This window comes from Typopeltis vanoorti, unplaced genomic scaffold, assembly GCF_054136105.1.
Source record: "Typopeltis vanoorti isolate ZY-2024b unplaced genomic scaffold, IOZ_Tvanoo_1.0 HiC_scaffold_74, whole genome shotgun sequence".
NCBI lineage: Eukaryota > Metazoa > Arthropoda > Arachnida > Uropygi > Thelyphonidae > Typopeltis > Typopeltis vanoorti.
Window position 1 is genome coordinate 69,160 of NW_028328188.1, and position 136,060 is coordinate 205,219.

Here is a 136,060-nt window from a genome sequence, read left to right on the forward strand (position 1 = left end):
TGAATCAAAGCTGCTTTAATTATTAGAAAAGTGTAGAAGTTTACATGCGATAAATACAGCAATATTAATGCTAGATGAGCAATTAATATTGCAATCTTCTATATACACACATAATGTTCTTTCAGGAAACTGGCAGCATAAACTAAATAAAACCTCAAAAATTGAACTTTCACCAAAGTTTAATTGGCATCTTCGAGTATTAGTACACTTGTAATCACACATGCCTGCAGGCACACTTCAAGTAGTGAGATGGAACAGGAGAAATACAGAATGCCCAGTAGTCCTGAAACAATGCCACCTATTGACTTTGGTTTGGTGTTCTTGGCTGTTGGACTGATTGTTGCAGATTAGGGTTCCCCATATGAGGGGCAGTTTGATGCAACCATTGTTTTTCAGGTTGAGAGAATCCATAAGGACCACAGCAAAATCAAGGAATAGCCTCTCAGATTTCAGCTTGCTTCAGTGGAATAAGATGATTTTTTTCCTGTGACAAGTATCAAGGCATGGCCTGCCAAATCTCAGCAGTCATGGTGGTGGAAATGGATATTTTGACTGATATTTTAACATTGGCTGTCTTGCTTGTCTGACCAGAGTACAAAGGGTTCCAGCTGCATTTATTGAAGTGTGCCTGTGTACATGTCTATGAATCCCTGAAAATGCCAATTTAACATTGGTGAAATATTATTATTATTATCACAAAACCACATGGAATCAAAGATTCATCTAGGAGTTCCTTTTGTCATACACATAGCTAATCATTCCATGCCTTAAACACACTCAAATTCTCTGCAGACACCACACTCTCAGGCAAGGCATTCCAATTATTCACAACTCAGCATACAAAAAAACTGCATCTCTCTCCAATGCTCACACCCTCCTAATACAGCTTCCAGGGATGACCTCTGGTTCTCCCTTGATCTCCCACTGTTTTCTGTAAAACCTCTCCAACATTGATCCTATAACATCCCCTTACCAGCTTGCAGGTCTATATCATATCACTCCTCCTACCACTAGACTCTGCAAGTTGCATCTTTGCAAATTTTCCTCATATTCAACATTCCAGAGATCAGAAACTATCTTAGTCAGTCGATTCTAGACCCTTTCCAACATCTCTTCATCCTTTTGAAATCCAGTTCACTAAAGCTGTTCATATTAGTCCATGTGTGGCCTAATCAATGCCTTACACAGGAATAAGAATCTCTTTACTTCTAAAAGTGTGTGTCCTCCTTATCATGCCAAGAATTCTTTGTGTTGTCCTCACAATTTTAGCAATCTGTTCTCTAAATTTCAGATCCTTCATCCAATATCATCCCAAGATCCCTTATTTTCTCCACCTCCAACAATATATCCCCACCAAGCATAAATTCTACATCCCACCTTTGTTTCCTAAATTTTAAAACCTTACATTTTGCAATATGGAACTTGCATCACCATTTTTGTGCCCACTCACTCAATTTATTCTAGTCTTTATGTAAGGACACATCATCTTTTCTGCTCTTCATAGTTTCTCCGAAATTTGCATAATCTGCAAACAACTAAATATCCCCATTCAAGTCTTCACCAATATTATTAATATACAAGTTAAACAGCAATGGCCCTAAAACAGACCTCTGAGGCACATCACTAGTGACTTTCCTCTTGCTAGATATTGCTCCTCCATACACAAATTGCTGATACTTATCAGATAGCCAGTCTCTGATCCATTGCACTTACCTGATATCCAATCCCATCCGCTTTGGTTTGACTATCAACTTATTAGGTGGAAATATATCAAAAGCCTCTGTTAAATCTAGGTATAATACTGTGTATCCCTATCTTCTGTTCAAGGAAGTCAGCACCTTATTGTAATAAGTAAGTAGATTAACCTCCCTTTAGCAAATCCATGCTGTCCATCAAAGATAATACTATTGTTGTCAACCAAATTCTGGATCCTAGTTCTCACCAGCTTCTCCAACAGCTTAACCACAACACCTGACACACAGATAGGCCTACAATTTGGTGGCTGAGTACTATCACCTCTTTTATTAAGTGGCACAATCTTGCCCTCATTCCACTCCTGTTTTACTTGATCCAGTGCAAGACTCATATTAAAATAATATGTCAAGGAAGATGTCAACTCCCTGGGACATTCCTTCAGAACATGTGGTGATATATTATCAAGTTCGACAGCCATATTAACATCAAGTTTCTCAATTCCCCCATACACTTCTTGCTAACACACAGTCAGTGTCTCCTCCCAATCATCAACTGCTTTCAATCTCTCCATGATGTCACATTCACAAGAATGAAAGACCTTCATGAACTGCTCATTAAGTGTCTCCATTTTATCTCCTGCAGTAGTTGTCCTTATATCATTTTCTGCAATCAATGTCATCTTTCCATAATCATTCTTTTTTTTTTTTTTTGCTGGCTATATATTGAAAGAACTCCCTATGATTCTTTTCAGCTTCATTAGCTAACTGCTGCTCATACTTTACTTTTGCTACCCTTACCAAACAATTCACCCTCCTTGCCGGGTGTTCGTAATCCTCATGGAATTGGTTATTACCATTTCCCTTATGCTGCCTCCATAATGCCTTTTTTTCCTCTGTGTCACATGCTTAATCACTTCATTCATCCATTTCACACCTACCTTATTTAACCACACTACCGGCCAAGACATCTGTAGACGTCAAGGTAATCATGATTGCGAAGTGCATATTAAAATTGTAATACCATTCATATTACATAGAAATATATGATGGATACAAAGTGGTTATATGGTGGTTAATCTTCTGACCTTTGGAATATTAGACATTGCTTCTACTAGATAGTTCTTGAATATCCTCCAAGTTGCACTGATCTCTTTTCCAGCTAACTCCTCATTCCATGCTAAACCCGCAAGCTGTCTCCTGAGCTCGTCATAATCACCCCCCTTGTAGTTCCACATATACCCTTTTCTCAAAGAGGTCCTCACACTGCTGGCAACCATCCTGGTAATCACTTTATGGTCACTCTGAACAGCTGGAGTGTGATATGACACCTCATTTATAATTACATCCTCTGATGAGCTGATCAAATCCAAGATCCCCAATCTTCGTGTGCCCTCTGTTACATGCTGTCTGAGCTAGTTAGCCCTCAATAACTCAAGAAATTCATTTTCTTTACTTCCAGTTACTATCTCATCATCCTGGTCTATATTGCCATAAATCACCCATAATAATTACCCTTTTCTTATTGGCTTGGCTAATTTGATTATACATTTCATAGTCACTATCATCCACATTACCAGGTCTATAACAACATACAACTAAATATTTCATTCTATTCACCTCTGTCTCACACCATATGCCTCAAAACCACTGCCGCTATTTCTCTCTTGTATCTCTACTTTGTATGGATTTAATTTTTTCTCTATCATCATAGCACCACCTCTCTCTTTTTACTCTTTCTATCCTCACAAAACACATGATACCCTTCCATCTCTATTCCTATCAGGATGTCATCCTCATCCAACCATGTCTCACTTATTCCAATAATTTTGGATGAACATATCCAATTAATGCAACCATTTCATTTGCCTTGTTTCTTACACCTCTAGCATTTGTATACAAACACAGCAGCTTATTCCTGGATCTATAGCTAGTTCCACACACCACTTATTTGTTGTTATTACTCCATGCTTAAATCATTTCTTTTTCTCCTTGTTCATCTTCAAACCTTCTTCAGATCCAACTGTTTTCCCTTGTTCCCAGGTCATCCCCTTCCCTTTTTGTCTACACGTGTATTCACATCCTCTTAAAGCATCTGCTTTTCTCACACTGTGTTCCTCTGTCCACCATGAGCCTTCCCGTTTCCCTGGCTGTGTTGCACACCTGTTCTCTCACTCTCTATTCTTGCCGCTCACTTCTTCATTCACAACCACCTTTTCAATCTCTTTTGTCTTTTCTTATTTGTCACCTCCAGGGAGTCCAAAGACTCATCGAGGGAGGGCACCTATTCTATCTCCCTCTCCACCATTCAACCTCATCCAACCATTATCATCTACTATCTGCATCATCTACACCAATGCCATCTACTGTCCACCACCACGACTAGTATTTTCACAAACATCCATGCTCACGCCGGCATTCGAACCCTCAGCCTTTTGGCTGGAGAGCGGATACTCTAACCACTCGGCCAACCAGGAGGTCTTAATCTCTCATTCTTCCACATCGCTTACCACTTGATCAGATTCATTTTCTGCACTCAGTTCCCTACCTTCCAGCAGCAGTCTCTTTAAGCAACTCACACCAAAACCACTCAAATGCAGTCCATCTCTCCTGTATAGTTCACTTAGTCTATACACTTTATTGTAATAAGTAAGTGGATTACTAAAACATGACCTCCCTTTAGCAAATCCATGCTGTCCATCAAAGATTATACCATTGTTGTCAACCCAACTCTGGATCCTAGTTCTCACAAGCTTCTCCAACAACTTAACCACAACACCTGACACACAGATAGGCCTATAGTTTGATGCTTGAGTTCGATCACCTCCTTTATGAAGTGGCACAATCTTGCCCTCCTTCCACTCTTTAGGAACTTGACCAAGTGCAAGACTCATATTAAAAAAATATGTCAAGGCAGGTGTCAACTCTCTAGCACACTCCTTCAGAATACGTGGTGATATATTATCAAGTCCCACAGCCTTATTTACATCTAGTTTACTCAACTCCCCAAACACCTCTTGCTCACTTACAGTCAGTCTCTCCTCCCCATCATCAACTGCTCTTAATCTCTCCATGAAGTCACATTCACAAGATTGAAAGATCTTTATGAATTGCTCATTAAGTATCTCCACAACACATTCTGCAACAGCTGTCTTTATACCATTTCCTCCAATCAATGTCATCCTTCCATAATCATTCTTTCTTTTGCTGGCTACATATCGAAAGAACTCCTTAGGATTCTTTTTGGCTTCATTAGCTAACTGCTGTTCATACCTCTCTTTAGCTACTCTCACCAACCAAGTCACCCTCCTTGTCTGGTCTTTGTAGACCTCATGAAATTGGTTACTTCCACTTCTCTTATGCTGTCTCCACAATGCCTTTTTTTTCTGTATTGCATGCTTAATCTCTTTATTTATCCATCTAACACCTACCTTATTTAACCTTCTCACCCGTGGTATACATTTAGACATTGCATCTACTAAATAGTTTTTGAAAATCCCCCAAGCTGCATTGATCTCTTTTCCAGCTAACTCCTCATTCCATGCTACATCTGCAAGCTGTCTCCTGAGCTCTTCATAATCACCCCCCTTGTAGTTCCACATATACCCTTTTTTCACAGGGGTCCTTGCACTGCTGGCAACCACCCAGGTAATCACCTCATGGTCACTTTCACCAATTGGTGGATGATTTGACACCTCATTTATAATTACATCCTCCGATGTGATGACCAAATCCAAGACCCTTAATCCTCTTGTGCCCTCTGATACATACTGTCTGAGGTAGTTAAATGAATTCACCTGTTCTAAAATCTTGTAATCTGTTACTACTTTAGTTCTTACTGGATCTACAGCTAGTTCCACTGATACCATTCACTCGATGTGCTCTCTCCATGCTGGACTGGGGCCATTTCTCTTTCTGCTTCTTCATTTTAGAACCCTTTGCAACAACATCTGTTTCCTCTTGATCCCTGGTCATCCCATTACTTTCAGAATCCCATTATCGTCAGAATTTGTAATTATTATTTGTTCAACGACGAAAAGATAGTGTTTAAGTTCACAGTAGGAGAAAGTTTAATACCTTTATGTAAATTTTTATTCCATTTTATTATTATTTCATTTAGATAAACATTAAAGAGTTGCTGAAAAGGGGATATCCCAGTTAGAATCCTTGGTTTATCTGCCTCGTATATGATAGCTCATTATTTAATCTTATTTGTATTTGATTATTTTCATATATACTTATGATAGCTTTTAGAATATTATTTGGTATTTATCTTTCTTTTAATATGTTAAATAAAATGCTTTTTTAACTTTGTCAAATGCTTTTTCAAAGTCAATAAATGTAATATGTGTTTCTAAATTGTATTCCTTCTTTTCTCTGTTATTAATTTTAGGCAGAAGACCAGGTCTATACATGGTTATCCTTTTCTAAATCCTTTCTGTACTTATTATTATTATTATTAACCAAGAGAGATATGCTGGCTGAAATGTGGGAGGAGACGGGAGTACAGTTTGTTAATGTGCGGAATGAGTTTGAGGGACGAAGTGAGCTGTATGGGAGCGATAGACTGTATTTGAGTGGTTATGGTGTGAGTTACTTGGAGAGACTGCTGCTGGAAAGTAAAGAAGTGAATAGAGAGAATGAATCAGATCGAGTGGGAAGTGATGTGGAAGAGCAGGAGAGAAGACAGGAGAGATTGAAGAAGTGGAAATGAATGGGGAAGTGAGTGGTATGAGTATAGAAAATGAGAATGGGTGTGCAAGAGGAGCAGGTAAACAGGGAGGCTCAGGGTGGACAGGGGTACACAGCATGAGAAAGGTGGATGCTCCAAGAGGAGGTGAGCATGTGTAGGCAGGAAAGAAATATGATGACCAGGGATCAAGAGGAAACAGTTAAAATTCTAAAATGAATAAGCAGAAAGAGAAATAGTCCCAGTCGAGCATGGAGAGATCACATCGAGTAAGTGGTATCAGTGGAACTAGCTGTAGATCCAGAAATGGGCTGTTGTGTTTGTATACAAATGCTAGAATTATAAGAAACAAGGCAGATGAAATGGTTGCATAAATTGCGTCTGTTCACCCAAAGATTGTCGGAATAAGTGAGAAATGGTTGGAAGAGGATAACATCCTAACAGGAATAGAGATGGAAGGGTATGTTGTGTTTTGTGAGGACAGAAGGAGTAAAAAAGGGAGGGAGTTCTATCGATGATAGAGAAAGAGTTATGTCCATACAAAGTAGAGATGCACGAGGGAAATAGGGCCAGTGGTTTTGAGGCAGTATGGTGTGAGATAGAGGTGATTGGAATCAAATACTTGGTGGGATGTTGTTGTAGACCATGTAATGTGTATGGTGGTGATAATGAAATGTATAATCAAATTAGCCAAGCAAATAAGAAAAGGGTGATTATTATGGGTGATTTTAATTCTGGCAATACAGACTCTAATGATGAGATAGCAACTAGAAGTAAAGAAAATGAGTTTTTGAGGGATAACTAGCCCAGACAGTATGTAACAGAGGGCACACGAGAATTGGGGATCTTGGATTTGATCAGCTCATCAGAGGATGTAATTATAAATTGACTTGGGAGGTGGCTAAAGCTGTAGAATGTTCAGTTAAGACAGGGTACATGTGGAATTATCAGGCTGGAAAGTATGACAAGCTTAGGAGTTTGATTGGTTCAGTGTCATGGCATGTACAACTGCAAGGACTAGAAGTCGATACTGCATGGGAGGTAGTTAAGAAGTGTTGCATGAAGCAATGGCTGACTGTGTACCTAGAGTCCGAATAATAAATCAACTAGAGGTTAAATGGATGAATAACACCATTAAGCTTGAGCAGCAAAAAAAAGAAACAACTATGGAGGGAATTTAAGGAGAAAGGTGACCGGCAGGCACACGAACGGTATAAAGCGCAGGCCAGAAGGGTGACGAGTGTGTTAAGAAAAGCAAAAAAGGATTACGAAAGAACATTGGCCATGCAGGCTGAAGAAAATCCTAAACAGCTTTTTAGATATGTAGCAAGTAAAAGGAAAAATGTACATGGCAGAATGATTTTAAAGAATGCCGATGGTAGGGAGATAACTGAATCAGTTGAGATAGTTGAGTTACTGAGTGAGCACTTTGCAAGAATATATCATCCAGGTGGTGACATTGCAGAAACGAATGTACCAGTAGATTATTCGGGAATTGTGGTGAATGAAGTGGAGGTGAGTAGTCTATTGCATAACCTCAATGTCAATACATCTGTGGGATTGGATGGTATACCAGCTCGTGTTGTACGAGAAGCAGCTAAAGAATTGTCAGTACCCTTGACCATTTTGTTTAATTTGAGTCTCGGGTCTGGGTTAGTCCCGAGGGGGTGGAAAGAGGGGAAAATAGTTCCACTGCATAAAGGTGGTTCCAAGACTGCTGTTGTAAATTACCGACCGATTAGCATACCAGGAATCATTGTCAACGTCTTAAAGAAATTAGTCAAGAAAAGAATACAGGATTGGATAGATGAAAATTGTATGGGGGACAACATGGTTTTGTGAAGGGTAGATCATGCCTCAGTAACTTGCTCACGTTTTATAACACAGTGACGGCTGAACTGGATAGGGGTAATGGGTTTACAGTAATACTACTTAACTTTGCCAAGGCTTTTGATAGGATACCACATAGAACTCTAATCAGTAAACTGGAGCAGATGAGGATAGATATAGGGTTGGTGAGATGGATAGGAGGGTGGGTGAAGGAGAGATACCAGAGAGTGGTTTATTCAGGAGTGGAGTCTAAAAGACGGCTTGTGACTAGTGGAGTGTTGGGAGTGTTGGTGGATATGGAATTGAAGTTTAGGGGGTACATTGCAAAAGTGACTAAAACAGCTCACCAAATCACTTGGCTTCTGAAAAATACTTTAACATGCAGAGACAAAAGTTGTTGTTCCTCTGTATCGAGCCTTGATAAGACCTCATCTGGACTACTATGCCCAGTTATGGGCACCAGGGTTTCTTCGTGAATAGGAGGAAGTGGCGAGGATTCAGAGACGAGTGACCAAGATGATAGCAGGTCCGAGGAATGAACCTTATGAGAATAGGTTGAAGATTTGTGGGTTGCAGAAATTGGTCGATAGGCGAGGGAGGGGTGATATGATTGAGACATTCAAATTACTGAAGGGTTTCTATAAGATTGATCCAGAAGATATTTTTGAAAATATGACTGGTGGTGGGAAGACTAGGGGCCATAAATGGAAGCTGGGCAAGAGCGTGGTTGACAAGGGTGTTAGAGCTAGGTTTTTTACTTGGAGAGTAGTGAATGAGTGGAATAAGCTTCCAGAGTCTGTTGTGGGTGCTACGACCGTGAATATGATAGATACTGTGTGAATGTCGAATAGTTGTTCTTGACATGATGTTAGGGCCTCCCTCGATGAGTCTGTTGACTCCTTGGAGTTGCCCGGAACAATAATAATAATAATAACTATCAAGTCCTCACACTGCTAGTAATCACTTTATGGTCAATCTGAACAGCTGGAGTGTGAAATGAGGTATCATATCACACTCCAGCTGTTCAGATTGACCATAAAGTGATTACCAGCAGTGTGAGGACTTGATAGTTGCCAGCAGTGTGAGGACCTCTGTGAGAAAAGGGTATATGTGGAACTACGAGGGGGGGGGGGGTGATTATGACGAGCTCAGGAGACAGCTTGCGGGTGTAGCATGGAATGAGAAATTAGCTGGAAAAGAGATAAATACAGCTTGGGTGATTTTCAAAATCTATCTAGTAGATGCCATGTCTAAATGTATTCCAAGGGTGAGACGGTTAAATAAGGTAGCTGTGAGATGGATGAATAAAGAAATTAAACATGCGATACAAAGGGCATTGTGGAGGCAGCATAAGAGAAGTGGAAATAACCAATTCCATGACTTCTACAAAGACTAATCATTGAGGGTGACTTGATTGGTGAGGGTAGCTAAAGAGAGAGGTATGAACAGCAGTTAGCTAATGAAGCTAAAAAGTATCCTAAGGAGTTCTTTCGATATGTAGCCAGGAAAAGAAAGAAAGAATATGGAAGGATGACATTGATTGGAGAAAATGGTATAAAGACAGCTGAAGCAGAATGTGTGGTGGAGATACCTAATGAGCAGTTCATAAAGATCTTTCAATCTTGTGAATGTGACTTCATGGAGGGATTGAGAGCAGTCGACGATGAGGAGGAGAGACAGACTGTAGGTGAGCAAGAGGTGTATGAGGAGTTGTGTAAACTAGATGTTAATAAGGCTGTGGGACTTGATAATATATCACCACGTATTCTGAAGAAATGTGCCAGGGAGTTGACACCTGCCTTGACATATAATTTTAATATGAATCTTGCACTCATTCAAGTTCCTAAGGAGGGCAAGATTGTGCCACTTCATAAAGCAGGTAATCTAACTCAAGCATCAAACTATTGGCCTATCTGTGTGTCAGGTGTTGTGGTTAAGTTGTTGGAGACTTGTGAGAACTAGGATCCAGAGTTGGGTTTGACAACAATGGCATTATCTTTGATGGACAGCATGGATTTGCTAAAGGGAAGTCATGTTTTAGTAATCTACTTATAACAATAAAGTGACTGCTTCGTTGGTAAGAGGAAAAGGATACTGTGTATCCTTTTCCTCTGACCAACATTTGATTGGAGACTGGCTATCTGATAGGTATCAACATGTTGTGTAATGGGGAGCGATATCCAGAAAAGGAAAGTCACTAGTGGAGTACCTCAGGGGTCTGTTTTATGGCCATTACTGTTTAACTTGTATATTAATGATATAGGTGAAGATTAGTATGGAGATATTCAGTTGTTTGCAGATGATGCAAAGTTGAGACGAACCATGAAGAGTAGTGAAGATGTTGTGGCCTTACAGGAAGACTTGAATAGATTGAATTTTTGGGCACGGAAATTGGGATGTGATTTCAATTTTCAAAATGTAAGGTTTTAAAATTTGGAAAACGAAGATGGGATGCAGAATTTTTGCTTGGTGAGAATATATTGTTGGAGGTAGAGGAAATAAGAGATCTGGGGTGATAGTGGATAAGGATCTAAAATTTAGGGGACACATTGCCAAAATTGTGAAGACAATACAAAGGCTTCTGGGAATGATGCAGAGGACACTGACGTGTAGAAGTAGGGAGATTCTTCTTCCATTGTATAAGGCTTTGATTAGGCCACACATGGACTATTGTGCCCAGATTTGGTCACTGGGTTTTTAAAAGGATGAAGAGATGTTGGAAATGGTCCAGTGGCGACTGACGTGTAGAAGTAGGGAGATTCTTCTTCCATTGTATAAGGCTTTGATTAGGCCACACATGGACTATTGCACCCAGATTTGGTCACTGGGTTTTCAAAAGGATGAAGAGATGTTGGAAAGGGTCCAAAGGCAACTGACTAAGGTAGTTTCTGACCGCTGTAATGTAGAGTATGAGGAAAGATTGAGAAGATGTAATTTGCAGAGTCTAGTGGACAGGAGGAAGAGGGGAGATATGATAGAAACCTACAAGTTTGGTAAGAGATTGTTATAGGATCAATGGTGGAAAAGTTCTACAGAGAATAGTGGGAGATCAGGGGAGAACCAGAGGTCATCCCTGGAATAAAGTATAAAGAACTGTATAAAGAGGGTGTGAGTAGGATAGTGAGAGGCAGGTTTTATTTTCGTGCAGAGTTGTGAATGATTGGAATGCCTTGCCTGAGAATGTTGTGTCTGCCAGGAGTTTGAATGTGTTTAAAATATGGTATAATGAGCTGTGTGTGTGATAAAAGGACCTCCCAGATGAGCCTTTAACTCCATGAGGTCTTGGGGTAATAATAATAAGACCCTCATGGAGTCAAAGACTCATCTAGGAGGTCCTTTTATCATTAGCGCAGCTCATCTTACCGTGCTTTAAACACACTCAAATTCTTTACAGGCTTTACATATTCTTAGGCAATCTTCTCAGCCTTGGAATACATTTACATTGCATCTACTAGATAGTTTTTGAAAATCCCCCCAAGCTGCATTGATCTCTTTTCTAATTGATCTACTTCTAAAATAAAGTTTTCAGAATATTTTATTAGTTTGTTGTTTAAAATTCTGCTATATATTTTGTAAAAGGAATTTAGTATAGTTATTCCTCTTCAGTTTTTAGGGTCATCTCTACTACCTTTTTTAAAGATAGGGATTACAATTGATTTTTTCCATTCTATCAGAGGATTACTATTTGAATAGATTTTATTTAAAAATAATAGGAGTCTTTCTTTGAACCTTGTTCCTGCATTTGAAGTTAAAAAGTTTAAAGTAAAAAAGTTTAACTGATCTATTTCTTTCGTTTTATTTTTTCCATTATTATTATTATTTTTGCAATAAAAGAGGGTCCAATAATAAAATCTTGCACACGGCCCATGAAAAACTAGTTAAGGCCCTGCATAAATATTGAATCAAGAATATGAAATGGAATAACTTATTCATTAAGTTAGTGATGGCTCATGCATTTCATCATTTTGTATATGAGGGCACCTTAACTTTGCTAGCCATTCAATATATTTCTAGAAACAACCTTGTAACTTCATCATATATTCATATTCATTAATAATTAATTGTTTATCAACTATGTACTGTAACTGTAATTGGAAAATTAATAATGGCCTGTCTTCATGATACATGTTTTATTCTTAATATTATCAGTATTTGTCATATTAAGTGCCAACTAGGTTTTGGGAATTGGCAAATACACTTTAACAGTTGTAGTTTTCAAAAGTTTGCCAAGAAAAAAAACCTTCAAAATAAATTTGCTCTTAGGGAATGAAACATAAAGTCTTGCTTATAAGTCTTATAAGCAAGACTTTTATAAACAGTATAACTGCTATGTAAAAAAAAAAAAAAAAAGAAAGAAAACTGCTTAACAATGAAAACAATTTGGTTATAACAAGACCTACTGAAACTAAGATTGTTATACATCCTTCGCTAATGGTATGGATATTTGTAAACTAGAAAATAATATGTGAATTGGATTGTTGTGAATGACTTGAATGCCTTGCCTGAGAGTGTGGTGTCTGCAGAGAATTTGAGTGTGTTTAAGGCACTGTATGATAAGCTGTGTGTATGACGAAAGGACCTCCTAGATGAGTCTTTGACTCCATGGAATCTTGGGATAATAATGATAATAAAAATAACTCTTATTCATTCATAAATGCTTTTTCAAATGTTACATTTTTATATAAACTCTTTCATTTAATAGTTTGAAACATTTTAAATCTGCAATACAGACATAAGATGACATTTTTAATAACCTGTATGTTTGATGCAAATTATATTATTTATATTTTAGCAGTAGTGATAGTGCTAAATTTGGATCCATGGAATTATCTGACACAGTATATGTATCCATTCCATTATGTTACTGTTCACTCTCAAAAGGAGATACTAAATCCATTCTTGAATGGATTTACTCTGCCACCACGATATATTCATAAGATTCGTCTTACAAAGGTGAGTTTTATATTATTATTATTATTTTTTAAGTTTATCACTGTGGGGTAGACAGGTTGTTTACACTTTACATTTATTGAATTTCAGCATCATACATTAAATATACTAAGAAATTATATTCTTGGTTTCATCCTTTATTCAAGTGTAAGCAAACAAAGTTTGCATGTGAAGTAACTTCCTGACTGGGCTATGTGTATATAGAGCTACTGACCTCACATCATCATCATCATCAGTTGCATCAGTCTTGGGACTGGTAGCTCAGCAGCAATTTCCTCCATTCTGCTCTGTCGTTGGCTTTCTTCTTAACCTCCTGGTAACTCCTCAAACCCATGGTGTCTTTGACTTGGTCAAGAAAGCTTTTCCTTGGTCTACCTCTTCTTCTTTCCCCCTCTATTTTGCCTTCAGTTATTCTTTTCACAAGTCCATCATGTCGAAGTATATGTCCAAACCACCTATTCCTTCTAATTTTGATTGATTTTATTAGAGTTCTTGTTTCGTTTATCTCTCTCAGGACTTGTTGGTTTGATTTTTTTTCTGTCCATTTTATTTTGTTCATGCGACGCCAGCACCACATTTCAAAATCCTCCAATCTTCTTACATCTTCTCTGCCTAGAATCCGGGTTTCACATCCATACAGTGCAATGCTCCATATCAATGTCTTTACTAATTTTTTTTTTCAATTGTATGTTGAGGTTTCCTGTTAAAATGCTTTTCATCAATGCTCCATATCAATGTCTTTACTAATTTTTTTTTTCAATTGTATGTTGAGGTTTCCTGTTAAAATGCTTTTCATCAATGCTCCATATCAATGTCTTTACTAATTTTTTTTTTCAATTGTATGTTGAGGTTTCCTGTTAAAATGCTTTTCATCAATGCTCCATATCAATGTCTTTACTAATTTTTTTTTTCAATTGTATGTTGAGGTTTCCTGTTAAAATGCTTTTCATCTTAGAGAATTGGGCTTTTGCGTTGTTTATTCTTGATATTATGTCTTCTCTTGTTCTGCCATCTTCTGTTATTAGGCTACCTAAATATTTAAAGCTTTCACTTGTTTTATTTGTTCCCCACTGATGTCTATATGCTCTGTATTGATAGGGATTTTGCCTGTAACAATTATTTTAGTCTTATCTGTGTTGATTTTCATTTTATATTTTTCAAGGTTATTATTTAGTAATTCTAGCATTGTTTTTAATGTTCTTCTGTTTTCTGCTACAAGGGCTATGTCATCAGCAAATCTTATACACATGACTTGCTCACCATTTATCTTTATGCCACTATTTATTTTATCTTTAGTTTCCTGAATGGCCTTTTCAATATATAAATTAAATAAAACTGGTGAAAGTCTACAACCTTGGCTTACTCCACTCCTTATATTTATTATTTTCTCCTTATCATTGATTTTAATCCGTCCATTTTGATATTTGTAATGTGATAAATTATTTTTGGTATTGGTATTATGGTTGATTTCATAAACTCCTTTGGTATTTCTCCTCTATCATAGATTTGGACTATTAATGGATAGAGTAAGGTTTTTCTCTCATCACCTAGATTTTGTATCAGTTCTATAGGAATATTGTCTACACCTGGACTTTTTCCCTTACTCATTTTGGACAGTGCTTTATCAAATTCTTCTTGCATTATTTGGGGTCCTAGATTATCTTCAATTTGATTTTCTATGCTGATATCAGCATCAAGTTCGTTGCCATTATAGAGATTTTCAAGATAATTCTTCCATTCCATTAATATATCCTCAGATTCTATTAGTAATTTTCCATTTTCATCTTTGATGGCATTGTTTTTGCTGTTCTTATTAAATTTGAAAGTCAGTTTGTTAAATTCTTTATAGGTTTTCTCTAGGATTTCTTTTTTAAATAATTCATCTATGTTATTACACTATTCTTCCAGGTATTCTTTTTTGGCTTGTCTACATTTTCTTGTAATTTGATTTTTAAGATATTTGTATTTGGCCACATCTTCTTCTTTAACAGCATTTTTATATTTTCTTCTTTCATCCATAAGGCCAAGTATTTCATCTGTTATCCAATGTTTTCTTTTTTCTTTTTCTGCATTTTTCAATAATCGATTTGATGAATTTATAATTAACTCTTCAATCATATTCCATTGGTTTTCAGTATTATTCTGACTATTTATGTTTTCTGGAATGTTATGATCAGTTGCCTCTTGGTATCCTCTCTTTATTTCTTTACCCTTTAATTTTTCAAGGTTCCATCTTATTGGTTTGTATCTTTGGATTTGTTTCCTGTTTCAGTTCTGTTTTCATTAAGACAAGGTTATGGTCACTACTAATGTTGACACCTGGATACCTGTTGCAATTTTTTATTTGGTTTCTGTATCTTTTCTTGATTAATATATAATCTATTTGATATCTATTTGAATCCCCAGGTGCTTTCCAGGTGTATCTTCTTTTTTTTGGAACTTGAAATAGTGTATTTGCTATAACTAACTGTTTTTGTGTACAAAATTCTATTAATTGCTTTTCTCTTTCATTCCTACGTCCAAGGCCAAATCTTCCTGAAACGTTATCATTGTTCTCTTCTCCCACTATAGCATTCCAATCTCCCATTATTATTATTGTATTATCTCTGTCTTTAAAGCTGCTCCAGATTTCTTCTATTTGTTCATAAATTTCTTCTATTTCTTCATCGCTATGTTGGCATGTAGACCATTATAATATTGAGGTTTACTGGTTCATTTTGAATGCTTATCGCCATGATTCTGTCACTGTAGTTAATTATTGTAGTGATTAACTTTCAAACTTTTTTATGAAGCATTATTGCAACACCTGACTAGCCCTTCTTTTGTCCTGAATATATTATCCGAAATTCTCCACTCCAGAAATCACCCTGTCCCTCCCATTTTGTCTTACTAATGCCCAGAATGTCTATTTCAAGTCTTTCCATTTCTTTTTTCACATTTTCTATTTTACCTGGTTCTAGCAGTGTTCTTGTATTCCATGTTCCAATATTCAGCTTATTTCTTTTCTTCATTTTTGAATAAGTACCAGGATTTCGTTGGCTGTTGACCTGAGAAGCCCGGTTACTTCTCCTGCCGGGCATGACTTCTTCAGTGAAGGCTCCATCACCAATCTTGATTTCATTTTTAATTTCCATTGCTGCTTTTACTTGGGAATGTAATGTGGTGGTTTCCCCTTGCCTTCCACATCGCAGTATTGTAACATGTATGCTACAATACATGTTAATACAAATAGCGCTGCTGCCCACTTTATTTCAAATTTATTGGTTTTCGTCAGAGACCATGCAGAAAACTAAAAGAGCAAAAACTTTGGAATTCGAAGTGTCGGAGAGGTGTATTTTCCGTAAGGGAATGCTAGGTCAGTGCATAAAGTATTTACCAAAATAAAGAGCCAAAAGGCTTCCCTTCGGCGATACACCTCTCAGATGCTCCATAATATTGAGAGTTTTTGCTCTCTTAAGGTTTCCTCTGGAATTTCGCTCCTGCTGAGGTTGGGGGGGGGTTGGATTTCGGGGGTTTGCCTTGAGATAGCAAGTGAGTCTTCGGGGAAATAGTTTTCCCGCATGGCTTGTGTGGTGTCTTGTCAGTGGATGCTTTTCCCTGGAATATGAGCGGTTCTGTTCAATGATAGGGTGAGCCTGTCACTGAGTGGAACCAAGGCTGAGTTGGACGATCTTTTGGTCACTCGTAGAGACTGATCTGATGAGAGATCACCCAATTTTTAGAGAAGCATTTACTTATACAGTGTCTCTGACGAAAACCAATGAGTTTGAAACAGTTGTCAGACCAGTGAAACCTTATCAAAATGAACCAATAGGAGGCGAGTATACTGGTGCTTTGAGCATTTGTGGCTCCTATGAGGTTCGGCTAGGGCAAATCATAGTATGGAGGCCAATGTATTCCATCAAGCTTTTTTGGTGAATTTTTGCACGAAACTTTTATAGTTTCTGTATTCAGTTTTGAAATGATGTTGGATTTAATATCCACTTAATTTATATAATTTTGTATTGCCGAAGTGAAGCATTTTGGCTCTTTATTTTGGTTATTTGTTATCCCTGAAGATGTATCAGTGATTTAGACAAAATATTGGAAGCATTAAAATTAGTTTTAAATCCTTTCCCAGTGCTGAAAATATTCAATTAAACCTCCAACATGAAGTTCAGTTATTGAGTGACCACTTTGCAAGGTTATATCATCCTAATGAGATTGGAACAGAGGTGGATGAATTGGAGGTACTTAGGATATTGCAGAATCTCAATGTAAATACAGCTGTGGGATTAAATGGGATATGTTCAAGGGCTTTGCAAGAATATACAAGGGAATTGGCAATGCCTTTGACTAGGTCCTTTAATTTAAGTCTCAGCTCTATGAGACTTAAATTAAAGGACCTAGTCATGCCTGAGATACTGATTAGTCTATAATTTACTACTGGAGTCTAATTCCCTTCCATAGGAAGGTTCTTAGACTCCAGTAGTAAATTATAGACTAATCAGTATCTCAGGCATGATGGTAAAAGTACTAAAAAATTGTTTTGGGCAGATGAGGGTAATGTTATCTGTGAGAGTCAACATGGATTTGTGAAGGGGCACTCTTGTTTTAGTAATAAGCTTGCTTTTATAATAAAGTTACAAGAGTAGTAGATGAGGAAAAAGCATATACTGCCATTTTCTTTGACTTAGGAATGCATTTGACAGGGTGCCACATGATAAACTGATATTTAATTTGCAGCACATGGTTTTGGACGTCAGGTTGGTCAACTGTATTAAGATTAGCTGTCCGATAGGTATCAAGATTTGTGTATGGTGGGACAGTTTTAAGGATGCAGATGGTTACAAGTGGGGTCCCACAGGGCTCAGTACTACGACCTATATTGTTTAACCTTTATATCAATGACATTGCCAGTGGATTGCAGGGTGATATTCAGTTGTTTGCGGATGATGTGAAGCTGGGAAGGGTAATAGTGTATATGTGGAAGTCCTGCAAGAGGATTTGAATAAGCTAGACAGGTGGGCAAAGGAATGGGGTGTCGGTTTAATGCAGCAAAATGTAAGGTCTGGAGGTTTGGGACACTGTGTACTGTATTGGATGAGCTATGCTGGAGGAATTAGGGGAGACGAGATCTGGGGTTGATGGTTGATAGAAACCTGAAATTCGGGAGACTTATTGCAAAGGTGGTGAAGGTAACACAGAGGATTTCTGCAATAATGAGAAGGACGCTCACCTCCATTGTGAAAGACCCTGATCAGACCACACTTAGACTATTGTTCTCAGATTTTGTTCTCAGGATTTGAAGTCGACAAATTAACTATGGAAAGGGTGCAAAGGCAATTAACAAAGACAGCTTCAGGACTGTACAATGTTAGTTATGAGGATTGGCAGAGGAAATATGGACTGCAGAGTTTGGTGGATAGAAGGAGGAGAGATTATATAATTGAGACTTTTAAAATGTTGAGAGGTGGTTACAGAGTTGACACTGAGGAGTTTTTTTGCTTGGCTGAACAGCGAGAAGTAGTGATGACAAGAGGCCATCCATGGAAGTTACGAAATGAAACTGTGAGCAAGAGAGTGAGGAGTGGTTTCTTTGCATGGAGAGTGGGTGAACCATGGAATGCATTGCCTGATGGAGTGGTGAGAGCGAGAACGGTCAATAAGTTTAAGGAGTGGTATGATTGACTTTGTTTCCTAGGAAAGACCTCCCACAATGATTCATGACAGACTTGAGTTTACTACGAATGACCTCCTGCAATGAGTCCTTTGACTCCATGGAGGCCTAAAAAATAACAATAATAATTAAAATGAGATAACACATGAGGGTCAACATGAATATGTGAAGGATTCATCATGCCTTAGTAACAAACTAAGTGCTAACTTTTTATAATACAGTAACAGCTGAGTTGGAGAAAGGTATGATTTTTGAAAGCATTTGGGAGAATACCACATTTAACTCTGTTATGCAATAAATTAAAGATGCCAAAAAAATTACATTCTTGGTTTAATCCTTTATCCAAGTGTAAGAAACAAAGTTTGCATGAAATATGCTAAGACCAGTTTTGACATTCATTGAGGTTTCATCAGTGGGAGCCAGTTCTAGGAGTGTGTTTTACAATGTAGAAGTGATATTTCCCTATAACAATAGTCAGAAGGTATCACAACTTATTACTAAAATACTCTAGATTATAGATAGATGTTGAAAATTTTTTCACTTGGATATACTATAAATTAAGGATGCCAAGAAATTATATCATCAAATTCCTGTTAAGCACCCTCAAAGGGTGTACAGGATACGATAGTACTACATTTAAAAAAATTACATCATTATTAACTTCCTATCTATAATTTCCTCCAAATCAATCTGTTACCTGTCAAAACTCCAACATTATCAGATGTCATATCTCTATCTTCTAAGGCACTATTTACTGTATCAATCCACCTATATCTTTTTCTTCCTCTCGGTCTTTTTTCTACCAGCATAGCAGAGAACACTAGTTTTTCTAATCTTTCCTTTCCCATTCTGTTTAAATGACCATACCACCTTAGATTAGCTCTGCTAACACATTCCTGGGAGCTAGCAATGTTTTTCCTAATATCCTTGTTTTTAATACGGTATTGCCACTGATGCTATCTGCTCGTGCTTCTATTCTTTCTCAGGACTCTCATATCTGTGGTCTCTAGTCTTTGATCAAGTGTTTTATTTCTAACTGAGCTCTCAGATTCATAAGTGAATATTGATTTGGAACACTGTCTTGTATACAGTGTATTACAAGACAGTGTATACTTTCATAAAAATTGACTACAGCCAAAATATTATCAACAAAATTCTCTACAAGACCTCGCTAAAAACAAAGATAAACTAGACTATAATAACATAGCATCTGTTAACATTACATCCAGTATACTACCACACACTATGGAAATATGCTTTGAACAATGAATGTGGAGCGACTTTGACTGAATGGGCAGAAATTCACAACATGCACCTAATTTCCGATGCAAAAGATAGATCTTCCTTCAGGGCAGCTTGGAACAGGAAGTACAACCCACCCGCTGCTTCATCACTCAAGACAACAATGGACGGCTGTTACCTATATTGAGAAGAGTTCTCTCCAATATTCCACGAAGCCATCATAGACCAATTATATTAGAGGTAGGTCTGCAGGTACTCCTTGTCAGATCCATTCAGTGTACCTGCTAGAACTTTCAGAAAGCTGACTGGGATACATTTGCTGCCTCTCTTGACAAATATGCCTGTTGGATCCATGCAATAATTACAAGAGATTTGTGGGAGCTGTTTTAGCTGTAGGCAAGAAGACCATACCAAGAGGCTTTCAGAAAGGGTATATCCATGTATGGGACAATGACAGTACTAACCTGTACCAAGAATATCTAGAGTGTGGCGAACCTGACATTGCAGATGAACTCATTCACAGCCTTGACACCAATCAACAGAAGAAATGGACTGAGGCAGTAGAAAGACTCGATTTTCGGCACTCTAGAAGAATAGCATGGGGCCTTCTAAGAAAACTAGGCATTGGCTCTCTGACTGTCCACAAACAATCAGCTATTTCTCCTAACAAATATACATCACATATTGTCAACACATAAAGATATACCGCCAAGGACAAAGAACACACTCTTCAAATAAAAAGAGAACTTACATATTTGGAAAATAACAGACTATCAGACCTTTTATGTTCACGACCTTTCACTCTTGAAATTAAGACTGCTCTAATGGATATGAAACCAGGAGAGGTTCCAGGTTTCGATGGAATTCACCTTGATTTCCTGTTGAAGACAGGATACACATGGGTGCTGTTCAGCTATACGGGCGAGCAATATTCAGCTGCAGAGTAAACAAGACAAAGAGCAGTGCACTGAAGCATTGTTGCTGAGGCATCCAAATTGTTCCGCATAGTTTTTGCAATATATTGTTTCATGTTTTTAGCTTGGATACAATGTTAATGAGTCCAAAAAGCTCGACAGTAGTTGGCTTTTTTTTTCTGACATCCTGCAGACTAGCAGACTTCCAGAAGTGTTTATGAAGACAAAAATTATCCCCATCTTAAAACCAGGAAAAACCAACAACAAACCATAAAATTAATGGCTGTTCACCCTGCTTAGCACCATTTATAAGCTCCTAGAAAGACTCATAATCAACAGAACAGAATTGCCCCTAAGATAATAGAACAAGTCCCAGTGGAACTGGTTGGATTCAGACATAAACAAAGCTGCTGTGATCAGATTCTGTCACTGACCACACATATAGAGCTACCAATAATGCCTGAAAAAAAAAACAGCTGTAGCTTTTATAGATCTCACTGCAGCTTATGATACAGTCTGGAGGCATGGTGCAATCTGCAAGTTGCTCCATGCAGAACAATAGCAATATTAATTGATAACATGCTAAGCACCTGCCTATTCCATGCATGTATGGACGAGAAGAAAAGTAAACAAAGAGCACTAAATAATGGATTACCACAAGAGTCAGTTCTGGCTCCCCTCCTTTTTACTTATACATCACAGATTTACCTAATACAGCATCCAAGAAATTTTGCTATGCTGATGACATTGCTCTAGCCTAGACACACCAATTTTACTACAATGGAAGATACACTAACAAATGACCTTGCAGAACTACATGAATACTTCAGCAAATGGAGATTACGCCCAAATCCTAGCAAAACAGAGGTTTCATTCTTCTACTTGAACAATAACCAGGCTAACAAAGACATGGTCTACTTCAACCACAAATTGCTAAGCTACAACAAATTCCTGAAATATCTGTGTCACTTTGGATAGAACTATCTTTAAAACTCATTAACATTGCATCCAAGCTAAAAACATGAAACAATATATTGCAAAAACTATGCGGAACAACTTGGATGCCTCAGCAACAATGCTTCAGTGCACTGCTCTTGGTCTCGTTTACTCTGCAGCTGAATATTGCTCGCCCGTATAGCTGAACAGCACCCATGTGTATCAGGTTGATGCTCAGCTTAACACCACTATGAGACTTATTTTGGCCCTATGTGACTCCTTCTTGTTCCGAAAAGTAAAAATTTGGCTGTGGGAAAAATATTTCTTTGAACAACTATTTTGCACAATTTGAAAAATCCTACATTTTAGATAGGATGAAAGATTTGGAAACTCGCTTGACCAAATGTACAGATCTCGATGGAGACTATGTTGAGAAATAAAGGTGATATTTTCCAAAAAAAAAAGATGTGTAACTAATTTTTTTACCAAACTTTTCAAACAACCCTCGTAGATTACATGCCGTATATCATATTAATGGCACTGTACTCCAATAAATATATGAAACTAGAGATTTAGGGATGTAGTGGTAGACAGAGAGTTAAAGTTTGGATGACATGTTGCTAAGGTTGTTAATGTAGCCCATGAGATTACTTGGCTATTGAAGAACACATTAGGAAGAAGAGATAAAGAAGTTGTTGTTCTGTTTTATAAAGCCTTGAACACCCATATCTGGATTACTGTGCTCAAGTTTTCTCTCCAGGGTTTTTGAGTATGAGGATATGATGGAAACGATTTGAGATTTGTGGCCTGTGGAATATTCCCTATGAAGACAGATTGAGGGTGTGTGGTTAGTTAATAGTAGAAAAAGTGTGGATATGATGAAACTAACATTCTGCAGTCCTGAAACCATCTTTGTTATCCACCTTTGTACCCTTTCAACAGTTAATTTATCCCCTTCAAATCCTGGGGACCAAATCTGAGAACAATAGTCTAAGTGTGGTCTGATGAGAGTCTTATACAATGCAATGATAACTCTTTTATCTCTGCAGGTCAGCATCCTTCTCATTATTGCAGCAATCCTCTGTGTCACCTTCACAACCTTTACAATATGTCCCCTGAATTTCAGGTTTCTATCAATCATCAACCACAGATCTCTTATCTCCCCTGCTTCATTCAGTACAGCTCCTCCAATAGAGTATGCAGATTCCCATCGATGTGTCCCAAGCCTCAAAACTTTACATTTTGCTGTATTAAACCGACACTTCCCAGCTGTCTAGCTTATTCAAATCCTCTTGATTGACTACCACATCTGCACTATTACTAATAACCCTTCCCAGCTTCACATCATCCGCAAACAACTGAATATCCCCCTGCAATCCACTGACAATGTCATTGATATAAAGGTTAAACAATGTAGGTCCCAGTACTGAGCCCTGTGGAACCCCACTTGTAACCCTCTGCCTCCTTGAAACTGTCCCACCATACACAACTCTGTGATACCTATTGGACAGCTAATCCTGAATACAGTTAACCAACCTGACGTCCAAAACCATGTGCTGCAAATTAAATATCAGTTTATCATGTGGTGCCCTGTCAAATGCATTCGCTAAGTCCAAGAAAATGGCAGTATATGCTTTTCCCTCATCTACTGCTCTTGTAACTTTATTATAAAAGCGAGCATATTACTAAACAAGAGCACCCCTTAACAAATCCATGTTGGTGCTCACAGATAACATTGCCCTCATCTGCCCAATGCTGTATACGGTCCCACACTAATTTCTCCAAGATCTTAACAATTATCGATGACACACAAATTCAGGGACGAATGCTGGTCTTGAAATTCATGCTTGCTCTTGTTATTACTACATTATTACTACATCACACCTCCAGGGAGTCCAAAGACTCATCGAGGGAGGGCATCTTCTCTACAACTCCTCGTCTCACTACTCCACCAACCTTCATCATATAACACCAATGCCATCTACCATCGACTACCACCACTAGTAATTTAACAGAATCACAAACAACCATGCCTACACTGGGATTTGAACCCGCAGCCTTTTGGCTGGAGAGCGTATACGCTAACCACTCAGCCAACCAGGCCGTTATCATTCAGGGGGTGAGAGGTGTCATTGAAGTTTGATTAGCGGAATAATAAATTACTGACTATTAAAACTATATATTTAGAAATTTATGTACATTTAATTTACAAATACAACATTTATTTTACAAATGATATTCTATCTATTTCAATTTAGCTACTTGAATACAAATTCTACCCTACGGTTCTTCTTTATGAACTGCCCAATAACATCATCATAAAAAGTTGGTTGTAACTTAATTTTCCCAAGCAACATGCACATTAGTAAAGGTTTAATGAAGCTCACGGGCTAGAGCTACTTTTACTGCGTATGGCCTGTGTTTAAGACAAAGTGAAGGGAGCGGAAATGGCTATGCACACGCATGAAATCATAGTGCTGCTGCGAGAACCTGGAAGCTCCTACAACCAAACAAGCCAAGGTAGCTTTGACTAGACGAGCAAGCATCAGCTTCAATACATGACGCAAAGCTCAATTATTGCCGCTCTAGCTTAAGACATCGTTTGTCTACAAAAATAAAAGCCTAAATGGAATGCTTTAAATTCATGCATTTATTAACAAATAAATATTAATTCTTTCTCAATTAATGAGCTTGCGCAGCAAGCATAGAAGCATGGAGATATCGCCACAGCACAAATTGGCCTATAATTAGATACTTCCAGTTTACTACCGCCCTTATGCAACGGCACTATCTTATACCTTCCTTCCATTCCCTGGTACCTTTCCTGTAGCCAGACTCATTGAAAAGCCAGGTCAAAGGAGTTGTCATTTCTTTAGCACATTCTCTCAAAACTCATGTTGAAATACCATCCACTCCCACAGCTTTACTGACATCCAGAGTACTCAGTATTTGGAACACACTCTCCTCCTGCACCTCTAAACCTCAAACTTGCACTATCCCTCTAGTATTAAAATTTACTCCTCCAGGATGAAATACTTCAGTAAAGAGTAAATTGAACAATTGTACTATGTCCTCTGGATCAGTCACCCTATTCCCATTTTTATCCCACAATGTCATTCTTCCACAGTCATTTCTCCTCCTTCTGGCCACATGGCAAAAAATTTCCCTAGGATTTTCTTTGAATCTTAGGGCCAATCTCCTCTCACATTCCAGTTTAGCCTTCCTTACCATACTAGTCTTAACTGTCAAAATATAAGAATAAAATATTTTATAATCACATATGCAACAGTCTGCATTTTTTATAAACAAAATAAATTTGTTTTAATTATAATTAACTGGCTAAACAATCTATAAATACTAAATAAATATTATCTAAACACAATAATATTGAAATACGTTATATTTCTCTTTTGTTTTTATACTTCAAGTTATAATCAGCAGTACCAATCAAGGGGCATTGTTTAGCCAGTTAATTATAATTAAAACAAATTTATTTTGTTTATAAAAAAAATTACAAATTTTTTTTATAAACTTATTTACTTATTATTTGTAAAATGGTAGTAACAGTAACTATAATATTTTATTTAATAAAATCATTTTTGAGACGATGAGACGATTTTACATGAAAAAAAAAAAAACTCTCCGTCTGGTGCACATTTACCCAGAAAAAACTCACTTCTTCACAGGATAACATTTACAAACAATTACTTTAAGGAAATATTTATGACTGCAGCTGCCACACCTTATTTTCTTCCTTCTTCATGTCTTGTGTTCTTTTGGAGGATCTATAGCAGAGCGATGATTTTCTAGAAAAGATTTGACATAGGGATTCGGATTAAATTCATTCAAGCGTTTCCCATTTACACATATTTCATTAAATCCGAAATATGTTTTATAGTGACAGAAGATCTCTTCGTCATTACAATATTATTCATCACACTAAAAGCTCGTTCAGCTTCAGTGCTGCTAACTGCAATTCTTGCCATAATAACTTTGGCTTTTTTCACCGTGCTGGAAATTTCATTTTGTAACTTTCCAGTCAAAGCCATTTGTACTAAATCTCTAAAATCATTAATTTTAATTTCAAATTTCAAAATAAAATTTAAAGACCTTATTCTTTTTTTCTCCTTCTAACCATGGACTCGTAACTTCTTCCATGTTTCAGGATAGCATACATTTAAAATGTTTTTCAGTTCTTCATTTTCCAAATCCTCATAATTTTCATTTTTAAGTTTAAAATTACTTTGCTGCATTAATCTATCCTTTAAGGACATTATAAGAGGGTTTAGTAATGGTTTTTGCAGTAGTCTGTGAAATCTGATTTTGCTTTCAATTGCTATTCCTTCAAATTCTTTTGATTTTAACATTTTTTGATTCAATTTTAGATTCATAAGAACCTACAGAATTTTTAAAATCATTAATTGCATTAATTGTTTGCATGATTAAGGAGTTAGCCTTTATTATAATACTTATATTTGCGACTTTGTAGAGCTTTGGACAAATATGGTAATTCCTGTAAGGTATCAATCATTAATGCTATATCTTTTAAAAATTCCAAATTGAGAAGCCAATTTAAAAAGCCGTTATATTTATCATTTGATGCAAAATGCTTCATAAAGCTGAGTAATCTCCACATATTTCTCCAGTCATTTGGAGAAACTGCAAGCTGCTCATCATGGTTCAAACACACAGCTGATCTTTAAAATTTCAATACCAAGGTCTTTTGCAATTGTATTTAATTCTCATTGATTTTTTTCATGATTGATGATAAAAAGCATATAATTTATCTATAAATATTTCAAAAAGATTTATTTGTTTAATGTTTTTTATCGAATCGTCTAATGCTAATTTTAAACGATGAGCTATGCAATTCCAAATCACAATGTTGGGAAATTTTTTTAGAAGTTTGATTGCAACACCTGATTTGTTTCCTAACATTACACTAGCTCTATCAGAACAAAACAGTGAGATGATTTTTTAAATAGTTATTAGAAAATCCATATGAATTTAAAGTAGCAATTATAGTAGCATTATACAGTTCATTTTGGTATTTTCTACTTCTACAGGATCTACAAAAATCATACATGGTTCAGTGAGCTCAACTTGTATGTGGATAACTAAAATACTTATTTTCGATAAGGTTGTCGATTCGTCTGCTATTATAGAAATTTTGCAATTTTTTTTCTATTATTTTGGAAAATATTTCTAATTTTATTTGTTTAGAAATATGTTCAAGTATTCTCATTCCTGAGAATCTAGAATGCAATGATAATCCTAGATCAACACCATTTTTAATTTGCAGCTCAATTAAATCTGGTAAATCAGACATTGGTCGGTTTCTCTTCACCAAACTATAAACATAATTAAAATTTTTGAAGTTATCAAAATTTCTTTTTCATTTAGATTGTCAATTAAATTTGATAATATAGATTTGCTACATTCTTCATTTATTTTTATGATTTTATTATGAGCAAATTATTTATTATGTTTGGATAACTTTTTATACAAAGATGCCGTTCTTGTGTATGTAGTGTTTCCATTCAGTTCTATTTTCATTTCCACCCATTCCTTTGATAGGTGACGACTTTTTTCTCCTTCAACACCTAAGCTTTTATATTTTGAGCAAACACAACATCCTAATTTACCATTTTTAACTTCTAAGCACTTATACTGCATTTTGAAATATGATGCTTTCTTCTCATTCCAAGTAATCAGGTAAATGATTTTCTTTTTCTCCTCCAACTTGTTGCACATTCATTGAATCAATGTGTGTATTATCTTCATCTTCGACTTCATTTTCAACTGCAGTAGAATCAGCAGAATCACTTTTCATTATTTTTTCTTTCCCAAAAAAATTTAATAAATTTGACTGCCTTTTCATGTTTCACAAGTAAAAATGCTTTTACAATTATAAAATTAAAATTTGTTGAATATACAGTTTTTAAATTTATTATTATTTTTAAATTTTAAACACAAACAATTGTTATACATCAGTGTACTGATGAACACAGAATTAATGTCCAGTGGAACAACCCATTGATGACAGTTTTACGAACATTTGATTGGCTACTGGTTTTACCATATGATTGGTTACCAGAAGGGGGAAGGGTAAAGATAGTGCATGTGCTTATTTTATTTTCAAACTTGGGCATGTTCGTTATAGGGGAGTTGAAACAATAATTCCAAATAATCTATACACTGCCAAATAGACTAATTTTTGTTAGGTTATCATATGAGTTTGTTGCTTAATATATTTAAAAAAATTATGTTTTTTTGAAAAAATAAAGTAAACAAGAAGAACAAGGGACTTGCAAATTTGAGGAAAATTTAAAAAAGAGCTCACCATGCAAGCCCTTATAGCTCACCACTGGTTGTACAGGGTGTTTCAATCATCAATATCTAGTTATCATATATGGTTTTGAAATACCACATGTGAAATTTCTGTAATCTGGTTTCATGAAACCAGATTACAGAAATCCTAATATTCAAACATGGAACTTTTTTTAAGGCTCCAATAAGTTAGTGAAGGTGTGTGTGTGTGTGGGAGGGGGTGTCTCGCATTATAAAATGAAATTCATATGCCCTCTGTAGACTTTAGCAAACAACCATGCCCATAGTAGGAGCCAAACCCCAGCCTGTTGTCTGGAGAACAGATACACTAACCATTCTGCCAACTGTGCCATTACAAGGCATAAGAAAAGGATGTCTAGTTGACATACAGAAAATGATCATAAACATTTCTGTTTGTTTGAATCATTAAGTCTCAAAAAATAAAAATACCATCCTTCATATTTTGATTATCTATTATTGATATCTGAAACCTGCTTTTTATATACACTTGCTAACTAGCATTGAGTGTTTGTTTTGTATTGTTTTTTCAGACAGTAAAAAATCTCCTTCCAGCACCATACACAACCAACTGCACTGATTATTTGTCACTTTGGAAATCAAGGGGTGGTTTTGGTCCCTTATCAAAGCAGGTGCGTGTTTCTTACTTTATGGTTATTTTAATTCATTTCAGGTTATTACTGCATTATGCAAGAATTTACTAGGATTGAGCTCTGAAATATTTTGGAATATTATTTATGTTTTATTAAGAATTAAATATTTTTAAATTACATATATTTAAGCTGTAATTCCTATGGATTAAGTTACCATCCAAAAGTTCCCAGTTTTTCTCCACTGAACGCAAACTTCATGTTCAAAAAACTTCAGAAAGAGGAGATGCAGATTTTGTGTGTTTGCAGTTGCACTGTAATGCTATGATGGGCAGCTGCTGCTTTTGTATTAAGAGGTGTAACAGAAGGTGGAGGAACGATAGTTTGCCAATTTACTGAAGGCATGACCATGGAAGTAACTGTAGAATAGACACAGTGCTGAAACATGGCATCTATGAGCTAGAGACTGAAGTAAATCTGTAAGGGAGGGATCATCAATGAGCCTAATTGCCTGATTCTGAACAACATCAAGGATTTTAAGAGAGGTCCACCCTAAACATGTGAACATCTTTTTAGTACTGCTTTTTTCGCAGGATAGGAAGGGAAAACGAGGTGGTGGAGTACTGCTTATGATACATGATGACATGTCTTCAAAAAGTGGAGGCTTTGGAAGCCAGTGACATTAATGGTTCTGAAAGCATATGGTGTGAGGTAGAGGTGGGAAACACAGGATATTTAGTGGGGTGTTGCTTCAAGCCAAGGAGCACAGAGGTTAGGGAGCAGGAGATCATTAGGAAGTTGAGCTTGACAAGTGCAAGAAGAGTGATTATTATGGAGCATTTTAACTACAGCAGTATAAATTGGGAAGAGGAAAAGCATGTAGTAATATGGGAATGGAAAATCTAGAATTCTTGAGGGACAAATGTCTTTGGCAACATGAAATGGAGGGAACAAGAGGTTCAAGAATTTTGGATTTGGTCATAGTATCAGAATAGCTGATGATAATTGAGATGACATTTCTCCCAATAGTTGGAGATAGTGACCATGTGGTTTTGACTTGGAAAATGAATAGAAATGCAGAAGTATCAAAGAGAAGGGAACATATGTGAAATTATAAGGCAGGTGATTATAATAATCTCAGATATGAAGTTGGAGTAGTTCCTTGGAGGGCAAAATTGGAAGGCCAGGATATCAATTGTGCTTGGGAAATTGTGAGGGAATATATTTTCCCTCATAAGGAGAGGGTGGAGAGCAGATGTGTGAAGAATATAAGACTCAGTCCAGGAGAATGACTAGTATGGTAAGGAAAGGGGAATCTAGAATATGAGAAGAGATAGGCCCTAAGATCCAAAGAAAATCCTAGGGAATTTTTTAGCTATGTGGCCAGTAGGAGGAGAAATGATTGTGGAAGAATGACACTGTGGGATAAAAATGGGAATTGAATGACTGATGCAGAGGACATAGTGGAGTTGTTCAATAAACTCTTTATTGGAGTATTTCATTCTGGAGAAGTAAGTTTTAATACTGGATGGATAGGGCAGGTTTGAGGGGTGAAAGAGGAGAATGTTTTCAAAAAATGCTGATTAATCTGTTTGTCAGTTAAAGCTGTGAGACTGGTTGGTACTTCACGAAGGGTTTTGAGAGACTGTGCTGAAGAACTAACAGCTCCATTGACCTGGCTTTTCAATGAAAGTCTGGCTATGTGAAATGTGCCCATGGAACGAAATGGAAGGAAGGTAAGATAGTGCCATTGCATAAGGGTGGTAGCAGACTGAAAGTGTCTAATTATAAGCCAGTTTGTGTGTCATCAGTTGTTGTTAAGGTCTTGGAATAATTAGTGAGGGACTATATATTTGGGCAGACATGGGTAACGTTATCTGTGAGAATCAACATGGATTTATTAAGGAGCACTCTTGCTTTAGTAATATGATTGCCTTTTATAATAGTGATGAGCAGTTGATGAAGGAAAGCCATATACTGCCATTTTTTTTTTCAAAAAAATGAAATTTTGAAAACAAAAAACAAACTTTTGAAGTACAGTGCAAACTCTAAAAAATAGTGATTGTTTCAGATGGGAACACACATGTTGAAGTTGCTTGCATGGAAAAGCAAGCTAACAAGGGACAGACTAATTTGGACAAAAATCTTTTGATAGGAAGTTAATAATAATCTAAACTTAATCGTGTAGTTCTGTCATGCTATACTGTACCATTCTAGAGAACGTACCTCGGGAATTTGATGATTGTAATGAAGATATTCTAAAGGCCTACACATTATGAATGGAATAACCATGTAATAAAAAAAAAATAAAGATAATTGTTGTGTTAGAGAGTAGTGTTCTGGAGCTTAGCAGTGATATTTGGAACTGATAGATAAGTTGTGTATATTATTATTATTAGCATCTGACCTCCATGGTGACAGACACTCATCATGGATGGTACACAATATTGCATACAATGTTTATCCAACCGGGATTTAAACTGATTCCATGTTACGCGTGCTTTTCTTTACGCAAATTGTACAAAATCTCCCTCTGACCATGCCAAGTTCTAATAATTTTTTTCTGTAGGCGGAGGTCCAAAATGTCTTTCAGCTTCCCTATTCCCATGTTCTTCTGCATATTCTACAACCTGCAATTTGTAACTTGAAGTATATAAATGTCGCCTGTTTTTTCCATCACTAAAATCTATGGGGAAATATCAAACTGAACACAAAATATCTCACGTCAACTCAATACTGATAAACATCAGTAACTGATTACTCGGATAAGATATTATGAAACTTGAATAGGGGCTCCCCGTTCTTAGCCAATGACGCACTAGAAGTCACGTGAAGGTTACGCATCAATTTGATTGCACCATTAACCGACTATAAAGATCTTGAAACATAAAAGGGAGTGCGTATGACTTTGAAAAGAGGAAACAATCTTTGCCTTCATTATATAAGATGCACCCCATTTTTAAGATAAATTTTTAAGGTAAAAAAAGTGCGTCTTTTACACTGGAAAATACGGTATAGTACAGGAATGAATCATAGCACAGGAAAATCTGCCTTTAGAACACGTAATTTACAGAGAAAAAATACTAGTGGTAGTGGTGATGACTAGATGTGTGTATTAGGAGAATTATGTAGCATCAGAGACAGTTAGATGAATGAAGTAGTGTGTCCTCCCCCTGATGAGTCCTTGGACTCCTCGGAGGTGTCACGTAATTATAATAATAATATAATATTAGCCATATAGATGATGATTGGAGATGCTTTCTTCCTTGCTTATTAATCACTTTAATCAAACTCTCTCTTCTACACCCTTTACTGCTACCAGATTTCTTACAATACATATTTTGCATATGTATTGCTCTATCTACTGTCTAGCTTGCCGTATGATGAATACAGCATTTAAAACCAACCTTTTTATCTTCTCCTCTTATGTTTTTTTTTTTTTTTACCTACAAAACATAAACACATTCGTTTTCACTTTCCTTAACTGTTTTATGCTTTTCCTCAAAGTAAAAGTCCAATCCTCCCAACACTTACTTGGTCTGACCCAGCATATTCTTTCCCAAGTTTCTCTTCCAAAATTTTTCTTAGCCTTTTTTTTTTTAAGAATGCTTATATAAATCTTACCCAGAATAGTCAATAGAGGGTTTCTTCAATCAATTTTATTTCACTTTTTTTATTGGTGAGTAGTGTCAGAGTTCTTCTCTAATCATCTCCCAATGTATTGGATTTTTCTACTGTGAGTTAGCCAGTGTCATATGAAAAGGACTCATATTTTTCCCAGAAACATGAGTTTTTCTTCCCACAACCCAGATGAACTTGCAAGAACTCACCCATACACATGCACACACCATAACTTATGCAACAGAGGGTGATAAAATTAAAAAGCATTTGTCTGGTATGTGAACAACAGATACAGAGATATCCTCTTCACAGGTGACAAGATTTTCACCACTGAAGAGCCATGTAACTGCCAAAATGATCAGGTATATGTCCTGGATTGTCACATAGCACATGCCATAGCACCCAGAATTCAGAGAGGTGATCACCCTGTGTTAGTGATGGGTTGTTGGGGGAGGGGAGGGGATGACGTATCAGGGTGTATCTAAGTTGCATTTCTGTGAGAAAGGGGTAAAAACCTTCACCGAAGGATCACACAAAAATGGTTGGAGGTGAATGTACACCACCACATATCGCCATCCGATTGATTGATTGGAAGCTTCTATCTGGATCTGGACTTCAAATTGTAGTCGTAGCTTGAGTGAATAGCCTGCAAGAAACAACACCCGAAATCAAGAAACGCCAGCCCGAAGGTGGATTCAGAGCGAGTAGTGGCAGTGTTTCCATTGGATGTTGTGTGTGTGTACGTGCACGTGTGTGTGTGCCTCCATCGATATGGCCTTACAGACTTCGGGCAGGCATGAAGGCAAAAGGGGGATACACTTTGAACATTGAGTGCTGCTACATGCACCTTATACATGTGGTTTATACAATGTGCTGAAAGCTGTGAATGATTTACAGATTAAAGATTTATGTGCTGTTAAATTTGTAACAGTATTTATGTTATTTGTAACAGTAGTTTATACCAAGTTCGACTTGGTATAAACTAGAATACATTTTAAAGATACCAAGTAATTTTAAACCTGGTTTTACTCCATTTCCCAAGTAAGCAAACAGAGTAAAACCAGGTTTAAAATTACTTGGTATCTTTAACATATTTATACGAGTAAAACCAGGTTTAAAATTACTTGGTATCTTTAACATATTTATACCCAAGGTAAAAATACTTTCTAGAATACATTTAATATTAAACACAATATTTGTACATAATTTTAAAACCATATGCTTACTAATAAACAAAGTTTCTTTTGATTTAAGAAGCTTAAAACTGATGTTTATTTTAAAGATTTCACTTTGTTATTTCTCAGATTTTCCCTTACAACACTCAGCTCATTTTAGGTCTCATTGTTTCCTTCATAAGTCACTTAAGGAATTGACAACGCACGAAAGAATATAAATTAAATTACACTTTAATAAATATTTCCGATATTTCGGAAACGTCATGTTGCCATCTTCAAAAGGAACTTACAAAAAAGGCACGTGCACGTAGGCACTACAACACAGTAACTGAGAATGAAGTGAGGAAGCTATTGTTCTCCTAAAAGTCCTGATGGTGTCCCCTAGTGGGCTATATAGATTTTCTTGGCCCTTGGCTAAAGGTCTGCTGATGGAAGCCTCCCAAATTTGGGGCAGTCTCGTGCAACCAAATTTGTTGAGATTTGGAGAGTTCCTTAGGGCTGAGGCTGATTCCATGAATAGTCTTTTGTATTTGAACTTGCTGCGGTGTATTATTGTAGCTTTCTTCCACCGTATTCTGTGGCGTGTATCCAGAGCAATTTCTGCAAGACCCGAGTGGTTGTACTTGTGAAACTGGATGTAGTCCTTGTGTTTCGAAATTCTGATATTCACTCTCCTGCCTGTTTGGCCAAAGTAAGACAGTTTACATCATGTAGGTCTAGGAGAAGTGGTTGGTCTTTAGTGGAACGGATAAGGGATGCTATTTTCTGTGTGGTCTGTAACAGGAGGCCAATCATGTTTTTTTAAGATTCTGGTAATTTCTTCTGAGGTGCCTCGAATGTAGGGAATGGTGATGGATTTAGAGTAATCCTTGTTGTGAAGGGGGGGGGGGGTTGTGGTTTGTTGGTTTCAATATTTTTTTTGATTTTTTTTTTTTTTTTGCAGGAGGGGGGATGGCCATTGGCTGAGAAAGTGTTACCTCCAGGACAGACACATACAAGTCAAAGTAAATGGGACAGTTTCAAGTCAGCGACAGATCTCTGCGGGAGTTCCCCAAGGTTCCCTACTGGCACCGATCTTATTCTTGGTATATATGGCAGACATCCCACACAGCCGAATGTCATCCATCTTAGCACTCTATGCAGATGACACAGCAGTACTTGCCAGATCTCTACAACCACATTTCGTCACTAAAAGCTGCAAGAAAACCTACTAAAACTAGAACAATGGTTCTCCAAATGGAGATTACAAGTGAATCCCCAAAAGAGTATAGCGATACTTTTCACCAGAAGATTAGCAACTCCCAAGGGGGAGTTGCTAATCTTCTGGTGAAAAGTATATCCTTTATCTATTCAACACCAAAATCCCCTGGCAAACAGAAACAAAATATCTTGGGGTAATTCTAGACAAAAGATTAACGTTCAACAACACATCAAAGCCTTATGCGCGAAAACATCTAAAACCATCGCACAACTTTACCCTCTAATAAATAGAAAAAGCAAGCTAAATATCAGAATCAAAGTACTCCTCTACCTGCTGACGATCCGCCACATAGTGACATATGCATCTCCAGCCTAGAGCCACACATCCAACACCAACATCCTCAGGCTACAGAGAGTGCAAAATAAGTGTTTGCGCATGATCCTGGATGCATTGTGGTTTGTAAGAAATGTCCAACTGCATAGAGATACAAACATCCCTTACAACTACTCCTTCCTACAAACTACAGCAGAAATATTCTTCTCAAAGATCTCTACACACCCCAACGATCTAGTTAAACAAGCTGCAAACTATGAAGAGACTGACCTCTTCAAATACAAGAGGCCAAAAGCCATGCTAAATACTAGCAACAACGATTAATCTCTGTGCCGCCCCCCCCCCAGGGTGAGTTCACAGCTCATAAATCTTTCCTCTTCAATTCGTCCCTATCAGACAACGGGGAATAAAAAAGCATCTTGCTTCACCCTTCTGGCTGATGTTATGGTTATTAAAATCGAGAGAGGAGGAGGAAGAAGGTGAAAGATGTATGACGTGAGAAGGAGGTCCGACAAAAAACCTCCAAGTGCAGGACCCTTTTCAGTGCATCATAAAAAAACGAGTATCAAGAAAAGTTCAAAGTATCCTTCTTTATTATATGGGAGTTCATTTGTTTCTGATAGTGGAGAGGGCTTGGGACCATGTGGTCAAATGATTAAGATACTGTCTCAGCCAAACTTTGGGTTTGGGAAGGAAAAACAGTAGAAAATCTGTTGCTATGTCTTCTGTTTTGTTCATATAGCCAGTGCCAGATTACCAAATAGGCAGAGCAGTGGTGTGCCTAGAGCTTTTGCTGCCCCTCTCAATACACACCAAAAATACTACAAAAGGTCAAAATGACGTACAGGGAAATAAATTAAAACACTATGTTTATTTTTGAAGTAAAACTTTAATTTCAACATTCTAAAATGTTATTTTTCTTCCTTTTCTGTTAACAAAATCATCCATGATATTGGCAAAGTCTATTTCATAGTAATATAGGTAATTCGTAATCAATTTTATTTACAAAAACTCCTCTTACAACTAGCAACACTTACAACAATTATGAGGAAAATTCGAAGGAGTATTACAATATTTGGAAATGAGTTCTCGAGACTGTATTTTAGAATTAATTGCAAAAGTTCAAAGTATCCCCCCTCTAGGCAGTCCACCCTTCTGCCCTCCCCTAGCTATGCCTCTGAGGCAGAGTAGGCACCTACCTTTAGGCCCCACATCATTTGGGGGCCCCGTGATAGTGGATCAAAATAATATTGATTTGATCTTAAAGAAAATTACAATCAAATTTTCTTAAATTGTTTCCAAAAAATAGAAAAAATTAATAACCTAAAATAAATCAAAACTTTACATTAAAGACTCTATAGAGAAAATACTGTATTAATGTAATGTATCCATTTACAACTTAAAGTACATAAACTATAGACATCAGGTTCACATTACAGTTTGTCTCTTAAAAGCTCATTTTCTGTCAGCTGTGATTTAGTAAAAAATATCGGTGCAACCTATGTACATGTATAATGTATAGTAATGATGATCATCTCCATCTAGCAGCTGACATCCACACTACTTAGTTCAATGTTATCCCACTAGAGCATGTATATTAGGAGATAATTTGTGAGGGGGGCAAGATTTTTAACTGCCTAGAGCCCTCCACAGGGTTTAAGCCAACACTGCATACAGCTGGTTCCATAAAGAATAATTTGCTTTAAAAGTGTGCTTATAAATACCACAAATATCTGCAAGGAAAATTTTGATTAAGTTTTTAATATGTTATTGACCAGCAAAGAAGAACAATATATCAGAACCAAATGTGGTCATTGTCTAATTGTAGAGTTGGTAGAGATGTTTTAAAATGCAATACTAAGTGTTTTTTTTTTTAATCCTGACTATCTTTCCTGCAATTATATTTGTAGTCATTAGTGCTTAATTATATGTTCACATTTGCAATTAAAATTATTATTATTATTATTATTATTATTCAGGCCTCCAAGGAGTCAAAAGACTCATCGAGGGAGGTCCTTCCTAAGACATAAAGTCTGTCAAGACTCATCGAGGGGAGGTCCCCCCTTGAGAAACACAGTCTATCATACCACTCTTTAAACTCACTGACCGTTCTCGCTCCCACTACTCCATCAGGCAATGCATTCCACGGCTCAACCACCCTCCACACAAAGAAACCACTCCTTACCCTCTTGCTCACAGTTTCCTTTCGTAACTTCCAGGGATGGCCTCTTGTCATCACTCCTTCCCGCTGTTCAACCAAGCGAAAGATCTTAGTATCATTAGTATCATTAAATATGGATTTGTGAAAATGCCCATAGGCATCACTAACACTGAGTATGAGTGGCATACATGGAATTCCCTGTCCCTCACTCTAAGTATTTCAGTATTTTTAATATTCTATAAATTAAAATATTTCATATTAAAAAAAAAGCCCTTTATTTAGAAATAAAATCACATAGCAAAATAAAAAAATATATATGAAAAAGCATGTCAGATATACCATCCCTATATTGGTTTTTGCATGCAGAGTAGTTGCTGAGTGGAATGCATTTCCTCAAAGTGCGGTGAGTGGAGTTAAGGCTCATTGATGTTTTTATAAGTTGATTTTTTTGCATGCATTGACCTTTATCTATGTGCAGTGCCAGTGCCTAGTATTTTTCTTGTGTGTGTGCGATTAATTTTCGTCATCTTTCCAAAAAACGTTTTTTTTGAATAAAGTGTGAATCAAACGAATAGAAAATGAAAAACAAATGAAAATTGCTTTACAGTATAATGTTCCCTATGGATTAGTCCTGCTTATACAAATTTTTTCTAGTTATATAAATTTTCAAAATAATATAAAATAGTAATATAAAGTTAAGAGATTTATTCAAATATTCTTTACATTAATTTTGCTAAAAGGGACTCGTCTGGCTTTCATTTTAGCGAAATCCTGTCACAGTACATCGCAACTCTATAGTCGACAGCACATGGAGGCTCTTTTTTTATCTAGTATCCGGATTTTAATCAGATCGGATGCATGTGGTCCGTTCCCTTACACGGAACTCAACAATTAATCATAAGTTGATTTAGGATACATCAAAAAATAAAGAACTATTTTAGGTATATTTTCATAAATTTTAATCAAAAATTACAGTGATATAATCGGGTCCAGGATACAATTTCAGAATTTATTTGTTCGTTTCAGGGAACATCTGAAGTGGCCTGAACAGAAGACGACGTACATTCATAATTATATGTACCATTCGTTGTTCGTTTAAACTCTTATCTCATATTTTTTGACATCTTTTAGGTGCCTTTTATTCTGCGGTGCCTGTGTATATTGCACACTTCGCACACGCCACCAGCTGGGCCTATATATATATATACACGATGTGGTATCAAAATGTTTCGAGACTAGCTCTGTTTACGAGAAATTACTTTATTTATCTATGTTTACACACTATCATCTTCAAAATAGTCCCCTTGCATATCAATACAGCGCTCCCAGGGTTCTTGCCACTTCTGGAATGTGTCCTGGAAGTCTTCTTTTTGAAGCATGTCAAGCACCTTCTGTGATTCGCAGAAGTCTGCAGGAGCCAAATCTGGCGAGTAGGGTGGATGCAGAAGTGAGGTCATGTTGTTTCTGGCGAGAAACTCGTGTGCAGAGAGCTCAGTGACAGGGTGCATTGTCATCATTAAGCATCCAGTTTTTTTCCCGCCACAGATCGCTTTCACTGAATGTTCTCCCTCAGATGCCTTAAAACTTGGCAGTAGAACTCGCTATTGACGGTCTGGCCTCTGAGGATGAATTCTCGATGCACAATGCCGCAAATGTCAAAAAAGACAATGAGCATGCACTTGGTCGAGCTACGGACCTGCCTCACATTATTCGGCCGTGGAGATGATGGGCTCTTCAACTGTGAAGACGGTTGCTTCATTTCAGGATCGTACCCGTACAACCAAGTTTCGTCACTGGCAATGATCCTCGAATTTCACGTTTTTTCAAACGTTAATTTCACGTTTGCTCTTTGTTCTAACTTGCTGTCCATGATGAAATTGCAGATGTCATAATGCAGGTGGTCAGGATAGCATCAGTTGCACAGCTCCGAATGTACACAGGACGATGTCTTTTGGCACACTGACTCATGAAGGTAGGTGCTCCCTGTGACTGTGCATGCATCTGTTGGCGTGTTACAAACCTAGTCTCGAAACTTTTTGATACCACCTCGTATATACACCCACATATAGGGTGTTCCATAAGTTCCAAAATATTTCAATAATTCATAAAAATTAGAAAAATTGGTGTATTAGAGTGCAATTTGCATGAAGATGAATCACAAGGAGGGGAATTTTTTTCTGGCAGGGAGAAAAAAATTACTTCAGATTTCACAAACAGAGGATGCTGTACCACATTCATTATTTGAAAATATGTGCAAATAAGAGTTCTATAAAATGCAGGGTGTACTGCTGACAGCTCATAATGAATGTGTATGCAAATTCCCAGTCATTGAGGGGGAACAGAACTGTTTATGTGAAAAGAAAAATTTCTTGCTATGATGCATACTTTGGTGGATAAGGCATTCTTAGTTTAGTTGGATAAGGCATTCTTGATGGTCAAAGTTGTATAACTGAGAGGAAACCTCCACATAGCCTTTAAAGGAATGCGGAGAACCGACCAGGGCTTCTGACCTAATGTCCAATCCTCACCTTCTCGTGGTGCACCCTGTTTGGTATCTACCTGAATACTGAATGAATGAGGATGGGCTGGCAATTTGGGATTTAGCCAACCAAATTGTATTCTTATTGGCTTAAACCAAAATACAAATTGATGGTGCAACATGGCAAAATTTCATGCTGGCTGGAGCATCGCCCAGTTAAACAAGGCCCCCGTTGTTTTCGCCAGGGAAACAGGGTGAACAGCGAAAAGTCAGCTACTGGAACAAATCTGAAAACATCACCAGAGTTAAAGATCGGTACTATCAACATGAGAAGCCTGAATGGCAAAGAAATGGAGCTAGCTAAGGAATTAGATAAGTACCAGATTGACATAATAGGGTTGACTGAAACAAAAAAGACAAAAACTGGTGAAATCTTTTTGAGCAATAAATACAAAATGTTATATTCAGGCAATGACAATCAAGGAAAAGGAGTAGCCATAGTATTCAACACTAAATACGAGGCTGATCTTCTTGAATGGCAGGCAGTCTCAAGTAGAGTGATGTGGGCAAATATGAGAATGGGGAACTGGACAATGAGACTTATTTGTGCCTATGGTCCCACAGAAGGTTCTACTAAGGTAGAAGTGGAGGAATTTTTCGAGGCTCTAGAGAAAGCTACTGACACAATGAAAAAGGAAAATTTGGTCCTTGTTGGTGATCTAAATAGCAGAGTAGGAAGTGATTGTCAGACATACAAAAATGTTTTGGGAAAATTTGGAGAAAAGAGCAAAGCTAATAATAATGGCAAATACCTGTTGGATTTCTGCTCAGGACATGGACTGGTTATTACTAACACCATGTTCCAACATAAAAATGTGCATAAATTCACATGGAGAGAAGAGGCAAGGAATAAGAAAAGTCTCATTGACTATGTTATTGTTGATAGTGATGTTTTTCCAGTGGTGCAGGACACCAGAGTGTACAGAGGATTTGATATCGGAAGTGATCACTATTTAGTCTTGAGCAGGATAAAATTGAATTTCATATTGAAAAGAATGACGTGTAAGAAAGTTTTAAAGCGAATAAAAGTTGAGCACCTCTCAGATGTGAACTGTAGGCTAAAATACACAAAGATTATTGAAGAAAAAATGAAAGAGTTTGAGAACAAGAACCAAACCTTGGAGATTCAGTGGCAAACCTTGAAGAAATCCCTGATTGACTCAGCCAGAGAGGCATGTGGTGAGGTTGTCTGCAAGGATAAACAGTCAGAACTCCATGGTGGAACAGAGGAAGTTAGAGAGGTAGTGAAGGAAAAGAAGAATGCATATCAAAAGTTCTGGCAAATAAGTCAGCTTGTGCTCTTACAGAATACAGAGACAAATGTAAGGAAGCTAAATACTGTGTAAAACTAGCTAAACAGAAGTCATGGGAGGACTTTGGCAAGAACATAGAAAATAAATATCAAGACGGTGGCAAAATATTCTGGAAGTTGTTGAAGAAGCTTAGAAATGGATGGAGGAAAGATTGCTGTAAAAGGAATTGGAGATGATAAAGGTGACATGAAAACAGGAGGAAAGATATCCTTGAAGTATGGAGTAATTACTTTGAAAAATTGCTAAATGAAACAAGCAGCGATAGCACAGTGGTAAAAAACAATTGACAGGAATACAGTCAGGGATACATATCCATACTTGAAGTAGAAAAAGCCATCAAACGGTTGAAATCGTGTGTTTTAACACCATGTTCCAACATAAAAATCTGCATAAATTCACATGGAGAGAAGAGGCAAGGAATAAGAAAAGTCTCATTGACTATGTTATTGTTGATAGTGATGTTTTCTCCCTGGTGCAGGACACCAGAGTGTACAGAGGATTTGAAATTGGAAGTGATCACTATTTAGTCTTGAGCTTGGAGAATGTGGAAAGGCAGCAGGAGTAGATTATATTCGACTTCAAATGCTTAAGTATGGTGGTATAAAAGTCTTACAGCGGCTGCACTGCATAGTTCAGAAGGCGTGGACAGAGGGACGAATTCCCGATGATTGGAGTACAGCTCTCATAGTACCCATATATAAAAAGGGAAATAAAACTGAATGTGAGAATTACAGAGGTATTTCCCTACTGAGGGTTCCTGGTAAGATTTATGCTAGTATACTTGAGAAACGGTTGAGAAGAATTGTGGAAGAAAAGCTTGGTGAACAACAAGCTGGATTCAGGCCAAATAGAGGCTGTCAGGATCAGATCTTCACTTTACGACAAATAGTCGAGAAAGTATGGAAATATAACAAAGATCTGTATTTAAGTTTTGTCGATCTGGAAAAGGCATATGACAAGGTGCCAAGAGAGAAGCTATTCAATATGCTACAGTTGTATGGTGTCAATGGGGCATTATATCAAGTAATACTTAGCTTTATTTGATTTGTAAATCAGCAGTTAGGATTGAAGGAAGTACAGGAAGATGGTTTAATGTTAAATCTGGTGTGAGATAAGGATGTATATTATCCCCTCTGTTATTCATTATTTACATGGATCATATTATGAAGGAAAGTGGTATTAGCCACCTCACCGGCCATTATGGATCAAATACGCATCCTCATATGCTTCGTATCCATCAATATTTCAATGTAATATCAATGGTATTACAATTTTAATATGCACTTCACATGCATGATAACTTTGACGTCTATAGGCTGGTAGCGTGGTTAAACCTTATATCAAAATTGGAGATGTTAATATCAGCTCTTTGCTTTATGCAGACGATGTTATACTTCTAAATAAATCTGCTACAAGTCTGCAAGATTCCCTGACTAAATTGAATTACTGTTATAATAGATATGGTATGAAGGTCAGCAATAAAAAGACAAACAATGAAAATAGGCATAATCATTGAAAATGTCAACTGCGTTGTGATTGGAGAACCTGTGGAAAAAGTAGAACATTTCAGCTACTTAGGCAAGATTTTTAGTGAAGATGGTAAATTAAATATGGAAATAGACAACAGAATCAACAAAGCTGGTATAGTAGGAAATCAATTGAATAAATTCATATGGAATAAGAGAGAAATTACTCGGAACACTAAATTAGTTGTATACAAGACAGTTTTCAAACCAGTTTTAACTTGTGGATCTGAGAGCTGGGTCAGAAGTCAAACACTTAACCGGAGACTAGAGACTGCAGATTTGAGAGTCCTAAGACAGATTTAGAGGCATGAACAGATGACATCAATGGGAATATCATATTAAAAACAAGGATATTAGGAAAGAACTTGACATTGTCAGCATCCAGGAATGCGTTAGCAGAGCTAATCTCGGGTAGTATGGTCACTGAAACAGAATGGGCGAGGAAAGATTAGCAAAACAGGTGTTCTCAGCCAGGTCAGCAGGAAAATGACCCAGAGGAAGACCAAGATTTAGATAGATGGATTGATATGGTAGAAAGTGCCTTAGACAATAGAAATATAAGATCTAATAATATTGGCATCTTGACAAGTAACAGACTGATTTGGAGGAAAATTGTCGATAGGAAGTTTGTAATGAAGTAAATTTTTTATGTACTACTATCATATCCTGTACACCCCTTGGAGGATACATGGCAGGAATTTGATGATGGTAGTTTAGTTGTCTTATGTAAATAGGGAATTGGTAGCAGAAGTTTTACAAATCTTTCGAACGCAGAAAAGAATGAAGAAAGGTCAAGGTCCTATCAGAATACAGTCTCTAATACAACATTTTGAGAAAACTGGAAATTTGTCAGATTGCCCTGGAACATGCAAAGCAGTGTTATCTGAACTCCATACCAGCATTGTGGTATCGCAAATGAATGCCCTAGTGGCATTCAAACAGTGTAAGCAGTGCATGGGAAGCTTTAAGTAATCACAGGCATAACGGAAACATCTATATTCCACATCCTTCATGGTGCATATGCATCACATCACCAAAGTAATCATCGCAGCAACAAATTTTTCTTTTCGCAAAAAGAGTTGTGTTTGCCCCGATGACTGGGAATCTGCATGCATTCATTATGACCTGCATGGAAAGTGTACATGATCCATGTACACTTCCCATGATCCTTGGCAGGACACCAAGGATTTTCTAGAACTTGCGAAAGAATTAAGGATCGTCACATCTGGAAAGGTATGAAGAGTGCCATACTCACATATGTCAAATCATGCCATAAGTGCCAAATAGGATCCCCCTTTTGAGAAAAAGCTCCATTATAACCATTTCCTATTCCAACTAGACCTTTTCAGGCTGTTGCTATTGATGTGGTAGGTCCACTGCCAATTACTAAAAAAGGCAATAGGTATATTCTAGTAGTCATAAACATGCTAACTAGATTTCCAGAAGCAGTGTCGATGAAGGATCAAACTGCAAAGACTATTGCAAGAAAGTTTTTGAATCTGATTATTTGTAGATATGGAACTCCTCAGGCTTTGCTTTCAGATCAAGGGGCAAATTTCACATCTGAACTGCAGTTATGTAAATTACTCAACGTTAGGAAGATTTTTACAACACCTTACCACCTACAGTGTAATGGTATGTGTGAAAGGCTGAATAGAAATATAAAGCAAATACTTTCCAATCTGGCAAACACTAAAATGAATTATTGGGATGCATATCTTTCTCAAGCATTATTTGCATGCAGATCTGCTTTTCATTCTGCTATCAAGGAAAAACCATCTTTTACTTTATATGGTTTTGATCCAATCTTTCCTAATGAACTTGTTTTAGTCATTCCTAATACAGGATACAATGACATAAATGAGTATCTGGAGACAGATGTAGATAAATTTTCCATTACTCACAGATTAGTAGGTGAGATAAGTCAGTTAAGTACTCAGAAAACTAGCCAGTATATAAATCGTTTTAGAAAGTATAAGTAATTTGCACCAAGTGATTAATATTGTTAGATGATAAATCTAACAATATTAATATTAATAACAGTATAAAAGGAGTTGGGAAATTAGGAAGGAAAGCTTTAGGTCCATATAGAATTTTAGACAAATTTTCTTCTGTGAATTTTAGGATTCAAGATGTCAAAAATCCTAGTAAAATTTTAAGTGTACACTCTGATAGGTTAAAAAGGTACTTTTTAGGGAGTAGAAATTTAGTTACATTAGGAGACAATACGAATAAAATATTGAAAGATGAGCATAGTTTTCCTAGTACTAATTGTGCATCTCATTCACAATGAAATAGTAGGAAAGGGAATAGTTTTAAAGTCATAATTCAAATATGCAGCAAAGGAGAAAATTTAATTTGGGTAAAACAAAACCTAATGCAGGAAATGTTAGAAATCTCAGGGTACATAATTCAGATAATTATTATTATTATTATTGTTCCGGGAAACTCCAAGGAGTCGACAGACTCATCGAGGGAGGCCCTAACATCATGTTTGGAACAACTATTCAACATTCACACAGTATCTATCATATCTTGCCTTGAACTCATTCACGGTCGTAGCACCCACAACAGACTCTGGAAGCTTATTCCACTCATTCACCACTCTCCAAGTAAAAAACCTAGCTCTAACACCCTTGTCAACCACGCTCTTGCCCAGCTTCCATGCATGGCCCCTAGTCCTCCCACCACCAGTCATATTTTCAAAAATATCTTCTTGATCAATCTTATAAAAACACTTCAGTAATTTGAATGTCTCAATCATATCACTCCTCCTTCGCCTATCGTCCAATTTCTGCAACCCACAAATCCTCAACCTATTCTCATAAGGTTCATTCCACAGACCTGCTATCATCTTGGTCACTCGTCTCTGGACCCTCTCCACTTCCTCCCCATCACGAAGAAACCCTGGTGCCCATAACTGGGCACAGAAGTCCAGATGGGGTCTTATCAAGGCTCGATACAGAGGAACAACAGCTTGCTTCTCTCTGCATGTTAAAGTATTTTTCATAAGCCAAGTGATTTGGTGAGCTGTTTTAGTTACTTTTGCAATGTGCCTGCTAAACTTCAATTCCCTATCCACCAATACTCCCAAATCCCTGGCCTCATCAATCTCCTGGAGTACGGTTCCACCAATCTGATATACTGCTGCTATTCTTTTCACCCCAAAATGCATAACCTTACACTTTGCCACATTAAATTGATATCCATTTTTCCTAGCCCAGTCCTCCAAACTCTCCAAATCATCCTGTAAAATTTTGACATCCTGTGCACTCACAATTGCTCTACCCAACTTTGCATCATCAGCAAACAAGTGAACACTTCCTCTCAAATCCTTTCCAATATCATTGATGAACAGTGTAATAATGTACAATGTAAGAGTGGTGATAATCAAATTGACTCTAACATGGATAAAATTATAGCAGAATATCATAGGTTAGTTAATATGGAGTTTAAATAAACCAAAGGAATGTGAAAATACCTCTAATTTAGTTAGTAAGAATAAAGAATCTCAGAAACCTGTAGAATTTGATTCTGATAGTGATGATTCTATAGATTTAGGGCATAATTCAAATGGTTTAAATGAAATATTTGAGGAATACAATGTAACATCCGCTTCATCCCCCTCACTTCCGCTTGCAGATGAGGACTAGGCGCCTGCTAATGCATCACGACTTGCACAGCGGTCTCCCATAGACTTCAATGTTAAAAAACAGACCGTCAAGTCCCTTCAAAAAACGGATTAATTCAAAAACCAAGGATTATCCATATTTACAGTTGGTTGCGCTGTGATTCCACAGGTAAGGGATTTTGCGTCATGCAATTTTGAAATTTTACAAACGAGACATTACACAGTAAGTCATACCCATTTTGTGATTGTGCAAACAAAGTGTTTAGTCTAGTCTTAAGCGTAAGTTTATTTTTAAAAGGCCTTGGATCCAATTAATTTGTAATTATGTAATATTTGTTTGAAGTGTATATATATATATATTGTTTTTGTTATATTAAATGTGTTTATTTTGGTCTTGAGTCAGTGATTATTTGGATTCTGAAAGAAAAAGTTAAGATCATTGCACCAATTGGAGTGAACCCTTGTGCATATAATAATATATAGGTTCACTCGAAAAAAAAATAAAAAAATAATTCTTAGAAATTGATTAAAAATCTCCTCTTTAAATAAAACCAATTATTAACACTTGGATTACTTGGAGGTGTCACTTAATAATAATAGTAACATTCAGACAGTGGTAAGTGGTTCTCTTTGTTTTCATCATCTTCGTGTATGATTCAAATTTTATTTCAATTTAATTTTCATTTCTTGAAGCAATTGGATACTGTCAGTAACATAGTAAAAGTAAATAGTGCTACATATCATCCAGTAAATGTATAGCAGCTGCTATCTATACAAACTCACTTAGTTTCTGTTTTCCATGACCATTGGTTGTAAAACTAATATCACATTTGGTGGCTGAAATACTAGCGGAATGTTGGACAAATTTTGAATCTGGAGATGTGCAGGACAGTTATCAATTAAAATAAAATATTTTTCTTCTTTTTGAATATCTCTTTATTCCAATCATGCAAGTACTGCCAAAAAATATCCAAAAATCATTCATGCTGGCTTGGTTGGCTGAGAGGTTAGCATATCTGCTCTCCTGCCAAAAAGGTGCAGGTTCGAATCCCGCCGTGGGCATGGATGTTTGTGATTGTCTGTGAAAATACTGCTGGTAGTGGTCTGCTTTAATTGGTGTTTGGTGTAAATGATGAAGGTACTTGCGGTTGGTGTAGACGAGAAGTTGTATAGAATGGGTGCCCTCCCTCGATGAGAGTTTGCCAATCTGGTTGGCCGAGTGGTTGGCATATCTGCTCTACAGTCAAAAGGCTGCAGGTTTTAATTATTATTATTATTATTAAACAAGACCTCATGGAGTTAAAGACTCATCTAGGAGGTCCTTTTATCTCACACACATCTCATCATACCGGGTCTTAAACACATTCAAACTCCTTGCAGACAACACTCTCAGGCAAGGCATTCCAATCATTCACAACTCTGCACGAAAAAAACCTGCTTCTCACTCCCCTACTCACACCCTCTTTATACAGTTTCCAGGGATGACCTCTGGTTCTCCCCTGATCTCCCACTATTCTCTGTAGAACTTCTCCACCATTGATCCTATAACAACCCCTTACCAACTTGTAGGTCTCTATCATATCTCTCCTCTTCCTTCTCTCCACTAGACTCTGCAAATTACATCTTTTCAATCTTTCCTCATACTCGACATTCCAGAGGTCAGAAACTACCTTAGTCAGTCGCCTTTGGACCCTTTCCAACATCTCTTCATCCTTCTGAAAACTAGGTGACCAAATCTGGGCACAATAGTCCATGTGTGGCCTAATCAAAGCCTTATACAATGGAAGAAGAATCTCCCTACTTCTACACGTCAGTGTCCTCCTCATCATTCCCAGAAGTCTTTGTGTTATCTTCACAATTTTGGCGATGTGTCCCCTAAATTTTAGATCCTTATCCACTATCACTCCCAGATCTCTTATTTCCTCTACTTCCAACAATATATTCTCACCAAGCATAAATTCTGCATCCCATCTTTGTTTTCCAAATTTTAAAACCTTACATTTTGCAACATTGAACTCATATCCCCATTTGCTTGCCCAATCACTCAATTTATTCAGGTCTTCTTGCAAGGCCACAACATCTTCACTACTCTTTATGGTTCGTCCCAACTCTGCATCATCTGCAAACAACTGAATATCTCCATCCAAATCTTCGCCAATATCATTAATATACAAGTTAAATAGTAATGGCCCTAAAACAGATCCCTGAAGCACTCCACTAGTGACTTTCTATTTCCTGGATATTGCACCCCCATACACAACTTGTTGATACCTATCAGATAGCCAGTCTCCAATCCAATGCACTAATCTAATATCTAACCACATCTGCTCTAGGTGGTACTCTATCAAAAGCTTTTGCAAAATCCAAGTATATTACTGTGTATCCTTCTCCTCTGTCCAAGGAAGCAGTCACTTTATTGTAATAAGTAAGTAGATTACTAAAACATGACCTCCCTTTAGCAAATCCATGCTGTCCATCAAAGATTATACCATTGTTGTCAAACCAACTCTGGATCCTAGTTCTCACAAGCTTCTCCAACAACTTAACCACAACACCTGACACACAGATAGGCCTATAGTTTGATGCTTGAGTTCGATCACCTCCTTTATGAAGTGGCACAATCTTGCCCTCCTTCCACTCTTTAGGGACTTGACCAAGTGCAAGACTCGTATTAAAAAAATATGTCAAGGCAGGTGTCAACTCTCTGGCACATTCCTTCAGAATACACGGTGATATATTATCAAGTCCCACAGCCTTATTTACATCTAGTTTACTCAACTCCCCAAACACTTCTTGCTCACTTACAGTCAGTCTCTCCTCCCCATTATCAACTGCTCTTAATCTCTCCATGAAGTCACATTCTCAAGATTGAAAGATCTTTATGAACTGCTCATTAAGTATCTCCACCACACATTCTGCAACAGCTGTCTTTATACCATTTCCTCCAATCAATGTCATCCTTCCATAATCATTCTTTCTTTTGCTGGCTACATATCGAAAGAACTCCCTAGGATTCTTTTTAGCTTCATTAGCTAACTGCTGTTCATACCTCTCTTTAGCTACTCTCACCAACCAAGTCACCCTCCTTGCCTGGTCTTTGTAGACCTCATGAAATTGGTTACTTCCACTTCTCTTATGCTGCCATCACAATGCCCTTTTTCTCTGTATTGCATGCTTAATCTCTTTATTCATCCATCTCACACCTACCTTATTTAACCTTCTCACCCATGGTATACATTTAGACATTGCATCCACTAAATATTTTTTGAAAATCCCCCAAGCTGCATTGATCTCTTTTCCAGCTAACTCCTGATTCCATGCTACACCTGCAAGCTGTCTCCTGAGCTCTTCATAATCACACCCCCTTGTAGTTCCACATATACCCTTTTTTCACAGGGGTCCTTGCACTTCTGGCAACCACCCAAGTAATCACCTCATGGTCACTTTCACCAATTGGAGGATGATTTGATACCTCATTGAAAATTACATCCTCTGATGAGATGACCAAATCCAAGACCCTTAATCCTCTTGTGCCCTCTGTTACACACTGTCTGAGGTAGTTATCCCTCAAAAACTCAAGAAACTCATTTTCTTTACTTCCAGTTGCTATCTCTTCATTCCAGTCTATATTGCCATAATTCAAATCACCCATAATGATCACCCTTTTCTTATTTGCTTGGCTTATTTGACTATACATTTCACTATCACCACCATCCACATTACCAGGTCTATAACAACATCCCACCAAGTATTTGATTCTATTCACCTCTATCTCACACCATACTGCCTCAAAACCACTGGCCCCATTTCCCTCTTGCATCTCTACCTTGTATGGACATAACTCTTTCTCTATCATCAATAGCACTCCCCCTCCCTTTTTACCCCTTCTATCCTCACGAAACACATCATACCTTTCCATTTCTATTCCTGTCAGGATGTCATCCTCATCTAACCATGTCTCACTTATTCCGACAATCTCTGGGTGCACAGACACAATTAGTGCAACCATTTCATCTGCCTTGTTTCTTATACTTCTAGCATTGGTATACAAACACAACAACTCATTTCTGGATCTACAGCTAGTTCCACCGATACCACTCACTCGATTTGATCTCTCCATGCTGGACTGGAGCCATTTCCCTTTCTGCTTCTTCATTTTAGAACCCTTTGCAATTCCATCTGTTTCCTTTTGATCCCTGATTATCCCATTACTTTCCTGCCTACACATGCTCTCACCTCCTCTTGGAGCATCCACCTTTCTCACGCTGTGTATTCCTGTCCACCCTGAGCCTCCCCGTTTCCCTGCTCCTCTTGCACACCCATTCTCTCATTTTCTATACTCATACCACTCACTTCCCCATTCATTTCCACTCCTTCAATCTCTCCTGTCTTACTCTCGTGCTCTTCCACATCACTCCCCTCTCCATCTGATTCATTCTCTCTATTCTCTTCTCCACTTTCCAGCAGCAGTCTCTCCAAGCGACTCACACCATAACCACTCAAATGCAATCCATCGCTCCCATACAGCTCACTTCGTCCCTCAAACTCATTCCACACATTAACAAACTGTACTCCCATCTCCTCACACATTTCAGCCAGAATATCATTCATAATCCTTGCTCTCCGCCTCATTTCACCACAGTCATACCTAGGCAACACACTGACTCTTTCATGCCATCATGATTTATTTTAATAGTTTTGACCTGAATTCTCTTAATTTCATTCCGCATCCATTTCATTTCTTGCTTCATCCAATCCAATTCACCTTCCGAACCTCGCGACACATTCACTCTATCATTAAATCTTTCTAACTTTCTAACTCTCTAGCAGTGGGCATGGATGTTTGTGCTTGTCTGTGAAAATACTAGTGGCGGTGGTAGGCAGTAGATATTGTTGGTATAGATGATGAAAGTAGTTAGTGGATTGAGTGGTGGAGAGTTGTAGAGTAGGTCCCCTCCCTCGATGAGTCTTTGGACTCCCTGGAGGTGTAATGTACTAATAATATAATTCAAAAGAAGTTTCCTTATGTTTTTGAAACACTGAGATCTTAACGATTTTCTGATAACAAACAGCTTTATTTTCTTTAATATCAGTTTCTGTCATATTTACATGTGAGCACTGAGAAGTGAATCTTTGATTTTTTTTCCAGTTGGAATTTAAATGTATTGTTAGCTGACAAATTAAAGTCCTGTTTTGTTGCCATTGTGTCTTCATAATTGAAACGTTCCTGATTTCTTCCTAAACACAGTCTTTCCATTAATTTGGCATTATAGGATCTGTAAATCAAGATTCTCCAGTAATTTTTGCATAAATGATGTTATGCCAGTTTTTAAATTGATCCATCCAGCCATTATTACATACACAATCAATATATCCAAATTGTTTAGCAAATTGTTCCATTTGACTGTCTCTCAACAGACAAATGGAATCTGTCTGGATTCTCAACAGACAGTCAACATTTGACTGTCTGTTGAGAATCCAGCTCTTCTTTGTGTAGTGAGCCTTTTTATTTATTTATTTATTTTTTTGTTATAATGTTTTCCAGTGCTGATATATAAACATCTTCATTCTTCCACACTGTTGAAACTGTTGATGAGGACAAAGAAAACTTTTTGCACACTTTAATATTTTTGTACTACATTCTAACTCAAGAATAATTTTGACTTTTTTGCAAACTGAGAGACACTTTATTTCAGTAGACTTGTTTTTCACAGAGGTGTTCATTTCTAATTGACTTTACAGTCATTGCAGTGTTTGGGTAAAGTGAGGGAGAAGGGTCAGGGTTAGTCACTGGAAACTAGAGTGGGCATGGTTCCCAAGGACAAGATTAAATTATAAACAATAAATTAAAGCTGCCAAGAAGAAATTATATTATTGGTTTCATTCTTTATTCAAGTATAAGCAAACAAAGTTTGTACGTGAAGTCACTTCACAACTGAACTGCTTGTGAAGTGACTTCAGATAGAGGCTAATGACTTCACACCAATTGCCTTAATATCCCATAATGCAACACTCATATCCTTACAGACATGTATAAAGCTACGAATGATGGGAAGGGCCACTACCCATTATGGGATACTAAGTAATTGATGTGAAGTCATTAGTTTCTATATACAAGTAGCCCAGTTGTGAAGTGACTCCACATGCAAACTTTGTTTTCTTATACACACTTTCCAGTCCCACTTTCCCAATTGTGAACTCTTCCTCATAGGATGAGTTCACCAATGGTGAACAGCTTAGACATTAAAATCACCCTTAGGAGGTTTTAATGTTTCAAGCCAGGGTTTGGACAGCAGGGTTTTTTCCACCAGTTTATCTGGGGTTTTTCATCCCGCAAGCAGGCAAACCGGTCCAGTGAACACACACAGATTACAGTCAGGAATACTGACCCAGCCATAGGTCTGATTTGTCAGCTATGCCGGTTCCGGAGCCCGGATAAAATTTGGGGGAACTGAGATGATGCCGTACCTCTCTGTAAAGGGGACTCATCATACAATTATACATACATACGTGTATCATCATACGATTATTATTATTATAAAGTGAGCCATTTTATAAGAATATGTGCAAATTAAAATCATGACTTTTGCCCATTACAGCTGTGATCTTGTTATTTCCGTGCTAGTTACAACAAAGTTTGACTGCATTTTGAGGAGTGAGTGATGATCATTACTTTTCAGATATACTACTGAACTGACTAAACACTCTTCTTTCTTTTAGATTTTTTATCTCCCATGTTCACTCACAGTCATTTACTTGGAAAACTCCATTTATGCATTATTCCTAATTTGTATTCAATTCCATATCTGTTAACTGTCAAAATTCTGCAGCTACTTCTCAGAGATAGATGTCTGTCACTGGCTGATAGAATTTGACTATCATATCCATATGACTTCTCTTATTTTGACCAAACTGGACATTTGCAGAGTAAAGAATGTAAGAACACCAGTCATACATTATCACTGAAAAAAACCTGAAAACTCTAGCCTTGTACATCATGGAATAGATACCAAACACAATACCCTATGATCTGAAACACTTACTCCATCAATGTCAACATAAATTTGAATGTTCATTTAAAGAAAGCACCAAAGCTTTGTTTCATTGTCCAAACTTGAATTGGATTGACTGCCTTTCACTTTCAAAAATATGGGAAAGTCTTATTCTAATCATACATAAAATCCAACAGATAAGCTTAGGCATTGACGGTTATTCATGATTTATTTTTAACAGTATGAACAAAACCAAATGAACTATTTTATAAAAATATGTTTTAAAAACCTGCTTATATTTTGCAGAATGCTGATTTGAATAAAATATAAACAAGTCATGATTAATCATACACAATTAACATTTCATTATTATAATTATTACCCAAGATGCCATGGAGTCAAAGACTCATATAGGAGGTTCTTTTATCATACACACAGCTCATCATACCATGCTTTAAACACACTCAAATTCTCTGCAGACACCACACTCCCAGGCAAGGCATTCCAATCATTCACAACTCTGCATGCAAAAAAACCTGCTTCTCACTCTCCTGCTCATACACTCTTTATACAGTTTCAAGGGATGAACTCTGGTTCACCCTGATCTCTGACTGTTTTCTATAGAACCTCTCCCACATTGATCCTATATCAATCCCTTACTAACTTGTAGGTCTCTATCATATCGCCCCTCTTCCTCCTATCCACTAGACTCTGTAAATTGTATCTTCTCAATCTTTCCTCATATTCGACATGCCAGAGCTCAGAAACTACCTCACTCAGCCTCCTCTGGATCCTTTCCAACACCTCTTCGTCCTTTTGAAAACCCGGTGACTAAATCTGGGCACAGTAGTCCCTGTGTAGTCTAATCAAAGCCTTATACAATGGAACAAGATTCTCTCTACTTCTACAAGTCAGTGTCCTCCACATCATTCCCAGAGGTATTTGTGTTGTCTTCACAGTTTTGGCAATGTGTCCCCTAAATTTCAGATCCTTATCCACTATCAACCCAAGATCTCTTATTTCCTCCACTTCCAACAATATATCCTCACCAATTATAAATTCTGCATCCCATCTTTGTTTCCCAAATTTTAAAACCTTAAATTTTGTAACATTGAACTCGCATTCCCATTCCTGTGCCCAATCACTGAATTTATTCAAGTCTTCTTGTAAGGCCACAATATCTTCTCTACTCTTCATAGATTATTCCAACTCCTAACATTGCATCACCTGCAAACAACTGAATATTTTCATCCACATCTTCGCTAATATCATTAATATATAAAACAGTAATGGCATTAAAACAGACCCCTGAGACACATCTGTAGTGAACTTCGTTTTTCTGGATATTGCTCTCCCCATACACAATTTGCTGATACCTATCAGATAGCTAGTCTCAAATCCAGTACATTAATGTAATATCCAACATCATCTGCTCTAGTTTGACTATAACTTATCATGGGATAATCTATTAAAAGCCTTTGCAAAATCTAAGTACAGTCATCCCTCGACTTACGTCGGGGTTCTGTTCCATCAGGAAGGATGTAAATCGGTTCGGACGTAAGTCAATACATTAAATCAACAGAGTTATAGGGGTTAGGTACTTAACAGTAATAAGTATGCTGTTATTTTAATTTTTAAACCTAATTATAAAACTGTCCACTAGGTTAGCCTAGTGGTTGTGTGCTTCGCAACCATATGCCTGGGGAAGGAGTGTCCTAGGTTTGATTCCTGTCGGAAACGTGAAAACTGAAGGGATCTTTCTCAGCCATAGCCAAGTTAGCCAGTCTTGGGCATAGGCAGTAGGTTTTTTCCCCAGTTTATCCTTGGGGGTTTTCATCCCACAAACAGGCAAATTGGACCCGTGAACATACAGGATACAGCCATAAGATGTAGTACGGCAAGGAAGGCAACGGGAAACAACCTTGCTCATAATCACTTCCCTAGTAGCATAGCTGTCCCTACCATCCGTATTGATCAAGGAAACTAATCATCATCGATCATTATAAAACTGTAATGTGCATTACTGCCACTTTAAAACAGGAGAATAATCACCTAAATCTTTTTTCACAATCACATCTTCATTACCTTCCCTATGTGAAGGACCAGGCTCTGACTCTTCTGGTGTAACCTGTTTTTTTTTTTTTTTTTGATGAAAATGTCCGATGTGCTTTGCTTAATCATCTTCTTTTCATCATAAACGTGTTTATAGCAAGCAAACACATCATGTACTTTCCTTTCTACTAATAAGTAGCATTCAACATTGGGGTCCGTGTCTTCAACCAGTTTGAGAACATCACTAACTGCAGAAAACATTTCTGCAAGACCTTCACTGTGAATTGTTTAACTGCCTCTCCTTGTTTCTCTTTTTTTTTTCTTCTTCCTCTTCTGCAGCATGTTGTTCCTCCAGTTCGACCAATTCTTTGTTAGTCATCCCTTCAGAGGCACTTCCTATGAGTCGAACTATGTCGTCATCATTCACTTCGGGATTCAGATTGTTTGCTAGGCCCACTATTTCTTCACTCAATTTAAAAAGATCTTCAATATTTTCAAAACTTCCAAAATCGTGCATAAACTTTTTTAATGTATTTTTCTGTATGCACTCATACATTGAGAGGTAACTTCATCCCAAACTACAGCAATATTTTCAATAGCAAGAAATGGCTTGTGAAAAAGTTCTCCATAGATAATAAACCTTAAACACTACTTGAACTTTCTGATCCATTGGTTGGATCAATGAAGTAGTGTTTGAAGGGAGAAACATGACCTTGAACTTGGCGAAGATCATCGATATAAGACAGATGACCTGGAGCATTATCTAGAATTAATAAAATTTTAAATTCTATATTTTTTTTAACACAATAGGTTTCTATTTCTCTCGCATTGCACTTGATTAAGGCATCTGCAAACAATTTTTGAGTCACCCATGACTTCTTATTGCTCCGATAATGAACTGGAAGAGCATGTTTCCTAATGTTTTTGAAGGCTCGTGGATTCTCACTGTGCCATATTACAAATGGTTTCAGTTTATATCCAGTCACTTTAACCCCTAACAGATTCGTAACATGGCCTTTAAGAGCTTTCAAACCAGGCATAGATTTTAGCTTTTTGTTGATGAATTGTCTGCTAGGGCATTTTTTTCCCGAAACAAGGTGGTCTCATCCATAATAAATATTTGCTGTGGCAAATGATTTTCCTCCATAATAATTTTATGCAATTTCTCCACAAACTCCTTGGCAGCCTTCTCATCGGCACTTGCAGATTCACCATACATTTTCACATTATGCATTGCAAACACTGCTTGAATCTCATCACCCAACTGGAAGAAGCATTGAATTCATAGTCACAACCAGGCCCTGCTTTCTCCTTCAACATGTTCAAGAGACTTATGCTAAGGGGTATGCACTTTTGGTTCAGGTCCTCCATGCATGATGGAAGTAGCTTTTCCAATCACTGATATGACCTTGTCGTTGCTTCATCACTTTCGTCGATTTAATGGAAACACATCCTTTCAATCCTCTACGATTTTGCCCTTATTTTTCACAATGGTTGTCATAGAATGAGACCATCTGAAGTTATGTGCGATCTGACAGGCTTACCAGCTTCATGTTGCTTTATAACTTGCAACTTCATTTCAAAATCAATTGCTCGCTTCTTTTTCTGTGATTCTTCACTAGGTTTTTTAATTGGGTTTTTTAACAAAATATGAAATAATTAATGATAAATACACAAATAACATATTTTTCAAACACAAAATCAACAGAGGAACTGTTGAATCCAAGTGCCGACTGCTGAGGGAGATTTGCACTGAATGCGCTATTGCCACTGCATTATTCATTGATGCATTGTTGATAAATAGAAACCTTTTTACTTTTCGCTCGCTTGCATCTTGTTCGAAAGCATAGTCTAAAATGTTATTTATTCCCCTGTGGGACATATCTTCAAAAGGATGTAACTCAAATGGACATAAGTCAAGGGATGACTGTATATCCCTCTACTCTGTCCAAGGAAACAGTCACCTTATTGTAATAAGTATGTAGATTATTAAAACATCACCTCCCTTTAGCAAATCCATGCTGTCCATCAAAGACAACACCATTGTTGTCAACCTAATTCTGGATCCTAGTTCTCACAAGCTTCTCCAACAACTTAACCACAACACCTGACACACAGATAGGCCTATAATTTGATCCTTGAGTTCTATTACCTACTTTGTGAAGCAGCACAATTTTGCCCTCCTTCCACTCCTTAGGAACCAGTGCAAGACTCATATTACAAAAATATGTCAAGGCAGATGTCTACTCCCTGGCACATTCTTGTAGAATACGTGGTGATATATTTTCAAGTCCCTCAGCTTATTAACATCTAGTTGGCTCAACTCCCCAAACACCTCTTGCTCACTTAAAGTCAGTCTCTCTTCCCCATCATCAAAAGCTCTCAATCTCTATATGAAGTCTCTCTCTCTCATCTCATCCACTTGATAATGGGTTGAGTCCACTAAGAAGAAAGGTTCTCCAATTATTGCAATCTTTAGTTGTCTCACTCAAGACTCTATAGCTGGGTAGATGGGAATGTTCTTTCAGCAACTTTATCCAAGTACTTCTTGGTCTGACGCCTCTAGGTCTTTTTCTTCCTATATATCCATTCAGAGCTAAATATGGGAGTCTATGAGGACCATTCTCTGAATATGACCAAACCATCTCAGTTGATGCTTAATGATTGTATCTATTATATTATCTGGGAAGTTTAAATCTGTTCTGACTTGATCATTAGTCTTGTGTTCCATCCAGTGGGTGTTATTAATTTTTCTGAGGCATTTCATTTCAAATGCTTGAAGTTTCTTGATTGGTTGTTGAGTTAATCTCCAAACTTCTAAAGCATAAGTAGCCGTTGGGATATTAATTGTTTCATATAATTTTAGACTCGTTGGGATGTTTTTAATTTTTCCATATTTTGTTTAGTTTATTCATGTTGGTCCAACCTAGGTTTTACTGTTTCCATATTGTTGAGGTTACTAGATATAAGACTGCCAAGATAAACATATTTATTAACTTGTTCCAGCAGATGATTTTCGAGATTTATAGAAATATTTTCTTCTTCTCTATCTATCTTCATTATTTTTGTTTTATGATGATTTATTTTCATAGCATAAGTTTTACAAGAGTCATTTAAAATATTAATAGTTTTTTCTAGCTGTGGTTTAGAATCTGCTAAAATAATGATATCATTCGAGTATTTTATGTGATTAATGTTGGTACCATTGATTTTTACACCTGGTTCATCGGCTATAGTTTTACAGACTTCTTCTAGGAAGACGATAAAGAGTTGAGGTGAGAGAGGACATCCCTGCATTACACCTTTCTCTCGACTCTGAAATCCTCGGTTTTAATGTTGTTCATTTTAACGAAAGATTCGGTGTCTCCATAATAATTTGTAATAAATGTTAAAATATCTGAATCCATTTTTATGTTTTTTAGGATAGTGATCAATTTGTTTCTATTAACTGAATCAAAGGCTTACTTAAAATCTATACAACAACAGTATATGGGCAGATTGTATTCCCAATATTTTTCTGCTATATTATTAATGGTGAAGATATGGTCTATGGTGGATCTGTGTGGCCTGAATCCTACTTGGTTTTCCTCTATGATTTTTTTCTGTAAGCAGCTGTGTTCTCTTTTGTATCATTCGAATGAATAGTTTATAACTATGACTTAAGAGTGTTATGGGTCTGTAATTTTCGCATATTCTTTTGTCTCCTTTTTTGTGAATTGGTATAATAATTCCTGTTTTCGAGTCAGTTGGGATTACTCCAGTATAAAGAATTTGATTAAATAAATTCATTAAGAAATTAATAGCTTCCTTGCCACCATATTTCCATAGTTCTATACATCATATTTCATCTTTTCATGTAGTTTTTGAAAGTTTCATTTGGTTTATTGCATTTATAATTTCTGCTGAGGTTATGGGTGGTGCCTTATATCATCTTTTCTGTTATACTTTCCTCCTCCTGTTCTTTTTGAAATAATGTTTGATAGTAGTCCTTCCAAATTATTTTAATATTTTGTATTGACCCAGTTTCTAGATTGTTTTTATCTTTCATTGTTTTAATGGTTTATCTTTATAGATCTTAGTTAATTCTTTGATAATTTTGTATACCGTTTTATTATCATTTCTTTTATTAGCTTCTTCGCACAGTTTTGCTTTTTCCTCCAACCAGTTATTTTTGGCAGATGTGCACATTTTATCAATTTTGTTTTTAAGATTCTTATAATGTTGTTTATTTTCTTCTGTATTTTTTATATTTAATATATGCTTTGCTGTTCTTTTTTCATGTGAAGTATTTAGAATTTCAGGGGTTATCCATTCATGATTTGGTCTTGATGTTGTACCAAGTATGTTTCTTGCAATACTTGTAACATTTTTTTTTTACCTTGATTCCATGTATTTTCTATATTAACATAGGAAAATTTTCTAACTCATTTCCTATTAGTGTCTGATAGTTATCTTGCATAGATTTCTCTTTCAGTTTTGACAGGTCCACTTTGTTGATATGAGCTTGTGATTTACGATACTTGAATTTTAAAAAAAAGATATTTCGGTGATTACACCACATTTTTTTTATTATTCAGTTATATAAAACACTGAGATAATAGTTTCCGACAAGTTTCGTAAATCGTAGTATTTACCTCTTCAGGGAGTAAATAGTATAACTTAAAGTTTAAACAAGAGAATTAATAATTAATGATTTTTGAGTTTTATGAATACCCAGACAGTTATGATTTGTATTTATTAATTCTCTTGTTTAAACTTTAAGTTATACTATTTACCCCCCCCCCTCGAAGATGTACATCCTACGATTTACGAAACTTGTCGGGAACTATCATTTCAGTGTTTTATATAACTGAATAATAAAAAAATGTGGTGTAATCACCGAAATGTATCTTTTGAACCAATTAGCCACAGAAGTCTACGCCTGCAACTTGAATTTTAGTTTAATTTTTGTTGCAAGCAGTTCATGGTCAGTGTCGAAGTCTGGAGTTTTTAAAGTTCTAACATTCTGCACTGATGATTTCCAATTGCATTTGATTAGAATGTAATCAATACAGTTCTTTATTGTACCATCTGGTGAGGTCCATGTATATTTGTGGGAAGGTCTATGGAAAAAAAGGGTATTACAGATTAAAATAATTATTTGCTTTACAAAATTCTAATATTCTTTCTCCTCTTTCATTTCTGTTATCAACTCCGAACTTACCCATCACATCCTCCATGCCTGGGGTAAACTTCCCAATTTTGGCATTAAAATTGCCCATCACTATTAATATATCTTTCTTATTGGTCTTGTCTATTAGATCTTGCAACTTATCATAGAAGGTATCGATTTCTTCATCTTCATGTGACTGGTCAGGGGCATAGATTTGAATTATTGTAAAGTGAACATTTTTTTTCTCTACCTTTTAATCTGATAGTGATCATTCTTGGGTCATGTGGTTCTATGACCATGACTGCATTTTGTAGACTATTGTTCACTAAAATGGCGACTCCTCTATGTATATTGTCCTTTCTGCCCGAGTAGAATAGTTTTCCTGAATTTAGGTTTATAATTCCTTCTTCTGTCCAATGGGTTTCAGCCAAGCCTGCAATGTCCCATGTAATCCTAGCAAGTTCTTTTTCCATCAAATTTATTTTCCCAGGTTTTAACAGTGTCCTTATATTTAAGGTTAAGAGATGCGAAACTCTATTGGCTGACCACATACTAAACTTCTCGGCTGCTCCCTGTGATCTAGGATCAGTCGCGTCAGTTTCCTCAGATGCAGTAATATATTTTCTTGACACAGTGAAGACTCCTGATTCATAGGGTTGAATGGCAGAATAATGCAGCCAGCTTGCCACTCCTCTGCTGCATCCTTTGGTCCACAACTCCTTATTCTTTATTCGGAGCAACCCGTTGGGGTTTCTCTCATCCCCCACCTGAGGGACGTGCCTGGTAGGAGTCAGGTCTCCCTCAGGTCATGAAGTCACATTCACAAAATTGAAAGACCTTTATGAACTGCTCATTAAGTATCTCCACTATATCTTCTGCAACAGCTGCTGTCTTTATATCATTTTTTTAATCAATATCATCCTTCGATAATCTTTTTTTTTTTTTTTTTTTTTTTTTGCGGGATACATATTGAAAGAATCATCTAGTATTCCTTTTCACTTCATTAGCTGCTCATTGAACTGCTGCTGCTCATACCTCACTTTTTCTACCCCCTTAACAACCAAGTCACCTGCCTTGCCTGGTCTTTGTAATCCTCATGGAATTGGTTATTTCCACTTCTCTTGTTCTGCCTCCATAATGCCCTTTTTATCAGTATCACATGCTTTTAATCTCTCTATTCATCCATTTCACACCTACCTTATTTAACCGTCTGAATCTTGGAATACATTTACGCATTGCTTCTACTAGATAGTTTTTGAAAATCCCCCAAGCTGCATTGATCTCTTTTCCAGCTAACTCCTCATTCCATGCTACACCCGCAAGCTGTCTCCTGAGCTCTTCATAATCACCCCCTCTCCCTTGTATTTCCATATGTACCTTTCTCACAAAAGTCCACGTACTACTCTCAACCACCCAGGTAATCACTTCATGGTCACTCTCACCAATTGGTGGGTGATTGGACTCCTCATTTATAATTACATCCTCTGATGAGATGATCGAATCCAAAACCCTCAATCCTTGTGTGTGATCTATGTTACATACTGTCTGAGATAATTGTCCCTCAAAATCTCAAGGAATTCATTTTCTTTACTTCCAATTGCTATCTCATCATCCCAGTCTATATTGCCATAGTTATAATCACCGTTTTCTTATTTGCTTGGCTAATTTCATTATACATTTCCTAGTTACTACCATCCACATTACTAGGTGTATAACAACATCCAACTAAATATTTCATTCTATTCATCTCTATTTCACACTGTACTTCCTGAAAACCACTGGTACTATTACCCTCTTGCATCTCTACTTTCTATGCACATAACAGTTTTTCTATCATCAATAGCTTTTCCTCTCCCTTTTTACCCTTTCTATCATCACAAAATGCATCATACCCTTCCATATCTATTCCGGTCAGGATGTCATCCTCATCCAACCATGTCTCACTTATTGCAACAATTTTTGGGTGAATAGACTCAATTAATGCAACCATTTCAACTGTCTTGTTTCTTACACTTCTTGCATTTGTATACAAACACAGCAGCTCATTCCGGGATCTACAGCTAGTTCCCACTGATTATTTAAAATAATTAATAATACCTTTAAGTGGAAGCTGATAATAGTATGTTTCCTGAGTTTTTGCTTTGCACTGTTTTATGAATAACATCATGCAGCCCTCCCTGTTTTAAATTTGTCTTCTTCTAGTTATAGCTTGCATTCTATTATCTAATGCCTCTGAAGATGATTTGTTATTTTCAGATTGAAATATGTTTTTTATTAAATTTTATTCATCCTATTCTTGTGTTATGCATGAAATCTAACCCATGGTTCTCCAATAAGATCAACCAGGATGTCCAAGAAAAAATCATTCCATGTATCACAAGGGAGCTTGAGACCAAAACTCTGGCATCACATTCAGCCTATACTAAAGTCCAGACAACTAAAAGAAAAATATCTACAAACCTAAATCTGATTTTGAGAAAGGCTAAATGGTGCATACTTGATTACTGTTTAAATGGGGGTTGAGACATTTTGGTGCTTAATTCTGATCCCATGCCAAGGCCACTGGATAAAAATTTAGCCCATTAATATTTCCTCCACTCTCCTATCAAGATAATACTATCGTAAGATCACCCAAAGAAAAAGCTAATTTACTGGCATTACCCTTCTTTACCTACTCTTATATTGATGACTAAGGCAAATTGCTATTCCCACTTCATCAAGAACTACTCACCTCATGCTGCCATGCATAGTATATTGCTAGAAAGATATAGGAATCTTGAACAACTTGTACAAATCATCTGGTCCTGATGGTATCCCTTTTAATGTGCTAAGGGATACAAATTTATATTAAGCTTATTTAATAAAAGGAAAGAAAGATTACAAAAGTCAGCCAACAAAATACTGTCCAATTGTTCTTACTACTAAGAAGTAAAAATGCCAAGAAATTACATTCTTGGTTTAATGACTTCCCATCACTTGCCTTATATGAACCGAGGTAAATGAAATGGAGGTGCATATCATAATACAGTACCTTAATGTGAATACAGCATGGGAATTGGATGGTATACCAGATTGAGTTTTACATGAAGCAGTGAGGGAATTAACAGTATCCTTGAATATGGTGGTGCCCTGAAAAGTTCTCGGACTAACAATGCAAAAAATAAATTTATAATTTCAAAGTTATTTAGTTATTTTTATTTATTTTTCAACATATCTCCCTTAAGACTAATACATTTATTTCAGTAATGCTCCAGTGCCATTATCCCATCACTGTAGTGGTTCTCAGTAAGATCTGCAAAATACCCCCTCTACAGCTGCAATCACCTCTTGATTCAAAGAAAAAGACTGACCAGCGAGGACAATTTTTAGTTTTGGGAAGAGGTAAATGATAGATGGAGCCAAATCTGGGGAGTAGGGTGGATGTTCCAACAATTCATAGTGCAGATCCCTTAATTTTCCCATTGCCAAAATACTTTTGTGGGCAGGTGCATTGTCCTGATGAAAAATGATTTTTTCTTCTGCAAATCAGGTCTTTTCTCATGAATTTTTTGTCTAATCTAGTTAAAAGATCAGAATAACATTTGCCAGTTATTGTTTTATCCTTTTCAAGATAATTAATAAAAAAATGCCTTTAGCATCCCAAAACTCCAATGCCATGACCTTTCCAGCCTGATGGAACTGACTTTGTCTTCTTTGGTGCTGAACAATCTGCTTCTGTCCGCTGTTTTGACTGCTCTTTGGATTCTGGTGTGTAATGGTGAATCCAAGTCTCATCCATAGTAATAAATCAATGCACAAAATCAGTTTTATTCTTGTTAAAACTCTCCAAGCACTGTTCAGAGATTTTCATGCAAGTGCATTTTTGATCTGCTGTGAGCAAGCACTGCACCCATCTTGACAAAGCTTTTTCATATGCAATTCTTCATGCAAAATATATCCTACACATTCTATTGAAATACCTACAGTCTCATCAATTTCATGCACTTTGACTCGCCAGTCATCCAATACCATAACCTGCATTTGATCAATGATTTCTGGTGGTGTTACACCAGAAATTTTTTGGACGTCCTTCACGTGGATCATCTTCAAGGATGGTATGGCAACGTTTAAACCTGACAGCCCATTTCTTAATTGTTGAAAATGAAGGACAAGAGTGCCCATAAACTTTTATGAACTTCGAATGAATATCTTTTTGCATTAAACCTTCTTTTACAAAGATTTTTTTAACCACATGGTACTCAATTTTATCTTTTTCAAAGGATACAGGCAACACTTTTGCTTCAGACAGCTATATAAAACAAACTACTTGATAGAATGACTTGCAATTTCACATGGATGCTTATGACATATGTTCCAACTTAGAAAAAAATTCTCTTCCCGATAGTATTGCCATCTATCCTATCGTCGAGGCAGAAAAATTTTTAGACTACCCACATTGCAATTTCACATGGATGCTTATGACATATGTACCAACTTAGAAAAAAAAATTCTCTTCCCGATAGCATTGCCATCTATCCTCGTTGAGGCAGAAAAATTTTTAGACCACCCACGTATATTGTTTAATCTAAGTTTCAGCTCTGGGTTAGTCCTGAGGGGAAATAGTTCCATTGCATAAAGGAGGCTCTAAGACTGGTGTAGCTACTTACTGACTGATCAGGATATCAGGAGCTGTTGTCAAAGTACTGGAGAAGTTGGTCAAGAGCAAAATACAGTAATGGATAGATGGAAATGGGACACTGTATGGCAGGGTACAGCATGGGTTAGTAAAGTGTACATGACTCAGTAACTCACTCACATTTAATAATACAGTGACGGTTGAGTTGGATATTGGTAATGGGTTTACAGTGATACTGCTGGACTTTTCAAAGGCCTTTGACAGGATACTACAAGGAATTTTAATCAGTACACTGCAGCACATAGGGATGGATATAGGGTTGGTGAGCTGGATAGGAGAATGGTTCATGGAGAGATATCAGAGAGTAGTTTATTCAGGAGTAGAATTCAAAAGAAGGCCTGTCAGTAGTAGATACAGGGTTCTGTTCTAGGAATGCTACTGTTTAATTTGTACATTAATGATATGGGAAAGGATCTGAGAAGAACTGTTGCAGTTATTTGCCAATGATGAAAAATGTGGGTAGAGCAATAGAGAATACAGATGATGTCAAAATTTTGCAGGTTAATTTCAATAGATTGGCAGACTGGGCAAAGGAGAATGGATGTCAGTTTAATGTAGCAAAGTGTAAGGTTATGCATTTTGGGGTGTAAAGATTACCAGCTGTATACCACAATGGTGGAACTGTACTCCAGGAAATTGATGAAGCCAAAGACTTGAGAGTGTTAGTGGATAGGGAATTAAAGTGTAGGCAACACATAGCAAAAGTGGCTAAATCTGCTCGTCAGATTACTTGGTAATTACTGAAAATGCTTTGATGAGAAGAGAGAAACAGGTTTTGTTCCTCTATATCTAGCCTTAATAAGACCCCTTCTTCACTACTGCATGCTGATCTGGGCTCCAGGATTTCATGATGATGATGATGAGGAGGAGGTGGAGAGGATCAAGAGGCAAGTGATCCAGATAGTAGCAGGTCTTTGAAATGACCCTTACGAGGACAGGTTGAAAATTTACGGGTTACAGAAAATGGTTAATAATCTGAAAAAGAGTAATATGATTGAGACATACTAATTACTGAGGGGTTTTACAAGATTAATTCAGAGGAAATTTTTCAGAACAGGTCTGGTGGTGGGAGAACTAGGGACCATCCATGGAAACTGAGTAGTTAACGAAGCTGTTAGAACTAGACCTTTTGCTTGGAGAATGGTAAATGAGTGGAATAGGTTGCCAGAGTCATCTTTTATGGATGCAATGAGTGCCAAGCAAAGCATGATAGATACTGTGCAAATGTTGGATAGTTCTTGACATGGCATGTTTAAGACCTTCCTCAAAGAGTGTAAGGTCTCCTTGGAGTAGCCCATAATAATAATACTGAAGGAAATAAGTGTCGAATTATCAATATCCGACTTTGTTGCTCCAGGAATGGGGAATGAATGTAGGAAGACAAGTAGCGTGATAGGAGAGAATGAAAAAAATATATGTATGAATGAGAAAATAATAGTAGATAGTTTGGAAGGCATGAGTGACTGTGAAAGTTTAGGAGATAGTTTTGTTTGGGAGAGTGAATTTAGATTAACAGTGACTGACCTGCAGAGGGAGATAGATGAGCTGAAAGAGGAGGTGCAATGTCTTGTGAATGAGAGCAGAAGTATGAAAGATAAGATTAGTAGAATGGAAGAGATAAATGCAAGCTGAAACAGAGTGGGGAAGAGAGAGAAATTTGGGAGTGTTAGAAGAGGAGAGAAAGGAAACAGAAGAGAGGGAATGAGTGAGAGGTATGTGGGTGCTAGAAGAGGAGAGAATGGAAAGAGTAGAAGTGAGGGAATGGGAGACAGGTATGGGAATGCTAGCAGACGAGAGGAGGGAAACAGTAGGAGAAATGGAATGAGACACAGATATGAAGTGCTAGAAGAGGAGAGAATGGAAACAGTAGGAGAGATGGAATGAGAGAGAGATATGGGAATGCTAGAAGATGAGAGGATGGAAACAATAGGAGAGACGGAATGAGAGAGGGATATGGAAGTGCTAGAAGTGGAGGAAATGGAAACAGTAGGAGAGAGGGAATGAGAGATGTACGTGAGTGCTAGAAGAGGAGAGAATGGAAACAGTAGGAAAGAGGGGTATGGGAATGCTAGAAGAGAGAATAGCAGTAGAGGAGAGGGAATGAGAGAGACCTATGGGAATGAAAGAAGAGGAGAGAATGGAAACAATAGGAGAGAGAGAATGGTAAGAGGTATAATGTATGGCGACTCAATGATCCGTGGTGTTCAAGACAGGATGCGTGAGGAGTGTTTGCCAGGAGGAACAATAGAAAGGGGGGGCTATGGCAATTAAGAGAGGTGAAAGGGTGGATGAGATGATTGTGATGGTAGGAACAAATGATTTGAGTTGTAATGTAAGTCGGGTAGCGAGAAATATCAGATTTTTCCTTGAGGCTGTACGGAAGAAGACAGAGAGAGAAAAAATAGTGTGCGTGTTGCCTAGGTATGATAATGATCAACTGAGCAGAAGAGTGGTGATATTGAATGGCATAATAGCGAGAATGTGTGACAAGAGAGGACTGGTATATGTGGATGCTTGGAGTGTGTTTGAGGAAAGAGAGGAATTGTATGCGAGAGACAGTTTACATTTGAATGAGGAAGTACATAGGAATCTGGAGAGATTGCTGTTATGAACGAGTCAGTGTGTCCCAGGGAGGATGATAGTAGGGGTGGCCTCTTGTGGGAATGGATACTTGGGAGAAGGGAGACGATGTCAGGTAGCACTGAGCCCAGTGGAGTCTAGAAGGGATAATGCTGGGTATAGAAACAATGGCATTTATAAGTTTTATACTAATGCCAGGAGTATCTGGAATAAGGGAGAGGAATTGGTGGCGCAGATAGCATCAGCCTGGCCAAAAATTATTGGGATCACTGAGATGTGGTTGACAGAAGGGGATATAATAACAGGAATAGAAGTCGTTGGGTATAGCATTTTTCGTCAGGATAGGAGGGGAAAGCATGGTGGTGGTAGGGTACTGCTTATGATAAGTGATGACCTATGTCCTCTAAGAGTGGAGGCTTTGGAAGGAAGTGAGACAAATGATTTTGAGAGCATATGGTGTGAGGTAGAGGTAGGCAAGACAGGATATTTAGTGGGGTGTTGCTACAGACCCAGGAGCACAGAGGATGGGGACCAGGAGATGTTTAGACAGCTAAGTTTGGCAAGTGCAAGAAGTATGATTGTTATGGTGGATTTTAACCACAGTAGTATATATTGGAGAGAGGAAGATGCATGTAGCAATAAGGGAATGGAATTTCTAGAATCTTGAGGGACAAATGTCTTAGGCAACATGTAACAGAGGGAACAAGAGGTTCAAGAGTTTTCGATTTGGTTATAGCATCAGAAGATTTGATAATAATTGAGATGACAACTCTCCCACCAGTTGGAGAGAGTGACCATATGGTTTTGACTTGGAAAATGAATAGACATGCAGGAGTATCAAAGAGACGGGAACTTATGTGGAATTAGAAAGCAGGTGATTATAATAGTCTTAGTTGTCAACTTCGGGACGTTTCATGGAGGGAGGAATTGGAAGGCCGGGATATCATTAGTGCATGGGAAATTATGAAAGAATATTTGTTATCAGCAATGGTAAGTTCTATACCACGAGTGAAGAAGAGGACACAATTTGGAGTAAAGTGGATGACAAACAATATTAAACAGGAATTGCATGCGAAAAAGAGGCTATGGAAGAGATATAAGTAGACAGGTGAAGACAGGATGCATGAAGAATATGAGACACAGGCCAGAAGAGTGACTAGTGTGGTACGGATTGCGAAACTGGAATATGAGAGGAGGTTGACCCTAAGATCCAAAGAAAATCCTACGGAATTTTTTAGCTATGTGGCCAGTAGGAGGAGAAATGACTGTGGAAGAATGATATTGTGGGATAAAAATGGGAATAGAGTGACTGATGCAGAGGACATAGTGGAATTGTTCAATGAACACTTTATTGGAGTATTTCATCCTTGAGGAGTCAGTTTTAATGCTAGAAGGATAGGGCTGGTTCGAGGTTTAGAGGTACAGGAGGAGAGTGTATTTCAGATACTGAGTACTCTGGATGTCAGTAAAGCTTTGGGACTGGATGGTATTTCACCACGAGTTTTGAGAGAATGTGCTAGGGAACTCACAGTGCCTTTAACCTGGCTTTCAAATGAAAGTCTGGCTGAGGGAAAGGAGCCTAGGGAATGGAAGGAAAGTAAGATAGTGCCATTGCATAAGGGTGATAACAGAGTGGAAGTGTCTAATTATAGGCCAGTCTGTGTGTCATTAGTTGTTGTTAAGATCTTGGAGAAAGTAGTGAGGGACCGTATACAGCATTGGGCAGATGAGGGTAATGTTATCTGTGATAGTCAACATGGATTTGTGACGGGGCGCTTTTGTTTTAGCAATATGCTACCCTTTTATGATAAAGGTACATGAGCATTAGATGAGGGAAGGGCATATACTGCAATTTTCTTAGATTTAGCGAAGGCATTTGACAGGGTGCCACATGATAAGCTGATATTTAAGTTGCAGCATATGGGTCTGGATGTCAGATTGGTCAACTGGATTCAGGATTGGCTGTCTGATAGATATCAGAGAGTTGTGTATGGTGGAGCAGTTTCTAGGAGGCAGAGGGTTACAAGTGGGGTCCCACAGGGCTCAGTACTAGGACCTATATTGTTTAACCTTTATATCAATGACATTGCAAGTAGATTGTAAGGGGATAATCAGTTGTTTGTGGATGGTGCAAAGCTAGGAAGGATTATTAATAATAGTGCAGATGTGGTAGCCCTGCAAGAGGATTTGAATAAGCTAGATAGATGGGCAAATGAATGGGGGTTTCAGTTTAATGCAGCAAAATGTAAGGTCTTGAGGTTTGGGGAACATCGATGGGATGCAGCATACTCTATGGGAGGAGTTATGCTGGAGGAAGTAAAGGAGTCAAGAGATCTGGGGTTGATGATTGATGGAAACCTGAAGTTTAGGGGACATATTGCAAAGGTGGTAAAGGTAACACGGAGGATTGCTGCAATTATGAGAAGGACGCTGACCTTCAGAGATAAGTGTCTTATCATTCCATTGTATAAGTCTCTGATCAGACCACACTTGGACTATTGTTCTCAGATTTGGTCTCCAGGATTTGAAGGGGATAAATTAACTGTGGAAAGGATACAAAGACGGATGACAAAGATGGTTTCAGGACTGTACAAGGATAGTTACGAGGATCGGCTGAAGTAATGTGGACTGCAGAGTTTGGTGGATAGAAGAAGGAGAGGTGATATGATTGAGACTTTTAAACTGTTGAGAGGTCGTTACAATGTTGACACTGGGGAGTTCTTTCGCTTGGTTGAACAGCGGGAAGGAATGATGACAAGAGGCCATCCCTGGAAGTTACGAAAGGAAACTGTGAGCAAGAGGGTAAGGAGTGGTTTCATTGCGTGAAGGGTGGTTGAAACGTGGAATGCATTGCCTGATGGAGTGGTGAGAGTCAATGAGTGTAAAGAGTGGTATGATAGACTTTGTGTTTCTTGGGGGGGGGGGGGAAATCTCCCCTCGATGAGTCTTGACAGACTTTATGTTCTTAGGAAGTACCTCCCACGATGAGTCTTTCGACTTCATGGAGGCCTGAATAATAATAATAATGTAATAAAGTTAATATAATAATAATCAAAGTTATAATTAAGAATATAAATTCTCGGAATCTTTAATTTATATACTAATATGTTTAACCAAGTGAAAAAAACTTTCAACATGCTTTTACTGCTGTTGTTTATAAAATTGTGAAGAAAATGATCAACAGCCAACTTTTTCAACACCTGGAGGCCCATCAGCAATATGGATTACACCACTTTGCATCCACAGCTGATCTCCAGCACCTATCTTTATCAGCTATCAAACTACTGTCTAGTTGCTCTTACTACAGTTGGCTCAAAAAAACCATGGAGAAAGTCATCAACATATGATTTTCCATCATCTTTGCACGCATGATATGGAGAGGTTTGGAAAAACTCATGTGGTTGCTTTTGACGTTTCTAGGGAATTTGATTAGGACTGGTGCAGAGACCTGATTAGTGAACTAACATTATATGGCCTGTGTTTAACTCTTTGCAGATGAGGTGCCAGCTTCCTCTCTGGCTCAGTCACGATGTTTCAGGATAGATGGTTTCCTCTCCTCAGATTTCCCTGCCAGAGTGCATCCCAAAGTTCCACAGTGCAGAAATAACCTGCTTTCATTGACCTCAAATCCTATTCATATCTTTGCTGATGAAAGGATACTCCATTCTACTTCTACATTTGACAGATCTTGTGGTCACTGATCATTAGATACCAATTGCTCTAAACTCAAACCTCTTTGCTCTTTTTAAGTGGAGCAACCTTGTGAACTTCAATACTACTCTAACACAGCTGGTCTAATAAATTGGAAGAAAAGTCTTCAATGGATTCTTGTTATTCTTGATAATATACACCATGAAATAGGATCAGATTTCCCTCCATGTGCTGACTTACACCTCTAGCTTCTCATGGCATATCTTATCCAAAGCTTCTTCAGCATCCAAAACGTCACTGTAATTTTCTGCTCAAGACACTACTTGAACACTATATAAATTTCGAATGTGTTCAACCCTGGAACACTGTTCACATATTTGGGATGGTGCACCCAAATCTACTAGATGATTCCCTCTCTTTATCTCATGGAGTGAATCTAGCCACTGCCCCATAGATTGTTTATTTCTTTGTCTCGTCTATAGGAACTTTCATGAACATAGTTTTGCTGAAATGGCTACCATCATTCCTCCTCTTTCTTACACGACTGCAATAATAAGAGCAGCAGCCAGTCACCACCCATTTACCGTCTAGTCTTAAATATAGGAGTAAACTGCTCCTATTCTGCTTTCATTCCATTTGTCTCTATTATTTGGAAGAGCTTTTCTCACCCTGTCTTTCCTAAAGATTACAGTTCAAGCTGTTCAAGAAACACATCAATAGATTCGTTGTTTATTCTTGCCTTCCAATTCTTACATTGATGACTAAGGCTTAAATATTACATGACTTCAGCAAGAATTTACCCTCTCATCTGTACTTATTACAAATATGGTATGTGTGGTTCGTACATTAAAAAAAAAAAAAATTAAATGGTGATGGAATTTCAGATTGACATATATATATTTTGTAGCTTCTTTTATAGTTTGCCCACCGTTTGTAGGTCTATCCTTGGCATTTTGCCAAGAATAGTCGATTCATGCTGAAGGGGAGAAAGAAATGAAGGATGTACAAATTGGTTGCCAACATGCGAAATCACGTGCTTTCTTCTGTGTCGCTGTACTAGTACTAGCTCGATTTTTGTTGTCGCTTTTTTGAATTTTTTTTTATTATTAATTTGTATGATGGATCCAGTACAGTCAACAAGTTTTGTTGTTAAACGTTTCAGTAGCTCTTGCAAAAGAATATTGAATAATGTGCTGACATTCTGCGAAAAAGAATCTTCAGAAGGCCGTCTTGTTCCCTTTTCTCAAGTCATAAAACGTGCAAGTGCAATTGCGGCTGTATCGGGGTCGACTGTTAAAAGAATTCGTAGGGAATCAAAAGGTGAAGTAAGCCAAAATTTAAATCTCCTAAAAAAAAAAGCGCCAGAGAAAGAAAACCGTCGAAACCGTAGCTTTGAATGATTTTGATGTAGACGTTACAAGAACTATTCACGAATTTTACGTGGTCGAGAAAAGTTTTATTAAAATAGCTCGGTATCTTTAACGTATATATATAAAATTTTTCCCAATATATTTATCTCTCATCCTGAGATTTTTATTTAATAAGGTCAAAGCACCTTATGGTAACTTGTTTTGGTAAAATATAAGCTCTATTACTTAAACCTCGGTATTTCTAAGCCTTGCTCCCACTGATGAGACCTCAATAAAGGTCGAAACCGGTCTGTGTAGTGGCCCCTTGCCTTTAATGCATAGCATCATACATCTCCTCAAGGAGATGTGCTTTGCATTAAGGATAAATATTAAGAATAGTGATCAGAGCTTATTCCACCTTTACCACGAGTTGCCTAAGACTTGCACTATGTGCAGGTGCAAACTTGACTTACTTGTCTGTTTGCTTACTTGGGAAATTTATTAAAACCAGTTTTATAATTGAAATAGCTTGGTATCTTTAATGTATATTATACCCAAGGTAAAAAACTTTCTATATATATATATAGTTATATATAACATTAGAACTTGATGCACTCCGCTTCCTAAGATCCGCTCTCTAGTGAGCCATCCAAAGCCTAGCCATCACAATCTAAATTATACCGGTGTATACAAGATATGGTGTGACTGCGACAATCCTTACTTTGGCCAGACAGATAAATCTATTGAATTGCGTATGGAGGAGCACAGGAGGGACATCACTTACAAGAGAACACGTGCCAATGCTTTATCCAGATATATCCTTTTTTCTGCCGATTATGATGATCAAAACTACAGTCATACAATCCTTTGGGATAGATCTAACAACTCTTTTCTGTTGCCATGATGAATTGGAGAGAAAAATAGTAGAATCTAGAGAAATCATCCTCAACCCTGTACATTGAAATAATAATTTAAACTATAACCTTCCAGACTCTCATTCTGCTGTGATCACATCCCGGCATTCACGAGATGCTATGCGTATGCATTCGCCCAACAATGTGGACAACGAAGGTACAGCTTTGAATACGTTAATTACAACGTTTTCACGTTAAATATGTATAGTGACTATCCTGTGCCGTTCAGTTTTTATCTTCAATGTTTAATGTTTTTTCTTTTCTTTTATGAAAACTCCTGAAGAAGGCTGTAAAAAAGCAGAAACTAGTCATGTGATACCATTAAACCTTTTCCCTTCACTCTCGGTTTATGTCGTTCAATTCTTTTAAAAAATATGTTTAATAACCGAGTAAATCAACCTCAGTCCTACTGAATATATATATTCAGTAGGACTATCCCTACTTAAACTTTGACAAACGAATCAATTTATGTACTCAATAGCCTACATCGTAACATCTGAATTAGGCTATAAGATTAGTGAACCCAAAAGCAGTAAGGTTCAGGAACCAGAATCGAAGCATCGACTGGAGAATAAAATTCTTAAACTGAGATCAGACGTAAGCAATTTGAAAAACCTTAAGGAAAAGAAGTTGAAAAACACGAAAATCCCAAATAACCTCATAAGGAGATGTAATATTGGTTGCAGTTGCAGATAAAATAGGAAGATACAGTGCACGCATTGAACAGTACAATAAAAATTCGATGTTTTGCGTGAATCAGCACTAATTTTACAAGAAAATTGATTGCTGCAGAATTGATAATCTTAAAGAAAATATAAATACCACAGACAAAGAAAATACACTTAAATTTTGTCAAAGCCTATGGAAGAACCCTAAGAGGCACAATAACAAGGCAACCTGGATTGAACAAATTATGAACGAATCTCAAGAACAAAAAATGGACCAACTGAAAATAACAACTGAAATGGTTAAAAAGCAAGCTAAAAAAATAAAAAATTGGTCACTACCCAGGAAGGATGAATTAAATGGTTACTGGTTGAAATTTCTGACCGGTTTACATGAAAGACTTGCTAACCAATTTAACGATGCTTTAGAAGGACAAAGCAAAGAAGAGTGGCTCACAGCAGGGAAAACGTTTTTGATCACAAAGGATAAAGACAAGTCCCAAAGCCAGAAAACTTCTGAACAATAACCTACGTGCCAACAACTTTTAAGCTACTCACAGGCATAACAGCTGACAAAATATATAGCTATCTTAAAGCAAATTCTCTTTTTCCAGTTGAACGAAAAGATAGCAGCAAAAATTCAAGAGGCACTAAACACCAATCGCTGATTGATAAAATGATTCTGAAAAATTGCAAACGTAGAAACACAAAATTCATATGGCTTGGATAGATTATAAAAAAGCATTTGATTCAGTGCCTCTTAGTTGGATTTTAAAATGCACAGAACTCTTCGGTATTAGCGAAAATGTACAAAACGTTTTGCAATCAGCATGAAAAACTGGAAGAAAACAACGTTGGTTCAGAATAGAAAAGAAATTATAGAGTTAAACATAAAAAGGGGTATCTTTCAAGGAGACTCATTATTTCCTCTATTGTTTACCTTGTCGTTGATCCCCTTAACTAGAATTTTAAATAAAACTGCTCATGGTTATCAAATTGCGCAAAAAAGTGCAAAGATATCTTCTCACCTTTTATACATTGTCATGGATGCTCTGAAGTTGTACGCAAAATCAGAGAATGAACTCGGATCATTGCTTAATACTGTGCACATATTCAGCAAGATATATCAATGGATATTGGCTTAGACAAATGCGCAATTGCTGAAATAACAAGAAGAAAGTTTGAAGATCTGAACGAAATCGAGCTACTCAATGGTGAAAAAATCAAGGTAATTATATTCAAAGATACCTACAAATATTTGGGAATTTTAGAAGCATCAGACATTCTGCACAATAAGATCAAAGAAAAAACTAGAGCAGAAGACAAGGTGACTAAAGAAACTCCTTAAGTCAATGCTTAATCCTGGAAATTTGATAAAAGCAATTGACACCTGTTCTGAGATACTCAGCAGGCATTGTCGAATGGACCCAGCTATACGTTGAGGATTTAGTCCGAAAAACTCGAAAATTAATGACATTGCACCATGTCCTCAATCCTCGCAGTGATAGGCTCTATCTATCATGTAAAAAGGGAGGCAGAGGATTATTACAAGTAAAGCAAGTTATTAAATTAGTAAACGATATTTGAATGATTATCTGCAGCAAACAATGGAAAATTTCTCACTGAGGTAAAGAAACAGGGTTTATTTAAACGCATGGAGACAAAATTGGAATATAAATCCAACCAGATAAAAGTGATAACTGAAAGATGGAAAAATAAGGCATTGCATAGAAAATACCTTCCATTCCCTGGGCATCTTTGCCCAGGGAATGGAAGGAAGGAAGATAAGATAGTGCCATTGCATAAGGGTGGTAACAGACTGAAAGTGTCTAATTATAGGCCAGTCTGTGTGTCATCAGTAGCTGTTAAGATCTTGGAGAAAGTAGTGAGGGACCGTATACAGCATTGGGTAGATGAGGGTAATGTTATCTGTGAGAGTCAACATGGACTTGTGAAAGGGCGCTCTTGTTTTAGCAATATGCTAGCTTTTTATAATAAAGTTACATGAACATTAGATGAGGGAAAGGCATATACTGCAATTTTCTTAGACTTAGCAAAGGCATTTGACAGGGTGCCACATGATAAGCTGATATTTAAGTTGCAGCACATGGGTCTGGATGTCAGATTGGTCAACTGGATTCAGGATTGGCTGTCTGATAGTTATCAGAGAGTTGTGTATGGTGGAGCAGTTTCAAGGAGGGAGAGGGTTACAAGTGGGGTCCCACAGGGCTCAGTACTAGGACCTATATTGTTTAACCTTTATATCAATGACATTGCCAGTAGATTGTAAGGGGATATTCAGTTGTTTGCGGATGATGCGAAGCTGGGAAGGATTATTAGTAATAGTGCAGATGTGGTAGCCCTGCAAGAGGATTTAAATAAGCTAGATAGATGGGCAAATGAATGGGGGGTTATTGGTTTATTGCAGCAAAATGCAAGGTCTTGAGGTTTGGGAAACATCGATGGGATGGTGCATACTCTATGGGAGGAGTTTTACTGGACGAAGTAGGGGAGACAAGAGATCTGGGGTTGATGATTGATAGAAACCTGAAGTTTAGGGGACATATTGCAAAGGTGGTGAAGGTAATACAGGGGATTGCTGCAATTATGAGAAGGACACTGACCTGCAGAGATAAGAGGGTGATCATTCCGTTATATAAGTCTCTGATGAGACCACACTTAGACTATTGTTCTCAGATTTGGTCCCCAGGATTTGAAGAGGATAAATTAACTGTGGAAAGAATACAAAGATGGATGACAAAGATGGTTTCAGGACTGTACAAGGATAGGTAGGAGGATCGGCTGAGGGAATGTGAACTGTAGAGTTTGGTGCATAGAAGAAGGAGAGGTGATATGATGGAGACTTTAAAACTGTTGAGAGGTGGTTACAGGGTTGACACTGGGGAGTTCTTTCGCTTGGTTGAACAGCGAAAAGGAGTGATGACAAGAGGCCATCCCTGGAAGTTACAAAAGGAAACTGTGAGCAAGAGGGTGAGGAGTGGTTTCTTTGCATGGAGGGTGGTTGAGCCGTGGAATGCATTGCCTGATGGAGTGGTGAGGGCGAGAATGGTCAATGAGTTTAAGCAGTGGTATGATAGACTTTGTGTTTCTTAGGGGGGGGGGACCTCCCTTCGATGAGTCTTGACAGACTTTATGTTCTTAGGAAGGACCTTACACGATGAGTCTTTTGACTCCATGGAGGCCTGAATGATAATAATAATAATAATAATGATAGAGGAGAGTGCTGGCAGCAACTTGACCTGGCAATGGTTGAGAAATAGAGCACTAAAGAAAGAAAGGGAATCGGTAATATTTGAAGCACAAGAACAGGCCATTAAAATCAATGCTATGAAGGTAAAAATACAAAAATTGAAAAAGTCATTACACGTAGATTGTGCAAAGAAAAGGAAGAAAGTGTAGACCACATAAGTGGGTGCAGCAAAATCTCACAAATTGAGTATCATAAAAGGCATGATAACGTAGCTAAGATAGTTCACTGGCATTTATGTAAAAAAGTACGGGTTTGAAGTATCTAAAGACTATTGGAAGCATAAAGTTCACCAGAAAGTGGTTGAGAATGAAAAAGCTAAAATACTCTGGGATTTCAAAATCCAGACTGACAAAAGCTTCGAATGTAATACACCCGATATAAACAGTGGTTGAAAAAAGTGAAAACAAGAGTGATCCGTTTATCAAAATATCAGTACCAGGAGATAGTCAGATTGACTACAAAGGAACTGAAAAAATTGCAAAGTTGCAAGTCAAAGTTATATGAATCTGGCAAAAGATAAACGAATGTTGTTCCCATAATAATAGGTGCTTTAGTTGGCATCCCTAAAACATTGAAAACACATCTGGAAGCACTCGAGTTAGTTGGATTAAAAATCAGGCGTAAAAAGGCTGCTTTTTTGGCACAGCATTCATATTCAGAAAGTATTTCCACAACTCATAGGCCTTTGGTAGGGCTTGAATTAGTGGATATAACCAGCCTTTTACTTAAGACTGAGGAAGGAAATCAAGTTTGGATGAATATTATATATATATATATATGTAATTGATTTACTCGACTGAGAGACATATTTTTTAAAATACATTAAATTACTATAAGCCAAGAGATAAAAATAGAAACACTATTTTAATTAAGACATAGACAAAGATTTAAATGTCTCTTACTGCAAAATAAAAGATTTTTTCTATTTAATTGAATGCATTGGAAAGAGAAACGTCATCAATGCTAGCCATAATTTGTTCGTTTTTAATATATATGTTTTTGACCCTGGAAACATAATCAACAGAATTTTTGATGAAAGAAGAGGTTGAGCTGCATAAGCATTTTAGGGATTATTATTACATAATTGACACACAGTCCAAACAAGATATCATATAAACAAAAATTTGGCTGTGATACAGAATAATTCAGATTCTACCCAAGAATCTAAGAATAGTCTGTCAGGTAGCGTCGTAAAATATGGACTGTTCCAAGTAATACTGTTTTTTGTAGGTCATATGGGGTCACTTCGTTGATGTTTAATTGCTCTAAATAGTTGGATACCTTCTTTGAAGTTGCACCAAGTGCACCGATAAATGTGTGGGATAAATTTAGTGTGTTTAAGCCACAGCCGGCCGACTTCGATTGCCAGATCTCAATATTTAGTAATTTTTTACAATTCTTTGTTGTTAATGTCGTTATCACTGGGTACTGTGATATCGATAATCCAAACCTGTCGATGTTCGATAATTGTGATGTCAGGTCTATTGTGTTCCAAATGCCGATCATTTTGTATTCTAAAGTCCAGAGAATTTTTGCTGTTTCGTTTTCCAGTACAGTCTCTATTTTATGCTGCCACCAGTTATCAGAAGTAGGAAATGCATATTTTTTGTAACATGCCAATGAATTATTTTGGCAACTTGATCATGACGGTATTTGTAGTCAGTTTGAGCTATTTTGCTGCAGTCACTTATTAGATGTTCTACAGTCTCATCTTTCTGATCGCATAATCTGCATTTTCTGTTATTGTTGATGTTCAAAATTTTTGCTTCGATTGCATTAGTTTCTAATGCCTGTTGTTGAGCTGCTAGAATAAATCCTTCTGATTCTTTTTTAACATATCCATATTGTAGCCATTGCCACATCTTGTTCACATCAATTTTGTCCTCAGTATCTCGAAGAAATTGGGCATGCAAGGATTTATTTTTCCAGCGCACATATCGGTTATTTTGTTGTTCCTTTTTGTAATGGGATTTGTTTCATGTTTCTTTTAGAAGGCCATCTTGTGTAATTGCTTGAAGCACTGGCTCAGAGCTGTTGTCGATGTAACTTCTTAAACTAATTTCTTCTTCTTCCACAGTCTCTCTCACTTGCAGCAGTCCCTGTCCACCTATTCTCCTCGTTAGGTACAGCCGGTCAACATCACTTCGTGGGTGTAATACATGATGCATAGTCATTAGTTTTCTAGTTTTGCGGTCCAGTTTGTCCAGGTCTTCTTTTGTCCAATCTATTATGCCAGCTGTGTATCGGATCACTGATAGAGCCCAAGAATTCATTGCTCTAATTGTGTTTAATCCATTTAGTTTTGTTTTCAGAATATTTCTAACTCTTTTGATGTATTCTGATGCTGCCTGTTGTTTAACTTTCGAGTGGAGAATATAATTGGGTTCTAATATTCCTAGGTATTTATAGTTTTCGTTTGCTGAAATTGCTTTTATATATTTCTCTTTATCCAAATCAAAACTGCTAGTGTCATTAATTTTTCCTCGTTTAATAGATAAAACTGTGCATTTCTCTAAACCAAATTCCATTTTGTTTAGATATTACATGTAGGAATTTCATATCCAAGTTTTGTTTTCTTCAGAATAAAAGACAAAATTATCAAAGAAATGTTGAAGGGCAATGGTGACAAGGAACCTTGGAAAATTCAACATTTAATGATGATATCTACGAATCATTTATTATTCATTATTAAAGTCATTTTTCATAATTTCATGGCAGCAGTCAGAAAGGAACATATGGTTTTGCGAATTCCAAATTTTTTAGTCATTTTAGAATCCAGGAGTGTGGGAGGGAATCGAATGCTTTCTTGTAGTATCCATGCTATGTTTAATTAGTTTTTGTCTTTTTGAGTTTCTGAGAATTATTTTATTAATCAGGATCTCAATTTTTGAAAATTGACTATTTGTTCAATCAGATAAATTTGATTATATGATATGTAGTGGAATATGGAATTTGCTCTGATTGCAGTGAATAGCTTAAGCATTGGATGATAGTTACTTGGGTCTGCACCCTTATCCTTATCTTATATGAAGAGAAACGTGCACCCAGATATCATCCAGCTTTCTGCTGAGCCTGACTCCAACAAATAATTAAATTGCTCTGCCATTCGATCATGTAGACTGGTTATTTTAACCCAAATCCATGTCGTTTGTCTTTGCCAAGTGCACTCCAGTTTTTTAATTTTCTTGCTTAATCACTGACCATTTCTTTAGTGATAATGACATTTTAAATTTGTTTTTGTTTTATTTCTGATTCTATTTCCTTAATCCATGAGGCATCTTTATTGTGTTCAATAGGATTATCCCAGATTGACTTCCAAAATTTGAGTGTTATTTTTATTATTGTTATTATAACGGTGTCTCCATGGAGTCAAAACACTCGTCGTGAAAGACCCTAACCATTATTCAAACAATACACTGGTGTGCACTGGTGTGCACTGAGAGGGGCTGCAAAAGCTGTAGCTACATCACTGTATGGAGTTCACAAGCTGGATCTCTGTCAAGAATCCAGAAAGTATTATTATTATTATTATTTGACACCTCCAGGGAGTCCAAAGACTCATCGAGGGAGTCCAAAGACTCATCGAGGGAGAGTGTGCCAACAGCATCGAACGATTGGACCCCTTTCAACTACTAACCGTGCTCAAACTTACTTAACTGAGCCATTAGTAGCAGAGGCTCTACCAATCGACCAACTTTGTTGTAATTGGAACATTTTGTTATTATATACTTCAGTATTCAGGATGACAGTGGAGTTACCTTTATCTGCAGGAAGAATTATTATATCTTTGTTTTTTTTATTGCTTGACGCTGTGCTGGAGAGATATTGTCTGTAGGGGGTTTTGGATTGATGATGATAAATATGGATTCAATAAGGAATAAATTAACTCTTTGAGTAGGAAGGAAAGAGGTAACCTTTTCAATTTTACTAATGGAATGGATTTTGGTGATATCAGAAATTAAAGCCGTTTTTAAAAATTTATGACACTGGAAAGGTTGTTGCTGGATTTGTTTACAATAATTTTGTCAGAATAGAGTTGAAACATTGATTTAAATGATTTTTCTTGTTCTTGCTTTATAGCTTTGAGTTTTCTAATTAATTTTATTTTGTTGTTATTTTGAGGCTTGGAAGCTTGTAATTCGAACGTCTTTTTGATAAGTTTCCAATTGTCACTGTCTAAAGCATGTTCAAATAGCAGATAAAGAAGCTTTCTGGGTAAATAAATGTGCCAAGGTATGTTTTGTGTCATAAATTCTTTCACTCAGAAGTTCCTTTTTAGCTCTATGTTGTATTTTCTTTGCAAGTTCTGTTTTAATGTTTTCTCTTAAGGAAATGAATCTTGGAAAGAGGACATGTAATTTATAATGCTTGAGAGACAACAAACTGTTGAAATTGAGGCCAATTCTTTGCAGTCTTTTGAAAGTTTCTTATGTTTCTGTATGGTGCCTTGTCATAAAAGCTAGAGATATGATATAACTTATTTATTGTTTTTAAATTACCTTCAGGAAGTCCAAAGACTCATCAAGGGAGGGTACCTATGCTAAAACTCTCCATCTCTACCACTCATCCACAATTACAGCGAAACTTATCATCTACACCAATGCCAGCTGCTGCTCACTACTACCACTAGTATTTTCGCAAACGATCGCTAACATCCATGCCCATGGCAGGATTCGAACCCACAGTCTTTTGGCAGGGGAGCAGATACGCTAACCACAGCCAATTTACTTGTCTGAAAGACTTATTTTTTAAAATAGATTAAATGACTATAACCTGAGAGATAAAAATATAATTTTTTTAAACTATTTTAATTAAGTAAACTGCACAACTAGTTTCATCTATACATATATACACACTATCTATCAATAATTATCTGGACACTTTAGCAAATTACAGTTGATAGCAGACAAATATTAGTATCTCCACATTTGGCTCTGATCACCTCCTGCACTGTTTGAGGGAGGCTTTTCACCAATGTGCACCAGACATCAGCTGCAATTTGTCTCCCTTCACCAAAGCAGCACTGAGTTCAGCAACAGATCAAGAATGCGCTACTCTTTCAATTCATCCTACAGGTGTCCGATGGGGTTGAGGTCAGGACTGTACAGGCCAAAGCTGCAGCTTTGTGGCATAGGGCATTGTCGTCTTGATAGTAACATGGATCCGTTCCATAAAAACTTCACAATATAGGCATCATCTGATTATTCAGAATATCAAGGTACCAAGCTGCCTTAATGGAACCATGGCCAATGACCAGTGGTCCCACTGCAGACCAGCTGAAGCACCCCACATCATTACTTTTCCACCACAAACTTTGCTGTGGGTAAAACACACATTGGTAACAAACATTCACCAGGCTGCCTCCACACCCTGCCATTAGACTAGAAACAGGTAAACCTAGATTCATCGCTCCAGAGTACTGTTTTCCACTGGTCCAGTTCACATGGTCCTTGCACCAGCCAGACAAGCCACCTTGTTTGTTGTTGTGATATTTGGCTTATGCACTGCTGCTCTTCCATGGAAACCCAGTAAACGGAGTTATTTTCATACAGTATAAGTGCTCACCATGATGTTACTGGTGCTCTGGAACTCTTCATGGATGGTCTGTGCCAATTGATCACATTGCTAGCTCTTGAGATTTTGGATACTCGAATTGAGCAGCAATGGAACGTATGGACATGTGATTAATGTGACAGCCCATGATGACACCTCTCTCGAAGTCACTGAGTTCATGTTGTGTTGCCATACCACCTGTATTCAACTACTTTGATGAAATACTGCTTTCTATTATCTGTACACCAGTTTTTATGTTATTAACAAACCTGGAATGTTCCATAACTTCAAATAACAGAAATAACAGGGTGTCCAGACAATTATTGGTAGATAGTGTATATATTATATGTTTCCTGATGGGCATGTTCATTTTGCAAGAAGAAGAACCTTACCATCTCCATGTGAAATCAGCTAAATCATCTTCAGTTAAACTGAATAAGAAAACTGAAAGAAACTTATAAATATTCCCTGACTTTTCTATGAAATGTGAAAATATTTTAAAATTCAGGCAACTTCATAATCATTACTGACTGTTGTGTAGGCATTTTTCAAAAATTGTTTTGGTAAAATACTTTATCAAATAACTCCAGAATTTCCATGTTTTACTGTATGAATAATTTACTGGAAAGGCTTAATATTATTTAAGATTTTACTTTAACCAAGTGGAAAGGTTTGGAAATCTTAATTTTTATTTATATGCATAATTATTCTATTCCCTGTTATTGTGTTTTTATTTTATAGAGAATCGAATTGCTCTTATATTGACAGATCTGACTGGTTGCTATCAGAGGTGCAAAGATCCATGTTTGTAAGTATAAATAAATATATATATGATGCAATGGATTTACTCAGCTATATGACAACAGAAAAAACTTAAAACTCAACTTTCAGTTGACAAAAGACAATAAAACTATTTATTATATGAATGCAGAACTAGTTTGGTCTTCTTAGAAGACCTCATGGGTGCATAACATGAAGAGAGAAATACAAAAAACAACATCACTATAGAACAACATATGGAAATTAAGTTGAAAATGAATTGCTCGATACAAAATTAATAACGGAAAAAACTCACGTATAAAGATTATTTAATAGTATAATTTTTGCCTGTGTGTCACAGGCATCTTCAGTACATATTAAGCTCAAATTAAACAATAACTGACAATTCCAAAAAGCACCACCTAAGTAGCTGGTGTAAGAAAACTAAAAAAGGTCAATAAATTTCCTTAAAAAAAAAAAAAAATCAATACAATAAAAAGTTAGGAAAGATTAGCTGATTTGTAAAGTACTATCTTCCATAAAGGGGATAGACGTAAACCGTCAGATCTGTTGAAGTTAGGAGAATGAAGTAGTTTCACATGTTTCTTTATAAAGGCGTTCCATGAGGAACTGACTTTTGTGAAGAACTCTTGTCTTTCTCCAATGAACTCTATGTCTAGTAAAGATGGCATGTTCTGCAAGGCCAGACTTTTCAGGTTTAAAGTATTCAATATAAGATTGGTGTTCTTCTAGCTGAATAGAGGCAGATCTTCTCGTTTGTCCGAAATAAGATAATCCACAAGAGCACGGAATCTGGTAGACACCTGGATGATTAAGATGTGGAAGCTTGTCCTTAGGTGAAGTGAGAAAGGTGGGGATTTTTCTAAATGGTCAAAAGGCAACAAAAATATTCAGTCGTTTTAAAACTTTTGCTATACGTTCACTGATGCCTTGTACATAAGGGATAGGAATGCACGCTATTTCTTCTGTGTTTGAAGAGGAATACATATTAAAACTACTCAAAGTTCTTTTAATGAATCAATTCTTATAACCATTAGATAGAAAGGAAGAAGTTATATATTGTAGTTCTTTCTGTAAAAGATCGTCTGAAGAACAAAAGGAGTGGGCCCGATGAACCAGTGTTTTCAGACGATCTTTTACAGAAAGAACTACAATATATAATTTCTTCCTTTCTATCTAATGGTCATAAGAATTGCTTCATTAGGAAGATGAGGAAGATGCATGTAGCTATAAGGGAATGGAATTTCTAGAATTCTTGAGGGACAAAATGTCTTTGGCAACATGTAATAGAGAGAACAAGTTTTCAAGAGTTTTGGATTTGGTCATTGCAACAGAAGAGTTGATAATAACTGAGATGACATCTCTAACAGCAGTTGGAGAGTGTGACGATGTGGTTTTGACTTGGAAGATAAATAGACATGCAGGAGTATCAAAGAGATGGAAACATATGTGAAAATTATAAGGCAGGTAATTATAATAGTCTTAGACATAAACTTGGGGAAGTTTCATGGAGGGCAGAATTAGAAGGCCAGGATATCATTAGTGCTTGAGAAATTGTGAAAGAATATTTGTTAGCAGCAATAGTAAGCTCTATACCACATGTGAAGAAGAAGACACAATTTGGTGTAAAATGGATGACAAACAACATTAAACAGGAACTGCATGTGAAAAAGAGGGTATGGAAGAGATATAAGGAGACAGTTGAAGAGCAGATGCATGAAGAATATAAGACACAAGCCAGGAGAGTGACTAGTATGCTAAGGAAGACGAAACTGGAATATGAGAAGAGATTGGCCCTAAGATCCCAAGAAAATCCTAGGGAATTTTTTAGCTATGTGGCCAGTAGGAGGAAATATGATTCTGGAAGAATGACACTGTGGGATAGAAATGGGAATTGAGTGACTGATGCAGAGGACATAGTGGAATTGTTCAATGAACACTTTATTGGTGTGTTTCACCCTGGAGGAGTAAATTTTAATACTAGAGTAATCGGGCAAGATCGAGGTTTAGAAGCACATGATGTGAGCGTGTTTTAAATACTGAGTACTCTGGATGTCAGTAAAGCTGTGGGAGTGGATGGTATTTCACCATGAGTTTTGGGGGAGAGGTGCTAAAGAACTGACAGCTCCTTTGATGTAGCTTTTCAGTGAGAGTCTGACCACTGGAAAAGTGCCCAGGGAATGGAAGGAAGGTAAGATAGTGCCATTGCGTAAGGGTGGTAGCAGACTGGAAGTGTCTAATTATAGGCCAATTTGTGTGTCATCAGTAGTTGTTAAGATCTTGGAGAAATTAGTTAGGGACTATATACGACATTGGATAGATGAGGATAATGTTATCTGAGAGAGTCAACATGGATTTGTGTAGGGGCACTCTTGTTTTGGTAATATGCTAGCCTTTTATAATAAAATTACAAGAGTAGAAGATGAGGAAAGGCATATCCTGCTATTTTCCTGGATTTAGTGAAGACAGTTGACAGGGTTCCACATGATAAGCTAATATTTAAGTTGCAGCACATGGGGCTTGGATGTCAGGTTGGTTAACTGGATTCAGGATTGGCTGTCCGATAGGTATCAGAGAGTTGTATATGGCAGGGCAGTTTCAAGGAGTCAGAGGGTTACAAGTGGGGTCCCACAGGGCTCAGTACTGAGACCTATATTGTTTAACCTTTATATCAATGACGTTTTCAGTGGATTGCAGGGGGATATTCAACTGTTTGCTGATGATGTGAAGCTGGGAAGGGTGATTAGTAATAGTGGAGATGTGGTAGTTCTGCAACAGGATTTGAATAAGCTAGACAGATGGGCAAATTAATCAGGGTGTTGGTTTAATGCAGCAAAATGTAAGGTCTTGAAGTTTGGGACACATCGATGGGAAGCTGCATTCTCTGTTGGATGAGCTATACTGGAGGAAGTAGGGGAGACAAGAGATCTGTGGTTGATGATTGATAGAATCCTGAAATTCAGGGGACATGTTGCAAAGGTGGTGAAAGTAACACAGAGAATTGCTGCAATAATGAGAAGGATGCTGACCTGCAGAGATAAAATAGTTATCATTCCATTGTATAAGACCCTGATCAGACCACATATAGACTATTGTTCTCAGATTTGGCCCCCAAGATTTGAAGGGGATAAATTAACTGTGGAAAGGGTACAAAGGAGGATACGAAAGACAGTTTCAGGACTGTACAATGTTAGTTATGAGGATCGACTAAGGGAATGTGTCCTGAAGAGTTTGCTGGATAGAAAAAGGAGAGGTTATATGATTGCTGCAATAATGAGAAGGATGCTGACCTGCAGAGATAAAATAGTTATCATTCTGTTGTATTAGACCCTGATCAGACCACACATAGACTACTGTTCTCAGATTTGGTCCCCAGGATTTGAAGGGGATAAATTAACTGTGGAAAGGGTACAAAGGAGGATAACAAAGACAGTTTCAGGACTGTGCAATGTTATTTATGTACAATATAGATGTTAGGTCTTAATGTCCAAAGCATCAAAATACTTTCTCTCCAAACCCTTCAAGAAACATTGGTTGCATAACCAATACTCTTTGAAGGAGCATTGGTTATGCTCCTTCAAGCATCCTCCAATGCTTGTAGGCAATGGAGGATGCATCAGCAAACGATAAACTGGATACCTAGGAAAGATGTTGGTTAGACTTTGACATATAATTGTAAAGTACACGTCAATGGTATGCACACTATATGTGTGCACAACATTGTGTACTCATGCAGTTGATGAGTGCTAGTTAGTGTCCTAACATTAGGGTACCAGTCGGTATCTCAGGAGTGGCAGTAAAAGAACTGGAAAAATTGCTCAAAAAGACTATTTGATATCCCCTTTAAATTCTCTAACCAGAATTTAAAATGAATTCATGGAGATTCGACCCACAAGCGATGTAATCAATACGGTAAGCTGAAGATCCAAGTTTCAAATTTGATCAATCGACTGGCGTTTTTAAAACGGTGTAGGGACAGCGATATCACTCCTAACTGCATCAGGATAAAGAGGAAATTCACTTCAACAAAGGCACAAAGAATATACCACCGCATGGAGAAAGCACTACTGAGAGAGCAGATCCAAGCTACCAGAAAGAACCTAGCTGCTACACAAAACCAGCTACTAAAAGAAAAAAACGGAGCTGTCTAGCTACTTAAATGCAGATATCTGGATAATCCTAGAAAGGATTACGGACAACACAGCAAACCACATCCAACAAACGAAGAAAGAAAACCTAATTTCCAAATTTCAAAGACTAAAAGAACGACAAAACCAGCTGCCATATTCAAAGTTTGCCACAGTGAACAAGAAAACCCAACCAGAAGCAAGAAACAACAGGAGCCATGAATCATCCACAGGTATCAATAACATAATTAACCTATCTAACCACGCTCTAAACAAAGACGAAATCTCTATACTTAACAAAGGATTAAATTTTGCTATAGCACCAAAAACGATAGACAAACTTGAAGTTATTTGTAATATGGAAAGAGGCCTAAGATTCATACCTAATAACATAGCAGACAAAATACGTATAGAAACTGCGAACATTTTAAATCACAAAACAATAATAAGCAACATAACTAAACACGAATTAACAGCGATAAAATCACTTAAAACAAATCCGAACATAATAATAACCAGAGCCGATAAAGGAAATTCCACTGTCATTTTAAACCGTACCACTTATATAGAAAAAAATGAATCTGCTGGTCTCCGACAATAACACATACAAACTAGTTAACAACAACCCAACTAACAGAACAAAAAACAAAACGGAGAAACTACTTAAATCATTTACCACATGGCCCGCAGATACAATAAAAAAACTGTTCCCTCATTACGTGCTCCCCTAGAATTTATAGGCCACCAAAAATTCATAAAGAAACCACCCCGCTAAGACCTATCGTTGAAGGAATTGATAGCCCGACATATCACTTAGCCAAAAAATTAGCAGCAATACTCAAGGAGTTGGTAGGTCATTCCCCCTCATATATCAAAAACACACAACAACACTTCATAAACATCATCAAAGACATTGCATTAGAAAAAGATGATTTATTAGTCAGTTTTGATGTCTCTGCCCTCTTTACGAATGTCCCAATCAATGACACAATCCTTCTCCTACAAAACAAATTCCTTCCAGATATCACAGTGCTTTTTGCACATGTATTACGGTCAGGTTATTTTGTATGGCAAAACGCCTTCTACTTACAAAAAGAAGGCACAGCCATGGGCTCGCCATTATCCCCCCCTATTGCTAACTTTTACATGGAACATTTTGAGCAACTTGCCCTAGATTTCTCCCCTCTAAAACCCAAAGTCTGGCTTAGATACGTTGACGATGTTTTCGCAATCTGGTCCCATGGCCGCCAGACATTAGACACATTCCTTAGCCACCTAAACAAACAACACAAATGCATACAGTTCACAATTGAAATTGAAAAACACAACACACTTCCATTTCTAGATACACTTGTCACACGTCTTCCCTCGGGCAATCTTTCCTTCACTGTTTACCGAAAACAGACACATACTGGACAATATATACACATAAACTCCTGCCACCACCCAACACAAAAACTAGGTGTCATCAACATGCTATAAAACAGAGCTCAGACGATTTGTTCCAGTGAACAGGCACTGAAAGATGAGTTTAAAATTATCAGTAATAACCTACAAAAAAATGGATACAGCCAAAATACTATAAACAAAATTCTCTACAAAACCACAATAAAAAACAAAGACAAACCAGACTACAGTAAAACTATAACCATTCCTTACATTAAAGGAATATCAGACAAAATAAACAGAGTACTACAAAAGTACAACCTCAAAGCCACCTTTAAACCTCCTGCAAAATTAAAAAACTTACTCAACTCATCCAAAGACCCACTCCCTCCACTAGCTCACCCTGGAGTATACCGGATTTACTGTACTTGCAACATACCATATATAGGAGAAACAGGACGCACTATTCCTATTAGACAAAAAGAACATAAACGACACATTAAATATAATAATTATGGTGAAGCTGGTCTTTCTGATCATGCCCTGAATACCTTACACAGAATTGACTGGAAAACCACCAGCTTTCTACATCACACTAGAACATGGTATGAACAGAAATTCAAGGAAGCCTGCGAGATTATCAGCAACCACCCCAATCTGAACAACAATGATGGTTTAAAAATCCCAAACATATGGAAGGCATATATTCGACCTTCCTCACCAAGAACAACTATTAACAGGACTGTAGAAAATCCAGTATTGTAAATCAAAAATAGGAATTGTAATACTAAAAATAGGACACCAATTGTTTCTGAAAGAAAACCATCTAAAAGAATGTTTATTCCTGTCATTGTAAAATAAGAATTTAGCTTGATATAAAAAAAAAAATTATTTTATTTTTAATTTATTTATTTATTATTTATTTATTTATTTATTTATTTTTTCACCAGTAGAATAACATGTGATCAAATCATTGTTTCTTTAGGTTACAGTTAATGATGTAACTCAGCTTGTTCTGTATACTTCTGTACGCTCCAGATGATGATCTTGATGTGAAGATTGAAACATCGGGATAATAAAAGTTTTTTTAACACGGCTGTAAATTCCATAAAATTTTTAAAATGAAGAATTTAAAGGGGATATCAAATAGTCGTGACCAGATCTGTGCACATACATCCAGAAGTAATCTAATCAATGTTTTATACAGTGTAACCATTACTCATTTATCTCTTGTAGGCAATGTCCTCCTCAATATTGCAGCAGTTCTCTAAGATGTCTTCACAACCTTCGAAATATGTCCAGTGATCTTCAGATTTCTATCTATAATGACTCAAGATCCTTTGCTTCTTCAACTTCCTCCAGTAAAACTCGGTCAAGTTAGTATAAAACATCCAAATTTGTGGATCCCAAATTTGAAAACCTTACATTTAGTTGCATTAAACTAACATCTCCATTCATTTGCCCACCTTCCAAGCTTATTCAAATCCTCTTGAAGAGCCAAATCATCAGCATTATTACTAATAACCCTCCCAAGACTCACATCATCTGTGAACATCTAAATACCCCCCCCTTGGTCTATAATAATCACTTACATGAAGATTGAACAGCAATGGTCCCAGTACCGAACCCTGTGTAACTCCATTTGTAGTCGTCCTGCTTCCTCTTATTTCTCCCCCTTATACAAGGGTGGCCTGAAAAGTTCTCGGCTAAACAATGAAAAAACGAATTTATAATTTCAAAATTATTTTAATTTTTAACCTAATCTCCCATAAGACTAATACATTTATTGCAGCGATGTTCCAGCACCATTATCACATCCCTGTACTGGTTCTCAGTAAGATCTGCAAAATACCATTCTACAGCTGCAATCACTTCTTGATATGAAGAAAAACGCTGACCAGTGAGAAAGAGATTTAGTTTTGGGAAGAGACAGATGTCAGAAGGAGCCAAATCTGGGAAATAGGGTGGATGTTTCAACAATTCATAGTGCAGATCCTTTAATTTTCCCATTGCCAAAACACTTTTGTGGGCAGGTGCCTTGTCCTGATGAAAGATGATTTTCTTCTGAAAACCGGGTCTTTTCTCAAGAATGTTTTCATCTGGTTTGGTTAAAAGATCGGAATAATATTTATCAGTTATTGTTTTACCCTTTTCAAGATAATTAATAAACAAAATGCCTTTTGCATCCCAAAACACTGATGCCATGACCTTTCCTGCTGATGGAACCGACTTTGTCTTCTTTGGTGCTGAACAACCGGCTTCTGTCCGCTGTTTTGAGTGCTGTTTGGAGTCTGGTGTGTAATGGTGAACCCAAGTCTCATCCATAGTAATAAATCAATGCACAAAATCAGTTTTATTCTTGTTAAAACGCTCCAAGCACTGTTCAGAGATTTCCATGCGAGTGTGTTCTTGATCTGCTGTGAGCAAGCACTGCAGATCAAAATGCACCCATCTTGACAAAGCTTTTTCATATGCAACACTTGGTTAGACTATCTATAATAAATTTAGTTTAATCCTTTGCCCAAGTGTTAGCAAACAAAGTTTGCGCCTGCCAGGACTGAGGCAACTCGTAGTAGAGGTGGACCAAGCACAGATCACTTTGTCTTACTATCTCTCATAATACAAAGCACATCTCCTTGCTGACATGTATAATGCTATGCATTAAGGGAAGGGCCAGTAACCAGATCGGTTTCGACCTTTATTGAGGTCTCATCAGTGGGAGCCAGACCCAGAGGTGGTGATACTAAGGTGGAAGTAATGGAGAAGTCATATTTACGTATACTAGTTTGCCAAAAGGCGTTTCACCTTATTATTATATTACTCTGGATTTAGAGTTGGATGTTGGAAGAATTTTTCCACTTGGTTAGACTATAATAAATTTAGTTTAATCCTTTGTCCAAGTGTAAGCAAACAAAGTTTGAGCATGAAGCATATTCAGGACAGAGGCAACTCATGGTAAAGGTGGACCAAGCTCTCTTCACTTTTTCTTAGTATCTCCCAGAATACAAAGCACGTCAGACGTAGGCATCTCTCCAAATGCCTATGTCCCTCCTCGGTCAAATGCAAGCAGTCTTTCGCATACAATTCCTTTCTATCCTCAAACGCCCTCCAAGCATCCTCATATTCGAATCCTCTCTTTTGACACATTCTAGCTATTATGTTATTCAGTATTACTGCACTTCTGCTCACCTCATCACTATCGTACCTAGGCAACACTCACACTATTTTTCCTCTCTGCGTCTTCTTTCGTACTACCTCAGTCAACAATCTCATATTGCTTGCTGCTCAATTTACATTACCACTCAAGTCATTTGTTCCTGTCATCACAGTCATCTCATCCACCCTTTCACCCCTCTTAATTGCCATAGCCACACTTTCTATCATTCCTCCAGGCAAACACTCCTCACGCATCATATCTTGCACACCACGTATCACTGAGTTCCCATACATTACACTTCTTACCACTCTCTTCCTCGATTGCTCCCATGCATCCCTCACTCTCTCTTCTCTAACACTTTCTCTCTGTGTTCCCTTACCTACCTGCCTTGATGACATCACTCTATCTCTGGTTCCAGTGCTCCCTCGCATTCTTCTCATTCTCTCTCTCTCTCTCTCCTACTATTTCCATTCTCTCATTTTCTTTCACTGATCCTATTCTTTCCTCTTCTATCATTCCCATAACTCTCTCATTCCTTCTCTTCTACTGTTCCTATTTTCTCTCCTCTTCTAACATTCCCATTACTCTCTCTCACTCATAATCTGATTTCTCTTGAATTGGTCTCTTCCATTTGCTTAATCTCATCTTTCACATTTCTCATCTCATTCCTGAAACATTCCACCTGGTCTTTCAGCTCATCTATCTCTCTCTCTCTGCAAATCAGCCACTCTTGTTTGCCATTCATCCTTTCAAATGAAACCATCTCCAAAACTTCACAATCATTCAAACCTTCCCCACTCTCATTTTTTCATTCATAATCGTTTATTCATATGTATCTTCCATATGCTTGGAATTTTTACACCACCATTATTGTTAAAATTAGGGTGATTGATAAGAATCTCACATGCCTCCTTAAATTTACATTCATACCATGTTTTGGTGTGATGTAAACAACAGGTGCTTTTCCAGTCAATTTTATGGAAAGTGTTCAGGGCATGAACAGAAAGACCAGCTTGACCATAGTTATTATATTAAATGTGTTGTTTATGTTCCTTTTTGTGATAGAAATTGTGTGTCCTGTTTCCCCCTATATAGGGCAAGTTACTGGTACAATGAATATGGTATACTCTAGGGTGGGCCAGCAGAGGGAGTGAATCTTTGGATGAGTTGAGTAAGTTCATTAATTTTGCAGGAGATTTAAAAGTTGCTTTAAGGTTGTATTTTTGTAGTATTCTGTTTATTTTGTCTGACATCCCTTTAATGTATGGAATGGTTGTAGTTTTCTTGTAATCTTGTTTATTTTTATTTTTAAGTGAGGTCTTGCACAGAATGTTTTTGATAGTAAATTTGGCTGTATGGCTGTAACCGTTTTTAGAATGGTATTGCTTATAACTTTTGATTCATTTTAAAATGCTTGTTCTTTGAAGCAAATCTTCAAAGCCATGGTTTTTAGTGTATTAATGTCCCCTAGTTTTTGTGTTGGGTGGTGGTAGGAGTTTGTGTGTATATATTGCCCAGTATATGTTGATTTCCAGTAAACAGTGAAGGAAAGACTGCCAGAAGGAAGATGTGTGACAAGAGTATCTAGAAATGGAAGTGTGTTCTGCTTTTCAATCTCAATTGTGAATTGTATGCATTTGTGTTTTTTGTTTAGGTGGCCAAAGAAAGTGTCTAATATCTGGCGGCATGGGGACAGATAGCAAAACATCGTCAACATATCCAAGCCAGACTTTGGGTATTAAAGGAAAATAATCTAGAGCACATTGCTTAAAATTTCCATATAAAAGTTAGCGATGAGGAGGGATAATGGTGAGCCCATGGTTGCGCTTTCTTTTTGTATGTAGAAATTGCTTTGCCACATAAAATAGCCAGAACATAGTACATGTGCAAAGAGCGCTGTGATATCGGGTGGGAATTTGTCATGTAATAGCAGGATTATGTCATTGATTGGGACATTTTTGAAGAGGACAGAAACATCAAAACTAACAAATAAATCATCTTTTCCCAGTGTGATTGATGTCTTTAATTTTGTTTACAAAGTGTTGAGTGTTTTTAATATAGGAGGGGGAGGGGGGATGACCTACCGCCTCCTTCAGCGTTGATGCTGATTTCTTGGCTAGGTGATAATTGGGGCTGTCTATACCTTTGACTATCGTCCAGAGTAGTGTGATAACGAATTTACGGTCTATCTTTGGTAGACCATAAATTTTCGGGGAACGAGCGTAGTGTGGAATTAATTTTTTAACGGTATCTTCGGGCCATGTGGTGACTGATTTAAGTAGCTACTCCGTTTTCTTTTTTTTCTATTGGTAGGGTCATAGTTAACAAGCAAAGTAGCCAAAGTGTTCTCTCATCTCTGGCAAACATTCCTTCACACCAGTGGCACACCCAGAGGGGGGGTGGGTACCCAACTATTGGCAGCATGGACTCACCCACCTGCAAACTAGCCAAAGTGTTCTCTTATCTCTGGCAAACATATTCCTTCACACTAGTGGCACACCTAGAGGGGGGAAAGGGGCCCTGGCTCCCTACAAAGAAAAATGAAACAAAATCACTAGAAAATTTTCCAAAAATCTTTTCCTAATAAAAATTCTTTTTTTTTTTTATTTATGTTGTGTCGTGTCTTTTATTTTTATACTACTTATGTATTAGAGATCATTTCAGATGCTCAGTCTTAGGTCACATGCGATGCGTAGTGTGTATTATGTTCCACTTTACAACTTCTATGATCTAATCCAAGTGAAGTCTGAGTACCTTGTTTAGCAAGACAAATTCTACAAACAAATAAATAATACAACAATATGCTATCTCCCCCCCTCAACTAACTACATTATGGAGATGTTTGAAAAAAATGCCTTAAATACTCCCCCTCTTGCAGACCTATCTATGTATCCTTGGTCTTCATTTGTATATAGAAAACTTTCACATTCAAGTAAACATCCACTAACAATTCCACTCCCCTCCCCCAGCAGTATGAAATCATAAAAACTGTCATCAACAGGACAAAATTAATTTTGCTCTGATGACAATGTGTTTATTTCAGAACTCAACTGCATGCATTACTTTTGTAGCACAATGTCAACAGCCTCACCATCAGATTTAAAAAAAAAAACTCTTACCAACATTCCCTTTCTGCTTACCAAACACAGTCTATAATAAATCTTTCACCATTTCAGTATCTGTAGCACCTCTGGAAAAGTAGCTAAGATCATAAAGAAACAATCATGTGATCACCTTCAAACCAACAAGAAATTAGCATCTTTTTCTGCTCTCCTTAAGACCAGCTACAACCACTAGATATACATGGGCTTGTAAATGCAACCTGTCTTACTTTGGCCAAATAGTCAGGACAGCTATGAGCAGGATCTTGGAGAATCAAGAATGCATCTAATTCCATCACTATGGCTACTTATGTTTAGTATACATGCCTTTGATACCCACCATATTATTCCCTGGAGAAATTCTCAATTACTTTACCTAAGCAAAAATATAAACATGAAAGACTTTCCCTTGAATCTCCCTTCACAAACTATCCCAACATGACAAATATGACTGCATCAAAAAGTTTTTCATCCACAGACAATCAGCGTAATGGCCAAGAACATCATTCAAGCTCAACAGGTGAAACTATTTAGGATTTGTAACATTCCCATGTTTCTCTTTTTTTCGATCTTTACTCGTTGATGTATTCTGCATCAGCAAGTTAATATAGTCTGCATGCATATATCAATATTAGTTGTGGTTCTCCTGCTAATGCCAGTTTAACTTTGGAGAAAAATTGGTCTTAGTTATTAAATCTTCTATCCTGTCATTTCCTTAAACAACAAAAATGAGACAAGGATGTGGTGACAGAAACACCTATATATGCAAATTGACTTAGTGAAGAAGAGAAGGGTGTTGTGGCAGATGATTTTTATGGAAATGAAGATCAGAATAGAGAAAATGAATTTTTTGATATCTTGTAGGACAGCTAAGGCCATATGTCATACAGGCACATGAAGATCAAGAGTCTTAGATCTTATCACATTATCAGAAGATGCAATTGTTAATGGCTTGTCAAATCTTCCCCCAGGTGGTAATAGTGACTATTAGATTCCTAGTGATGAGTTATATGAACACTTCTGGGAGGAAAGGATATATAGGTAACCCTTGTATAACGCATCACGCATGTAGTTATAAGAAGCAAATTTATATTAGGAGGAAATACTCTTTAACACGAATGTACATCAATTATTTACCGTATAAAGTGTTAATTGTTGAAAATTGTCTTCTTTTCTGCCAGGAAACCATATTAAAAATCATAAGTGTGCTAATCTCAAGCTGAGTACTTTATTTTCTGATGAGTTACATACTGTGATGCTTTTTTTATATAAAAAATTATTTTTATACAATGTCCTCTGAGAGGCCTTTCGCGATATGGTTGAAAACAAAATTAGTGAATTAATTGATGCGGAAATAGATTTAAATTAGGAGAAACTGGTACAATTAATAGATGATGTCGAACCAAAGGGCGAGGAAAGTTCTGTTGAATAATCTGATTGAGATGAATCTGTTAAAGAATTCATTTTAAAGAAATTAGCAGAAGGATTGGACTTGGCAGGAAAGTTAGGAATTTATATTACGAATATTGATACCTCAATGGAGCACTCCTGAAAATTCACGAGACAATTGGATATTTGTTCAGCTCCATATTATGAACTTAATAAAAAATTGCAGCATAGTGAGATTTCAAGTGATGATGACTTCCCGCCACTCGGAAATAAAGAACATCTAAGAAATGTTCGTTTTGAAGACAGCGATGATTAAAATATGCACTTTATTTATTTTTCCTAAAACATTTATGCATTATGTGCAATGAAGTTTATATACATTTTGTAATTTTATAAGTTTATATACATTTTGTAATTTTATAAGTTTATATTATGTATGTTTTTTCATAGTTTATATGTATATGTGAAAAACCTTACATGAATTACCTGAATTAAATAAAAATATATATTTCTTGGGTCATTTTTGTTTATATAATTTAGAAAAAGAAACAATTTCGAAACCTAACCCCTATTTTTCTATGTGATCTGAGTCTTGCATAATGCGATTTATATAACACGGCATTTCTATGGAACCTAACATCTGCATTATATGAGGGTTAGCTGTTATATGTAGAACGACAGGGCTGGTGATTATGAAAAGTTTAAATAACTTGACAGTATAGTGTGGGGTAAAGAGTTAAGCAAACAGGAAAAAAAGTGCTGCTTGGAAAACGGATAGATAAATATTTAACAGCAGCAACACTGAATATATTCCAAACATTATTTAGGCTTTTGATCTTTGCAGGGGAAAATGGAAGAATGAGAGATTAAGCATGCAGCCTGGAAGAACAAGGAATTATGGAGGCATCAGATGATGAAAATGGTAACATGAAGAGTACAAAGAGCAGGCAAGGAATGGTATTCATTTGGTACAGATAACAAAACTGTAGAATTAATTATACATTTGGTTTTATTCTTTATCCAAGTGTAAGCAAATAAAGTTTGGTAACTTGTATTGGTAAATATGACTTCTCAATTACTTCCACCTTAGTATCACCACCTCTTGATCTAGCTCCCACTGATGTGACCTCAATAAAGGTCAAAACTGGTCTGGGTAGTGACCCTTCCCTTAATGTATAGCATTATACATGTCTGCAAGGAAATGTGCTTTGCATTATGGGATACTAAGGCAAGTAATGAGAATTTATACCACCTTTACTACGAGTTTCCTGAGTCCTGAAAGTACTTCAGGTGCAAACTTTGTTTGCTTTCACTTGGATAAAGGATAAAACCAAATATGTAATTAGTAGCATAGCCAAGTGAAAAAACTCCCATAAACTCATCTCTAATCCAAAGAATTTTAATAATAGGGGTGTGACACCCTTTGATAACTCATATAAGTAAATATGACTTCTCCATTACTTCCATCTTAGTATCCCAACCTCTGGGTCTGGCTCCCACTGACAAATCCCCTAACGGTCGAAACCGGTTGGAAGCTTGGGTGATGGGTAGCAATGCTGTAGCCCATGAAGTTAACTGAGGCACCTGAGGGATAACAGCTGTTGCTGTTATCCCTCAGATGAAATATGAGCGGTTCTGCTCGGTGGTGGAGTGAGCCTGCCACTGGATGGAACCAGATGCTGAGAGTTCTTCTCGGTGACAGGGTGAGCCTGTTACTTTGGGGAATAGTGCTGAGTTTTTGATCCTTAGGGTCACTCATTGTTGGGTGATCTGGGTGATGCTATGAGTTTTTAGAGAGGTAACCCTGCACTTAATACAGGGAAACTGGTCTGGGTAGTGACCCCTTCCCTTAATGCATAGCATTATACATGTCCACAAGGAGATGTGCTTTGCATTATGGGATACTAAGGCAAGTGATGAGAACTTATACTACTTTTACCACGAGTTGTCCCAGTACTTCAGCCACAAACTTTGTTTGCTTACACTTGGATAAAGGATAAAACCAAATATATAATTAGTAGCATAGCCAACTTATATGTGAAGAAATTAGCAAATTAGAACAAGAAAAATGCTAGAGAATTCTTACAATATGTTGCAAGCAGAAGAAAGAATGATTATGAAAGGATGAGGTTATGAAAATGCTAATTTGGTAACAGTTGAAGGAGATATAGTTCAGGTGTTCAATAAGTAATTCATCAAGGTTTTCTCAATCCCAAAAGAGAAAAGTTACTAGTAGTGTGCCACAGAGGTCTGTTTTGGGAACCTTATTGTTTAACTTGTATGTAATGATATTGGGAAGTATAATAAGTCAACTAAAATCAAAAGGTGGCTATGTGGCATTGTAAATGAAAGAATTCTCAAATATTTTGGTCACATTTCAAGACGTGAAAATGAAAACCTGGAAAAACTTATCATCCAGGGCAAAGTAGAATGACAAAGAAAAAGAAGTTATCCAACACCAAGATGGTTGGACTGGATTAAAAAGAGCACTCTACTTCTTTGAAGTTGGCCACTGCTGCAACAAAAGACAGAAAGAAATGGCAAGACATTGTGGCTAGGGTCACGAGTCCTCAGGAATGAGGAGACCAATCAATACAATATAATGACATTAGGATATTTTTAATTATAGATATACAGCTGTTTGCAAAAAATGCAAAGTTTGGGAAAACTATGAACATTAGAGCAGATATTGTGACCTTACAGGAGGATCTCAATGATACAGTATATTAAGATCCTCATAGGTGGTGAAGTTAGTGTAATGACTAGGTGAATGTTGCAAACTGCAAAATTTTGAAATTTGGTAGTTAAGAATGGGATGCAAAGTATGCAACTGGTGGAAAAATTTTGAGGGAGCATAGGAGATTAGAGATCTGGAAGTGGTAGTGGACAGAGACTTGATGTTAGGAGGTTACATTTCTAAAATTGTGAAGATGCTGAAACAGGTTATAGCGCTTCCAAATAGGGCGAAGATACATTAAAGCAAAGAGGTTATGGTTTTCCATTATAGAACTCCGTGATTAGCCCATATATGTACTACTGTATACAGATCTGATTGTATGAATTTCAGGGAAATGAGGATGTGTTGGAGAGTATTCAGATAAGATTGACTAAGTCAGTGCTCTGTCTCTGGAATGGTATTCCCTCAATCTGTTGTCATATTTCACATTCCGGAGACGAATGAATAGGAGTAGTGTGAGCACAAAGGTTAGGGTGATGATGAAGACATATTAGTGGATGAGAGATTATTACCAAGTTAATTTGGAGGAAATTTTTCATATATATATATATATATCAACTTCACATACACATAACTGAGATAAGTTACAAGCCATATAACACAACAATACTCTCTGTAGTTAAGTGGTTAGTGAGAGAAGAAAGGACTCTGTTAATATGTTTCTTGAAACTTGGGAGTTGTATCTATTGAAGCAAACAGTACCAAGAATGTTATACATCTGTTCCAGAGAACAGATGTATACAGAATCAGAAGTTGGTTTGATAAGTTTGCAGCTTAACTTTGTGTTGACCAGGATATGAGTCTGTGATCATTATAGAAAAAGAGACTTAATTGGAGCAGCATACATAGAAATATGTATAAAAAAGACAATGTAGAAACAAAGCACCTGTTGTAAAGTAGGTAGAAATTAAGAGTTGAGATGGGGTCATCTATTAAGCATTCAATGTGTTTGCAATTATTCTGATGAAGTATTATAGGCTATTCTTGTTTTAACAGGCTCAGTTTAAAGCAGAGCAATGAACGTTGCCAGTTCAGTGGAGCAGTTTCCATAGAAGAATTTGAAGAAAAGACATAGAACTGAAACTCTGCATTTGTGAAATTGTGGTAGAGATAAATCATTGAGGATAGGAAAATCATATATCAGCCAAATTCAGACAAGTAAAGAGGTTGTGTGTGAGCAGTTCAACTTCAGGTATTTATTTTCAAAACTGATTAATTGTCCTGAGTGCGATATGTATGCATGGCGGAATGCAAGATATGTCTTTGTGGAGAGGATAAGAATGAACAAAAGACGGAGGAAGTATGAATTTGTCGGATGTGCAATATATTGTTGGATTATGATACACACAATGTGAAATTGACTGAAAAGATCGATAATGTATGTGAAAGAAACGATAATGAAGCGAAAGATAGAGAGGCTGATGGAGTGAAGGAATGCAATGATGTAGAAGTGAAAGCTATGGAAAAAGTTGCAAAAAAACGGAAAGGAAACGAAATCAAGAGAAAATGAGGGAAAGTTAATGAAGAAGTTGGCAAAAGTTACGGAGGAAGTTGCGAAAAACAGAAGTGAAACGAAAGTTGGAGAAATTGAAGGATTGAAAGAATACAAAGATGTACAAGCAAAAATTAGTGATAAGGGGTGAAGGAAAGTATGAACGAGGAAAAGGAAGTAAAGTGCAGCCCGATGAGAGGTAGTGAGATTAACAGTGAAATTGTCTTAATACAAAATTTAATGAAACAGATATTGGAAATGAAAAATGAAATAAAGAATATGTTGAGGTTAGGCATCTAGTGGAATCTGATGAAAGTGAGGAAATCACTTTCATCAATTTCCATCATCATTATTATCGTACTCATTCTCCCACCGGGTGGGAGAATGAGTGCAATAATTAAGGCGTTGGACATGAGAAAGAAACGAACAAGAGAGTTAGTTGTGATTGTAAAGACGAATGATCTAACTGGACATAAGGAGGGGGTGAGGACAAATATCAGGAGACTATTGAGAAGAGTGAAACTTAACAGTGTAGTAGGAAAGGTTGTCAGTGTGTTACCCAGATATGATGATGAGTTGTGACGGAGAGCCAAAATCATGAATGGTATGTTGGTGAGCTATGTGAGGAGAAGGGAGAGTTTGTGGATGTATGGCATGTGTTTGAGGGAAGAATGAAATTATACAGGTGTAATGGGTTGCATTTAAATAGCTTTGGAGTAAGTGTGCTGGAGAAAGTGTTGCTGGATAAAAATATAGTATGTGGAAGTAGTGTGTGATGCGTGGCAGAGATCAGAACGAAGAGATGAAGAGAAAATTCAGGAGAGTGGTACTGAAGAGACAGCAGTGCTTGGCAGTGGATACAGTAGTGGGGTGAGGGAGGAAGAGAGAATGGGAATACAAGAGGAACAGGAAAGGGGGAGCTCGGATGGACAAGGAGACATGGCATTAAAGAGAGAGAGAGTGAATGTTGAATGTGGCAGTGAATGTGTGTATGAAGATGGAGTATATTGCAATGTGGATGGAGAAGCGGAGACTAAGGAGGTATATGTGGTAAGTGGTGATAAAGGTGATTTGGCAGGTGTAGTTTATAAACTTGCTATAATGATGGTGACAAATGCATTTTTTATACTCCTGGATATGATAAAGGACAGAGTTTATCCTTATGTAAATTGATGAGGGTCGATAGTTTGATATATGAGCCTAGATTTGATAAAGATCTAATTTTCCCTCGGATATATTTGTATTATTCTATTTATAGTACATGCTAGTTATTTCACATGGAAACAAAACATATACAAACAGCTGAATTGGATGACTATGGTTTCATCCCTTCCCCAGCGAATTTCAACACAGAACACTTCGAGAAAAAAGTACTCAACACATCCATCCATAAACCAATGCTTGGGATGTACTATGCAGATGATGTATTTGGTTCTAAAATATTCTAAAATGTGCTTTACAGTGCCCTTCCTAGATAAACCAGCTACATGTCTTTTTTAATGGTTCATTATCTATTTCTATTCATAAAATATTTTTGATAATGAAAGATAGTTACACTAACAATCCTAAAATTACTAATGCACAGAACCAGAGTCAACTATTCTAATGATATTGTCCTTACCTATGAATTCGCCTACCTTTGCAACACTTTGTTTTTAGTGCTAATGATTATAATCCCCCAAAAATAGACAAAATGCTATATAACCTCCAAATACACAAGACTCTGGCAAAACTGGTACTTTCCCATGTATTCAGAGCATATCTGAAAAAGATATCCACAGTGCTTGAAAAATATAAGTTGTGCATCATATATCAAGCTAGCAACCATCAACCATTCACCTAAGAATGAACTATCCTTTTTCACATCCAGGAGTAGTATATGAAGTGCCCTGTGCCTGCTATGGACAGATAAGAAGTTCTATTAACATTCACATCAGCATATACAAAAAATACATTCACCACCATTGTTATGACAATTCAAGACTAGCAGACCATGCTTTGGATTTCATACACAATTACATGAAAAAAAAGTACTACATAAAATATTATAACTCAGAGTGACTGTTTCTGCAATTAGCAGCAGCTTTAAGACATTCTCGAAACATCAAGTATAATTGTATCAATTTAGAATACTGTTCAATAATGTTTAAGATCTAATTAATACTTGTCAAGTCTCTTTATTCGACAGTAGAAGGCATCAATTACAACCTTAGTTCTTTGTGCTGCTCATTACAATTTTAAACTGTTCCCATTATTAACAAATTATTGCTCTTAGTATGCTGTAACAAACTGTCTGGACTATGAAGATGCTGGGTATAAACCAGCAAAATATCAGAAAATAAATAAATAAATATATTATTTATTTTCTTATCATTGTCTTGTGTTGTATTTCAAACTATTTATACCATATGTCATCTTAAATTGTTAATAATTTGAGATACCAACCATTCTGGATGACTTCCAGAGAGCATCAAGAATTTAGAGTAGTTTTAGGTGCACCACTGCAAACATGAACAGTATTCTAAAGATGGAAAAATTGTCATTTTTACACAGGTAGTAGTTTGATTGGTGAACAAAAGTGTCTTGAGCAGAAAGAAATAGCTAATTGTTTTGAGGCAGAGTAAGTTATTGATGTGATGTGTTTATTGTGGAAGAAGTTGGAAGTAAATGTCATTCCAAAGACTATTGATTTTAGTGATTTTTGTATTACTCAGAGTAAGAGAAAGTGAACTGGGATGTTTTGCAAGAAAGAAAAGGAAAGACTATGTTTTAGTAGCACTGATGATGACCAGGAAATCCTTCATCCCATTGAAGGACAGTATGGAGATTATTGTTTAAGGAACTGGTTGTAGATAGTCTTGAAGTTGAGATGTCTGTACACTGTATGATCTATTGAATGAGCCAGACTAATGAAGTGTACTAGCATACTATCATCATGGTGGATAGGATTAATGATGATTGGGAGTAGGTCATTTATGTACAGCAGAAAGGAGTTGGATGATAAAAGAAAGGCCTGAGGCACTCCTCTGTTGGCAGAAAAGCTTAAAAAAGAAGAAACTATCCACATGACATGCAGTGAATGATTCAGTAATTCTTTTAAAGATTCATTTTACTTTTACTGTTGGTAAACATATCACTAACTATAGAGTACAATGTTTGTATCATAAAGGTATACCTTGAACCCTACACTTTACTGACACATGGTACATTTTGTATATCATTGTACATTCACCATACTGAATGCTACTTCAGGTCTACTTGAATATATTAAGAAAAAGTGGGGAAAATCACAACATTGATAGCTGTATCATTAAGTTTTTCTTAATTATCAACATTCATACAAACATATAAGAATTATTATTATTATTATTATTATTATTTCCCAAGACCTCGTGGAGTCAAAGACTCATCTGGGAGGTCCTTTTATCACACACAGCTCATCATACCGTGTCTTAAACACACTCAAACGACTTGCAGACATCACACTCTCAGGCAAGGCCTTCCAATCATTCACAACTCTGCATGAAAAAAATCTGCCTCTCGCTCCCCTACTCACACCCTCTTTATACAGTTTCCCAGGATGACCTCTGGTTCTCTCCTGATCTCCCACTATTCTCTCTAGAACTTCTCCACCATTGATCTTATAACAACCCATTACCAACTTGTAGGTCTCTATCATATCTTTCCTCTTCCTTCTCTCCACCAGACTCTGCAAATTACATCTTCTCAATCTTTCCTCATACTCAACATTCCAGAGGTCAGAAACTGCCTTAGTCAGTCGCCTTTCCTAAATTAAAGCATTTTTCAGCTGGGATGAAAACTTCCACATGACCTCCACTGAACATTCTTGGTATGTGTTTTGTTATGGGGACATAAGAACTTCATTTGACAGTTACTGCTAAAAAATACCAAAAAAAGCAGTTCTAACTATGAAACATATACTTAGTCATGAACATGTCATCTCCACTTATGTGCTTTTCTCTTCTGCATTTCTTTGACTCTTTATACTGCTAAATCAACTGGTTCTGAACTTTCTCAAATTTTTTTTTACTGAATGACTTATTTTTAAAGGTATTAACAACAGCGCATAATTTAATCAAAGATGTTTTATTAACTGCTTATATTTCGCTGAATTTCAACTCAGCCTCATCAGCGCACAACACACTTGTACATGCGATTGTGAGTGAGTGTGTGAAACAATACAATTGCAATGGACAAAAGATCTAAAGTCCTATTTTTTAGCACCCTCTAACAGAAAAAAAAAAACATAGCTATGTGGGAGTTTCTCTTAGGAGAACAGTCTCCCGAATTTTTGGCAAATTAATGCAACCATATTTGTTAAGGTTGGGAGAATTCTTCAAAGCCATTCCTGACTCAAAAAATAATCTTTCAGACCTGTAACGACTCCTAAGTAGCATATTCGTTTTCCTCCATCTTATCCTGTGTGAAGGAGCGTCCAGAGCGTGGTCTGCCAGTTCTGACTTGCCATAGTAACAGTAGCGAATGTATTTTTCATGTTCTTCCAAGTGGATGTTAACTGATCTTCCTGATTGCCCATAATAGGCCAAGTTACAATCACAGGGAACTTCATACACTTCTGGGTGTGCTAAAGGGCGAAGTTTATCCTTAGGTGAGTGGATCAGAGTTGCTAGTTTGACATGAGGTTTGAAAGTGGTGCGAAGGCCATGTTTCATCAATACTTTGGCAATCTTTTCTGATGTACTTCTGACAGCAGGAATAGAAATGGTCATGTTATGTTCATAGGTATTAGTGGAGGGCAGAGTAATGGACCTATGTAGTATTTTATCTATTTTGTAGGGATTATAGCTGTTAGCTAAGAACGTATGGTGCAGATATGTAGTATTTTATCTATTTTGTAGGGATTATAGCTGTTAGCTAAGAACGTATGGTGCAGATATTTGAATTGTGTGGTCAGAGCTGTATCGTTAGAACAGATGGCTCTGGCTCTGTATGTAAGTGTTTTTAAAATGCCATACTGTTGGACTCGGTGATGATGTGATTGTTTATGTAGGTATCTTCCTGTGTGTGTGTGTAGGCTTTCTGTAAATGGAAAAAGATAGTGATCCAGATAAAGGGTCAGGCCAGGATGGTAAGAAAAGCAAAAGCAGATTACGAAAGGAAATTGGCCATGCAGGCTAAAGAGAATCCCAAACGGTTTTTTCAATATGTTGCAAGTAAAAGGAAAAATGCTCATTGTAGACTGATCTTAAAAAATGCTGAGGGTAGGGAGGTAACCGAATCAGTCGATGTTGTGGAATTACTGAGCGAGCACTTTGCAAGAGTATATCATCCAGGTGGTGACTTTGCAGAAATGGAAGAACCAACAGCTTATACTGGAATTGTGATGAATGAAGTAGAGGTAACTAGTCTATTACAGAACCTCAATGTCAATACATCTGTGGGATTGGATGGTATACCAGCTCGTGTCGTACGTGAAGCGGCCAAAGAATTGTTAGTGCCCTTGACCATTTTGTTTAATTTGAGCCTTAGGACTGGGTCAGTCCCAAGGGGGTGGAAAGAGGGGAAAATAGTTCCACTGCACAAAGGTGGTTCCAAGGCTGCTGTTGAAAATTACCGGCCAATCAGCATAACAGGAATCATTATCAAGGTCTTAGAGAAAATAGTCAAGAGGAAAATACAAGATTGGATAGAAGAAAATGGGATACTGTATCAGGGACAGCATGGTTTTGTGAAGGGTAGGTCATGCCTCAGTAACTTGCTCATGTATTATAACACAGTGACGGCTGAACTGGATAAGGGTAATGGGTTTACAGTGATTCTACTGGACCTTGCTAAGGCCTTTGACAGGATACCACATGGAATTCTAATCAGTAAATTGCAGCATATGGGAATGGACATAGGGTTGGTGAGATGGATAGGAGGGTGGTTGAAGGAGAGATATCAGAAAGTGGTTTACTCAGGAGTAGAGTCCACAAGACGGCCTGTGACTAGTGGTGTGCCACAAGGATCTGTTCTTGGACCACTGCTGTTTAATTTGTTCATAAATGATATAGGAAAGGATCTGAGAGGAACAGTTCATTTGTTTGCTGATGATGCAAAGTTGGGTAGGGCAATAGTGAATGCAGATGACGTCAAAATATTTCAGGATGATTTGGATAGATTGGAGGTCTGGGCTAGGGAGAATGGATGTCAATTTAATGCGGCAAAATGTAAGGTTATGCATTTTGGGGTGAAAAGATTGGAGGCAGTTTACTGCATTGGTGGAACCGTGCTCCAGGAAATTTATGAGGCACGAGATTTAGGAGTGTTGGTGGATAAGGAATTGAAATTTAGGGGACACGTTGCAAAAGTGGCCAAATCAGCTCATCAAATCACTTGGTTGCTGAAGAATACGTTGATAAGCAGAGACAAGCAGGTTATTGTTCCTCTGTATCGAGCCTTGATAAGACCCCATATCGACTACTGTGCTCAGATTTGGTCACCTAGGTTTCTTCTTGATGGGGAGGAGGTGGAGAGGATCCAGAGGCGAGTGACCAAGATGATAGCAGGTCTGTGGAATGAACCTTATCAGAACAGGTTGAGGATTTGTGGGTTGCAAAAATTGGTTGATAGGCGGAGGAGGGGAGATATGATTGAGACATTCAAATTACTGAAGGGTTTCTATAAAATTAATTCAGAAGATATTTTTGAGAACAGGGCTGGTTGTGGGAGGACTAGGGGACATCCATGGAAACTGGGCAAAAGTGTGGTTAGTAAAGGTGTTAGAGCTGGGTTCTTTACTTTTAGAGTAGTGAATGAGTGGAATGCGCTCCCTGAGTCTGTGGTGGATGCTGTGACAGTGAATGAGTTTAAGGCGAGGTATGATAGATACTGTATGAATATCGAATAGTTGTGATGAATATCATTGGGGCCTCCCTCCATGAGTCTAATGACTCCCTGGAGTTGCCCGTAATAATAGTAATAATAATTGTAATAGTAATAAAGATAGCCAAAGTATGGAAACATGGCTTTCGCACCACTTTCAAACCTCATGTCAAACTAGCAACTCTGATCTGCTTGCCTAAGGATAAACTTCACCCTTTAGCATACTCAGGAGTGTATGAAGTTCCCTGTGACTGTGACTTGGCCTATTATGGGCAATCAGGAAGATCAGTTAACATCTGCTTGGAAGAACACTGAGAGAATTGCTGTATATATGCATAAAAAATGATAAAATTTGTAGACTGTTAGGGTGAATAACAAGAAGGAAATTATTCATGTGTGTGAGAAGTGTAATTAATAGGTTAGAGTTTTCAAACTAGTGTTGCCAGTAGTAATCAGCAGTCAGATGGAAGTGTTAGTAATGATAACAAAGAGAAGAGTGGAAGAGCTTAGGCAAGAACTAATGAAATCGAAGACTGAAATTAAGTGTCTGGAAAATGAGACTGAACATCTAAAGAAGAGGTTGGCTGATGTGAAGGTGGGGGAGGAGAAAAGATAATATGATTAATCAGTGAATAATTATATCATTGCATGAGATTCAATCGTTAGAGGTGTAGTGAATAAGAAAACAAAAGACATTGTCCTGATGGAAAATTGAAAGCAAATAACCGATGTTTTAAGGAAAAAAAAAAGCAGGAATCAGAATTTGTTGTAGTTGTGAAGATGAATGATTGGTGAAATAATGTCAATAGGGACTTGAGGAAGTTGTTGTGAGAGGTAAAGGAACTAATGTTTTTGGAAAAGTAGTTAATATGTGTTGCCCTGATATGATAATAATGAATTGCAAGATGGCTGATTTGTGGGAGGCAAAAGGTGTTCAGTTTGTAAATCTATCGATTGAATTTCAAGTGATGTTAGAATGGTTTAAGGTTAATGGATTTCATTTGATTGGGTTGTGTCTTGATATTTAGATAAACTATTGTTTATCTAAATATCCAAGTTTATCTAATTATCAGTGTTGAGAAGGAACAGAATCAAAGAGTTAACGTAGCTAATGGTCAAAGGGAATCTGTGAAGCAGAATAGCACAGAGAAGTAGGTTATAGAAGGACAGGAAAACAATGGATATAAAGTTGAAGATGTGATTATAATAGCAAAAAGTGATGCAGTGTAGTTAGGGATGAAATGGATATGAATGGCATCAGAGTCAACATCAGGGAAAAATGGTAGTGAGACTGGAGAGAGAGAGAGAGAGAGAGAGAGAGAAAGAGGTGTGATATAGCAGCTATATTATGGAGCGATGGTGTTTGCAGGATAGCCTTAAAAACAAATTGTTATGGTGTATCAGTGGCACACCAAGAGGGGATAAGTCTGGGCCCCTACCCCCCCCCCCCCCAAAAAAAAAAAAAGAAAAAGGAAAAAACACTTGAAAATTTTCCAAAAATCTTTTCCTAAATAAATTTTTTTTTTATTATTTATGTTGTGTCCTATCTTCTATTTCTATACTACTGATGAATTAGTGATCATTGCATATGCTCAGTCATAGGTCATATGCGATGCGTAGTGTGTATTCTCAAATCGTCTACTCAACTCAGCCCCTCTCCAAGATTAAATCCCCCAAGTGCGTTACTGTGGTGTATACTAATAAACAAGTATTAGAAATAAAGGAGAAGTGTTTGAATTGATTGAGCCAGTGAGCATAAACATAAATGGTATAGGTGAAATTTGGTTGTCAGACAATAATGTACTGTGAGGAATAGGAATGGCAAGATATACAATTTGCTGGAAGGATGAAAATAGGAGGAAAATACTGTAAATGATATGAGAGACAGTATCCACAAAGAGTGGAAGTAGAAAATAGTATTACATGTGAAGATTTCGAGTATGTCTGATGTTGAAATAACTGAATATATATTTTATAGGATACTACTATATGGCAAAGAATATAGAGTACCAATTGTGAAATGTTTACACAAATTGGTTGAGCATATAAAAATGAGGTCATCGTAATGGCAGACATTAATTACAGGAATGTAGATTAGTCAGAGAAGATAGTGTATGAACAATGACAGTGATTTTGTGGAATTTCTGATGGATAAATATCTTAAGTGGCATGTGATGGAAGCAACTCATTATCAGTGGTCCATGAATTCTTTCTCTGAGACTTTCTAATTACTTTCTCTGAAAGTAATTAGAATACTTGTGAGCTGGTTACTAGCCAGAGCACAAGGTGTCCAATGACACGGCTTCTGTCTCTGGCTGTTTGACCAGTTCATAAAACGAAATGAAATAGCAGAATAGGAAAGAGTCAACCCTAGCCCTTGAATACTATAATAGCACTGGGGGAAGGAGCAAGAAGAAAAGAAAGAAGGGGGGAGGACAAGTCTAATGTATATTATATGAAGTGAGGCATGGTCCGGCATCAGGTACCTCAGGTTTGCCACTCCCATACTCTTGAGGAACATACTTTAAAAAAAAAAAAAAAAAAAACTTTTTAAAAACAGTTTTTTTCGATATGATGTTTCTTCCCATTATATTACCCATTTAATGTTACATTTGCTGTTTAACATACTTTTACATATACAGTAGGGAACAAATTAATCCAAACACTCACATTTTAAAGAAAATATTAATTTCACAAGAAAATAAATATAAAAATTAAGCTTTACTTAATAATTTATATCTATTCCTAATAAGTTTATTAATTTGCTTAGGTATGGACCAGGGGCGGCTCATGCATAGGCACTGCAGAACTGCAGCTACCCCAATTTTTCTCAATATATAAATATATTTATTAATTATTTATATTTTCTTGTAATATTTAATTTTATCATCAACATCCTGTACAATTCTGTTATTTTGTATAAAGAATAATAAAAATCCATCTTCTAGCACTTAGGAGGGCAAAGGACGCTAGCAGCACTGTGTTTACTACAGTATCATATTGCTACATGTGCAAGCATATGCACGTCATAGTGAGATGCGAGCTATTAGCGTAATGCAGCACTTTTTTCATGAAACAAAACAAGAAGAATATATTCTATTTTTAAGTAATTTTGAATTATACCAAACTATAATTTTATCGATAATAAACAATATTTTTTCATGTTAAATTTTTTTTTTAAATTTTAACCATAATTTTGATATTTTATCCAAACACATATACACTGTACTTACAGTGTGTATGTATATTTCTAAAGTTGCAGCACCCCCAAGATTTCAAGATACGAGCTGCCACTGGTATGGACTCTACTAACATATAACACATTTTTCTTATTTCTGCATCTCGAAACCAAACTTTTATAATGGATTGTATTAAGTTATCCTTTGTATCACAATTTAGTTTTCTATGTCCTTTTCTTCACTTTGGCCCACAAAAATCGATGTCACTGATAAAAAAAAAAAAAGAAGAAGTATATTGTGCAATTTCTCTTGCCACTGACTACATGCTTTCTGCGCAAAATTGATGAATCAGTACACAAGTTATTTATCGACCTCAACTAGTCCTTTTTCTGTTCACTGTGCCTCCCTTCTGTAAAACAGCTCCTGAACTTAGGCTTGAAAATATCGAACAGCACCTCAATACTAACTATATACAAAACCTTTTTCTCCAAAATCTGAATACAGCAAGCTATGCTAGAACTAACTGATGATTAGCACCACAACGCAAATGCATCCTTGCCTGCTAATGAATTCCATGACACCTAATCACATCAATGGTACACCACTCGATCGAGGCCGAAAATAAAAATTCAACATCATTATTTTGAATTTTCTAACAGAAAATGGGAAATCACTAAAAGAAGATATCAACAAATTACCAGAAGAATGCAACATTAATTCTAGAGATGTTATCAGCTGCCATTGTTTTGGGCCCATAAATAAAAGAAAGGATGGCACTGAATAGGATTCCACAAGGATGGAAAGAATTCCACAGGTTGTAAAAGTGACTTATGACACACCAATAAGCACATCTAAATTAATAACAGCAATTAACAAGTTCAAGGACAAGTGTCCCAATCAAACATATGTGCTCGAAATGAAATAACATCGTCCAGATAGAACAAGGATGTCATCTTCAAACATAACTCGAACAAAAATGACAAAATAGAGAAAACAATTGGTTTATAGACTACAAACAAGATAAATTATTGCAAAAATCAAGTGATGCTAATAGTATCACCAAGGAGGCCAGTATGCAAGCACTGTATAGGAAATGTGCAAGAGACTCGTGGTCAAATATGCCCCACAGAACCTTGCATATCCAGTTCACTAACATCCATGGCCTCAAATCCAACTTAAGTGTCCACTACCATCTTCAGTCTACCAAACCCCACCTAATCATTTTGGCATAAACTCAAATCTCACCTCCCCAACACTATTCATCTCAACCTTTCAAATTACACATCCTTTAACTCTTTTCAATCGAAGGGTGGCATCTGCAGATATATTCTCTCTAAAATACCTTGCAAGACAGAACCCAACCTAGAATCGCCCAACTTTGACCCTCTTTGGTTGAAATTCCCCATTTAGTCAAATTCCCCTTTCTCACTCAATCAAATTCACTTGCTATCTCTATCACTCACCACTCTGAGAGTTTTTAATTTCCTATCCTTAAAAACTGATTTTCTCCAGTCCCACTTTCCCAATTGTGAACTCTTCCTCATAGGATGAGTTCACTAATGGTGAACAGCATAGACATTAAAATCACCCCTAGGAGGTTTTAATGTTTCAAGCCAGGGTTTGGACAGCAGGGTGTTTTCCACCAGTTTATCTGGGGTTTTTCATCCTGCAAGCAGGCAAACCAGCCCCGTGAACACACACGGACTACAGTCATAGAATACCTTTAGGAATAAGGAGTAACCAACCTATTTCATAGGAAATCGGTTCCGGATGCCTACATGGTAAAAAGTGTAGGTCTGCATGTGAGCATAACATAGGATAGGACTCAAACCTGAAATAGATGCATGAAACTATAAATGTTTCCAAAACAGACTTCAAAAGAGCAAAAAGCAGGAAACTTGCAACCTGTTCAAACTGCAGCTGAGCCTTTTGGTCTCTTGCCAAAGCAATTGGTCATAACTTTTGCCCAACTATTCCTACCCCTATCATACCCAGATGGCTCTATTGCATTATCACCCACAGAAAAAGCCAATCTCTTGGTTTCACACACTTTCAATGCATGCATAACTAACAATAGTAAATGCCTCCCCAACCATTCCAGATGACCAAAATGCAATGCCCCCGGTATTCTAATGCCAGAAAGATATCAGAAAAATATTGCCCAAATTAGACACAAAAAAGTCTCCTGGCACTGATGGCATTCCTTCAATTGTCCTGAAGATTTGTGCACCAGAACTCATTCCTATCCTATGTTGCCTATATATATTCTTTTAATCCACTGGTATCTATCCTGCAGCATGGAAATTGGCCTATGGGTTGCACATTCAGTCCATTTCCAAGAATGGCAACAAATCCTTGTCATGTAACTACCACCCTACTTAACTCACCTCAGTCCTGTCCAAGGTAATGAAGGAATACCATCAATTCCCAACTGCTCCCTCGAAGTCATCCAGCTAATAAATGATCACCAGAATGGATTCCATTGCTGCCGATCAACAGGAGATCTATTCAAATATATCACCTATTTGGACAAATTCCATGGAGAAGTTTGGTGAATCTCAATTGGTTGCACTTGATATCTCAAAAGCTTTCGATCGTGTCTGGCATAAAGGCTTACTAAGCAAACTTCCATCATTTGGTCTGTCTCAAGGCTTCTACAGTTGGATTGCCAGCTTTCTGTCTGCACACATACCATGTGTGGTGGTAGATGGTTCCTTATTCTCTCACCATTCAACTAATGGTAGGGCTCCACAAGGTTCTCTCACCAAACCCCTTCTTTCTATATATTATTATTGACCTATTTTAGTTGACTTCCAACCTAATACACAGTTTTGCAGATGACAGCACATTGCACTCCTCCCTTTCATTTGATAAACCTTACTTTCACAAATCACCTGAACCTGCAGAGGGGGGGGGGGTGTTCAGATAACTGTGTCAATTTCAATAAGACCCAATTCTGTCTTATTTCTTACAATTCTGGAAGAAAATAGTTCTTTTGGAACTATTTTTTGGGTTATTTTTGACAACATTCAAATTTCAGACAAGATGACATTTCTCTTGGAATTATCCTGACATTATGCCTCTCCTGGCATAAACACTTCACAACCATTGCATCCTCAGCTTCTGAAAAATTAGGATTTCTCTATTAGGACTTCTCTTAGGACTTCACCTCTGAACAGTTGTTAACCTTATAAAATTCACAAATTCACTCTGCTTTCAATATGCTTTCACATTTGGAGTGGGACACCTAAGAGCTCTCTCACCATTCTTGACTCAATACAGAGGAGAGCAATTAGATTGATTAATGACCTATCTCTTACCAACTCACTTCTCCCATTTTCACATAGATGTTTGGTTTCTGCAATATGTGTATTCTATAAATATTTCCATGGGAAATGTTCATCTGAAATAGCATCCATAATTCTCCCACTTAGTACTAAGCCCATTGGTACAGTTCAGCTGCTGCTGAACTTCCCTCACAGTGCACCTTGAAACCCACAGATCCAGTTTCTTTTCCTCCTCCTTCATCCCTGCTACTGCTGTGTTGTGGAACATTCTTCCCCTTGGTGTGTTCCCAAGGAATACAATATATCGGTCAACCTATAGTGCAGTAATGTACTATAGGTTGATCAAACCAACCTCTCATGTATGAGCTCAACATAAAAAAATGTCAGGAGAGTTTCCTGGGCACTGAAGTAATTGAGTGTTGTGAATTTTGAGGAACTCTTTCTTTGAAGTGTGGAATAGAGAAGAAATCCCCTTGGAAGATGAGTTCATCTTTCTGGATCTGTGGAATCATTTTTTTCTCCAGTATTTTTAGGTATTGGTCACTTTTCATCATACCATCAACACATGTGATCCTGGACCATCATGTGTAAAACTAACCCCAGAATATCTTTTTAGCTCTGTGTTTAGGAGCTTGTTGAAGGTAGGTAGGAAAATTCTTCTCAGCTGCTAATTTGCAAACACTAGGACAAAGAAGTGGCTATCATCTAAGAAAATTCAACCTTCCACTTCTCAATAGTGCACTTTTTACATAAAAGTGTACAAAGGGGTTCCACTACGTAAAAGTGCACAAAGTACACTTTTACATAGTGGAGCCTCTTTTCTGCATAGTCTCTGTCAACAGTTGTTTCAATTTTGGTCTACAAGTCTGCTTCCAACAATTTTCGATTGATTGACATATATTAGAAACATTAATCCCACTAGCTGCCATGTCTCTATCTAAATCCACAGCAGACAATCTTGGGTTCATTGATTAATTTTGCTTTTCCTAATTAGTAAATGATTGTAATTTGTAAATGATTTCCTAAATAGTAAATAATTAGTAAATGAAAGAGAGGTATGAACAGCAGTTAGCTTATGATGCCAAAAAGAATCCTAAGGAATTCTTATGGAAGGATAACATTGACTGGAGAAATGGTATAAAGACAGCTGTTGCAGAAGGTGTGGTGGATATATTTAATGAGCAATTCATAAAGGTCTTTCAATCTTGTGAATGTGACTTCATGGAGAGAGTTAGAGCAGTTGATGATGGGGAAGAGCGACTGACTGTAAGTAAGCAAGAGGTGTATGGGGAGTAGAGCAAACTAGATGTAAATAAAGCTGTGGGAGCTGATAATATATCACCACGTATTCTGAAGGGATGTGCCAGGGAGTTGATGCTGGCCTCGACATATTTCTTTTAATATGAGTCTTGCATTCGCTCAAGTTCCTAAGGAGTGGAAGGAGGGCAAGATTGTCCCACTTCATAAAGGAGGTGATAGAACTCAAGCATAAAACTATAGGCCTATCTTGTGTCAGGTGTAGTATTTAAGTTGTTGGAGAAGCTTGTGAGAACTAGGATCCAGAATTGGTTTGACAACAATGGTAATAAGGAAGTAGATTACTAAAACATGACCACCCTTTAGTAAATCCATGCTGTCCATCAAAGAGGACACCATGGATTTAGTAAAGGGTGGTTGTGTTTTAGTAACCTACTTACTTATTACAATAAATTGACTACTTGTATGGACATAGGAGAAGGTTACACAGTAATACACTTAGATTTTGCAAAGACTCTTGATAGATTACCACATGATAACTTGATAGTCAAACTAGAGCAGATGAAGTTGGATATTAGATCAGGGCATTGGATTGGAAACTGGCTATCTGATAGGTATCAGCAAGTTGTGAATGGGGGAGCGATATTCAGGAAAAGGAAAGTTACTAGTGACGTGCCTCAGGGATCTGTTTTAGGGCCATTGCTGTTTAACTTGTATATTAATGATATAGGTGAAGATTTGGATGGAGATATTCAGTTCTTTGCAGATGATACAAAGCTAGGATGAACCATGCAGAGTGGAGAGGATGTTGTGGCCGTACAAGAAGACTTGAATAAATTGAGTGATTGGACACGTGAATGGAGATGTGAGTTCAATGTTGCAATATGTAAGGTTTTAACATTTGGAAAACAAAAATCGGATGCAGAATTTATGCTTGGTGAGGATATATTGTTGGATGGGGAGGAAATAAGAGTTCTGGAGGTGATGGGGAATAAGGATCTGGAAATGTTGCAGAGGACACTGACTTGTTGATGTAGGGAGATTCTTGTTCCATTGTATAAGGCTTTGATTAGGCCACACATGGACTATTTTGCCCAGATTTGGTCACCTGCTTTTCAGAAGGATGAAGAGATGTTGGAGAGGATCCAGAGGTGACCTCTGGAATGTCTAGTAAGAGGAAAGACTGAGAAGAAGCAACTTGTAGAGCATCTGGTGGAGGTGGATGGGAGATATGATAGAGGCCTACAAGTTATTAAGGGGCTGTTATAGGATCAGTGCTGGAGAGTTTCTACAGAAAATAGTGGGAGATCAGGAGAAAACCAGAGGTCATCCCTGGAAGCTGTATAAGGAGGGTGTGAACCAGTGGTGCACCAAGGGAAGGGGCCAAGGGTCCCTGGGTCCCCCCCCCCAAAAAAGAAAAAGGAAATAAACACTAGAAATATTTCCAAAAATCTTTTCCTAATTAAAATTTATTTTTTTAAATTTATGTTGTGTCTTCTATTTCTATACTATTTGTCATGTATTGGTGATCACTGCAGATGCTGAGTCATAGGTCATATGCAATGCGTAGTGTGTATTCGTAAATCGTCTACTCAACTCGACCCCCCTCCCCAAGATTAAATCTTGAGTGTTCGGGCCCCCTCCAAGTTTAAATCCTGAGTGCGCCACTGGTGTTAGCATGGGAGTGAGAGGCAGGTTTTTTTCATGCACAGTGTTGTGAATGATTGGAATGCCTTGCCTGAGAGTGTGGGGTCTGCAGAGGATTTGAGTGTGTTTAAAGTACGGTATGATGAGTTGATAAAAGTACTTCCTAGATGAGTCTTTGACTGCATGAGGTCTTGGGTAATAATAATAAGTGTAGCTTTATTTTTTTGCTTACGTTTTCCTTTTCTGTCAGGAGAAAAGATACCTGTCTCCCTAAAATTCTTTAAAAATCACATTAACGAGTAGCGCACTCAGGATTTAATCTTATAGGGGCCGAGCACTCAAGATTTAATCTTTAGGGGGGGGAGCCAATTTGAGTAGACGATTTGAGAATGCACACTACATTGCATATGACCGATGACTGAGCATCTGCAGAGGTTGCCAATATATGATACCAGTGATCTCCTCTGTCCCGGTTCTGGCAAATGAAGTAGCACTCGGTCTGCAAGAGTACTACTTTGTTCGCCTTGCATTCAAAACTGCCGGGATTCCCGTTAGCTATAGGGTATTCCCACCTCATGGCCCGCTAATTCATAAGTAGCATAGAAATAGAAGGTACAACATAAATTTAAAAAAAAATGAATTTAATTAGGAAAAGATTTTTGGAAATTTTTATAGTATTATTTCCGTTTTCTTTTGGGTGGGAGGGGGGTGCATAGCCCCCTTGGCCCCATCCCTGAGTGCGCCACTGACATTAACAGTACCCAAACCAAAACTATAGTCATTGGCAATTTGTCTTTGAGTCATGGATGTATGCTGAGAAAGAGGAGATATTTTTGAATGCTTTCTTGGAGATGTATCCAATTTAGAGCTGCACAAAATGAATAGAACACTATGAATGTTATCTTGTTTACACTATTAAAACACACAACACTATTAATAAACATCGTAGATATACTAAAAAGACACAACACTCAACCAAAATAGTGAACTAAAACCAAAACCGAAACTAGTAAGCTGAAACCAAAACCAAAATTATTCTAAACTGAAATAAAAACAAAACCAAAATCTTGATGAAAATTCAGCTTATTCAAATTAATTTCCTCACTACTGTATGTACATACCCAGCATTAAGGAAAAAAACAAAAACTTGATTAAATTCAGTTGACTGCACAGGAGCACTACTGAAGGATTGCTGTTTGAAAGATTGAATAAACGGTAGATTACTGTACGTGCAAAATATACTCAAAATGAACATATTTTGCACATGTTGCAGCAAATAAAATCCTATCGACTGAATTTGCCTATACGTGTTGAAATTCTATACCATGAAAATCCAATCAACATGAATTTGCCTATATCAAAAGATTGTTTGATTGTTTCTATATGATGAATATTTTTTGCAAATTTTTTTCTGTGACTGAACTCGCCTTTTCTTGCATGAAAAAGGAAACAGCTTTTCCATGTATTCAACAAATACAGATAAATAGTAGAGTTTACCTTTGGATGTTTCCATTAATTGCCATTTTTTCACTTATAATTGTATCAGACCTTACAAGTCAGTTTGATTCATATGTATATAGTTCATGAAATCAACTGCTTTAATGATGAATTGATTTTCAATGGAAAGGATCTGTTTAAATATTCATTAGTATAGCATTGTTTTAAATCCATTTTTGATATTATCCCATGTACAATTCAAAACTAATTGAAAAGGTCTTCTAGTAATGGTTCTTTCAAAATATTGATATTTTTAGGGACATATCATATTCTTGGGAAATAACATCAAAAGAAGTAATTCGTGAGGTAAGAATCATTTTATTTCATTTATTCCTGGTAATGCAATGAACATTTATTTTATATATAAAATGTACAAATTAGTGAGCAGGCATATATGCAGTGTTGCAGTAAATAATCAGACAACTTTATTTTTCTTGGATATTATGCAAAAATCAACACTGCATTATACAGAGAGGAAAAAGGTACAAGATGCCCATTTTGGAAATGCAGTTGCATAATTACTGGAAATGGGGAATACAGGAATTATTATTTGTAGTCTTCTATAATAACCATCACTCAGTTCATGCTACTGCAGAACAATTAAAGCATTCTGATATAATGATGATAACATTAAAAAATGGATATAGCAGGACAGTGAAATTAATGTAATATAACAGTCTGGAAGATAACAAATTGAAGGAAAGTGACAAGTGTGTGTGTGCCAAAAAAAAGGATTATGTATGGGCATCAGTAGACTTTCTCAAAAGGAGTTCAGTGTGTTCACACCAATAGATTTTTATCTCAAGACGATTATGCAGTGAACACTATATTTTTGGTTTCTGTGGAAGCACTACCGTGCACAAGCCATCTGTTACCCTAAAATTTCTTGAGTTAAATGTTTGCAAAGAATGCCATGATTTCAGAGTGGACTATTAGAAAGATGTGGTGTCACATCCAGAATCATAATAAACATTGTTCACATCACATGGACAGCTTCGTTTTATGGTAGCTGTAAAGAAAGCATTTTTCACCATTATATTCTGATATAGTAATGATACTGGCAAAAGGTTTATAGTGTAGATGTCGGTATTTCTAGCAAAATGAGTTCCAAATATTACATTACCAGGACAAACATTTTTATATAATAGTGCAGATGTGTTAGCCCTGCAAGAGGATTTGAATAAGCTAGATAGATGGGTAAATGAATGGGGATGTCGGTTTAATGCAGCAAAATATAAGGTCTTGAGGTTTGGGAAACATTGATGGGATGCTGCATACTCTATGGGAGGAGTTATACTGGAGGAAGTTGGGGAGACAAGAGATCTAGGGTTGATGATTGATAGAAACCTGAAGTTTAGGGGACATATTTCAAAAGTGGTGAAGGTAACACAGAGGATTGCTGCAATAATGAGAAGGACACTGACCTACAGAGATAAAAGGGTTATCATTCCGTTGTATAAGATTCTGATCAGACCACACATAGACTATTGTTCTCGGATTTGGTCCCCAGGATTTGAAGGGGATAAATTAACTGTGGAAAAGATGCAAAGACAGATGACAAAGATGGTCTCAGGACTGTACAAGGATAGTTATGAAAATCGGCTGAGGGAATGTGGACTGCAGAGTTTGGTGGATAGAAGAAGGAGAGGTGATATGATTGAGACTTTTAAACTGTTGAGAGGTGGTTACAGGGTTGACACTGAGGAGTTCTTTTGCTTGGTTGAACAGCAGGAAGGAGTGATGACAAGAAGCCATCCCTAGAAGATACGAAAGGAAACCGTGAGCAGGAGCGTGAGGAGTGTTTTCTTTGCATGGAGGGTGGTTGAACCATGGGATGCATTGCCTGATAGAGTGGTGAGAGCAAGAATGGTCAATGAGTTTAAGGAGTGGTATGATAGACTTTGTGTTTCTTAGGAAGGACTTCCCACGATGAGTCTTTTGGCTCCATGGAGACCTTGATGATAATAATAATAATATATGATTCCCATTCCAAAAAGTTTATATCCATTTGTAAGTGGGATCATTAGTACTATTATAGTTCACCCACCAATTAGAGAACCCTTGACACTTCTGCGCATGTCAGAAAAAGGAGAATCCATTCCGATAATAGGGTAATCAATCCGTCTTCTGGGATGAGCTTGTTTATTATTACAGGTCGGAAAATTTAGCTTTTCTTTTACGAACATTGCTGTTTTTAAAGGTAACTATTTTGCTTGTATAACAGTTGGAAAAATGTATGTAGAGTATTAACAAAATTAAAAAAGGTATAGCATAAAACAAAAATTTAACTAAATTTATTTTTAAGAAAGTTTTCTATAAAATAAAAATAATTATCCAGAAAAAAAAATTTTTTTCAAATGAGCTTAGATATTCTAAACTTACAGTTGAAATAACTGAGACACTTTAATGTCCTAAACCAATTATTTATTTATGACTTGTTATGACTCTCTTAACAAATCCATGCAAAAAAAATGTTGGAAAAAAATATCATTATCAAATCCTTTTAATCTTCAGAGTCATCTGAATCGGTATCCAAATCAATATCACTTTCACTTAAACTGATCACCAAAGGTTCACATAATTCTTTGATAATTCCGTCTCTGTCCCAATACATATTTTCTAATGAGGTGACATGACAGCAATATTTTCCCCAGTTTTGAACTGTAATACTTTCAATTGCCTGTGCTGAAAGCTTAAAAAGTTTCGACATGTCAGTATATCTCCAGTTACATTGCGATGGCGAATGAAACTTTTCACTTCTACCCAAACATACTCAAGAGCATTAATATAGCAATGATATGGTGGCAGGCTCAAAGCTAGAAATCCATACTCTTTGAGCATCATTTCAAATTTAAATAGTTTAGTTGTGGGCGAGTTTCTTTTGACCAAATTAAGCAATTCAATTTTTCGCATCTGGGGAATGAGTTATTTGCAGAGAGCCAATCCATAAGAACTTGCTTCTTGTTACACCAATTTGGAACTTTATTTAATTGAATAGAGTGATATGAAGCATTACCAATTATAACAACAGCATTTTAGGAAGGTTTGCGATCAGTTTTTCTTCTGCCCGCTTTTCGAAGATCGTAGAATTCATTTGCCCATGGTAATCTCCAGTAGTTGAATTGGCTTTGTATTGTAAGTTTCATTTCGGTAAAAAAACATTTCTCCACCCACACACAAAATTATTATGCACCGCGAGCATTTCCAGTTTTAGCACTCCACATTCTTCTTTAGATTCCCAACATTTTCAATAAGTTAAATTACTATCAATCCAAGTTTCATCTAGATACACAATTGGTCTTTTCTTCTCCCTTAAACTTCTTATTGCTCTCAAATACTGCATTCTAGATAAAACAGTGTCACTTCGCTCCATGATAAGTTTCCTTTTATTCTGGGACTTTTTAAAACAAAATCCGATTTCATGAAGTATTTTCCTTAAAGGTTCTCTTTCCCAAAGAAAATTAATTTTTTCTTTAAGCACAGGAATCAATTTCGGAACAGTTGGCACTCTTTTCTCGACCACGTAAAATTCGTGAATAGTTCTTATAACATCTACATCAAAATCATTCAAAGCTATGGTTTTGATGGGTTTTCTTTCTCTGGCTCTTTTTAGGAGATTTAAATTTTGGCTTACCTTCACCTTTTGATTCCCTATGATTTATTTTAACAGTCGACCTCGATACGCCCGCACTTGCACGTTTTATGACTTGAGAAAGGGGAACAAGGAAACGATTCTTTTTCACAGAATGTCAGCACATTATTCAATATTCTTTTGCAAGAGCTACTGAAACGTTTAACAACAGAACTTGTTGACTGTACTGGATCTATTATACAAATTAATTATAAAAAAATAATGCAAAAAAGCGACAAAAAAAATCAAGCTAGTACTAGTACAGTGACAGACAAGAAAGGACGTGATTTCCCATGTTGGCGACCAATTCCTACATCCTTCATTTCTTTCTCCACTTCACCATGAATTGACTATTCTTGGCAAAATGCCAAGCAGAGACCTACAAACAGTGAGCGAACTATACTAAAACATTAGTACAATATGCAGGTTAGGAAATTCAATAACTTTGCTTTTATTTCTTTAATATATTTTTACATAATGCAGAAATCCTGATCTAGAAACCAATCTTAGAGACTCGCCAATTATTTAGTGTTCACTAATAGAGACTCTGGTATTCTCGTTCACATCAGATCTTCTAGCAATAACTATCTTTAGATGCAGGCCATAGAAACGTTTAGCGAAACCAAAGTGCTCACTCCTGTTATTTCCAAGGCATTTGATTGAGTCTAGCATCAACCTTCTTACCAAGCTATCATTTTTCATTATTATAAGGTTATCTCCATAGAATCAGAAGACTCATCTTCAGAGACATACACTAACCTTTATGCACAGATTACCTATCATACCTCTCCTTAAACTCATTCACCATCAGAGCACTCACAACTAATTCTGGCAATCCATTCCACTCATTCATCACTCTCCAAGCAAAAAGTCTAGACTGCTCACCCTCAATAATCACACTCTTACACAACTTTCAGGGGTGACCTTTAGTTCTGCATATTGAAAATTTTTCTTTGTGTGTTAATCTTATAGAATCCTTTATAAGTGTCTATAATGTCACCTATTTTCAACCTATCAACTATTCATTTCAGACAAATTATGGAGACTACAACTGTGTTAGAAATAATTCCTTTAATTTCCCAACGTTTTGACATTCATATGAAGGTCATCATTTGGAGTATATATATATATATATACACACACACACACACACACACACACATACACAGAGACAAGCTATATTACATTTCAAATAGTATGCCAAAGAGACAATGATTTGATCAACATATATATATATATATAATACAATAAAATAGGGGGAGAAATGCTTAGCCCATCAATGGTATGAATGTGTGCAATAGGTTTATAAATAAACCTTCATGAATGGGAGACATAAAAAAATGCCTTTATACAATAAAAAAGCAGTATATACCTTTTTCTCATCAACTGCTCTTGTTACTTTGTTATCAAAGGAAATTAGATTACTAAAACAAGAGTGCCTCTTAATAAATGTATGCTGACCTTCACTGATAACATTGCCCTCATCTGCCCAATGCTTATATCTGTGATATCCACTAAATTTTTACACAAAATTTACTTCTCCTATAAATAACCATCATTCATCAACTTTGTTTATTTAAAAATTATTTAGAGATTTAATTATTTTTATTTAAGATTAAGTAATTTAAGAATTTTAAGTAATGTAAACAAGTGAAACAACACTGAAACAACATTTTTTTTATCATAAGAACAAAATAAAATCTTGCTACCATATGTCATGATAATGATATGTTTTCTTCTTTTTGGTGTTGTCCACGATGTAAAAAAAAAATCAGTTATTTTAAGAATATATTAATTTAATCACATAACCAACATAGACTGTGCTTAGGTAATCAACAAATGGAAATAAATACAAGTTGCTGCATGTTCGAGTTAGAGTTATAAATTTTACTAACTAGTAACTGGCTTGTGTGCACCTTGTCTTTTTCCATAAACATTGAATAGTTAGAGTGGAATAGAGTTTCGCACAACATGTATCATATTATATGAGTTCGTGAGTTGGGAATTCATCAAGTGGAGTCATTCAAGTGAAATTATTTCTAGGAATGGATGTATTTTTGGTAATGTCATTAGAATGCAAGCAGTGTTTTGCATTGAATTTTAACACAGTTTTAATAAAGTGTGTTCTTGAAAATTACTATCAAGATCCATGTTATGGACACTGATGCTGTATATGATCACTCACTAATTTCTCCAGAAGAAATACAAACTGGTCTAGTTTCATACTTTCATTCTCCACCACCCTTATGCAATGGGACCAGACTATCCTAGCCCTCCTTGGGTACCTTTCTCATAGACTTTCACTGAAAAGTCAAGTTAAAGGAGTTATTTACTTAGCACTCTCTAAAACACATGGTGGAATCCCATCCAGTCTCACTGCTTTGTCGACATCCAAAAAACTTAGCATTTTTAACACATGCTCTCTCTCTTCTTGCACTTTCCCATCTCTCTCTCTAGTAATAAAACCTTCTTTTCCAGGATGAACTATCCCAATAAAGTGATCACTAAACAAATCCATTATGTCTGACAATGTTATGCTTCAACAATTGTTTCTCCTCCCACTGGCCAAATAATGAAAGCAGTCCTTCAGATTTTCCTTAGTCTCAAGACTAATCACTTCTCATATTCATGTTTTGCCTTTCCAATTCTAGTCACTTTCCTGGTCAGAGTCTTATATTCCTCATGCAACCAACCATTCTGTCCTTATACTTTTGCAAAACCTCCTTTACACTTGCAGTTTGTGTTTCCTATTGTTAGTGACTCACTTTACACCAAATCTTGTTCTCTTTTCACTCAAGATATTGCTACTGCTGTTAATAAACATTCCTTCAATAGTTCCCATGCTCTGGTGATATCTCGTTCTTCTAATTCTTCCACCCATGAAACTACTCCATGCTAATTTCTAAGATTATTATCCCTCTGTGGGCATGGATGTTTGTGATTGTCTTTGAAAATACTAGTGATGGTGGTGGGAGGTAGATGGCATTGGTTTAGTTGTAGTTCATTGTAGTAGTAGGATTGAGTGGTGGAGACAGAGAGTTGTACCGAGGTGCCCTCCCTTATTATTGTTATAATCACCCACCTTATAATTCCACATAAATTCCTTTCTTCTTGACACTTCCATATGATACTCATTTCCCAAGTCAAGACTAAATAGTCACTCTCTCCAAAAGGGGAGTGGGATGACATTTCAGTCATAATCAGGTCCTTTGATGACAGGACCAAATCCAAAGCTCTTCAGCCTCTTGTTTTTTCTACAAGATGTTGCCTGAGGCATTTGTCCTTTAAGAATTCAAGAAATTCCATTCCCTTACTGCTGCATGCTGTTTCCTCCTCCCAATTTTTGATGTGTTTTCAAATCTCCCATAATGATGCACATTTTCCATTTGCCAAACTCAACTACCTTACCATTTCTTGCATTCTCAAACTCTGTATTCTTTGGCCTATAGCAGCATCTGGCTAAATATCCTGTCCTGCCCACCCCACCTAAAACCATATACTCACAAAACCATTAGTGTCATTTTCCTCCAAATCCTCTGCTCTGAGAGGACATTACTTATCATAAGTGATACTCCATCACCATATTTGCCTTCCCCATCTTGCCAAAATATACTGTCCACTTATATCATCTTCCTCCAACTATTCTTCACGGATCCCAATAATCTTCGGACTGGCTGAGGCTATCAATGCAACTAATTCATCTCCTTTACTCCTGATACTTCTGGCATATGTATAAAGAAATATCAATGAATTGTCAACATAACACCATACATTGCCCCATGTCCTGAGTGTCTATCCCGACAAGAGGACAATCATGCTTCCATCCACCCTGACAACTCTAATTGCTCTGCACTAATATTCTCATTTGCCAGATAACAGCATTCCATACAGATGCCTAAGTATCCTTCTTCTTCGTTTAAATGCAATCCATCCCTTGCATTCAGCTCTTGTCTATCCTCAAATGCACTCTAAGCATGCACATAATCCAGGCCTCTCTCTTTTGACACATTCTTGCTATTGTGCCATTTATTACTGATGATCTTCTCCTCATCTCTGCACTATCAGGTAACACACTTAGTATCTTCCCTCTCACACTCTTCAGCCATACAATTTCAAGCATATACCTCATATCTCTCACTACCCGATTCACACTACCACTTGGGTCATTTGTACCCACTGTCACAATCATTCAGTCCACTCTTTCACCTTGCTTAATTTTCATGATCACACTCTCGCTATCATTCCTCCATAAATCACATCTCTTGCTGTTCCATTCATTTCTTTCTCACCTGCATCTCTCTCTCTCTCTCTCTCTCTCTCTCTCTCCCTCCCTCCCTCCCTCCCTCCCTCCTCCCTTGCATTCAAACTTACCTGCCTTTGTCATCTCTCCATCCCTAACTCCTGCACTGTTTTGCCTTCCTCTCAATCCCTAGTATTCCTTCTCTCTCTCTCGCTCTCTCTCTATCATTCCCATAACTGTGTATCTTTTACTTCCTCTCTTGTTTTTTTCACATCATTTAGTATTTTGAGTCTCTTATGCTCTTCTTTCATGCTTCTGAAACAAGATCATGAAAATCTCTCTGGCCATAAGTTTGTCATCTTCTTTCTTTCTCTCTCTCTCTCTCTCTCTCCAAGCAACCTACTCTTACTCAGTATTCACCTGCCAACCATTACCATCCTCTAAATCTATTACATTCATTTCTGCATGACAGTCATCTTCCTTACCCTCAATCACACCACTTATCTCTCTACGAACATTCACTCATTATATTCTCTCTATTTATTATTTTATTTATTTTTATTTTTTGCAGCTCTCGCTTTATATCTCTACTCATCCACTTAACCACCCGACCAGCCAAGACGTATATATACATCCAGGTTACCATGGATGCAAAGTGCATATTAAAATTGTAATACCGTTGTTATTACATTGAAATATATGATGGATACGAAGTGTAGAGGATTGATGTATTTTATCCATATTGATGGTGACATGGATAATCCCCGCTTGGTTTATCCTACTAAATGTGAATATGTAGTCTAATACTGCTTCTCTAAAAATATTCCTGACCAGAACCCATGCACTAACATTCTTTTCTTGAAGCTTCTCACGTGATGGCACTGCTCAAATAGCCCTCCTGAGTCTGTTATAATTACCAGCTTTATAGTTCAACATAAACCCTTTCTTGACAGAGAATTCCACATGTTTAGCCACCTCCTAGGACATGACTGCATGGTCCCCCCCCCCGATTTGGAGTCAGAGTATCTACTTTGGTTGTGGATAAATCTCCTGATAATGCTATTACCAAATCCAGCACTCTCAAACCCCTGGTCCCCTCCATGGTATGCTGCTTCAGGTAATTATCCCTTATGGCTGTATACATTCCACTTCCATCTTCCCATTTCCCCTTTTCCTCCCTCCAGTCTTGTCCCCATAGTTGAAGTTTCCTATAATATTTGCTCAGCCTGCACTCATTGTTCTAATCTGCTGAATCATGGCATCCCACATCTACCTGTGGATCCCCTGGTCTATAGTAGCAATCAACAATATATTTTCCCCTATTAACTTCTATCTCACACCAAGAGCCACAAATGAACCCTCTCCCTGACTTAAAATTCTCTTTAACTTCTAATTTTGTTGGTTGAAGTTCTTCAGCTAACATCAGCAATATTCCACCTTTTGTCATGTTCCCTCTATCCTCAACTGAAAATACAATATTCTTCACCTTCTATACCTGTAACTGTTGGAAGTTTTTCCACTTGGCTATACAATAAATTAAAGATACCAAGAAATTATATACTTGGTTTAATCCTTTATCCAAGTGTAAGCAAACAACTTTGTGCCTGAAGTATTTTCAGGACTGGGGCAACTTATATATAGAAGCTGCATTGCCTGGACTGCATGACCCGGTCCTGAAAATACATCAGGTGCAAACTTGTTTGCATACACTTGGATAAAGGATTAAACCAAGTATATAATTTCTTGGTATCTTTAATTTATAGTATAACCAAGTTGAAAAACTTCCAACTATCTCTAATCCAGAGTATTTTAATAATAAGGTGTGACACCTTTTGTCTACTTGTATAACAAATTATGACTTCTGCATTACTTCAACCTTAGTAGTAGTAGTGTTGAAGCAAGGGAGCATTGTCATGAGCATGAGTTGATGGCAGAGTAAGATCAACACCCAGAGGTGATCTCACTGAAGAAAGGTCGACACCATTTGGTAGTTTGATTCCGGGGAGCAGAGTTTTTGCTCCCTTGAGGTTTTTACCTTAGGGAGCTTTGAGGATCCAGGGATTCGGATCCGTTGGGGTGGCCTGTATTAGGGCTTTCTTGGCTGATGTTTTTCTTCAAAATGAGCAGTTCTGTTCGGTGGTAGGGGAGCCTGTCACTGAGCAGAGCCATCGCTGAGTTAAATGATCACTCAGGTTGTTCAAAACTTTGTGTGTTCTGAATGATCATATGAGTTTTTGGAGAGGTAACCCCCACACTTAAACAGGGAAACCGGTCTGGGTAGTGGCCCTTCCCATAATCCATACTTTCATGCATAACTGTAAGGATATGTGCTTTGCATTATGGGATACGAGTCATCACCTTCTATATAAGAGTTGTCCCAGTCCTGAAAATACTTCAGGAGCAAACTTGTTTGTTTACACTTGGATAAAGGATTAAAACAAGTATATAATTTCTTGGTTTTTAATTTATACCTGTAACTATATCATTATTTGTCAGTTTATAGGCATCAGGTCTCACTGATGGCTATAACCTTCAGCCAAGTCGAGCTAACAATGTCAAAAACTCCTCTCCTTTATTTCTAATACTTCTGACATTGTGTACATATATTTCAACACCCCATTGATCCACAGTTACCGTTGTGCAACGTCATTCCCAACCCATTTGGATTTGAAAACCACGAAACTGAATTTAGCAATGTGTAATCATTTCTGTACACAGATTTATTTATCTCAGGGGTGGCCGAATCCATACTCAATTCTTCCACCCCATCATATGTCTAGTTTCTCTAATTTTTCACTTCCAACCTCTTACCAGCACTCTCTCTCCAAGCATCTAACAACAACCATTCAAATGCAGTCCATCAGGTATATACAAGTCTTTTTATCCATCAAGTTTATTCCATAAGTTTATAAACTGTATACTATTCCTCCTACCAATCTACTCATTAACTCATTCACATTCACGGCCCTTCTTAGTTCAGCTCTGTCATAGTGAGGCAATAGATTCACAATTTTTATTAATTCTTCTTTTTTGCTTCTATCAGCAACTCTTTCAATCTTTGCTCATTCCATGTGATAGATGCTGTTTAATCACACTATTTCACTCCTTACTTTTGCCTCATCATCCAGATTCTAATCACCCACTTCTAAACTCAGTGAACAAGGAAGCCTTGTTCTCCATTGACCTCATACTTATCAGTGCCATGAAAACAGCTTTCTGTAAAATACTGCATAGTAAATTTGAGAAAACAACAAAACACACTAAACTTTATGATCTAAAGTAGGTAAAATACTACCAAAAATAATTATTAATATTATTAATATTCATTAAAATAAAAGACTTATCTGTAAGCTGCAGGTATGCAGCACTGCATCTAATTCCATTTGTGAATGGAAGAATTGTTAGCTTCCTTTGAGATTGTTCACTGCATGTCATGATGGTTGGTTTCCTCTCATGAGGTTTTGTAATAAAGACTCGTCTATCTCAGGGGTCTGTGCTTTCATCCATTCTCTTCCTGTTATACATCAATGTTCTTCCTCTCTCTTTCTGGCATCCAATCCTATTTGTAGCTTTGCTGATGGCATATCCACTCCTCTTTTTATTTTCAAAATCTTGTAGTACTTATGCAATTAATGCTTCAAGATTTTCTATAACCATTGTCTTAAACACTGATCTCCTTGCTATGCTCAAATGGAGTGAGGATACCTTTCTGAGTGTTTCAATACCACCATTAATTCTGTCCTTTTTCCCAGAGTAAGGTCATGCTTTGCTTTCTATCACTTTGGTAATATTCTGTTCATGAACAGATCAGTTTTCTCTTATTGGTTAACTTTCACATCTAGCCTATTCTGGCACAAACACTTAACATTCAAAAGGGTTGGTATTCTTTTTCATTCTAAACAGCATTTCTCTGCTACTCAACTCCTAACCCTTTACAAATCTCCAATCATGCACTCTTAAAATATCGTTTCTCCCATTTGTGGTGGTGGTGCACCTAGGACCCCCCCCCCCTCAGGATGCTTGATTATATTCAGAAAAGCGCTATTTGTTTAATTGATGAACTTTCTCTTGCTGACTCCTTCCATGTCTTTTCTATAAGTATTTCTATACTTATTGCTTATTGTTACTTCTTTATTGAACTGCCCACTGCCATTCCTATAATTTCCTCTAATCATGTACAAACATGAGCAGCTGCTGGTCAACAACCATACAGAGTTCTACTCCAAATTTACCAAACAAAATTCTTCCTCCTCCTTCATTCCCTATACTTCTGTTCTTTGGAACAGTCTTCTCTATGCTGTTTTTCCCAATGATTACAATTCTCAAATCTTCAAGAAACAAGACATCAACAAATTCCTGTCTTCTTTCTAGCCATTTGCCTATACATAGCACTATCATGTTAGAGGTACTGGGCTGGGACCTCTTTTGTGTTGATCTGATATATATATCAGATCAACACAAAATTACTTGGTAACCCTAATATACAGTATCCCCAAGTTAAAAAATTAATTACATTAATTTTTTAACAGCTGCTGTTAAAAAATTAATGTAATTAATGGATGCTCTGGATTCGCATCTTACAAAAGTACCTATTTCTTTGGAAAGATCATATAAGTCATGTGGATATTAGATCCAGCATTATTTCAAAGCCGAATGCAGAAACTATCAAAGTTTTGTAAGAAAAGTTGACCAAAAAGCTTACAGAAATACATTCCCCAGCATTCACAAGTTGCCTTAGTATGGACCATGGACCACATGGAAGACATAGGTGCCACTCAAGCATCTATTTATTCATGCTTTGTTGGTCCATTTTTATAAGGTTTCACTGACCTGACAGCTGTTTTGAACTGGTTGGTTCTCCTCGGGGATCAGGTATTGTATAAGAGTAAAGCATCTCTATAAAAATTAGGCTAGCCCCAGACCACTCCGAATGAATGAATGAACAAAGGATCATTCAACTCAAAGTGGTTCCACTCAGTGACAGGCTCACCCTACGACTGAGCAGAACAGCTCAGTGGTAGTATGATAAGTACAGGAAAAGCAATCACCGGCATGGCCCCAATAGAGGCTACTCTGAAAAGCACCAATCCCCTAGAGATTCAAATTGTTCTCTTAAAGCAAAACTCTCGACGCACTCCCCCAAAACGTTAAGCCCCCCCCTCAGTGGGAGCCAAATCCAGAAGAAATAAGCAAAATATATACGTAAGCCTTCTCTAAAAATTAGGTGATTCCCCAGATCACTCTAAATGAGTGACTGAAGGATCATCCAACTCAGCATTGGTTCTGCTGAGTGAAAAACTCACCTTTCCACTGAGAAGAACCACTCATATCCCACTGAAAAGCACTCTCTGCCACAGACCCAATAGAGGCCCTGCCAGAAAATACTAATTCCAAGAGACTCAAATTGCTCTCTAGAGGCAAAACTCTCCACTAACCCCCTTCAAAATCTTAAGCCCCCCCCCCCTTCCCCTCATTGGGAGCCAGACTTGGAAAATATAAGGGAGAAACCTTAAGAGAGAAAAAATTCTCATCTAAAGAACTCAAAATGTCAGAGAGATGTATTTTTTGTAAACGAACTCTCGGTCGGTGCAAAATTTTAAGTCAAGTGGATATTAGATCCAGCATGATTTCAAAGCCGAATGTAGAAACTAAGAAAGTTTCATAAGTTTCTACATTTGGCTTTGAAGTAATACCGGATCTAATATTCACTTGACTTATATAATTTTACACTGCCGAACTGAAGTCTTTTGGCTCTTTATTTTAGTAATTAATTTTACGCACTGACCGAGAGTTTGCTTATGAAAAATACATCTGTTTCAGATTCCTTAGTACTGAGCGAGAGTTTTTTTTGCTCTCTTAAAGTTTCTATCTGATCTATTTGATCCAACCAGTTCACAATAGCTGTCAGGTCAGTGAAACCTTATCAAACTTCACCAATATATAGAGGAATATATAGACACTTGGGGGTGCCTGTGTCTTCTATGTGGTCCATACTAAGGCAACTCATGAATGCTGGGAAATATATCCCCATAAGCTCTCTGGTCATCTTATCTTACAAACTTTCATAGTTTCTACATTCAGCTTTGAAATAATCCTGGATCTAATATCCACTTGACTTATATCATTTTACATCGCCGAACTGAAGCCTTTTAACTCTTTATTTTAGTAATTTCTTTGGAAAGAGTCTGAATGCCAGCAGTGAACTCTGAATCTTATGCATTGTGTAACTTAGAGGAGCTTTAGTTGCAGAGTAGCCATAGATTGTAGCTTCAAAGCATGTTTGGCAGTTAAACTGAAAAGACAAGATAACTGAATGATAGAAGAAACCTAAAATACCAGACATATTTGCAAATTTTGAAATGATTCATTTGCAAATGGCCAAGTGTTCAGTTAAGTGAACAACAATCACATCTAAATCTCAAATCTGCCCAACCATGGAATACTGCTCTCACATTTGAGGAACTGCATCAAATTCCTCTCTAAGATTGATTGATGCTATAGAAAAGAGAGTTATGTGATTAATTGATGATTTCTCTCTCTCTCTCTCTTATAGATTTTCAGTTTCTATCTTGTACTTTCATAGAACAAGAGCAGCTGCCGGTCAACACCAATTTACATTCCATCACCAAATTCGCTGAAACCAACTTCTCTGCCTCCTCTTTCATTCCATTTTCCTCTGTTCTTTAAAGCAGTATCTCTCACTCTTATCTTCCTCAAAGATTACAACATCACTGTTCAAAAAAAGATGTCAACAAATTCCACCTTTCTTACTCACAAACTTATTGATGTGTTATAAATCCTGTGATCTTCCATGTTCGAGTCATATATATTATATTATATTATATTATATTATATTATATTATATTATATTATATTATATGCCATACTGCTTCAAAACCAATGCCACTTTTTTCCCTTCTAATCTCAACGTTTTGTGAACATAATTCCCTATCATCAGCAGTAATCCCTCCCTTTTTAGTATCTCCTTTCTACACACACAACCACATTGAAACAAATAGCTTGTGCTCATCAATGGAAAGAAGGAAGGATGGAATGAGCACAGAATTAGCAATAGTTTTGGGCAGAAATGACATAGACAATGAAATGTGTAAAGGGATATGAGGAAGATTTTGCAGGAGGTAAAGAATAACAGTGTTATTAGAAAAGTGGTTAGTATTTTGCTTAAATGTGTTAACAATGAGTTCAGATGGGGAACAGAGGTAATGAAATTCAAGTTGGTTTTGTCGTTTGACGCGATGTATGCAATGTGGTAAAGGATCAGAGAGAGAGAGATGGGGAGAGAGAGAAAAGGTTGTGGAAGGACAAAAAGAAGATAGATACAAGGATGAGAATCAATTATTGCAGGACACACTAATGGAATGCATGAAAGTGAGGATAAGGACTATTAGTTAGAGTTAGACTGAGGAATGGGAAAATGGGAGTAGTCAGACTGCAGAATGAGGTATATTAGAGCAACTAGAGTAAGGAAAGAAGAACCTGTGATGATATTATTATTATTATTATTATTAAACAAGACCTCATGGAATCAAAGACTCATCTAGGAGGTCCTTTTATCTCTCACACATCTCATCATACCGTGTCCTAAACACATTCAAATTAAATGCAGACACCACACTCTCAGGCAAGGCATTCCAATCACTCACAACTCTGCACGAAAAAAATCTGCCTCTCGTTCCCCTACTCACACCCTCTTTATACAGTTTCCAGGGATGACCTCTGGTTCTCCCCTGATCTCCCACTATTCTCTGTAGAACTTCTCCACCATTGATCCTATAACAACCCCTTACCAACTTGTAGGTCTCTATCATATCTCCCCTCTTCCTTCTCTCCACTAGACTCTGAAAATTACATCTTTTCAATCTTTCCCCATACTCGACATTCCAGAGGGCAGAAACTACCTTAGTCTTTGGACCCTTTCCAACATCTCATTATCCTTCTGAAAACCAGGTGACCAAATCTGGGCACAATAGTCCATGTGTGGTCTAATCAAAGCCTTATACAATGGAACAAGAATCTCCCTACTTCTACATGTCAGTGTCCTCCACATCATTCCCAGAAGTCTTTGTGTTGTCTTCACAATTTTGGCAATGTGTCCCCTAAATTTTAGATCCTTATCCACTATCACCCCTAGATCTCTTATTTCCTCTACTTCCAACAATATATTCTCACCAAGCATAAATTCTGCATCCCATCTTTGTATTCCAAATTTTAAAACCTTACATTTGCAACATTGAACTCACATCCCCATTTGCTTGCCCAATCACTCAATTTATTCAAATCTTCTTGCAAGGCCACAACATCTTCACTACTCTTTATGGTTCGTCCCAACTTTGCATCATCTGCAAACAACTGAATATCTCTATCCAAATCTTCGCCAATATCATTAATATAGAAGTTAAATAGTAATGGCCCTAAAACAGACCCTTGAGGCACTCCACTAGTGACTTTCCTTTTCCTGGATATTGCACCCCCATACACAACTTGTTGATACCTATCAGATAGCCAGTCTCCAATCCAATGCAGTAATCTAATATCTGACCCCATCTGCTGTAGTTTGACTGTCAACTTATCATGAGGTACTCTTTCAAAAGCTTTTGCGAAATCCAAGTATATTACTGTGTATCCTTCTCCTCTGTCCAAGGAAGCAGTCACTTTATTGTAATAAGTAAGTAGATTACTAAAACATGAACTCCCTTTAGCAAATCCATGCTGTCCATCAATGATTATACCATTGTTGTCAACCCAACTCTGGATCCTAGTTCTCAGAAGCTTCTCCAACAACTTAACCACAACACCTGACACACCGATAGGCCTATAGTTTGATGCTTGAGTTCGATCACCTCCTTTATGAAGTGGTACAATGTTGCCCTACTTCTACTCTTTAGGGACTTGACAAAGTCCAAGACTCGTATTAAAAAAATATGTCAAGGCAGGTGTCAACTCTCTGGCACATTCGTTCAGAATGCTCGGTGATATATTATCAAGTCCCACAGCCTTATTTACATCTAGTTTACTCAACTCCCCAAACACCTCTTGCTCACTTACAGTCAGTCTCTCCTCCCCATCATCAACTGCCCTTAAT

The 136,060-nt window shown here is 37.1% G+C and overlaps 1 long non-coding RNA gene across 5 annotated transcripts; it reads left to right on the plus strand.

The window, feature by feature from the left end:
* Positions 1–13,007: 13,007 nt before the first annotated feature.
* LOC150092090 (uncharacterized) lies at positions 13,008–119,398 on the plus strand. 5 transcript variants are annotated; one of them, XR_016550620.1, is made up of 6 exons: positions 13,008–13,164; positions 28,794–28,892; positions 38,106–38,282; positions 46,362–46,519; positions 83,946–84,012; positions 119,344–119,398. It is a non-coding gene; the product is annotated as an uncharacterized LOC150092090 (long non-coding RNA). The 5 variants fall into 5 exon arrangements; XR_016550621.1 differs by lacking the exon at positions 119,344–119,398 and adding an exon at positions 90,734–90,945; XR_016550622.1 differs by lacking the exon at positions 46,362–46,519.
* The last annotated feature ends 16,662 nt before the right edge of the window (positions 119,399–136,060 follow it).